Below are 138,232 nucleotides of genomic sequence, written 5' to 3'. Positions count from 1 at the left end.
CGCTTAATCTGATGGACTCATTCTACATTATTATACACGCTGCTGCATTGATTGTATCTCCATAAGAAGTCCTGTTGACTCTAAATCAAGCAGAGTGAGTCTTTATGTTTCTTTCCCATCAGCGATGGAAGAAATGCTCTTTACATTCAGTCAAACAAATATATACAGCCAAATAATAAACACTCATATGTATCATTTACCAACATCTTTACTTAAAATATAAATAAGAATAAATAAAACAACTTTTGTGAGTATTTCTATCATATGTTCTGTGCAAGGATAAATTGCATTAAAATAGGTTTAATTTTCTACAGTTCCCACTGTCCTGCAGATCTATTAGCTACAACGAACCCTAGAAGACGAGGGATTCATCCACTAGCTGTTTATCTAATTTAGGTTTGTGTGCTGCAGGAGCTGAGGTGGCTGATTTGAACAAGTGATTTCATTACTGCAGTCACTGGTTTCACACCAAACTGCTCCCACTGCTCTCACATGTCTCACAGGTCTCCAGAAATAATCACCAGGCCCAAGCTGTTAAGAAGGGAGACATTTTATTTAAAAAAAAGATATGACAGGCCTAATGTCAAATATAAAACCTGACAGTAAATCTTTATTTTTTAAATCTAAAGATAAAAAGTCGTGTTCTTATATTTGACTCCACAGCAGCAGACTCAGCTGTTTCTTTTACCATCTTTATCCTCCCATGTTTTCAGATGTCCTCAGCTCATGTGCCAAGAAGAAAAAAAGATCTTATGAGGTTAGAACAGGAGCGAGAATTGTCTCCATTAACACTTTGTGTCCTGCAGAGTTCTTAACCTCTTCACTGATGTTACAGTGATGTCATGTGAGAGGGACAAACAAAGAGGACGCGCTGCCTGTGGACAAAGTGTCCTCCACACTCTTTTATTTCCCATGTGAGCAGCCTCATGTCAAACTTGGCTGATGTGACTCGGGCGTGAGTACCAGGAGGGCGTGGCCAGCATAATCAAAGTAGCGGAGTTTTCCAGGGAGGGCCGTGCCTGAGCGTGTGCGTGTGCGCGTCCTGGCTGCGGGGTGTCTGGTCGCGGAGCCTCACACACGCGGACTCAGTGAGGGAGAAGCGGAGCAGAGCGCAGCGCTGCGCGTCGGACAGGAGGAGCTGGATAGAGCGCACCGGCGGCACGGCGCATGTATCCGATCAGTCTCTCCCCATTCTCGGTTTCCGCTGCGTCTCGTCTGGTCCGAGTCGGATGCTGGGTGCGATCCATCCCCGCGTCAAGAACACACCTCTGACGGACAAACCATGGACAGCCTAGGCAGCCGCTGTAAGATCGTGGTGGTGGGGGACACGCAGTGTGGGAAGACCGCTCTCCTGCACGTTTTCGCCAAGGACTGTTACCCAGAGGTGAGAAAAGTCCGATTTTTGAATTCCCTAGAGAGAAGGAGAGAGTTTGTGAATGAGCGATGAGCCCCGTCATTAACGTGTATTATTGTGCAGCTCAACTTCTCCACTTGTTCTGCAGGTTACATACACCTGACCACAGACAGCAAACAGGAGAGAGAGAGGGAGAACAGAAGGAGAGGAAATCTGAATAATAGTCCTGTAATGCCTCAATTAACTTTTACTGTGTTTGTGTCTGCACATAAAACTTTAAGGCCTGTGCTACAGACTCTATATTTCTATAATATCCCCCCCAAAAAAGGAATTTGCAGGAGCAGGTTTTCTGTGAAATGTGTCTGTGCCAGAGTTTTATGTGACAGCTGTGTCATATCCCCGCCAGTTCAGAGGCCTGTGGATGTGCAAACACAGGATTATCCTGACCCTCTTAACTGGATAACTGAACTAAATGCCTTGTTTTCAGAACTACGTCCCCACTGTGTTTGAAAACTACACGGCCAGCTTCGAGATCGACAAGCAGCGGATTGAGCTGAATATGTGGGACACGTCAGGTAAGACAATTTCCCATCTCTGTCTGTAGCATCTCTTAGAAAAGGCTCACGTCAAAACCCATCCACTCCCCGGCCCTGAGGGGCCTTGTCCCTATAGGACTGCTGCCTTCCCTTCTCCAACTTGTCCAGCAGTCCTCTCTTTGACTATTTCCTCTGACACACTCAGCTTCAGGTGAATGTCTTTTGTATTTTTTTTCTCTCAGCTTGTGGCATCTGCTTGTTTACGACTGTTGTCTTTGCCAGAAACTTCGGTGCCAGCCTCGTCTCCCTCCTGTTTCCTGCGTTTGCTTTCCACCCTGTGCTGTCCACTGTGTGTGGCTCAATTCTTCTTCCCATGCTCTGGCCGCAGGGTCAGGCAACTGTGAGTGGGGGGGGGGTGGATAAATGGGCGAAGGCGTGGATAATTCAGACAGGATGTGCCTGAGGGGGAACAGTAACTGCCCTAACTGTTTAAGCATTTTGATCCAAGAAAGACAAATGTATTGGGTTTTTGGACATGAGACGTGCTGTCTGCTTATCTGGGGAAGACTCCTCAACTCTGATATTAAGTTTCCTTCGTCTTTTATCAGAGAATTATTCATGTAAAGAGAGTAAAGTCTCTAGAGTTTTCTCAGCTGCCCTCTAATCCAGAAAGAAATTCATTCATCAACTTCATCAAAGTTTTTAGTAACTCGTGGTTTCAGGGGCTTTTCCACCCTGAATAAAATTCTCAAGGCATTAAAAAAAACCGTCAAATTTAATTTAGCTTATATTCTGAAGTGATGCCAGTGTAAAAAACATTTTAATCCATATAGAGAAGAATCCACGTCATGACAGGGGCTTTCCCTGAAAACAAATCATCCTATACTCTGTCTGGTCAGTGACCTTTTGCGTGATTGAGCTTCATTGTATAAAATCACGTCTTGCTGAGGAAGTATACTCTTGGCCAGCAGGCAGCGAGTATCACCAGTGAGACTCCAGTCCCTGCTCTACTTTCTTCCCAGTCCTGTCAGCGTGAATGGATTTACTGGCTCTCAGCTGCTCCGAGACTCTGCATCTCATCGCAGGCGTCTCAGGCCAGAGGCTCGTGCCAGCCATCAGACCGTCAACATGGCGGACCGGTCAGAGGGCTGAATGTGGGAGAATTCCTCCTCTCACACATAAACATTCCCAAACCTAAAACGATCTACAGGAAAAGAGATGGTGGGAGTATTTTTTTGTGTTGGCCGACAAAAGAATGTTGTTTTTACTCTGACCTCATGTTGACTCGGAGAGTAAATCAGCTCGAGCCTGTCAGTCAGGGGGGGTCGGGGTCCTCCGGGGCTCAGGGCCATGGCAACTTGAGGAGTTCCTTATCTCTGGGCTGTAGCAGCCTAATGATGCACTGGGAATGTTTTGCTTCTGTCCATCTTTAAAAAGCCTAAACCACCTTTGGCAGTGTGAGCCTTTAATCTTCAGTCAGGAGCCGCCCACCCCACAAACAAACATGACGTCACCCAACCCACAGGGCAAGTGTGTGTGTGTGTGTGTGTTTGGTAAGCATGTGTGCTACTGTGTGTGTGTGTGTTCAGAGGTCCTTGTAAGGTGAAGCATTTTTCATAGATTCTCAACACAGATGTTCATATTTTCTCTCAACAAGAAAAATAATTGGCTCACATTTAGATGAAAAAAGCTTTCATCTGAAGAAAACAGCATGTCTCCCATCGTTGCTCTTTAGGAACCTGATTTTCTTTTTTATTGCTTACCCCTTTTTCTTCTTTCATTTACTGTAGAAGCAGCCGCTTCACTTTAGTGGCCGTGCACTTAAGGCTCGTTCACACCATCATTGACAAGAGAGACATTTGTGACTGAGGCTACATCCATACTGCTTTGTTTTCAAACCACAATGATCTCTGTCCACATGACTTGGTTGTGTACGAGGTTTAATCCCCGTCCATACCAACACACCTGAAAACACGAATCCTGTGACCACTCCCATGACACTTGGCATGCGCATCCCCCCCTGGACATGTGAATTGCTCGAATAATAGTTTGTCTCCTCAGCAAATACAAATAGGGTCAGCAACACTCATAATTGATTATCTATGTTGCTTTCTACACTGGTAGCCGAGGCTAATGCCGGTTGTTTTCTTCTGGAAGGGGATCATGTGATAAAAGCCTGACGAATCAGCGAAGGCGATGTCGTGACCGAAAAGACCCAATCCGCAAGTGGTTGTGTGTCCACCTCATCGTTTTCTCTGTTTCTGCCCGTCCAGACTAAAATGCAGAGCCGTAGTTTTCTAACCTTAACAGGGTTTAGGTAGCGTTTCAAGACTTCTCCGTGTTAGCGGCTCTAAACCTATTGAGCAGTGTGGACAGCTGGTGTGTCCATAGAAGACTTAATGCCTTTTCAAATGAAAACATTGTAGTATGGATATAGCCTGAAATCAATGCATTTCAGGGGGACTTGCTGCGGTCGGTGGCTTTACTCTGCAGATGTGAAGTGGATGTGTGACATGCTTTGGCACAGAGTCGAGCCTCGGTAAAATTTGACCTGTGGATTCACTCTGTGAGGCCACTTGCAGTACATCTTGACAGCGCTGACCTTTTGAAGGGAACAGGGAAACGGAATAGTCGCTGCGTGCCAAATGAGAAGCGACGCCCAGAGAACTTTACTCCTCGTGCTGCTCAACAAAACTAGCCACCACCAGCTGAAGCCATCGCAGGACCTGCGTACAGAACGTCGCCGAGCTTCCAGCACCTGCTATTTTCAGATAATGTGCAAATGATTTTTCACTGTGTCACTTTCTGGTGGCGTAATTACCATCCACTTTGACTCGACATTTGCATCAGTCAATCCTCCACTTGTTCTTCCAATAAGCCACAACCCATTCCACCCCAGATATACAGCTGTTGTGTCTTTTTTTTGTAACAACAAAGCTTTCAGCCTCCACTCATAAAGAATCGTCTCCTTTTTAATTGCTGGCGAAGTCTGCCTGCTGCGGTCTGGCTCCGTTCACAAAGCATTATTGATCGCTATCCGAGGCGAGGCTATTTAAACAGCTTGTGTCTCGCCTGGTTCACATTCATTTCTCCGTCGTGGTTAGATGTGTACTGCCATTAAAAAAGCTCCCAGCATTCATTGTTGCTGCATGGAAATCTGGCATTGATTAGTTGGGTCTCATTAATTCCGATTCTTCCGCGAGGCTCGTGCCTTGCAGGGTGGGTGAGGTGTTCATTTATTTGAGATCATTGCTGAATTCGAATCTGTGTCCTTGTGCACGTGCGTGTTTGTGTTGCGTTCCCTGGAGGAATGAGTATTTTAAGAAGCATTAAACAGAAACAGGGACAGTCCTTCTGGCTTCTGGGAAACAGAGGGCAACTTTCGGCTGCGCTTTGTATTCTGCCCTGCATTCAGTCCACACCATCTGGAGAATTAAGCCAATTAGAAAGTGACTGAATGGAATTCAAATGAGAGAAACCACTGCATGCATCAGCATGTACTGTATGTTGTACAAATGAGCAGCCTCATAGTGATGGATGGTGAAGTCTGTTTAAACATTGTACAGTATGTCTCTGTTGCTGTTTTTCTAACAGGAAACATCAGTTTGTAGATTGTATATGAAAATGGATGACACGACTCCCCAAAAGTGAAGCCGAATCGTCTTGATCGCCCCCTGGTGACTGGCTATAATATAGGTCATATGGGTCCCTGCCTCCTCCATGTTAGCAGATGGAGCATGGACCAAGCTAATAGTCATGCTAAATATTTTTTTTCTCATTTTGACTATTTTGAGTATGGGAGTGAGTGTCAGTTGCTATAATTGTCATTGTGAACTTATACAATCACAGGAACAAGTGTTAAGTATGGAAGTACACAAATTGAAACATAGCATGCATCTCAGATGACTTTTAAAGAAACCTCTAAACAAACGTTAGCGTCAGCTATCACTAAACGATTGCTCAGTGTCAGTGGTTGGTGATAACTTGTCTAAGGGCCATTAGTTATTACTGTCCATGCTCATGGGGCCCATTGCCAGTCAGCCAGTCTGGGGTTTTACTGAGCCTGAGGCACTGATGCACTCTTGCCCTCTTCCCAATATGGCCAGGGTGCCTGGGAACACTTTCCTCTGCCTTGGCCTCAGACTAATAACCCTCTAAGAGATTTGTGCTGGCAGTTTCTTACAAATCCAAGTCAGGACTAGCTGGGTTTCCCCAAAGTTCACACCGGAGTACTTTCACTTCTCCGTCTGTTTCACTGCTGCCTCACTAATGCCTGACCTGTGTCTCAGATGAAAACTGAAACTCTTTCATTCTGTTTAGTCATGCTACAGAGAGGCAATCTGCAGGAATCTTGTTTTCCTCTTCGTCTTTTACTGACATCTTTGCACTAATCTCTCTCGTGCTGCGGTGCTTTTGCACTCGACTTCCCAGAAATCACTTGTCATTGAAACCACATGCTCATCACTTTCATCCTGAGAAGTTCTGCGGGGGGAGTTTGAGTCTTGCCGTCTGATCAGCTATTGCTTCACATTCTTACTGCCCGTTTTCTCTATTTACTTTTGCTGTTTCTGCTGCTGGGAACATGAAACGCATGGCTTGCCGAGCAGAGGAGGATTTTTCCTGCAGTAGAACCTGCCTGACACCGGCTGTTGAAAACAATAAATATAAAAGCTTCCGTGACCTGGCTACAGCTTGAAGCACTATTTTTGCTGCACAATCACTTATAGGAAGCAGAATATTTTTTTGGAGCAGCATCACAGAGTATTTCTCTTCAATATAATCACTGCTCGAATGAATTTGTCACGGACGTCTTTAGCGTGTGCTTCTGACTCATTTGTCACGACAGTCAAAGGTGTGATTGTTTTGACACGAGTTTCGATAACAAGATGGTGCGAGTGTGTAACGCCAGTGCCAGCACTCACTCTGAATCGCAGCACCCGGCGCTCTCTCCCTCCTCTCACACAGACTCTCCAACATTCCTGGTTACTCTATGTTCTTTAAACTCAACATTCTTAGCGCACTGGACCAGTAGGGCATCCAGAGGCCTGTAAAAACACGCTGAGTTCAGTGGGCTTTCCGTTCCTCGACACGTTCCGCTTGATTAATTTTTAATAGAGGATGAGTGAACTACAACCACTACACGGAGCAGAAATAAAATCAACAGTCCCCCCCTCCTCCGCCCTCAAACCTACAGCTCACTGCTCAGTGCTATCAGACCTGATTGGATCTGAGTAGCGAGCATGTTGACCACAGGAGATAATATTGTCTACTCTGCCTGTTTTGCTTTTTGGCCTCTCTGAATCCCTACTGTAATGTTAGACTGTGTTAAATTATTAAAAAAGCTACATTTTCGTTTTCCTTCTCTCTCCTCTGAACAATTCAAGAAATACATGCTGTTCAGGTGGTTTCAACCTGCTGGAAAGGCAGTTACACATTCAACCAAACACTGTAAATACAACTTTTATTTATTTTTGTCAGCCCCCTGAAAGGAGGATGACGACATCCTTGCACCTGCTGTTCACAAGCCTGAATGTCTGCACAGAGCCAAGCGCCCTGAGCGCTGCTCTCGCTCCTTTGCCTTACCTGCCCAGGGCAATAACTGACTAAACGAAACCGGTTTTGATTATGCGTAGCAGGCTGGAAGGCCCCCTGCATGACAGTATGACAGTTTTGGGTAATGAGTAAACAGAAGAGGAAAGTTTGGGAAAAGCTGGAACTTAAAATAACAATTTCTGTCCCAATGATAAAATAAACATACACTGAAGAAATTTGGAAAATCCCTGCTTTTATGAACCAGTAAATCCTTACACCTAAAAAAGTAATGGTTCTCAATGAGGCTTACTAGAGTTTCATTATTGATTCATTTGAGGATTCCTTTTTTAGTATTTATTAATTTATGAAGAAAATAGTGAAAAACTGCCAATTACAATTTCTCAGTGCGCTTTCACACGTACCTTGTTTGGTCCAGACCCCTCGGACTTTTCAGTCTAGTCTGAACCAAAATAACAGGTGTGCAATGTTCCTCGGATCAATGCACCGAAATTCTGTTCAAATAAAAGAGGTGGTCTCAGTTTGGATCAACAAGAACCATGGTTTGGTTTGTTTGCTGTGTGAAAACACTTTTTTAAAAATAGTTTGGACTTTGGGACCATATGTAGGAAGTTGACACTGAATAAACATTAAGCAACACAAGACAAAGATGCAGAAGTTGCTCTCAGTATTGCTTGCTCTCTTCAGCTCCGATGATATAATGTTTGATCTACGAGGAAGTACATTTTACTGGTAATAATATCTTGAGTAATATCTTCAATACTAAAGCGGCCATTGAAAAAAAGGAATGAATGGATTCATTAATTTTCTCCATTCATAGAGAGACTACTTCTTTTAATGCACTTTATCCTAAAAGGTTAGCGAATACAATCCCTGAATTGACAACGTGTTTGATGCTTGCACATTCACAAACCAATCAATGTCAAGTATAAGTAGACAGTCCATGTAGGTGAAGACGACAGGACGCACGTGTGTCTTACAAAAGTCTTTTTCGTCTGCTCCCTAAATTACAATGTGAAACCAAACCTAACTGGATCAAATGTGAACAATGTAACAAAGACATGAACTATGTTTCAGACTTTGAGGTGTGAAAACGACACCAGAGCCCAAAGTGACGTCTTCAGTTTTCTAATTCTGTCCGACCAACAGACAAAAACCCAGAAGACACCCAGCATGTTGCCATGCCGACAGTGGCATGTAGCTCAAAGCACTGCTGTGCAGCGCCACGGAACCACTTAACTGAAGACTTTAAGTCTTCTAGAAGCATGAAAACACACCTTGACAGTCTGCATGGTGCTAGTGTTTTTATAAAAAAATGAATGGATGTTTCCCTTTTTCAATGTCGATGGCTGAAGTGTGAGCACTGGAACAGTTGAGCACCGAGTTAAGCTTGTTGTAATGCTCTTTGACTTGTGATTGCCATGTTGGATTTTTGCGAGGGTAGGAGATAAACTTGTGCCTTTGTGCCAAGTCTTCAATCTCTGTTCTTTGGCAGCAGGACCACAGAGAATATCATCCGGCCCCCTCCCCGACTCTCAGCCCTCGGCGTCAGATTTGAGTTGAGCCCGTAGCCTCTGCCCTGTAGGCAGGCTGAGTCTGATAATCCCACAGATTACGGTCATTCGTTAGACCCACAAAGATGTTTTAGAGACGAATGCCGTGTGTGTTGAAGGGGATCAGCAGTGTTTGTGTGTCACTGTGTCGTAAATTATACACATTTAGGAGTTTAGAGACTTCTGAACTGATCTCGATCTGGATGAGTGAGGGTAACATTGTAAAACTGAATATTATAATTCCATTTATGCTATTATTTACTCCCTATTTAATGCAAATAAATATATTTCAAGTCTGAATAATACATAAATTAGAATGTACATGGAATGACCATTTGCTTTTCTTTAACAGCCACTGAGGAGCCGAGTCTTAAATGTCCAGGTTTCCCATTAAAACAGTATTTGAAATGTATGTTACAGCTAAACAAAGCATATGGATGCATACCTAATTTAATAAATATTCTATAATTATTTTGACATTTACGAACACATCCCTTATGTGTTAAGTATTTCCGTTGTCTACTTTCCCTCTTTTCGCTCTAAACTCCTTGAATACTGGTGTTCTCGTGCACGGTGCTGCACTTGATTGCACCCTGACTCTCTGAGAGGGGTTGTGAGAGCCGACAGTCCTCGCTGCTGGGCTGGATGTCTTGGTTCTTGAGCGGCCAAGCAGCTGTGCTCCATCCCTGGAGCTCAGCACTCTGTGACTCCTGCTCTCACACTATTACACAAAGGGTCAACGAGCTGAAGAGGAAATGGCTGCACACACGCTGTAGCGGCTATAAGAGAAAAAGAAAGAAACAAAGGAAACAGGAGTGCATCACATAACTTCTCTGGGGGTGGGTCGCCAGTTTTGTCTGTGCTATCTTTTTTATCCTCTGCTCCTTCTTTCCCGTCTCTGATAAGCCATTAGCCAAGGTGGCTGCTGGAGCGCTGCGCTGAGGTCACCAGCATTCAGGGGCAGTGCTTAGCAGGGGGTGGGCAGAAGTGCTGCATGAATGCCAGCCAGCCGCGCTGACAAGAACACACAGGCTGTAATTACCACAGAATATCTGCTCTCCTTAGTGACACGGTGAAACACACACACACACACACACACACTTGTAAAGACACCTATTCCCACACACAGTGCAGCCTGACATTCAGCCCCTGTTCTGCCTCGTTTTACATGGATACTAAATGTCCTGAACAGCCCAAATGTCCACCCGCCCATAAAACAAGCACTTCTGGGAGGCCTCGGAGGATACAGCTCCGCAGAGTTTGTGATCTCTTATCTCTATCAGGAGAGGCTAGGAATGAAACCATGGATACAGCTATGAGCTGGGAGCCACCACACATTCCTTCACCACATCTCAGCCTCCATGTACTGTCAGCTTAACGCGGAGCAGCAGGCGAAAGTGTATAATCTGCTTAAATGGCATGTCCACTGCTGAGCAGCACTGCACACTGCAGATAGGCCGTATATGGCTTTTACTTTAGTTAATGTACCATTGGAATATTAGGGACTGAACGTTCCCTGGACAGAATTAAAAGCAGTCTTTTGGTACTTTGTAAAGAAAAGAGGACTTAAGGCTTTTGATGAGCTCACTATGAGTCAGATTACAAGCCTCGTCTTAAGCCTCGCCATGCCGCGCCGCTAACACAGGAGAATTTAGCTTTTAAATTGACTGACCGAGGAATTCAAAGGATAGAATGTTGATTTGAACCGTTTTGTTTGCAAGCAGAAAAGAAAACAGAAATACTCCTTGGCAGAAATTTATATTAGGGACGCACAATACTGAGATTGTTACCATTACGTGATATTTCAATTTTCATTTGATAGAAATGACACCATCTTTCTATTTTCTTTCAGTATTGACCTTTTTCAACAGATTTTTTTCTTGAAAATATATTTCAAAGTACAAAGACAACACACAGAAGAGGACACGCTGAATGGAATCAAAAACAAAGTAAATCACAGAAGGTCAAAACCATACATCATCAATTCAGGTTTAAATCAAGTTAGCATTTGTCTTCATTACAGTACGTCTACATTCATGCCATATTTTCACTTATATATCAAGGACACAGTGTATAAACTAATTTGTGCTTTGAATTGAAGTTAATTAATGAAAAAAACGTAACCTTAAGCTTTTATTCCACTGGTCAGAAAACTCCCCAACACCCTCTACCATCTGGCTTTTCTCTGCAATGGAACAGGCGTTTACTCCCAGGTCAAATGGCTCTGCAGTAAAGTGAATGTGCTAATTCCGTCTTCTTCTTTTTTTATAGTTTTGAGGGTTGACATTGATGCGTAAATATAGTGGTGAACATTTGTTTACTTATTGTTTTTTTTACATCTTGGGAACAATGTCCATGTGTCATTTTCACCGCTGGCAAGGCAGCAAGGTTTCCGACGCGTTGGTTTCCAGCACGTTTGTGACGAGGCAGACTCTTCTATGGATATCAGGAAAGGAGTCGATTGCCTTTTATAGTGGATTTACCAGCGTTTAAAGAATCTGCATACATACCCTCTAGTTTTGGTTTAAAAGACATGTAGAATTGGCCAACTGTCGAATTCATACTCTAAATAAATTGGAGGCAGCATATTGCCAGAAAGTTGAGGTGTCCACCCCTATTGTAAGGAAAAAGAAATTGCACTCTTACGTCCACACCCCCTCCCCCTGAGCCACTGGGTCCATCCATAAAGTTTTTTAGTGACCGTGTGTATTAGAGTGCACATGACAGTTTTCTGAAAACAAGTGTCAACCATCACCCTCACGTTGACATAACGTCAGCTTGCAGCCTCAGCAAAGTGCATCTGTCAACATGTTGACCAACCCGCGTGGATTAGGGAGCAATGTTCAATAATCTACAATAATCTTACAATCTGATTATGTTACTGGTGGGTTGTTTTCTTTGGTTATCGTTAGACTGCTGATGCCCTTTTATCACCCAGTCTTCCCAGTCACCGAGACAGGGCAGATGTATTGATGGCATGGTTTGAGGCTGAGGAACAGAGCAGCAAAACTGAGCCTGAGGAAAGAGTGGATGAATGTGGTCGAGGGAGAACAACACTCAGTTACTACTCCTTCATCCTCCCATGTTGGACTGAGGGCAGACTGTCACTCACTATCTCCTCTGTCAGGTACAAAGGGGGCCGATAGCTGGTTAGCACAGTGCAACTACATCTTTGACATGTGGTCAAACCTGTTTATACTCTTAGTACATTTATGACTATTTTAAACAAAAATATTTACATATTGCTCCTTTAAAAGGTATAAATATATATATATATATATATATATACATTTATCAAATAACCATTAAGTTGAGGGGAGCTGCAGATTCAGCTTTACAGTTGAACTTGATAGTTTTAACACATTGACTGTATATAAAGATAGAAAATATTTCAGCTCTTCGAAAGTGAAGCCAGAGCGTCTTGATCACCCCCTGCTGGCTGGCTGCAGTATAGGTTATAAACCCCACTTCCTCCATGTTAGTGGATGGGACATGGACCAATCTAATCGCAAAGATGGCGGTTTTCTTATCCGCAAAGTTTGGGCCTAATTTCTAGGTAGCGGGAGGAAGTGGAGGCGTGTCGACCATCTTTATTTACAGTCTATGGTTCAGCACTACGAGTTACGCCTTACACATTAGCACATTGTTTTCACATTGTCATCTGACATACTTTAACCTGGGTTTTGAAAGCCTGAATATTTAACATGCATTGTAAATTGGTAGAGAGCTGAATACAATAGGTACAAAAGAAAAACATGTTGATGTGATAGATCCGTGTGAGAGCGTATACGTGTGTGGGCATGTGTGTGACTGAATGGGTTCGTGTATGGGAATTCCAACAGTTATGACCCTGTAACCCTTCCTATTGTTTACCAGCTGACCAGAGGCATAATTGGGGCTGATGAGGGTTGCTGCTGCGGTGGGAGCCTTAACACAATGAGGCTGGAGAGCACAGCAGCTGCCTCGACCAATAGGCAAAGAGATTGGGGGAGCGAGGGGTTGAAGTGTGTGAGGCATGGGTGAAGGGGGGTGCTGCCCTTAGTACATGTTATAAGAGCTGCAAGTGTTCAGTGGATTGAAAAGTGGGAAAGGGGACAGAGGGAGTGGACAGAAGGAGAAGCCTACATCTGTGCTTTTTCCGACCCCCACCCTCCGAGGCTTTGTGTTGTGAGTAACTCTGTGAGTGTGTTTGTCGGTGGCACCCTTGGGACCTGACCCGCTGCGCTCCTTGGGGAAGCTGACACACAATCCCCCAATGTGTGTCACACTGCACAGCCCTCACATGCAAAACACTCATCTGCATATACACTCGGCGATATAAAACAGTCCTGCGAGGGATTTAACGCAGTGCTTTTGTCCATTGTATTCAGAGACGGAGGGAGCATGCTTTAATTATGCAACCTCTGTCTCCACTGACCTGAAGTAACGTGATCTACGGCACGACGAAAACAATCCTTTGACTGAACAGGAAGTTATTGATCCTAAATGGAGTTACTTCAAGGGCACATGGACTTTACAACACTTGTACCGAGAGAGTTCTTACTTGATTCTGAAGCTTTTCATTTTATAATGAATAAATGATAGATGCTAAAAACCCACAGTTAGATACTGGACTATTTTCTGTCTCTGTGCTTTAAAAGATTTCACCTGGACGCAGCTTTTTACACTGATATTCTGTTCCACTCTTTATTTTAAAGGCAAAAGAGTATTTTTACTTATCAGGGCAAATTATTCTCATCATTTAGTGAAGAGGCTCATGCCCAAATTGCCAGAGGCCACTGAACCAGGGCAAAATAGTTTTTGCTAGATATTAAAAGAGGATCAAAGTTTTTCTTCAGCATTTTAAATTAATAGAGCAGCTCTATTTGAAAACATTGCTATCTTTGCTCACTTTGCAGTTCTATAAGCATAGCTAAGTCATAGCTGTGTCCTTCATTATACCTGATCTATAATAATAATCACAATATTTATCTACAGAGCGATTTCTAAATCCAGATTCATAGTGCATTATAAGCCGGAAATTAACACAAACAAGTCATTTGAATTAATTTGTCATGAAAATTTGAATCTATAATTTAAGAAATTACTTTCTGTCTGTATTTGGAACATATTTTTCGAGAACCATTCATCTTATCGGATCTAATCAGTGATTTGTTAAGGGTGAAGGAGGTGCAAGGTCAAATTTTGAATTATTTGGACACACGATGAATTTCATATTAATAAACTTTAAATAAACAGGCGACCAGCTCTCTGTTGCAGCAGCCTCATCAATGTAAGTAACGTTGTTGGTCTGATTCTCCAGTTCAGGGTTCTGCTTACTGAGGGAAGCTTCATGGAACTTTGCATAAACAGGTGAACAGCTCTTTGTGCAGCAGCGCTGGTGCAGCTTCAGGGTTCTGCAGCAGGTCTTTACTTGCCACAGGTCACTTCTACAGTTTCAGAGAGAAAACTGCAATAACCACAGACCAAGTAAACAGACCATTCCAGACAGACTGGTTTAAAACTGGCACTGCACTAGTTCAAATGAAATCAGCAAATTTAGATGGAAGTAAAATCAGCAAAGGCTCTCTGATAAAACTATGTCCATCTTAAGACATTCCTGAGTCAACTGACCGGATGGACAGATAAACCTGCAGGTTTTAATTCCGTTTAAATAGTTAAAGTATAATATAACAGAAGGAACACAGTTCTAACCACTAACTGTAATGTCATTACTAAAAAAACTAATTATTGCATTAGCGGGAGCAGTCATGTGCTCACAGTAACACGTTAAGTTACATTATAGCACTGTTCATGTGTTTGGAAAAATTGACTTTAACTAGAGAGGAAGCATAAACTAATCCACCCTGAGTCTAAACAGGGTGTTTACTCCTTTGCAGCAGCAGCAGCAGTGAATGCCTCAGTCATCCAGACAGACAGGAAACCCATGCACCCAGGGAACTGTGGCTCTGTGTGCTTTCTCCCGGTCAGCTCCCTCTGCTGAGTGCAACAGAACCCGATGCAGCGCCAGCTTTGATCAGCCCACTTCAAACACTGACTGGTTCTGCTGCTGCTGCTCCCAGAGCTGCAGCGCTCGGTCCCTCCGGCTCCCCACCTCCACGGGAGCGAAACCCGCTCAGCATCCGTCTGCAACCCATCCGAGCGTAAGGGGATACGGGGAGAGAGGCCGACTTTCACCTCCATCCTTCAACCCTCCCCCTCCCCTCCACCTGCACCTCGCTCCCACACACACACACACACACACACACACACACACACACACACACACACACACACTCAACAGATCTCATCATTTATGGATGACTTTATTTATAAACAAGATCCACTTGCGCTCTATTTCTCGCTGCTACCGCTTTTGTGGAAGTGAAATTGCACTTGGGGTGGTGCCTCGTCTCCCCGGCGGCTCCCTGGGGGGTCACAGAGTGGACTGGGGGGATAGATAGCATCATGATAGGGATGTGTTTGGATGGTTATGCGCTGCAGGAAGTGGAGCTGTCGGAGCGGAGGCTGTCCCTTTCCCCTCCAAGTTTTTCTTTCATATGCCTGCGTAGCTACCACATGAATATTCTCACTTCTCATTCACCCCTTTCATATCAGACGGTCGGACAGAGAGGCTGCAGTCAGTCTTATTACAACTTTTAATGAAAATCGTCGAGCTCCAGAACAAGTTTTGAAAAGGAGAGCGAGATTGAAATATGTGCAGGAGCAGAAACGATGTGATCTCTGCTGTTTTACATGTGAAAAGGAATAACATTTGAATACGGCGTGTATGTGAGGGGATGAAAGTCGTCGAGGATTGGGAAGAGCAGAACTCCTTGTAGCGTGGCAATCACCACCACTTGGTCAAAAAATTAGAGTGGGTGTTAAACGTTGGCAGTAAACTGTTTTGGCGAGTTCTCAAAGACTGTTGAAATGAAAAAATCAATTCACCTTAATTTTTGGGGGGGGATTATTGGCATCCCTGCCAAGTGGAGGCGCCGTTTAACAAGCTACTGGCTGAGAGAACCAGAATTTTATCCAAACATTTCCCCAACATCATATTTAAAGTTTGCCTTGATGACACTTTATTGATCGAACGAGGCATCTGCAGCCGCAAGTGGTTCTTAATTCTCTTTGCTGCCAAGACCGAGCAGTTGAGCGGTTTTCATGAACAGAACAAAGCCTTTCCGTCGAGATGTCATCAGTCAGTTAGGCCAATATGAGCTCTTGACAGTCTTATCGTATTTGCGTCCATGTTTGCAGATAAATGTGCCGATTTGAAAACTATTATTTTACAGAACAACGCAGAAAAGGTGTGCACTTACATATTAGGCAAACGTATATTTATCTTTTGAGTTCTATATAACAAGTTGTATTTGTTTTCCCCTTTTATTTTTACAATATCTTTTTTGCTTAAACTGTAAAACATCAAGCCTCAGTTACATTTCTTTGTCGTATAACAACTCAAGATTCATTGCCAATTATTTAAAAATATATATATCGGACGAAATAAAACAATTTAGTTTACTCTCTAATATCAGTATCGACGATCAGTATTGGTCAGACTCTTTTTCAATAATCTACAGCTCAGCATTTCTCTTACTCTTGGTAAACCTGATTCAGACAGTTATGATTATCATATCATTTGGTTGGACACTGGTCACGCCTGCTAACCAAAGTTACACGGTGCAAGAACAGGTATTAGAGTCCAGGTTGAATTCAACATGTTCATAATCTGCCAGGAATGAGCACATGCTTGTATTTAATTGTCCAGTGCAGTGCTATGAGACATGATACTACATTGCACTGTTGGCTGGCGCCGCAATCATTTGCCTGAGCTCTTTGCTTTGGCACCGTGGTCTCATTGAAATGAATGAGGGGGTTTCGGTTTATCATGCTGTCTGAACATGGCTGCAAGCTGTCAGGATAGTTTGGCAGCTAAAGATTGCACATAATTACTTCACGTTTTGTTGTATGGTTATGTAGGTACATAGTATCAATACATAGTTGGGCAGACTGTGCCTGTTCTTTAGTTTGGTTGGAAAAACCTAATCCTGACTGTGTAATTTGATTTGATATTCCCCTTTTATCTGGATGTCTAAAGCAGAGGCCCCTCCGCACACAGGGCAGCACAGATGGGCTCCTGAAGGCCTTTGTCCAATCCGATCAACACACCAGCTTTTCAGGACGGAAACTGGATATTCCACCTACCCTCCTTAGAAAAGAATGCGCTCGTTCCCCCGCGTGAGCTCCTTCTGTTTTTACATGTTCCTGTTGAGCAACCAGACGAAAACAAACAAAGCAGCAAAAGACTTGCAGCCTGTGTTGAGACTATCGGAACCAGCTGGGGTCCGACACTGATTGGCTTGGGAGGTGAAAGAGGTTGTGCAAAGAACAAATAATCCCTAAGTCAGCATCTGGTATTCTTTAACTAGCTCTCGTCTTTTTAAAACTGTGTTATTTGGTGGATCTTGTCCAAACAGTCTGCTGCTGGTGCTGCTGCTGCCGCTTTTGAGCAGACTCCACGGCTCTGGTGTGAGAGACGCAGAGCTTGAAGAAACACAGAGACAGATAAAAAACAGGTTCGGCATGTTCTCCCCTGTGCGCAGATGTTCACATCTACCTGACTTCCTCACACAAACAAACGCTGGGTAGTGTTGGTATTATAACATCTAAACATCTCCAAGCAGTTGACATCTGGTGCCACCACCGAAAAAAAAGACGGCCACGCCAAGTCTGAAGTAATTTATCAAACTGTGTGAAGAAGAAAATCTAAATTGAGACTGCATGATTGGTGTTTTTGTTTTTAAGCGTGAAAGGGAATATATAATTGCGCAGAGGAAGTGCCTGACAAAAAAAAGCATAGTGATCTTTAAAGGTAAAGCACAGCACAAACCGGAGCCATAGACATTCTGTATATAGGGATCAAACAACAGGAGATGAAATACATAGCTATTTCTCTAGTGGAATGGGAGTGCGAGTGTGTGTCTATATGTGCGATTATAATATAGGGACCGCAACTGAGAGTGGACTCGCCGCTCCATCTCCATCTATATCCCCCTGGGCCGTGCAGGAGACAGACGGCAATGCAGCTCTGTCCCCCTTGTATCTGCTTTCAGCGCCACGTCCAGCCCCGCGTTTCAACCTGCGAATGGACGACAGACACGGGCATTAACTCCTCGCTTGGCAGCAGGGCTGAGAGCAGATCTGCGGAAGGTGCTCGACGCCCTTCAAAGGCGGCGCTTCCTCCGGAGGGAAAGAGCAGGGGGGCTTTGATCAATATCCCTTGTGTGAAGGCTGCAGACACGGAAGGTTAATGGCCATTTAACCCAGTGTCACCTCCACTGTCCCCGTCTTTGCGCTAATGCCTTTGAAAACTTGACACAGCCATCTCTGTAACAGATAAACGGCCTTATCACACACAGAATGTTTGCGTGTGTACACTTGTGATGTCTATATGTCACACTGTGCAACCTAAGATACAGCATAAGCCCCCATCTTGACTGCACGCCAGCTATGGCTGCTTCATTACAGGCTTTTTTATGGTTTGTTTCATTGGATCGAGCTGATTTTTCGCTCAGATTCATTCCCTCAAGCTCCCTTTATATAAGGCTGTATATCAAAGCTGTAAATGGTCTGTTTATGTGACTTCTGCTACTGCACACTGCATTAAATCTCGCCAAAATGTGATGGAGTAATTGCAATATCGCCCTCAAGGTTCAATATCTCGGACCTATCATTGGAAGAGCAGTGAATTTTTTGGGAAACATGCATGTGACAGATTTCAGTCAGAAGAATCAACAGATTTATAGAAAATGGTCAATCTCAATAAGAACTTTCACATTCAGAGGAATATTGATGCGCAACCCTAAAAATCCAAATGAATCCTTTGTGTTATCAATTGATCTACACCGCACTGCCTACTGTCCCTTATGTTTTCCACTGGCTTTTTTCGAAAGAATTAAATAGACCCCTCTTGTGTTCCACAAAAAAAGGAAGATGAGAGGTTGTGCTCCAATTATCAGGGATTCACAACACTCTTCACAACACAAGTCTACCCCAGTTTCCTGGAAAGGAGGCACTGACCAATTCTTGAACTTTGGATTCAGGAGGAACCATATCGATTCTGTCCGGTTGGGGTTGTGCGGGGTCAGGGGAGTGTGACCACCCTGTCTATGTGTGTTTTTTTGGACTTTGAGAAGGTGCACGACCATGACCCTGGGGCACAGTACTACAGGAGTACGGGGCACAGGGGCCATTGCTGTCGGCCATACTGTCCTCTGGAAGCAAAGCGACAGCTGCGTCCATATCCTCAGAATAATGTCAGACATGTTCCTGAAAGGTGTTGGACACCATAGTTTTGTCATAGACAGGATTTCTAGGGGTGAGGAGAGTAACAGGTTTGGGAGCCTCAGGATTGCAACGCTGCTCTTTGCAGACCACGTGACTCTGTTAGCTACGTCCGACCGTGACCTATTATGGTTGAAGAATCTATCTACATTCCGATCCTCACCTACAGTCTGGGTAGAGACTGAAAGAATGAAACTGTGGACAAGAGAGTGTAGGACAGTGTTCACTAGACCTAATAGAGGTGTCTGATTTTTACCTCCCCACAAAGGTTGCAGGTAGCTCCTAAAATGTAAAGTAGTGAATAGGTGGACCAAAAATGTACTCTTGAAAAAAGTTCAACATTGAACAGCAAACAGTGGCCGAGATCTCCTGACTTTTAATCCCTGCTGTGTACGAAGTCGGCTCCTACATTGAGTTGTGCAATCCATCACGGTGAAAATAAAGTCTACATGAATGTTTGTCACATTATTGTAATGAGGCATTGCAAATCAATATGCACTTACACTGCATCATCAAGCGGCGACAATGTAATGCTGGGCAAAACAAATGCACCCTGTATCATCACCGTGATGGATTACACAACTCAAACGAGTTTCACGAGTGTACTAATTGATTTTCATATCACACGGAAGTGAATGGAAACCAGTGTTTTTCACCGCTGCCTGAACAGTGAGTTTTTTTTCCTGCTATGGGAACAAGGTCATTGGGTCCATATGTGGTGGACTGTACTGGATTCTGGATGTGGGACAGTTTTGTGCAGCCTTACAGTCCCATAATAATACATGTGCTGTCTTGTACACCAGAGTGATGCACTGGGTCAAAGTAACCCCACCTCCTCTCCAACCGTGTCTTGGCAGCGGCCTTTGTTTATCTCCGTTTGAGTCGAACCCTGACTGAGGAGGAGCGATAAAAGTTCACAACACAGACCGGACCTTCAACAATGGCGAGTCTGCTGAACCCTCTTGGAAGATGGAGTGCCAACCCTCATCTTCCCTCCTTTGAGACGCCTCTAATCGCCATGTGCACCGGAGTCATTAGCGTCCGCGATCCCCCTTTTGCTCTCCTGCTCGCTTCCTCCTTCCTTCCTTTCAGGGGCTCACAATGAAGTCATTTGCATCCCTCCAGGTTGCTACGATACTCGGCCCCCCTAACTTGAAATGTTTTGCCTTTGCTTTGAAGGTTGATTTCAGGAGGAAAACAGGGGAAGAAAAGAGACACACACGTGTGTGTGTGGTGCTGAATTTGTTGTGTTACTAAAGTTGCAGTTACTCAATCGTTATTATTTATTTGGTGATATTTAAAAAGGTGTTTTTTACCCTAAACACTGCCTTTGTTTGTGTGCATGGACGTTTTTGTCTATGTGGCCCTAATGAGGCTGTTAGTTGATATTGCCATATGTGCATGAACACATCAGAGAGCCCCTAGGCAAAGACTATTCTTTTCCCCTCACTCATTATGGTTTGCTTTTTAGCTGCGTCTGCAACGGGCGGCCAACAAACAGAGGGCGAAATTGACAAATTCCTGAAGTGATGGTGCAGATTAATGCGCTGAACACTGGGAGGCTTCGTTAGATGCTGATGCACACTCAATTTCACAGGCTTCCTGAAGATTCTTCCCCATCAGACTGCACCGTTTGTGTTTTATTGTTGAGTTAATTTCACTGTGTGTTCTCAGACAGTGGAAACACAGATGAGGGTTCGAATGAGCAGATAGAGAGCCGTCAATTCATGTTTCAGATGGATCATCCCCACAGGGGAGGGGGGGGGGTCGATGTGGTCAGGGACAGGAGGCATAAATGAAGTCGTACCACAAACCCTCGAGCCTTATTACTGTGCATTAGCGTTTCACCAAGTTTCTGTCTGCCCCAACCTCCTCTGGGATGTGTCTGGCCTTTGAGGATGCTCGACTGACGGCTGGTGAGGGGCCGCTCCCCTCCCACCTCAGTCACCCCTGCCTGGCGGCGCCTCCTGTATGGCGCTGCAGCCGGGCTTAGGGCTAATTAGCCCCGGGGAAATAAAGACAGAAATCCACTTTTCACAATGAGAGATTGCCGGTGCTAAATCAGGCTAATGCTAATACTCTACTTGGAGGTTTTGTGAGGGGTGTTTTATGCCCGTCCTTGGCACGGAGTGGCGGGGCCCAACAGCTTGCCAGGCGTGATGGTTTTTAGTGGTTCCTGCCAGGTTGGGCTCCTCTCCCTCCTGCCCCATCCATCTCGCCCTGCCTCTGTCTGAAATTCAATTGACCTTTTGTTCCACCTCACAGTGGATGGGCGCAGGCCAGCTCGACCAATAGCCAAGCCAGAGCTCTCATACCTCTTTATTTGATCTGTCCTGCCGAGCCCAGTGCTTTCATTACCTACCCAAACACCCCCTGCTCACCCTCTCTCCTCCTCCTCCTCTCCTCCACAGCTACATCAGCTTTTTATCTTTTTCACCCCCTTTCTTGTCCTGCTCTTCCTCCTCCTCATGTTTTTGATTGTTATGGTGATTGGCTTTTGTTTGTTCCTGCTCAGCTTGTTTTTAAACACAGCCCGTTTTCTCCTCTGCTTTCCCGCAGAGGACTTTTTTCTGACTTTGCAAAAGTGCTGAGGTAGCCTCCCTGTCGCTCAGGGCAGAGCAGCTCTGCGTTGCTGTGCTGTGACGAGCCCCGTCGTGCACATGACCTGCCAATCATCTTGATCTTTTGGGGTTGACAAATTAATCCCAGCGGCCTCGTTCCAGCCACTAATTACTTCTTCATTCAAACAAGCACCATTGTCTCAACTTTGCCTTCATCCGGCGTCTTTCGCCCTTCATCTGGATTCGGTGTTCATTCTGTGCTCGCTCCTCTCATCCTCGCATGCTTCTGCACCTTGCCCTCGCTCCAGCGTCAAAGTCATTAAATCCTTTCTGTCCCCTCTCCACCCCCACATGCTCCGTCTCTTTTCTTCTCCTGCTCTAACCTCAGTACGGGCCTGCTGCACTGTGATACATACTAAAGACCAACTTCAGCACTCACAGCATCTCATGTGTGACCGCTACCAATCAGAGCCCGCTGTCGTACAGTGAGGGCTTTGCGGACGGTTGGACTCGGCATCTGTGTGATTGGGCCTTTTTTGGAAGTGTTGGTGTATACGTGTGTGTGTGTGTGTGTGTGGAGGTGTGTGTGTTAGCCCTTCTTCACCCCACTGGAAAAAAGTAGCAATCCTGTATTTATAAGATGAAGAGGGGATTATAAATTCTAGTAAATGTCGCTTATGGTGTAGAATAATGAAAATGAGTCTCATTACGTTACATTAAACATATACTTGTAGTATACTGTATATTTATAAAAGTAGAGATTTTGTAAAACTGCCTTTAGGCTTTTGCAAAGTTTAAAAGAACCATTTTGTTTTTTTTTAATTCTCATGCAATAAGAGCGCAAACATTTGATAAGTGGGTCCCTGTATTGTTTGTATCTGGTGCTCTATGTCCAGATGCACGTGGCTGTACATGCAGCAATTTTGTGGTGGTGGTTACAGTCAAAATTGCAGGTCATGTGACGCACGGGGGGGGGGTGGCTAGTTCATGTTCTCCTGTGACTAATCATTATGGTAGGATCTGCTCTTAAAACAATAAAACAAAATTGCATGATTACAATTCTCATTACCACAGTTTAAGGTCCTATTTCAATTAAGAGAGTGCAGCGTCGGTGCAAACGCTCGATGCCCCAAAATGCAGACGAGTGTGAAACCTTTCAAGGGGCATTTGGTGAACAAGTTTCATTACCACACACAATCCAAGAGGATACACACCTTGAGCAAGGGCACGATAGATTGCATTTTCCAGAGGGTGCGTATTGGCACCGGCATCAGTGCCACAATAAAATGAGAAAAGAAAAAGACTGCAAGCCAACTTACAAACAATGCATGTTTGAAAACATTGCTAAACTGAAAGGACACTCGGAGTGCAAGCCTCTGCCAAGGCCCAGCAGTCTTCTTGTGAAAACACATTTAAATTCACTAGGTCTGGATTTGTATTTGGCTCTGCACCAAAAATTGTATACACTCAAAAATATCAGTCCCCTAAACACGTTGTTAATCCTTTATGGCAAAGAGCATTTTTTGTGGGGAACGAAATATGTTTCACACTCAAAAACCATCAAACTTTAATATTAAGCCAGTGATGCTGCGACATGAAGCCTGTTGCATTGTCCTGATTGGAGAGGGAGCAGGTCACCACGGACAGCCGGCTGAGTAATGGGGGGGCTTCGGGCCACATGCAGCTATTGTGATCGTCTCATTCCGACATTAACAAAGAGAACGTAGTGGTGCTAAAACAGGCTGTAGCACCATTGTGCAGACTCCATTTACCCTGCCATACAAAGGCACACAGAGCTTCAACAGGCCGACTGCCTGGCGTGTGTCAGGTCAGGTACGAAGCACAGCGACAGCTTGAACAAATATCATCTATTATTATCAGAATCTGTTTGTGCGACCGCAAGGGATTGACATCTGCAAATTATGGTTCACGGATCCATTTCTAGCAACTGCGACCGATCTGTCACCAAACCTGTGAGTTTTTAATTTATGCGCTCGGGAGGCTGTTGCTATCGAAAAAGAGTTCAGGTCAGCAACGGTTACCAGGCGAGGCAGGACGCCCACAGCCACATTTCCCGGAGAGCCCAGATATTTTTACAAGCCTCCTAATGAGAGCTGCAAGAGAGCAGGAGTCGTGTAACCGAGCGGCTTGTGAAAGTACAGAGGCGCCACTCTGCCTTCAAATTTGATCAAGGTATAGAAATGAAAAGTGTGTGTGTGTGAACGGAAAGTGCGCGAGTGCCTGTGAATCTCATCTCATCAGGAGGGGAAAAAAAGTATTTAAAGCAAGAGCCATTTGCAAGAGAGACAGGAAGAGGGATGAGTCGAGAGAATTAAGGGGCTCAACCTTTAGTTTGGCCTTTGTGCCGACATTCTCTGTCGTTCTAAGATGATTACGGATCGTGTGCTTAAGTCCTCCGGTCCTCCACCCCACTATCATTCACTTTTGAGTGTGCGTGTAACACCTGGACATCCCTGGAACATCACGAGACAAAGAATCCTCAACACGTGCGCACAACTGTTGACATTAACCCTCATTTGCATGTGCAGAGTGTGAACAGGCACGTTCGAGCCGCTGCATGTCCAAGTGTGCGTCACAGCTCGTGCTTCAATTGGGGTTTATCCATGTATGGATGGCGTTTTGATCCCCTTCCAGTTTGTTTTCCTATCGAAAGAAAAAAAAACGCCATATGGTTGAGCTCCTTGGATTAAAACCGAGCCACGATGACTTATGCCGTATGTTTTTGTGTGTCCGCAGGTTCCTCTTATTACGACAACGTGAGGCCGCTGGCGTATCCTGACTCAGATGCGGTACTCATCTGTTTCGACATCAGCCGCCCAGAGACTTTGGACAGTGTCATAAAAAAGGTCAGTGTTTTGTGTTTTTTTCCCCCGCTCCTCCTCTCAACACTTTGGATCTGCATTTAATATCTCCTGCGACACCGGAGTACCAACCGGGAAAAAAAAACCTGTTTTCCCCCCGATCAGCATCTTGTATCGCTGTGGCAGCAGATTGCATTTTCATGGCTCGACAATTGAGCAAATCAGCACAGAGTTTAGAGCCTCCCCGTTCCTTTATCTCATCAAAATGTCCATGGGTACTTGACCCGCGTCCCTCAAAGGAATGGAAGGTCAGACTGAAGAATGAGACGAGAGGCTTTGCTGCCGGGTGGGTTCGAGAGGAATATCAGATACGCAAATTAGCCACAGCAGTCATATCAAAGAGCCGATGCAAAGCCGGCTCAAGAGTTCTAGAAATCCTTGCTCTTGTAGACATTTAAAATTCAAAATCAGAGTATTATGCAGAGCAGTTGGCCAGATGGTGAAAGTTAACATTGGTAAGGAGGCCTATGGTTCAGATGCTGCGATTTCTGGAGTTGCGATTGAGTGGCGGTTAAGTGTGGGCGGGGGCGAGGTTGGGGTCATGTTTTTACAGCCAGTGGCAGACTCTGTGCCACACACTGTGAAAAACCTAATGCACATTCTGAGTCACCCGGCTTAATTGGTGGTGTCTGCGTGCACGTGTTTCATGTAGAACAGGCCAGTGCCATTTAGTGGTCTGTCATCTTGAATCCATGTGTTTGCGCTCTCCCCTTTGAACTGCGCTCTTTGTGGCCCTCGGACCGTTCCCACGTCTGGCCCGTTGACGTGTTTAGTGGTCTGAGGAGAGCTGCTAAAATGCCCCTGCAGACTTTGTAGATCTAACCCGAGACACCTTTTTTTTTTTTGAACCCACAAATATCTCTCAAGCCTCAGTGCACTTTGTCAACAGGGGGAAGCAGAGCTGCTGTCAAGCTTTTGGTTTTCCCATGAATCCCTTGGCAGGGGGTTGCCGTGACCCCTGACCTGTAGCTGTCGCCCTGGTAATCTCTGGAACCCAGGGGCACATGGAAAACCTGTTGCACAATCACCGTCCCAAATTAGACTCTTGACCTCTGGAAACAAGCAGGTTACCGGAGGGTCTCTGGATGACAGCTGGGGGAGGAGTGAGGGTTAAACCATCAAAGCTTTTGATTGGATGTTATTGGCAGAATAGGGATGGTCCTGAAAGTTCCAACACTGTTTTCTTCGTGAAAGATGAATGGATACCCCCGGCACTCTGCACACGGCTTGTGGAGTATTCCAGGGCTGGCAGCGGCTGCTGTGTATTTGTGTCGCTGGCAGAAGAGACCACTTTGTTGGTTCAGCTGAGTTTCAGGAGAGACATTTAATCTCAGGGCGATTTTAGAAGGAAGACGACTGCTCAACCTTTTCTGTAGAGATCCTGAAATAGATTTGTTTGTCTGGAGGAAAATATAACGCACTTAAGGTCGCGCAGAAACCTAAACCAAGCCTGGATGAATCATCTTTTCACATCACTCATTTAAACAGTGAAACGGTGAATTGTGCATTATCAAAAACAATTTTGTGCCTTTAATAAATTATTTAGAGCCAAAATTATTAGTTAATGGTCATTTGACAGAAAATGGATTGACAACTACTTTGATTTTCAATCTATTCAACATTTCCTTTTTCAGAAGATTTGACCGATGTAAAAACAAAATCAATTATTTTGGTTCTACAGTTCAGACAAAAAAAGGAAAGTGACGACATCACAGTGCACTTTAGGAAATAATGTGCATGTTTGACTACTTTCTGACATATTGACCAAACAATGATTTTGATAGTAAGAATCAATTAAAATAGATTGTATTTATGACTCTACTTTAACTGTACATAGTTACCAATTACCATGTTATTAGTCTCAACATTTTCTTTGAGATTAATGATTTGGTCCAATCAACTGTCAAAAACCAAATGTTACACATATTCTTGTGTCAGTCAGTAGAGTGCACATCTCCGCCAAGGCCCCACAGTCCCTTTAAATTCAGTCAAGCTGCACCAAATTTCACACACTCGTGGATATCAGTTCCCTAAATGTGCCTGACTTATTTCATCAAGATCAGATCCATGAATTCTGGAAAGTTGGTGCATGTGTCAATATATGTCCTAAAGAAAATGATGAACATTTTCATGGGTTGTTTTTTGGCCAATGTCCCCTCGTTCGACCAAGTTCCGTAGAAATTAGTTCTGTAGTTTTTGCGTAATCATAATAACAGCTAACTCACTATGCTGTTGATATAAATATACTTCAAATGTTAAAAGAATATATACATTCATAAAACATTTGACAGATAGCAGAACTAATGTCTTTTATCAAGAGCATTTATCTGCGACCAGTTCCATATTTGGCCAAATCCCTGATGTATTTCTGTGTCTGTCCTGCCAACTCGTTCCTCCACAGTGGCAAGGCGAGACCCAAGAGTTCTGTCCCAATGCCAAGGTGGTGCTGGTGGGCTGCAAACTGGACATGAGGACAGACGTCAACACCCTGAGGGAACTCTCCAAGCAGCGGCTCATCCCCGTCACCCACGAACAGGTGAGCACAGGAAACATGATGGATAAAGGAGGAGGAGAAAAAGGGGGAGAGGCTGGTATAAATGATGAGAGAAGGAGTTTGGGGGTGCCCTATAGGAAGAAAGACCGATTTGAAAACAACAGGACATGCAGAAAAGACATTAGAAAGCAAGCCAGCGATATAATCAGTGGTTTTTTCCCCCGTCTAGGATCAGCAGTGGCATTTCACTTTTGTGAAGTCCCGTAGGAGGGAAGTAAGAGACGAGGCTCATGCTACACAATCAACGGCTGCAGAATCAGAGCTGTGTGAAACCCCCTCAGGGACATGTTGCTGGGGTTGGCATTTTGACTGAAATTTGCTGACAAGGGCTGTAAGGTTGCTCATGGCGAGGGGCCGCGGAGGAGGCGGTTAGTGGAGTTTAGGGACACATTTCCCCCCCCCTGAAATGAAATATTCATGCAGATTTAGGGGTTTCTCAAAATGCAGGGATGAATAGAAAAAACGGACATTGATAAACGAGCGAGCCCTTTTTATCGCACGCCGCCATGACCTCTAAGCCAAGAGGGGACGGGGGAGAGGGAGGGGATGATAAACTGTTCTGTAAATGTGTGAATTTTTAATCAGCTTTCACCGTGTTCATTTCGTGCTCTCCCGTGTCGGACATACAAAAAGTGGAGGAGCTCTTTTTTTTCAGCGCCGCACAAAAGCCCTCAGAACAAAGGGAGCCTTCCCCCGCTGCTGTCTGAGAGCGCGCTGGAGGCTAAAAACATGCAGCCTCGGAAAAATCGGCAACTGAAAAACAGAGAGTTCATGTAAATAAGATACATAAACAAAAGATGGAGCAGGCAAAGCACTTAGCGAATGTGAAATAGCGAGGGCCCATTGGTGTCGAGGCCTGCTTTACACTGTTGTTCCGCTCTTCCTCAGTCACTCTTTTTGTCTGGGGCAGTTAAAGTTTGTGCCTCAAACGTGTCCGGAAAATGTGTGTCGGCACAGCAGACGCCAAAGTTTTACACAATGAACCCTCTGGTGCTCTAATCCAACAGGGCTGTGTTGTTATCCTGTTGTCGATCTTAAATTGAATTCCGACACAGCTGAGGAGTCGGCAGCGAGAAGTGACCACTGGGTGAACTCCAGACGTTTCCGCGCTAATCTGCCCGGAGATCCGATCGAGCTTCTCTGCTTCTCGTGCCAATCTCCACCTTGGCCGTCGTTCCACCTAATGGAGGACGTCAGTGCGTCTCGTACATGTATGTGGCGCGTTGCGTGGCCGCGACGAAAGTCAAAGGCCCGTACACTGCGGATGAAAAGATCCCTCTGTGGCGGAGAGATGTTTTAAGGTCGTGGGAAAAACGCAGTCCTGCCTCATCCGTTAGGAAACTTTCCATCGGTTGATTTTTGCTTGAACGTGCATTTATGAGTGCGATCATGAAACAGGAGATTAAACAAGAGGCCGCGCTGTGCTTTGGTGAAGAGGGAGGCCGGGGGATTTCTAAATTAAATTTGTTTCTGATTTGATTTCAAGCAAACAATTTACAGTCTCAATTAACTGGGCATATTGTAACATTACTCAGGGGAGCGCTTAATGCTGCAGGAGTTCCGTTAAGGGTTTAGCCTCTTCGCTCTAAATAGCTGCACAGCCCATGTCAACACTGGCTCTCTGGGCTCTGTGCTGCTCCGCTCCCACTCTGTTACCACAGACCAAGGAGTTAGAGCATCTGCATTATTCATGCCTCGGATGGAGGGGCTTCATTTGTCTCCAGACATGTTTAGATCATTGACATTCAGTCTACGGTCTCGATCCGCATCTTTGTCTCTGGACCGCTGCCTCTTTCTGGGACATTTCGTCTTTTACAGTGGAGATATATTGCCTGCTTGTGCCAAGGTAGTGTGAGAGACGGGGGGTGCATGCTGGAAGATTTCAGTCTCTTTGTGAAGAGCTCAAACAGCAGTGGTGTCGAAAAACGTCCACTAAAAAGTCAGAGGACACAAAAGAATTTGTTCAGGGCCTGATGAAGTGCATTGTGTCGAATTTGGTGTGATTTGGACACGTGATACCTTCATTATTAATTGACTTTGAAGAAACAGGCGACCAGCGCTCTGTAGCTGCTACTGCTGGGACTCATCAACAAAAGTGACGTTGTTGATCATGACAACAGCACGTTCACGACAATGTGGCGCATTCACGACAACTGATTCTCCAGTTTGGGGTTCAGGGTTACTGAGTGGAGCTTTTCTGAACCTTGAATAAACAGGTGAACAGCTCTTTGTGCAGCAGCGGTGGTGCAGCTTCAGACCTGCAGCAGGTCTTTACTGGCTGCAGCTCATATACTGTTGGTCACTTTTGCAGTTTCAGAGAGAAAAGCTGCAATCAGCATCACCACAGGCCAAACAAACGGCTTATTCCAATCAGACAGGTTTAGAACTTGCACTGCACTAGAAAAAAAGCGGCAACTGAAAACCACTGAAAGGAGAAAACGGGGAAGAAAATGGCTTAAAGATAAAAAAGCTGAAAAAGTTATGCTGATGTTTTGCTCATTAAAGGTTTGATGCGCTCGTGTCTTTCCCTTTTCATCTTCACCACGCTGCAGTTTGTAACTCGCTTGCTTACGAATAATCTCACTCTCTCCGTCTTTGTGTCGTAGGGAAGCACGATAGGTCGACAGATGGGGGCGGTGGCCTACGTGGAGTGCACCTCCAAGGTTTCGGAGAACAGCGTCCGAGACGTGTTCCACATCACCACGCTGGCGTCGGTGCAGCGGACGCAAAAGCCGCAGCTCAAACGCAGCAGTTCCCGCAGGGGCTTGAAGCGAGTGTCACAGCTCCCCCTGCCGCCGCTGCCGGGTCGGACTGAGCAGATTGACCAGGCCCCGACCATCAGGAAGGACCGAGCCAAGAGCTGCGTGCTCATGTAGAGACCCATTCTTCTAAATATATATATGTATATATCTAAACACAGAAATATATAACAGAGGAAGTCTATTTATTGTTTTTTTTTTTGTTGTTTTTTTCCTCATGTTTTCATTTTTTTTGCACTGCAGAGTGGTGGGGATAAAAGAAACACTGCGCTGTGAAAACAAAATGCTTTTGGATTTATTTTGTTTTGCCTGTGTGCATATTTTCTAAGCTGTTTACATATTTGTGTTGTTTTGAGATGATGGCAATTTGGACTAACTCTCCGGACACGTGGAAGCTGCGACAGCGGAAGTGTCGTCTCGTCCTGGGTATTAAAGAAGAACTCATTTCCTGAAACGGCTCAAATGAAAGGATGGTTCTGTGGCGGAGCGGGCGATGAGGAGAGTGACGTGAGAGGAGCCATGGTGAAGACGGACGTCTGTGGATGAAACTGTCAAAGACAATGTCGCTGAGCGCACATGAGGACTAAATGTCCAGCTTCGGCCTGTAGTTGCCTCCTGTCGCCATATCTGAGAGAGAAACTTGTATGTACAGTCTTGCTGAAAAGGGATTAGGTGAAACGATGAGTCAAACCAAACATTAGGAGCTGGAAATGAGATTTTGTGACACTGATGGAAGTTCTGTGAAGGTGTGTGTGTGTGTGTTACAACCACAAGTGCATTTTAAGAATAAAGAAAAATGCCACAGCACAGCCAACCTGATGTTATTTTGCTCATTTTAACACCACTTTTCTCAACGACTCCAACTTGTGTCAGTTTCACTGAAGTTAATGCTGTTGTCACTATTTTAAAGTTGTTTCTTTGTGGAAAATAAAGTGAGAAAATGTTAGGGCTATTTTGTTGTACTTTCACCAAATTCTGAAATAAAGCAGCAGCTTGACCCTACAGGGAGACAACGGGTTAGTTTCCTTCCTTCCTAAGTAGATCCCAACAAAGGATAATTCTTTTCACATTCACAACATTGCGAGATAGCACATTTTCACCGAATTACCAGGAAATCATTTATGGATCTTAATGAAACACAAAAACTGACAATTTGCAATTGGGTGCAGATAAAAATCCAAATCTGGATCTAGCGAATTTAAACATTGTTTCGTAAGGGGACTGTTGGACCTTAGCGGAGGTATGTGCTCCACTGAGTCCCATTCTAAATGTTTCCTAACTGCTACAAGGTTGTTCATTTTTCACCCTTGTCTATTTGTTGGTTGGTTGGTCAAGATTATATAAAAACTACTGAACAGATTTCCACAAAAAGGACACATTACATTTTGGTGCAGATCTAAACAAAGAGGCGGATCCAGAAATATTATTTCTCTTTCTTTAACATTGCGAGATAGGACATTTTTATTGACATTAACAAATTTCTTGATGAATTTGATGAAAAAAGAAATCAGGCATGTTTCGGGGCCTGATTATCATGAATTTTGGTGTGGATCCAAATCCAAATCTGGATCTAGTGAATTTAAATGTGGTTTTATAAGGGGACTCTCTGGCCTTGGTGGAAGCATGCACTCTACTGGGTGTCATTAAACCATGTGATTATCACACTTCAACCAACTGTTTCATTTTAATCAGATGAAGCAAATAAATCATTTACACGATCGTTATTCTCCTTTATCAGCCTGTAAATAATAAGGCTCCACTTCCTGTGTTAATGCCATCTCTGTGCTCTCCTGCAGCCTGAGGAATGAGTCAGTCTGTTGAGGTAATGTGCACATACCTTGCAGACCTCTGTGCCGGCAAAAACAAAATTGAACTGCAATGCAGCAGCACCCGAGCACTGAATTTTTTTTTTTTTTAAAGTGTCCGACTCCAAACTATTTCAGGGACTTCAACTCTATTCAGTGCGACAGATGACGTGACATGCGAGCTCTTATATTGACAGGGAGCAATTTTGGTGTCCAGCTGGTCCATAGACTTTTTTTCTTCTTCTGGACCCCAGGAACACAGTTTCTCTTACGCAGCAGGACTTTCTGTCTGGAGTGGTTTTGCATTTGGCAAGATGCTGCTGCTTCCTGACAGGATTTAGGTGGAGGTGAGCGTGGACAGGCCCGTCCACTGTAAGTCGAAATCACTCTGGCAGCAACTAAAAGCTTTACCTCTACAACTGTCAGTGTTGTCTGACAACTTAACTGGTGTTAAATCCCTGCTAGACAGCCAGGATAGATGTGGAGAGAAACAGGCGAACAGAAGAAACTGAAGGGGAAGCGACAGAGGGTGTGTGAGGGGAAGAACTGAAGGAATAATCAGACAGAAATATGTATTTCAAATATCAAAACCTCCTGCAGCTTGTTTCCTCACGTAGGATGGGAGATGGATTCACAGCTGTTACAACAGTTTCACAATGTCGTCAGGGCAAAGAATGCTTCAAATTGTCCAAAGAACGAATAGGAAAAATAAAATAAAAAATCAATGGAAAGAAATCAGCGGCAAGATAGAAAAGAAAAACCATTTCAGCAACACAAACTTTTTTGGGGCTTTCTCAAGTATTTGTCCATTTCTTCAGAGATACTTGTTTTCATCATCGCGCTTCAAGAAACAATCGGATTCGACGGCCTGGGAAGGAAACATCAATCTGCTGAACTGCTCAGCTCATGCCGTGAGTGGCCAGGGTTCACGGGTAGGTTGGCTACAAAGGGTAACAAGGCAAACAGGTCAGGAATCTGTGATGCAGACGATTTTTGGCGTGGATCGGGACAAAACCCAGAATCTTTGATTTCTTTTCAATTTCTTAGATTTTTTTTGACATTTTCACCAACCAGAGGAATGTTAGGCATTTACAAAGGTTTGCATTCTATTGTTAATCTATTGTAACTGCTGTGAATCGCCAGTGTAATACCAAAGAGGGATTGTCCACCAAAATGTGACAACAACCCATCTGTAAATCGAGTTAAAAACACTGAAGCTTCCAAAAATGATATTACACATGGGCTACCAAACACACATAGGCTACACAATAGTATTCTCTATAATCAAGTAGTGTAAATGTCATGCCTGCACGCTCTAAACTGTAAACACAAAGACATGCCTTAATTATCAGGGACATAAAGTTCAGTGTGTGTGCAAGTGAGGATCCAGATAAGCACCTGCAGATGTATATAAACAAGGCAATACAGCTTTAAGAGGCTGTGCAATCAGCTTCTGGTGGATGATCGCTTTTTGGCACAACACCCACTTATTAAACCCACAAGGAAGTGAGTGTTTGATATTTGAAAGAGAGATTTTTAGTGGTGTGTCCCAAAGAGTAGAAAGAGAAGCTGTAATTTTTCTAGGATGGCCACATTAGTCACAGAGTAGCGGTAGAGAGGTGTTGCCCAGGGCAGGAAATGAGCAGTGGAAATGAGGGCAACCCCCGCGTCGGGGGCACCAGGCTCCTACAGTTCAGACTGATGCTTAACAGGATTAGTGTTGCGGTGCAAATGTTTGTGTGTGATGGCATCATCTCCATTGCACTGCCCCGCATCTCCCCCATCAGCCTGCATAACGTCAAATAAAGCAAGTCATCCAGACGCTGCTGCCAGACGCGTGGACATCTTGCCAAGACGAAGACCAATCAGCTGCTGCTTTGTTTGTGAAATTAAACCCACATCTGAGTTTATCTGGACCATCTAGTCCCACTTAGAGGCAGGTTTATTACGGCAGGATGTCCTCAAATTCAGCAATCTGATCAGCCATTTGCCCTTTACCTCTGAGACGCCAGGAGGATTAGTACCTTCGCAGGTTCACGCTCCGTCTCTGCATTCTTGACTTTCCCTTCTCCGGCTCTGACCGACACAGAGAGCCCAGTCATCTCAGCCCTGAGCAACCAGAGGTGACGTCACGTGCACAGGAAGTCCACCATCACGGAGCGTTCTTTGGCAAATTACTACAATTTGCAGATGGGGTTGTGTCCTCAGAAATGGCAGAGCGACAGAGAGAGTGCAGAGAGAGATGGAGAGAGAGAGAGAAAGTGATTGACACACCCAGACACACGGAGGAGGGGTGATGGAGAGCGAGAGAGACGGTACTTGGCCCGTCTGCTGACAAAAGGCCACAGAGCACAGCCACAAATTAAATACAGTCATGAGAGGATTTGTAATGAGAAGGAGTATGCGACTACGCCAAACACACACACCCACACACCCACACACCCACACACACACACACACGAAACTGGCAGAGATTATGGCATTGACGATCAGTGCCCTGCACAAGAAAATGCCTTCAACGGCATATTAATCTGACGACCTTTCCCCTGTTACCTCTTAAGATTTTCAACTTTATTGTTTCCTCTTTCCCAGCAGATAAACTCGACAAAGTAGAGTCCAACCTGGTCCCCTCCCTGTGGTGGGTTAGCAGTGAAACACAGGCTGTGGAGATTAATTAGGCCACGGTTTAGTGCTTTCTGCTATAGTTAAAATGTGTGAGCGTGTGCTTTAATATAGTTGATCGAGTGTGTGTGTGTGTGTGTGTGTGTGTGTGTGTACTCGTGAACATCTTTATCTGTATTTGTCTCTGTGACTGAGTTTACATCTGGGACCAACATCTCAAAAGTAGAACAGGGGAGGATTTGACTAAAGGGAGAAGTTATTGATATTTTAGAAGGTGTGTTCTCAGATGGATGCACACATATTTCCCTGAGGGATTAGAGATTGTGTGACTGAGCTGTGCGACGGGGAGGTGGTGGTGGTGGTGGTGGTTGGGGCTGATAAGATGTAAAAGATGGAGAGGTTTGGCAGCGATATTCAGAATCCACTGCTCGAGTCTTTAAATTGGAGTCCACAGACTGATTCATATCTTGGAGGGCTTCCATGGAAAATAAACCAGCTTTTATCTGTGATTGAGGTGAACAATTCTGAGGATTTATTGTGTGTTGCAAAGCTGGAGCCGGCCTGAGCTGTTGTGTTCTTTAAGCTGGGCCTAGTTAATTGTTTTAATGCCGTACTACTAACATTATGTCTTTCTCGCTCTGAAAATGGCAGCCACGATCAGAGCTGGAGCAGAGCAATTTTCTTACGTCATCCAGTCACATCTTTCCTCGACTTGAAGACATTTTCCATCGAGGTCAAGGAAATGTAGGAAACTGCAGCCTTAGGGCTCCATTTTAATTATCTCAGCTCATGGTCTAAAGCGCACAGTGCATTCTGGGCTGTTTCCAAATCCACTTTTGCTCGTTTCAGGATGGAACAAAGTTTGTAAAGGGTTGTACTTGCTCACCTAATGAATCCCAATTTGTCAATTAAAGCGCTATAAATCAATCAGAGAGCCAGCTCCTATTCCCTTTAAAAGCCAGGTGAGCTTGGACCTTGGTGCATTGCTATTAAAAGGCGGACTTGCCAGGTAATAGGAAAGAACACTTCTCCGGAGAGGAAACAGTTTCGCAATACACGTGAATAAATCCTCTGTGTGTTTCACGCTAATGTTTGGGCTTCATACGTAGGTGCGTAATACTATCTTGATAATGCACCCTTCATGTAACAGAAAAAGACTGTGCCACTGACTTCAGATCAGATTTTAAAGGTGTGGTTAAAAGTGTGATCACTTTCCACTTCCTCCCACCATCCAGAAATGGAGGTTAAATAACCGGGATACAAACGCTGCCATCTTGTGTATTTGGAGCCAGAGTCTGTACTGCAAGGTCCCACTGGTACACATCTCAGCTGTCTATCATGACGTTTAATCCTCTTTTTGTAGCATCAGATAAGTAATTAAAACCAAACTTACTGGACAAATGAACACTTTACAAACCATTTATTTACTTTGACCTTTTAGTTTGGCTCATATCCTTTTCCACAAATATAGAGGAGGTGGGTTGTGTGACCTGTACTGCAGCCAGCCAACAGGTGGCGATCGAGACTCTTTGGCTTCACTTTTGGGGAAATGTCATGTCATCCATCTTTATATACAGTCTATAGCCTGACCACACCTTGTTTTAGACCAACACAGCATGAGTGGTCAGATGGTCACTTGCTATTTTAACAATATGGGTGCTTGATGGGAAAATGCCTTGGTTGGTCTGAAACTAACAAAGTCAGTGGTGATGTGCTTGGAGTCAGTCTGGGTTGGGTGTTAGACAGGGCCCCTATCGCTGTTAACTTGTAGCAGCTACATGTTCTTGTTGGATTCTGAAGTACATTTGTTTTAAGTCATATGATCAAGCTGGTAAACTGTCAGGAGCCAATCGTATGCTAAATAACTACAACAGCAAGTTGCAATTGAGGCACTTTGTGACTTTGCAAACATCTGTTCTGCAGTTGTAGCTTTATTGGTCTTAAACAATCCCTCTAATTGTTGCAATGCTTTGGGGTGGGTAAATAAATCCCAACATGTCCTTGTTCCCTCAGTCACTTGGGTTCAAATTCTCATATACAGTATGTTGCAGCCGGTTACACAGTCACACATTAGGGAGATGCCCTTTTAGTCGTTCACCATTTTACCAGTGAGCAGCTCGACTGGAGCAGCCGGGGTTCTGGGCCTTAATAAAGGGCACGTCACTGTCAACCGCTTCGGAAGGGAAGAGCATTAATTATTCACCACTGCCAATGAGGTAAGATCATTTCACCTATCGCTGTTACAGTTTGACCTGTCGAGGGGAGCTTCTTTCACTAACCAGTGTTTAAAAAATATATCAGATCTTGAAATATGTCAGAGAAGGAAGGTGAGTGTCATTTGGATTTAAAGTTAATTTCCATTGGAAACCCGACATGTTGTTCTTTTGGTCCATCGTGTCTTTTTCTTAATACGAAAAACTCTGAATCTAATGCATCTAAGAGCTAATTTGTGGTTTGCAGGTTCTTGAGGACGTGGTTTGGATAACTGCTGTGAACCTGAACTTGTATCTTACTTTCATCACATCCCTGTATTTCTTGTTTCCTCCCCTGTATGCAGCTGGTCAATAAAATGTGACCACACTGCAAAGCAGCACTCATGCTGAACAGAGAATATTGTTTGACCTTCCTAAATATTGAAACTTTTGGCATGAGGTTGCTCTCTATTGCAGCAAGACGTAATATATATTATGAGTTCAACTTTATTGTCCTGCAGGAAATATTGGCCTTGTAGCCATGCAGGTGAAAACGCAGAACTCCCACAGACGAGAACCTACAATACATAAAGCAGAATAAAAAGCCAGCAATGTGAGAAGGCAAATGAATACGTACTTCCTCTTACACAGGGGAGGTCAGTTGAGTAGGTGGTCCGTTATTGTGGTTCCGGACACATTTGCCTACACACAGCTAAAAGAATGAGTCTCACATCACCTCCAGGTGTGGTCTGAGCGAATGGATCTCAGTATGTCTTTATGATCACAACACCCAAGAGGCACCTTAATGCTGGATATGAACAGGGCCCCAGTCTCAACCGAACATTTTGGAAGAAGAGAGGTAGCAGTGGGTTTAGTACATTATTCAATTGCTTGGAAATCTAATCAAACTTGTTTCGATGGGAAAGAGAACCTTTCTTAAACATTGACATAGTTTCATGTGCTATAGGGTTGTGCTTTACTGATCAAGCGTACGCATCATAAACACTGTTTTTTAAACTGTTATTTATCAAAATAAATAGCTTGACCTTTACCAACTAGAATTGCACTCAGAGCGCATATCTCCACCAAGGCCCAACAGTCCCCTTAAATTAAAACAAGCCTCACAGCTGTACATTACGCTTCTCAGCTACACATTGGTGGTAGTTACAGGTATCTAAGCCTATTTGTTACCAAAGAGTAGCTGAAAAAATCCTGCACTAAACCACATTTCAATCCACTAGATCCAGATTTTTACTTTGATCTGCACCAAATTGCACACAACCATCAATATACCATAATAATATTTACGGCCTAAATATTATTTTCAGCAAGATAATTGTCTGAGAAATAGATGAAAACGTCCAAAAATGCCCAATCATACAAAAAAAAAAACACACTCTCACACTAAACCGATTCCACAAATATTGTTTATGTGTTCTTTCCTGACCTGTACCCCATCCTTCCACCAAGTTTTGTGGTAATCTGTCCAGCAGTTTTTTGTATTTTTCCCCACTGTACCTTGTTATAATGTAGATTCTGTGATAGAATGGTAACTGACAGAGCGAGACAAGCAAAACAACACACACACAACCACACACACACACACACACACACACACACACACACACACACACACACACACACAGCAGGACCAACCACAGAAAATGTGTCATCATGAAATAAACACATTTCAACCAAAAACAAGATTTCAATCTAAGAAATAACAAGTTATGATGCAATAAACAGCAAAGCACTTTCAGGGAATTTTTGCATTTGTGCATTACTCTATAGTTTTAGGGTTAGTGGTGAAATCCTGACATGTAAAAAAAAACAACAACATGCAAATGATTCTATGCACCTGTTGGGTTTTACAAGGCTTCAATAAACTCTAAGTGACATAATTGAGATCATTAAATAATCAGCCAGTCCTTTAGCTTTGTTTAATGCAGTCACTCAGCTTGGTATTGAACGTGTGTAATGGCTTGCATGTAATACTATGTACCATGTGCATGAGAACAACACTTCAGATAATTATAATCTGGCCCCGTTGGATATGAGAACAAGAAAACCCAGACAGTCCAAATATAATGTCAGCGACGAGGCAGGCTCATCATCCGTCTTCTCTCGGGGGAGAAAGCATCTCAGCCTCTGCACCAGCTCAGCCGAGGTGATTATGGAGCAATAAAAAATATGTCACTTGTGTATCACAGATCCGACTTGTGAGGGCCGACTAATCTGCTGCTGAAAAACCCTACTCCTGCGTACCTGAGGCTTTCTGAGACAATAGGAGTCTGGTTTGGACAATTAAACACACATTAGCGAACCAGTCAGGTGTTGTGCCACGTCTCAGTGCCGTTAGAGTCCTCCGCCCCAATGTGCGCCCCGCAGGCGTTTCACACCGTTCCAGCCGCGCATCAGCAGCAGAACAATAGAGCTGATTGTAAATCACGGCTGTTATCATAACAGAGACCAGACAAGAAACACAGCAAATTATTCAAAGTGGGCTCTCTGACAACCTGACGGGATGAATAGTAATATGATTGTGGCAGAATGTGAATCTGACCCCGACGGGTTTCCACAGAGGGGCTGACGTCATGGCAACCGTGTGCGGCGATGCTTCAGAATGTTGATGAGCGGCGTCCAAGACACGTCGCCTGGTTGACCTGGCGGAGGTGAGTCGCTCGGCTGTACCTCAGAGCAACGAGCAAAACCCAAAAGTGCAACACGTAAAAAAGAGGAAGCGGTGGAAGGAGGCGAACGGAGGAAAACTAGAAAGGGAGAGGAAGTGTGGACATGGGTGGTTTATTGGTACGGAAAAAACCACTGAGCCGTTCCTAATCAAACCTGTGTAGCCCTGAGCACACACTCCGCCATGATGCAGAGGCTGGAGTGTGTTTAGTTGACTGCCCAGCTCCTTTCCCCCTCATCCTGCTTTGTCTGCCTCTGCATTGTAAAAGGTCACTAATGTTATTCAGGACGCTGCTGCCAGGATTGTACGAAAACTCCTCGGACTTCTTCAAGCTGCAGCTCACTTGGCTTCACTGTGTGTGTGTGTGTGTGTGTGTGTGTGTGTGAGAAGGCCTACATTACACACACACACACACACACGCACACACCCACACAAGCTTGTTTCTTTATATTATATTGAACTTTGCTTTTACAGGCACAGCTGTCTATTATTCCGCGAATACGTGTGCTCCATAAGAGGGAGTGTGTGTGTGGTGGTGGTGGTGGTGGTGGGGGGGGTGTACTGGCTGCAGTCCAGGCCCAGCTAAGCCATTGTTGCCAGTTCTTTGGATGGCATATCACCAAGTTGGCAGTGATCGCTTTCAGACTCAGAAGCAAGAGCGAGAAACAGAATGGGAACTTTGTCGTGTGGACTGCTGCTGCGGAGTCGCTGGTTATAGGTTGCCTCGGCAGTTAAATGGCAGCAGTGTAAAGCTGGCCGGCTTCGACTTGCAGTTTGTAAGTCAGACGAGTGAAGCGAGGGAGAGACTCGCACGTCGAGAGCCCGACCACACATTTATGCATGTAATTTTAGACATGTTATCGCACACTTACATGCATGTAGAGGGGATTCATGCTCCACTTTGCTATGAGCAACAAGTGCCTCCATCGGCTTGTGTCTTCCTGATAAGCAGTAGAACCATATTATTGATGTGCACATCCCTCAACGAGCTGCACATGCTGTAGGTTTGCAGCCGAGTGTGTTTGAATATGCGTATTTACCGTGCGATCTGGTTTGTTTGTTATGCAATGAAGTGTATGAGTGAATCTATGGCTTTGGTCGTGTGTTGTGTGCATGTGTGTGTCTTTGTTTATTTATGCTTCATGGCAATGCATACATTTATGCTGGGCAAAGAGGAACAGATGAACAAACAGCGAGTGAAGGAGGGCTGGCCTGAAGGCTTTTTCTCTGTGTGTGTGTGTGTGTGTGTGTGTGTGTGTGTGTGTGTGTGTGTGTGTGTGTGTGTGTGTGTGGAGACAGTGAGAGGTAATAACCAAAGCTTATTTTATGTCCTGCTTTGGTCCACCCTCGGAGTTTGCATTGAGTTTTTTTTCCGTGGACATAACTCCTGTTGATGGCTGAGTTGTGTCAGCAAGATGTGTAGCCTCCCTCCTGCACGACACATAAATCATTGCCTCCCCCGCTGAGTGACTACACACACACAAGCCCATCACCCCCATAACAACTCTGGCCACAGAGAGGAAGCATCCAGCGTTGCATTTCCTCACCCTCAACTTTCACATCCAGGCAACTTCTTTGTTCAGAATAACGGAATGAATGTTCACCAAACTCTGTAGGGGTTTTCCACAGAGTATTGAAGCTCTGAAGACAAATGATTATTACGATCTACCTCAACATTTTGTTAGCTACAATATATTTCCCTGCTCCCCCCCCTCTCCTCTTCAGACTTAGAGTGACAGAGGAGAAAACGAACTGAACCACAGGAGCTATATATATGCTCCTTTCTCCATTTACATCCATGTAACATACAAGCTGCAGCTGGTGGCTTTTCTAATGAAATTTTCAGAACTACACAATCCAACTGAGCTGGTTACATGGGAGACATCCAACACCAGAATGTCATCCTGGCTTATGAATGAGTCCTACACCCCCAGGGCAGGCCTGGAGCCAAGGTCAGGGTCTGGCACACCGGAGGAAAGTTAGCTCGGCGGAGCCAGAGGACCTTGTTGAAAACGCCCAGAGCTGGTCACTGCAGCCACGCAGGCGTGAACGAATCTCGCGCCGTGGAGATTTCCCCGAGGCGAAACACAAGCGCACGTTTAGGTTTGTTGACTAAGCTGAATCTGGCAGCTGCAAGGATCTGTGGTTTTTGTAAGAGGTGCAGGTACCGAGCTGACAGCTGGTTTACCGTTAGAAATACTCATGATTTTTTAACTTGGTGGTTTATTTCCCTCGCTGCACTGCTGTGTTCCATTTTACACAAATCATTTCTTCTTCTACGGCTTTCTGATATGAAGCCGGGGGTTTTTGTTAAATAAGATTTAACGCAGTTCCCTGGAAATCCTCTGTAGGCAGCCCAATGCGTTTCACTTGATATTTTCCAGGGGGGGAAATGAATGTGTAAAGTAATCGCTTTCAGCATAAGCAGCATTTTTCTTCATGAAGACATTTTTAATCAAACTTTTGCCAACTGGCAGCCACACAGGAAGGTTTTTGGTGACAATAAAAAAGGAACAATGATTGTAGAGAAATAAAGCAGACACATACGCTGATGGATGGTGCTTATCTTTCAATACTTGAAGTGGTTTGACATCCGCACAGCTAAGATATATCGTCTAACAAGGTGGAGGAAGAAGAAAAATTACGAAGATAACAGGGAAACAGAATAGATGTGAAATAGGTGATCATAATGACTCTAAATCTGAGTAAACATTCACTTTGAGTGTCCCAGAAACAGGACAGCTCAGACACAAGTTTTCTCCAGATTGTTTTCAGTGTTATGTTTTCAAGTATAGACGTGTCTCGATGATTGACGTAGCTTCACTACAACATTACAGTAATGGCCTCAGCACTTCCAGCTCTCCTCGGTGTCGGAGCCAGGCGGTAAATGGCAGTGAAAAAAAAGAGCTCTCTTACCTCGACGCAGTAAGTGCTTGCCAAGGAAAATGGGAAAGTATTTAAAAATGGATTGCCTATTTAAACTGCATGTAAAATTAAGCAGATTAGAGATGTATACATTTAGCACTTGCATTCACAAAGGCTTTCTCTCTTTTTTCCCTCCGTCAGTCTCCCGTTCCCTCAACCCCCTCTCGCTTTTTTCAGGCTGCTATTCTACTCTAATTTTGTCTTTATCTCTTTCGTGCTGATTACTTCTTTTTCTAAGACAATGACACAGACTCACTCGAAAATGACCAGCTACGAGGAGCGATGTGCTCAGCGCCCCGTCGCCAGGAAAATTAGCCCGTGTTTGTGATTTAATTTCAGATTTTCAGACTTAATTACTTGCGTGTGCGTATGTGCTACTCCGGAGTGTGTGTTTAAAATCGGTCTTTGTGTAATTTTTGTGTCGCCTGGTACAAAAAGAACATTGTGACTGACTGTAGGACAGCACATGTGTGTGGACACCCATAATCTTAGCATTGTGGAAACTCAACTCATTATTTAAGATAAGATGGCTCGAGTCTGTCTCCTGGAAACAAGAAATAGAAACCTTTGTGTTATTTACAGAATTATGTATTTTTGGATTATGAGGCCTGCATGCCGGAAATGACCGTTCAATATTCAACAACCATTCAGAGTTGTCAGTAACAACTCTGAATGGAAAGAATGTTGAGAAATTATATGTGAATAGAGAATGAAAAGCTAAGATTTATTGCAAGGGTGGACTCATTTTTTTTTTAATGTATCTTCAGGTATCCAGCAACAGCAATCACTAGTTACCTGCTTGGTTTGCTGGTTTGTTTATAAGCACAATTACACATTACTTGGTGAAAGAATGCGATATGGGCCAGGGAAGAACACATTCAATTGGGATGCAGACTGGGATCAGAGAACCGATCCAGGATTTGTTTTGTGAGTGATAGGTTGTTTTTCAACATTTTCCCAGATTTCCCAGGGAATAGTTCATGGATCTTGATGAAAAAAAAAATCGGGCATATTTAGTGAACTGATAAGAGTGTGTGCAATTTGGTGCAGCTTGGTTTTAAGACGATTAGACTCTGGGCAGAGGAATGCGCTGTACTGTTTTTTCTAAGCAAGGACCTGGAAAAAATGTAAATGACCAAACAAGTTGAACACATCACAGTGAAAAGAATGCGTCCATATCCCTGCATCCCAATCTTCATTTAAATAGAAATATTTAGGTGAGCAATTGGCAGGTCGCACATTCTGACTTCACTGTTGAATTACAACTTTTGCTGTCTGGGAAGTCACTCTTTATATTTTATAATAGTTAATGTATGGTCAGAATTGTTTATATCCTGAACATAGGGGTCTTAATATTGTATGTGCAGCACAGGGTGGCAGTGGCCATGTGAGTGTGCGGTTCAGTTCCCCAGCCTACAGGCACTCCGCACTGCGAACACACAGCGGCTCAGCTGGACTGCTCTCAAGTTTTGAGGTTGTGGTCCAACACCCGGTTGAAAGCCTTGTAGACTTTGACAAATGGACCTCGACCATCTCCTACCAAATCACTCAGTGTGTGAGAGGACTGCTTGGAAATTCTGAGAGTGTGGGTACGAAACTTACAAGGCTCAGGGAATTACCAACCCCAGAGTGAAAGCGCAAAAGCACCCAGAGAGAAGCTCCTAATGCAGTTGGAAGCGTGGTGGGTTTGTTTTTGACTGCAAAGTGCCAGTGGTGCAGCATCTGGTTCAAATCCTGTAATCCTCTAGTGTTTTGAAAATACTAGCTTGGCAGTGATATCCTAATGCTTTATTTACTTCTTCCAATGCTTCGAAACCCTGAGTGGAATACATGGGCAGCAGAAGCAGTGGCAGCCATGCTGGGTTTCCAGATGGCGTTGATGGCCTACATGTGTACTCAAAGGACACAAGATGAGGGGGTGGATGCTCCTGGTCTGGGGTTTGAGGGTTAGTACTGGTAAGTGGTTTTTTTTGGTATTAGCAAACCTGAACACTGATGGGCCACCCCTAGAGACACAGGCGTTGTTAGGCCTGGGCGTCTGAGGCTACAGGCCCCAAATGTTTTATGGATAGTCACAGATCAAGAGACAGAGAGAAGGAGGGAGCACACAGGATACTTGTCAGATTTGGCATCTGGTGGAAGCTAATTCTTGGGTATGAATGGAAGAGGCTTTTCAAAAAGAAAAGGGAAGAAGACAATGATGCACAAGAGGAGGTGGAGGAAGAGTGTTCTCCTGTTGCCGTGGCAGCTGATGAGTCAGGACGTGAGAGAGGTTGGCGAAGAAGAAGAGGGCTCTGTGGCAGGCTAGTCGGGCTCTGTGATGTTCTTGGCACAGGGCATTGATGAGGTTAGATGACATTTTAGAAGACACATGATATTGGAGCCCAGAATCCACTGATTACACTGCGGTAAATCATAAATGTGCTGATTTATGATTAACTTTTGCTGCATTTCGTTTGCTGCCATCCACTAGTCTTGGAATAGTGCATATGGAATAATGTACACCTATGGGATCTGATCATGCATCAATGGTCAGATTATTCCTGATACAAAGCTACAATGCATGTCTGGACAGAGATCATTTAAAAAATCGCCAACATAGCCTTATGTTAATTTTCTCTGAAATACTGGATGACAAGATTTCTGGGCTGGGCTACACCAATGTTTTAATATTCCCAACACCTCTGTCTGGAGAGATGAGGTGTGAAAATAAAATCAAATTAGCTAAAAAAAACAACGAGGCATCCGCTGAAAGGCAGCCACATCTAAAGCAACTGGCAAACAGACAAAGCGATTCCCACTGGTCCTCCTGAGAGGAAGGGCCAGACCTTCTCTCTCCATGTGGTCACAACACAAACAAGCCAGACCCAAGGACTTCAAAGCAGCCACACAAATGCCACACACAGGGTCTGTCTGAGACATCTCCGGTCATGTGACTCCACACCAGGTGCACTCCGACTAGGTCGCTGGCAAAGCAGCGTGGTCGCTGCCCCTGTCACTTTTGACCGGCAGCCAATCAGGGGCTCTCCGTCCTTTGAGGGGGCCGTTTCGGGGGCTCAGGCCACCTCCCAGATTGGCCGAGCACCTGCTGCTCTCCAATATGCCCACCCGCTACCCACAGCGTCACAACAGGCCTCTCATTCACACTCCCTCAAGCACCCCTCCCTGTCTATTTCCCCCTGCCAGGTGGGACCAAACACATGCCTGCTGTCTAACAAACACCAAGACGTGCCAGCGTTGCTCAGTTAGCTGCGAGGAGTCCAGAGAGACGTCAAACTATCACAAAGACTTGTGCCGGAGCCAAACAGTTCAGGGAGGAGCCACAGAGCTGATGTGCAGAACAAATCCCCAAAAACTTTAAAACACAACAGCACAAAACCTGCTGACAGACAAGCAGCAGACACACACACACACACACACACACACACACACACACACACACACACACACACACACACACACACACACACACACACACACACACACACACACACACACACACACACACACACACACACACACACACACACTATGAGATGTGAAAAGAGCTCATGGGACCAAGGCTCGGTTCTAATGAAGCAGACCCCCGTGCTCCCCCTTCTCCCCCTCTTTCCTGCATGGTCCTCCTCACACACTGGCTGCTTTCACACCAAGAGGACAACCTCTGCGACTCATCTTCTTATTTTTTATTCTTTTTTAACAGTTGTGACAGAAAATGGCTACAGAAAACATTTCATGCAGACTTTTTTTTTTGTTTGGATGTGGTGAACTGGAGCTCCCAGAGTGAATCCACACCCCTTCAGTAGAAGACACGTATATGCGCGTCCTCATTTAAACCAATAGCATTTCTACCGTTTAAAGAATCTCCTCAAAGAGGAGAAGAATCTGGACATTCTGCCGGGTTTTTTGGACATGTGGCTTTCCATAGAGGCGGCGATTCTTTTCTCAACCTCTGGTTCTTTTCGATAAATGGAAAGCAGCAGCGTTTCTGGACAGTCCCACATCTTACACAGGTCCTTGAACACGGCCTTGTGGAGGACATTGATTATATCTGGGGACATGTCTAAGTCAATGTCTTGGACTTCTGGCCATGTTTTTTCAAACAGGTATTGAGTGAGGTGTATTGATTCGTCACACAAGTTCACTTTGGACTTTGCATACACTCGAGTGACGAACTGGTCGATGACGAGATTGACATACATCTTTTTGCGGGGCTCTGCCCGTTCCGTTGCACTGTTGATCTCTGAGACCGGAGATCCTACGATGGGCTCAATCTCCATTAAAGCGGAGGTCACCCTCTTGGTGTAGTCACCGGCCTGTTTTGAGAACCACCAGTTCATCAATGGCAGGAAATTGATCACTCTCTCCTTTATGTCCGCGTACATCTTTTTGTGGGACTTAGGAACAGACACTTTCGTCACTTCAGCTGGACTCGCCACTAAAATGTCAGTTGTGACGTGCCTATAGAGGACATCGGTAAGGGCGGTGGCGTTTGCAGGTGAAACTCTGTCCTTGGTCTCTGTCAGAAGCAGAGACTCCACACTATCCATCAGAGACTTGACTGACTCACTGCTCGGTACTTGGGTCTCCTCACTGAACTTCTTCCTGACTTGTGTCCCCATCTTGAGCATCGATGCTGTGGCCAAAAACTTTGCAAAAAGCTTCTTGATCCTCTTCCCCACTCCTTTCCAAAACTTATTGTTGCTCTTTGAGGATTTGGAGCCTCTACTCGAATCAGATGATCTGACGCTCTCCTCTTCACTAATTATCTGATAGATTTCATCTGCAGCAGCTTTAAACTCCAGAGAAGATTCAGATATCAGCCCACTCAGGTCAGATTCGGACATTTCGTCCACAAAGGGCTCGATGATGTCGCTCACCTCCTTCCCGATGATTTCCTGGACGGCCTCACTTGTCCTACAGTCACTGCTGCGGACTGATGATTCTGAGGATGTTCGTCTGTCAGAGCGAGAACTGCATGATGAAGAGTCAGTGCGTGAAGAGGTTGGTTTCCCCCTAGGGAACTCGTTTATCAGCTCAAATGTCTTTTGACTGCGTAGTTTCGGCTTGAACGAGCCCTCGATGTCGCCGGCAGATTTCTTCAACACTTTGCAAACACAATTGACCATTTTCTCAAGTTTGTTGGCTGTGGTCTGGTGACACTGTGGCAGTCTGGTGGAGCATCCGCTGGTGGAGCATCCGCTGGTGGAGCGCTCAGACTGGGGAATTGACCCTCTCTGTCATCTCCTCTGCAACCAACTCAGTGAGTTGATCCAAACTCACGAACTTTTAAGCTGCCGGTGCTAAACTCTGACGGAGAGCGTCTCCCAGACTGGACTGGACACTCTCCGCAGTAAAGGGAAAGTCGTTGTGTCCATGTGCTGTGATCAGGTCTGAGGACACAGACAAAGTCATGTTCAGAAAAAGTTCTGCCAACAGAAACCTTGTGACGTTGTCTGGTGTTTCTGATTTTAACAGTTCCCACTGGTCCGCAGTCAACTTGGTATAAAGATCCTCAATCTGCATGCGAATAGTTTCCACTGTCATGCTGGGAAGCTCCAATGCATTAGATGTATCCATGGTGAATGTCTGTATTGCAGTCTCCTCCATATCTGGGTTTAGGTCTATTTGATCCGTTTCTTTCCACTTAGCGCTGCTGACCAAGGTAGTACAAAACGCCCTTGATATGGAACATGAAGGGTATCTTCTTCCAACCATAAGTCATATAGACATCAAAGACATGATAAAGAACCAAAGACAATTTTAAAGATCTCAAATAATGTTGAAGATCAAAGCCACAAAAAGATTGTGACTCTAATAGAAAGCCCGGCCTCTTGTTCAAAGACATTGTTATTTTAAGGGCGTTTTCAGTCATGAATTGCGGAGGATGTCTTCTTCTCTGTTTGGTTTATTGGCGGGTAGCAACCAACGTCAAGGTGCATTACCGCCTTCCACTGTGTGTTGAACCCCCCCGCACAAAATATTTTATAGAAGAGTCAGTGGAGCATGTAATGCTTCACTTTAATAAGTGTGTTCGAGAACGAGAAAAGCTCAAGAGGAAAAGTGCAAAGCAGAGAGGAAGAACTAAGCTTGGAAATAGTAGTTACCTTTGGAATAGGGAGTATGTTCCATTAGCTGAGGGAGACAGGATTGGACAAACTGATTTAACATGAGCTAGATAACTCTGATATACACTCCAACACAAGAGGTTGTCACCCGCCACTCAACTGAACGAAGGAGAAGCTATCAAATATCAAGGGTAATAAGAGATACGCTACCGAATGGGGAAGAAGAGGAAGTAGGATATTGACACACACAGTAGAGGGCGGTAATGCACCTTGACGTTGGTTGTCACCTGCCAATAAACCGAATAAAGAAGGAGAAGAAGACTTGGGACTGGACTTTCTCTGACGATAGTCTTTCACACGTGAAGAACGCAGCAGGAGGTCCTGGGCTCAAACTCTTAAATTCAAGGAAGCACAACAACGAGAAACAGAAAGTAAATCTGGAGAGTTGTGTTTCATGCTGTACTTTTCTTAAAATAAAATTAAAAACAGATCAGAGATCAGGAAGTGTGTGTGTTGTTGTGATGGACACATGTTTGAGTAGAGTAGATAAGCTGCTGTTAAAACAAACCCACATTTCTTCATGAGTACTGGCAGAAGGTCTGTGGATGGAAAGCTACTGTTGGTCCAGTGTGTGGAGTTGTTGCAGGGAGTTGGTGTGCGTGTCCGCCTCACTCTTCGTTGTTGTGGTTGTTGTGTATGTGAAAGTTCAGTGTTCAGGCTCCACGTCAAAACACTCTCAGTTTGTATCTGCACTCTGAAATCAAGGTTCAGGAATTTAAAGGAAATAGCTACAGTGTTTCCCCTAGGTTTACAGCTTTTAAAGGAATAATGATGTTCATGTGTTTCTTTTAATGACAGCAGTCAATATAGCATCTGAACAATTTTTGAACTGTACATTGAACTAAACATGAACGGAATTATCCACTAAGTGTGCAGCTTTTGTATAGCTTAAAGCAGCAATCCAAATTGTGAAAAGTATTACCCTGTTCATGGTTGAGAAGTCCCTCTCACAGTTTACACTGCTGACCGGGACCGTCAGGGCAATGGAAGCTAGCAGGCTCATAGTTGGGTATAGGACACCAAGCTCCTCATATTTTGAGGACAGATCAGACAGTATGGCCAGCTGTGTCTTGTTCTGAAAAGGTTCAAAATGATATCAGTAACACAGTATAGTGTTCATGATAATGTCATGTGAAAATGTCACATTTTTAAGTAACCTTGAGTGGACCAGCGACCACTTGCTCCTTGAAAGAGGCCCATTCTTCAAGGACTGTGCCAAAATCGACACGGGAACAAAACTTCTCTGCCAGTATCCTCAGTTTTGTGTGTGCAGTGTCGTCAGGGAGTGTAGCTGCTTGAGGACCGAGTATCCCAAATGCAGCCACGACTCCAACCTCGCAGAAACGTCTCTCGAGATGGGCAATGAGGCCATCCAAATATGGATCCATCACCTGATCAAACACATGAAAAATGTCAGTAAACTATTAGTATAAATAAAACTTTGCAACAACTAAATTGAAGTTACATCTGTAAAGTCAGCCAAAAGCCACATAATCATACCCGTGATTGAAATCTTTGCCAGTACTGCTGTCTGTCTCCTGCATCATCCCCTCTTCTCCCTCTCTCCTGTTCAGCAGAGATGCAGAATGCCCCCAGTCCTGAAGGGTCATCCAAATTTTGGGTCAACTTACTCACGTTTGAGCCAGGTTGATGACCACCAGAATCTTTTATGCCCTTTATTAAAGGCATGAAATTGTACCACTTACCGAACATTGTCCCTTTAAGGCCAGGGTGACAGGGACCTGGGAAAATAAGCATATTGACTCATATGAAAAGATTAATTGTGGTACCCTATGTTTGTGCAAAATAAACATGAAGATAAAACATAGCAGTTGAGCTGAGTTATTTAAGTTACCTGCTCTTTGATTGCCAGGAACATGACATCCTCCTTTTGGAAGAGCTTAGAGAGGCGTGCCAGGTGAGGGAGCACATCAGCTTGCAGGTGAAGGGCGGCACTGAAGCGATAGGTGGCAAGGAATGAATACAGTCCCTTAGCAGTAGGACATTTGCGGGTCTCTACTTCCTCTGCCAAGGCACCCAGTACAGCAGTTATATTTCTGAGGAGGTTTTTCACTGCTTCATGTTGGGAGAGCCATCGTGTGTCCTTTACTTGCTAGTCAATGACAGAAAAAACAGCTGGTTTCAAAAATATATATAAATGCAAGTAAAGTATTCACATATGTCAATTTATTTGAGGCATAACTTATTTACCTTCACTTTCAGCTCACACACACCGAGAACCTCTGCAGCGGCTTTCAGAGAAGCAGAGCGGTTTGCACTGTTTCTGAAGTACAGGTGCAGTTGTTCCAAGTGGTCTCTGAATGTAGCCATGTAAGGCACCTCTTCAGATGCATCCTTACAGGCTAGAGCTAGCCTATGTGCAGCACAGTGGACACTTAGGAGCCATGGCCATTCCACTGATAGCTGTTTTGCAACTCCATTATGTCTTCCTATTGAATACATTTGTTTATTAATTTAACGAGAAACTAAATTTATATTTAAAACAGTTTAATTATGTACAAAAAACAAGGTATGGCACCTGTCATTACAGCAGCACCATCAGTTCCAAGGCCAAATATTAAGTGTGTGGGGATGCCCTTCGTGTGAATAATATTCTTTAGTGCTGCCACAATTGAATCTGCTTTCCCGTCAGTCAGGCAAATCAGATCCAGGAATTGGCAGAAGACCTTCCCCTCGTTGTCCAAGTATCTAATAATGTCCATATGATACAGTTTATACATTTCAATTAACTGCATATTGAAATTTTATTGGTCAATGAAATGTTACACTTTGGGTAGACCAAAGTGCACACAGAGACATCTGTGGTCTCATCAATCTCCAAGCCTATGGCTTGTGACTGAGAAATAGCCCTCAATATTGGCTTCTCGATGACAGAGGCCAGAATTTCCAGCATTTCATCAACTATTCGATGTGACCTATAGTTGGTGCTTTTGCCAATCTATGATCTAAATGTTGGAAAGGTTAACATTCAAAGATGCTTGACAATTAAATGCAGTATATGAATTCTTTAATTTTATGCAAGAAAAATCCAATTCATTGTCAATATAGCCGTTGCATAAGACAAAACAAAACAAAAATATGGTAAACATTTACAAAAGAAGCTTACATTGAGCTTGTCAAAATAGGTGCAGCCCAAAAGATGAGCTAGTTGCAGCAAGGCTGAATAGTTGGTGTGGTGGGCTATTTCATGCTTTATTAGCCAGTACAAGCACTTGAATGCCCCCACCACAGCCTCATGCTCCAGGACAACTGTGGGCTCAAATGATGCAAGGACAGTGTTGCCTGAAATGACATGCATCATCAGCATTGAAGAGCCAAACATGTTATTGATCAAATCATAATAGAATAAACCATTTTTACCTGCTGTCAAACGCGACTGGTGCTGACAGGCTATTCTGTGATGCTCAGACGTCATGTGTTTGTCCAGTTTGTCCTTTCTGTAGGACTGGCAGGGAGACTCTATAAATGGCCGGGTCTGGTTTCCTCTCACAACTGCCTGTTTATGCTGTCTACATATTCGACAGAACATTCCTAAAACCAAAAAGAAAACTGAAATAATCCCCTATTCATTCTCTATGAACTGTATTTTATGTATGTATGTATGTATGTATGTATGTATGTATGTATGTATGTATGTATGTATGTATGTATGTATGTATGTAATGTACACTACCGTTCAAACGTTTGGGGTCACTTAGAAATTTCCTTATTTTTCAAAGAAAAGCACTGTTTTTTACAATGAAGATAACATTAAATGTAATCAGAAATACACTCTATACATTGTTAATGTGGTAAATGACTATTCTAGGTGGAAACGTCTGGTTTTTAATGAAATATCTACATAGGTGTATAGAGGCCCATTTCCAGCAACTATCACTCCAGTGTTCTAATGGTACATTGTGTTTGCTAATCGCCTTAGAAGACTAATGGATGATTAGAAAACCCTTGAGAACCCTTGTGCAATTATGTTAGCACAGCTGAAAACTGTTTTGCTGGTGAGAGAAGCTATAAAACTGGCCTTCCTTTGAGCTAGTTGAGTATCTGGAGCATCACATTTGTGGGTTCGATTATACTCTCAAAATGGCCAGAAAAAGAGAACTTTCATGTGAAACTCGCCAGTCTATTCTTGTTCTTAGAAATGAAGGCTATTCCATGCGAGAAATTGCGAAGAAACTGAAAATTTCCTACAACGGTGTGTACTACTCCCTTCAGAGAACAGCACAAACGGGCTCTAACCAGAGTAGAAAGAGAAGTGGGAGGCCCCGGTGCACAACTCAGCAAGAAGACAAGTATATTAGAGTCTCTAGTTTGAGAAATAGACGCCTCACAGGTCCTCAACTGGCAGCTTCTTTAAATGGTACCCGCAAAACGCCAGTGTCAACGTCTACAGTGAAGAGGCGACTCCGGGATGCTGGCCTTCTAGGCAGAGTGGCAAAGAAAGCCATATCTGAGACTGGCCAATAAAAAGAAAAGATTGATATGGGCAAAAGAACACAGACATTGGACAGAGGAAGATTGGAAAAAAGTGTTATGGACAGACGAATCAAAGTTTGAGGTGTTTGGATCACACAGAAGAACATTGGTGAGACGCAGAACAGGTGAAAAGATGCTGGAAGAGTGCCTGATGCCATCTGTCAAGCATGGTGGAGGTAATGTGATGGTCTGGGGCTGCTTTGGTGCTGGTAAAGTGGGAGATTTGTAGAAGGTAAAAGGGATTTTAAATTTTGCAACGCCATGCCATACCCTGTGGACAGCGCTTGATTGGAGCCAATTTCCTCCTACAACAGGACAATGACCCAAAGCAAACCTCCAAATTATGCAAGAACTATTTAGGGAAGAAGCAGGCAGCTGGTATGCTGTCTGTAATGGAGTGGCCAGCGCAGTCACCAGATCTCAACCCCATTGAGCTGTTGTGGGAGCAGCTTGACCGTATGGTACGCAAGAAGTGCCCATCAAGCCAATCCAACTTGTGGGAGGTGCTTCAGGAAGCGTGGGGTGAAATTTCTACAGATTACCTCAACAAATTAACAGCTAGAATGCCAAAGGTCTGCAATGCTGTAATTGCTGCAAATGGAGCATTCTTTGACGAAAGCAAAGTTTGAAGAACAAAATTAATATTTCAAAGAAAAATCATTATTTCTAACCTTGTCAATGTCTTGACTATATTTTCTATTCATTTTGCAACTCATTTGATAAATAAAAGTGTGAGTTTTCATGGAAAACACGAAATTGTCTGGGTGACCCCAAACTTTTGAACGGTAGTGTATGTATTTACTGACTTCCATACCTAACCTGGATTGCCTGAATCCGGAAACATTTTTGGATCCGGTACTTTTGTTTATCCGTCTACATGAAGCCCTGTCAAGAAAACACGGAAACGCTGGAGCGGAGGGGTTGAAATCGCTGTAAAGATGTCATGGAGCATGCGCATAAAGTGAAAGAAGACAAAAGTCGAGATCCTACTAGCAATCTTCCCATTGCTGAACGACTTCTCTACCACCTGAAATCACTGTTACCACAGCAATCAAACAGGACTAGTTAGAATCGCGCACTTCGCTATAACCCTCGTTTGTGTTAAGTTACCGTTTTGAAACTTCCGTCTATAATAAAAATCTTTTCACGTCAGATTTGCCGGTTTTGAACAATGGTCCGATGAAAATAGATTCAACAGTGATAGATTAAAGTGTTGCTTGGTAATGTCATCCCTTTCCTAACCAGCTTCTTAACAACATCGATTTGGTTTATGTTGTTGCTGTTATGAAGTGACGCAGCGGGGTTAATAAGGGTTCAGGCTGAGGATGCGAGGCGAGGCGTGGTGCGTTCAAACGCGCGACCATGTAGAGAAATTACATGCCGTCGTGTAAATAAGATAAATAACATAAGGCCATTTAGTTTGTTTAATAAAAGAGCAAGCTATAGACCTGTTTTATAGGAAAGGTAACCTTAAATGACTTATGTTGAGATCTGGCGCTATATTAAAAAAATAATTAACTTGACCTTCCAGGGGGCCGTTGGGGGGCGGGGCGCCCCCCTAATATAATGGTAGGGGAAACACTGAGCTACGACCACTGGGCAGAGGGTGTGCTTGCCACACACACACACACACACACACACACACACACACACACACACACACACACACACACACACACACACACACACACACACACACACAATCAGATGATTGGAATAACAACGCAGCAGAAGCAAAGAAAGACAGAAAAATGGCAAACAATCTACAAAGCAAAGGCCTAATAAAAGATTTTCAGCATGAATAAACACAATACAGAAAATCTCCACACCATATTTATAAGAGGGATGAAGGGAGGGAAGGGCAAATGAGAAATTGCCTTTCCCCCTTTGTTCGTTCATTTCCTGCAAAGAGGCAATGATGACCAATATGTCTGCTCATCAAACCATAGCACCCTCCTGCAAATGGCCATGTGATGTCGGCAGGGGCGGCATTAGGAGCTGCTGCGGAGCCCCAGGCCGGCTGATGCAGCCAGAGCAGCTCCCCCAATGATGACAGACACGGGGGAAATCAAGCCAATCATTCACTCCCCCATCACACCTTCACATGCCTCTCTCTCTCTCTCCCTCCTTTTACCTCTCAATAACCACACTCCCCCGCTTTTCTTTTCTCTCTGTCGGTATCACTCTCTCAGCCTCGTCCGCCATCTATCTATTAACCCATCCCTCTCAGCAGAGCTGGGGCAATCTCAGCCATGCAGAACCTGATAGTGTAATGCTCCCCACTTCAGCTAAGCTCCAATTGGAACTCTTGAGCTGGAAATTACATTTTCACAGCACTGAATTAATGACAATTATAATGGGTGTTTGAGCTGAAGATGCTGCTAAAACAGCAACTTTAAGCCGAATGAGCATGTTTGTCTGAGCCAAGTGTCAATATGACTCGAGTTCCATTTTTGTCAGCTGTAAATTGCATTCAGAGCAAAGTCTGAAACTCCGTCTCAACCTTTTCCCTCCCCTCTGTCTTCTCAACAAAGTGAAGTGGTTTCAGAGATAATGCGAAAAATATAGAAAAGGGACATTGTGGCAATAAGGCGACATCATCTGCATAAATGTATAAATGAGTTTAAAGAGTGAGGAGAGGACCGAGGACGAGTGACGAGCAGTGTCACAAAGTGCTTGTGTGTCTGGTGGAGAGATTCGAATAAATGGAGAGAAAATCACGGCACTTGGGAGGGAAGTTAATAGTGATAAAGTGCTGTGCTGGAACAAAGTCCCCTCAAATCCATATAGCTGAGGCTGTGCGACTGCCTTAGACAGAGAGAGAGGGGGGGGGGGACTAAACAGTTATTTTTCCAGAGTTGACAGATTTGCAGTTTTTTTTTTTTTAAATGGTCCATGGTGAGTATTAACTATTTACACACACACACACACACACACACACACACACACACACACACACACACACACACACACACACACACACACACACACACACACACACACACACACACACACACACACACACACACCTTGTGTTTACCTAAGTGTATTTGGAACTATTAAAATTACACTACAGGATTTACAAAACTGCAAATCAAATCTGCACACTGTCAAGCTCCCAATGAATAATTTTATTCTCGTATTTTACGAGGCAACATTTTGATTATGGTACTGAGATAACTAATCATGTATTACTGTTTCTCTAAATTGTATAATTTTTTCCTCTTCAGATGGTATGGTAGTTCCAATAGAGTTGAGCTTTTAAGTGATATTAATGTTCCCTAGCTCATTTACTGTCAGATGGTAAACAGCAGGTAGTGAGTGAACCAAGCACTTTGCGATGCAAATGTCAAAATGAAACCATTCCAGTTCATTAACATAAAAATGTTTCATTTGTACATAATGTAAGACAAAATGAAATTTTTACAGCAGTGAATGTATTATGATTAATCAATACATTTAATATTATAAAAATGAGCAGCAGAAAGCTGACAGTATTTATTCTGCAAAATGAAAGCTTAGATTTGGATTTAATGTCATGCTGTAAGTCACATTATTTTCATTTTAACCACAGTGAGAACATTGTCCTTGTGCTTGATAATGTTGGTTTTAAAAAAGCCACTCGTGTTCAAGGCACTTCTCCTGTGTGATGTGTAGCTGAAATTAGAACTGAAATATCACACATTGTGTCGTCGAGTGTTGCCCAATTCCCCATGATGATCACACCTGTCATTGACACCATCTGGAGCCGCCACGTTCTGCTACTCAGATTCACGCTCGCTCGCTCTCATTCCTCTCCCGGCTCGCGTCTCGCCGCGTCCACAGCCTTTACCTACACTAGCTGTGTGTGTGTGTGTGTGTGTGCTTTTGATATATCATTTATAAACCAAGTCAAGCAGGTCAAGCATCATAGCCTTCTCTGATGATGTAGACGCTGCATATCTCTCCTGAATTGCAATAGAGCAGATATGGGGGTTGCTATGCAGCGCAAAAGTTGCTGTCGATGTTTGTAAAGAAACAGCCTTCAAATACAGATTACCTGTCATGTACTTTAATGTCATTATGTGTGTGTATACATTTGTTTGAAACGCACTGATAGAGAATCAGAGTGCGGGAGAAAACCGGGCCCCGATGTGTGACGGCTCATCTCTGTAGGGCCGTGTCGTGGATGTACACAGCTCATTAAAATGAGTGGCGATAATGGGGACAAGCTTGATTATCTGGCTAATGGCATGTTGTCTCATAAAGAGGGAGCTACAGCAGATGGATTAGTGTACAGCACAGCGGAGAAAAACATATTTCAGACTCACCTCTCCGATCTTAATTGTTTGGCTGTGGACAGATGAGCTGTTCTAATAAACGGTATTTTGTAAACAAGAGCCAGGGTCACAGTGTCACCTCGCCCAAAATGATCTAAGAGTGGATTTTCTCACAAGTGGTATTCAGTCATGCAAACAGTCTTTAGCAAAAAAGAAGAACTGCAGGGTTCTCTCTCATGCAAGCTTTGGGCTAATTGTGAGATTTTGCTGTAGCCTGCACGCGGGCGCACTAACAGGTTTCTGCAGAAGGTTCCTGTTGGAGCGAGCACAACACTCGCCTATTGACTCAGAGGCTTCCGTGGGCCAGTGGCCGTCTGCCCAGGAGCAGAGGGATGTTTTTCTGTGAGTGTGTGTGTTTCCATTTGCTCTTTTCCCCACACAGAACCTCTATTGTGATGTTTCTTGGCACTCTGCAGCAACATTTGACCAGGGGAGGCGGGCGCTGCCAGTTCCCTCGCCTGCCTCTGTCTTGGGATTTAGAGAAGACAGACAGGTGAAGAATCACATACTGAACTACTTCTCCTATGAAGAGTGTGAATCAGAGTGGGGGAGGGTGAAGGATTTGCGGTTGGTATGTTCATCAGATATCAGATTTTTCCTCTATATGTGCAGCTTATAAATGGTGTCTTATCTGAAAGCCTCCAGACATCTTAAATATCAGATTGTTCTGTTTGCTTTTCAATTGAGGAGCTATAAGGTCTCATTATCTTCACATCTCCCGGTGCGATAGAGTTTGTGATTTGGGATGTTTCAGCCATCAGACTCTTTTTTTTGAGACCACCGAGCTGTGGGATCAAGAGTCAGCGCAGGTAACCACCTCTCCTCTCCTCCCAGTGGGTCACCCATCTCCTGGCCCTCCCCGCCTGTCAGTCAACCCCTCTCCCGCTGAGTGACGGCTCTGTCAGCTAGTGGCGAGAAAGGGGAGACTGAGCGGGTCCAGTCACATCTGTTGTTTTACAGGCAGCCTGTTTTAAGCCCCAGGGATCTCATTATAACCGGGGCCTGTCGAGAGAATCGCCCATGAAGCGCTCAGCCAGACAACGATACACAGAGACGCAAACGAGACGGCGATGCATCGAGACTAACATACAGCCATACGTTGCTCATGTTCACTCCATGTAAGACATGCAAGTTGAACCACAAAGCTTAACAATGCAGGGGATAAGTAGGGATACATGAGGAAATGACAATGCAAAAGAGAAACTGCCGCCTCAGTGCAGCACACGCCATGCAAAACAATGAGTGACACCTCTCAGTATTCACTGCTTGTATGCTGCTGTCAATGTGGAATTAAACTTTGCCTGCGACAACAGACACCTAAGGTGAACGTTCAAAGTCAAAAAAGGCAGCGGTCAGGAGGCGGCGCGCTGCTGCTGCTGCTGCTTCCGACTGGCCTCTCGCTCAACGTCACTTCTCCATGAGCCCATGTTGGCTGATTGGCATCACATTGCTGAGACTCACTGGAGTGACGTGCACAGGGGTCCATGCAAATCAGCCGTGTCTGCTGTGTGTGTGTGGGTGAGTGGAGAGGAGGTGTGAAGGATATCATGGATAAAACCAGCGTGCATGCTGGGATATGCATGTTGATGCAAGTCATTGTGTCACTCTGGCTTTCTGTGAACGCAGGCTACACATTTACCCCCCCACTAGTTATTACATTAAGCACACACATACACAAAACATGCAAATCTACTGTCCTATGTGCTTTTCATGTAAACAAAACCCTATGAACATATAAAAAGATGATTCTAGTTTCTTATTTTCAATTTTCTGTCACACTCAAAGTAACTGCTGAGATTTGGGAACATGGCAGAATGATTATAAGTAAGATGGAGCAGTAAATATAAGCTCTCAGATGACAGGACACTTTGTGAGAAAAATTCGAACATTTTAACCTGATTATCTATCACTTTATTTTCAAAGCAAAACCAAAATTAATTTACATAATCTAAAATATGAATCCCTCACAACTACAGGAGTTTATTTGCTCCTCCAAATAAGTTTGACTAACACACAAGATTTTCTGACAAGGTTTCCCTGACAGAGATCTTGGTAAATTATTTAATGACTGTATCTGTGTTATTTCCTCCACCATGGAGGCTGTTTGTTTGTTGGTTTGTATGTTTGTTTGAAAGATTACTCAGAAACTGCTGGATTTTTTGATATTTTCCCAGGGAATAATTCATGGCTCTTGATGGAAAACCTGGTGCATGTAGGGAACTGATATTATAAGTGTGTGCAATTTGGTGCAGTTTCAAGGGACTATTGGGTCTTCCCTTTTGTCCGAGGTATGCGTCCCAATTATCCTTTAAGTGAAAAGCTAATGTGAACCTTGTATAAGCTAAACTCTGTCCCACTTTGTCTAGAGACAAATTCAAATCAGGTGATATTCTTATACAGGAAAATAATCAATATCATATTCAACGCACAGAGTCCATTTTCTTTGAATTCTGATTCCCTCCTTATTCACCACTCTGCCTCTCAATGTCCGTTTAATAATTCAGCACCCTCATCGCTTTTAGTGAACACCACTGACCCGTGCTCCCATGTGCCACGGGGTTTTCGATGAGACATCGTGCGCACGCTGGAAAAGTACGTATATTAGCCTTTGAGATTTTCAATCTTGTTGGTCAGAAGGGTTAAATTAAAATTCACAAAGGAGCGCTTCCAATCCAAAGGCATGTCAGGAGCGGAGAGAGAAGATACGAGTCGATAAACACGGCAGCCTCGGGTCAACACACTCAAGACAACATGCCCCGGGCCAAAGCTGGGCCACTGTCATCTCAGTCAACTCACCTGGGCTCGCCGGCGGCATTTATGTCGGCACAGTCAAGTCAGAAGGCCTGGAATGAAACATCACATCTCCCAGTATTTAAGCCTCCCTGGTTACTCAGGACGGCACTGAGCTGCACACTCCCTCATTAAGACGAATAGGTTCTGATGGTCCTTGTGATGCAGCTGCAGCAGATCAACCTGCTTGTCCGAGTGGAGAGGAAAATAAACTTTGAACAGACTAAAACTCTGCTTTAAAAGAATACTAATCTGCAAACTAAATTGTGTACAGGCAGAAACTGCCCTCCATCTGATGCATGGCTGCAAGGCAAGCTCCTCCACAGTTTCCCATTTATAATTTAATCACTCGCCAAAGGCTACACACCAGCTTAGACAATCCTTTTTAACCAGCTTTTTATCCGGCCACTTGTCCACCCTGCAACACTCATTTAAAGACTCTTTACTCCTCTCAGCAGAAATTAGCTGCTTGTTTTTATTTTTTAGGCGGATAATTGCTCTTTAGGGACAGAATTACTTCCATTTATGAGGATATTCTAGGTCTGGTCCGGACCATAGACAATATTACAGCGTATGGTCGGTACGATTTATTTTCTGCACAATTTAAAATATTGAAAATCTTGTTAGGTATAAGGCAAACTCGGAGCCAAATGATTATGGCCTGTTGAAGGATTGGCCTCTGGGAGCAACGGCCAATATTTGGGGGCTTCTGGTGTACACAGCAGACATCCGGGCCAAGACTCTGTTTGCAATACATTGTTTACAGTCCGACTAGTTTCTTTCATCACAGGAGCGAACATTTCTCCACACAAAACACAAACAGTGAGACTTTTGTAGGGATTTTAGGTCCAGGTGACATTTTGGCAAATCTCTATTGACAGCCAAATGAATGCTCAAATGCGATTGGTCAAACTACTGTTAGAAACGGAAACCAGAATTTCCGCCCCAAAATCTTGTGCCTCGCCAACAGTTCTTTTATAGAGAACAAGTTTCAGGTCCACACACACACACACAAACTAAAATGTTATGTATATATATTTGTCATTATTGTAGATAATATGTACATTGCTTGTTTACTTGGATATGAGTGTTGCTGGCTGTTGACTTTGTAATACAACTCCAGATGGAGGAGACAGATTTACATAAAATGTGAGAGTGTGTGCATCGACGTGTGGCCTCATCATCTCAGTCTCAATCAACCGTGACGGAGAGAAAATGTAGCAACAAAGAGTAAAGCACATATAGTGTCATTTACACACTGATCAGTCAAATATAAAGCTGAGGCACAGATATTACTCAGTCAAGAGCAAGGAGTAGTCAACATAGATCATGCTCTCGTTCTAATAACATCCCTCTACAGATGTAGATACTGTACATAGAAGGTGAATATCTTATGTTGATGTGGTGGTGTGGAGAAAACAGTAAAATGCTTCATCAGTTCGGTTCAAATTCTAGCATTTTCCAAAAAAAAGACGACCAAGATGGCTCATAAAAATGCTCAATAAAACAAGCCACTCAATTAAAAAGTTTTGCTGCATTCAAATCCTAAAATAAAACCTTCACCATTTTCTCTTTCACACTCTTTTATTTACTTTTATTCCTCATGAATCGATCCCTCGCCACAAATTGAGGAGCATCGAAAGGTAAGAATGAGTCGAGAAATGAGCCCGAGAAATTACCTTTTATTAAGTCTACAACGACCATATCGATTTCCTGTTGTGCGTCTGCCATGATAATGAAGACGGCGGATGTCAGAGCGGCCGCGGTGTAATCGTTGTGTACGCTCCTACAGCCTCGAGTGATGAAGAGGAGAGAGGCCGAGCTGTGACGTGGAGCCGCCTGGTGGGCCTGCGAGATCACAACCGATTTGACCACTTAGTGAAACAAATGAGCTTCTAATGTGAAAGCTGTCGTCCGACTTTAATGTGCACATTATGAAAAATACACGGCATCCGGGTTGGGTGCTGCTTAAGATTAAATGTAATGTAGTTACAGAGGCATATTCAGTATATTCTGTTCTATTGATTCCACTCCTTCTGAAAGGTTGTGAAACATATCACAACTTCCATATTAATAATTCCATGTATAGTTTATGAAAAGAGTTAGGACAGAACCTTGTCTATCTGAAAGCAGACACGGAGCCAAGTCCCACATCACGACATCAATTAGCTAATGCTACGCTAACTGAGTTTGCCACTGTTACCCAAGGCCACTTCCTCAGGTCGCCGAGCGTAGAAAAAGAGATTTAATTCACATTATCCAGGCACGGTATCATGAGGCTGCGACTAATGTGGATATTTTCTGTCTGAAACTTTATTGCAATACTATCCGATAAAGGTGAAACGGCCAAATAGAGATTATAGGAAAGTGATGTCGGGGGGTGGGGGGGGAGCAGCCTTCAGATCAACTTCAGCAATCTCCTGTAAGCCTTTTCTCATACATGCACCCACGTAGACACATTCAACGCTTACTATTCACGCCACTGCACAAAAACACACTGAAGGCATACACAGATCCATGCCCACACAATCCCCAAAAATTGGGGATTCTGGACTGGATCCCTCACACATTCACATGCTATGTAAATCTGCAGCTCCTTTGCATCCCTTGGCTCCGTCATTCACCGCTCCTGCAACACTCGCCACGGGACACATTTTTTAAGCGGCCGAGGAGACTTTGATCCTGCTGAATTCCAATGATGACACGGCTCGACAAAGGAGGCCTTTCACACGGACCACGCTGTCATGCCAGGCCGTTGCCTTGAAGGCACGTGGTGGTCACATTAGCTACACTTGAACCTGCTAAACCGCTGAGAGATGCTCGCCCATGCAAAGACACACCGAGCACGGGAAGACATAGCATGCAGGGCCGTTTTAGATTCTTGCCTCCAGGGATGAGAGAATCAGTCGAAATATTGATTAGTTGACTGACATAAACTTAAAAATTCACCTTTGGCAATTGATTAATCATTTGAACCTGAAGCTTCAGGGATGTTGATCAGATGAAACAAGCAATCTGAAAACTCGTTTTCTGCGAAACCTATTTTCCCCACTATTTTATGAAATGACAATTAAACTAACTGATGAATTCAGAGTGGAAATAATCAAAATGATAATTTGCAGCTCTTCCTTTTTAATCCTGTGTTTCTTCTGCAGTGACAGATGAAGGAGAAGTAGTACTTGCAAGAAAGAAAAGAACAGTGACCTGTTCTTACAGAGGAGAACGTTCTCATACATCATGTTTAAGCTTAATGGACAGAGCACTCTTCTTTTGTCTCAAAGTTCCTTGAAGATAAGGGATGAGAAGAAGACAACCTTACGTATAGAGGCCTCGCGCACACGGTGTGTGAAGGTTCAGAGACGGGAGATATATATTCACATTGGCTCCCTGTGACTTATTGCTCCTCTAAAGCCTTTTTATGTAGTGAGAAATCTTCATGTCTTCTACCTTGATGTGCAGAGTGCCGGCTCCGTGGGAGATGATGGACAGTCGGTCTGTGAACTGCAGGCAGTCCTGTCTGCTCTGTCTCGACTTCTCTGCTTCGCTATTCGTCTCCCCGGCTGTCTGGTCTCTGCAAGAGGGAAGCAACATTGCCTTTCATTGTTACCTCCCTGGTTTCATCTTGCTGTAGCTTGTTCCAGCTCAGCAGTCGTGACATTTGGAGGGTTGTTCTTACCGTGTTCTAGGGTTGAGCATCCAGACATTATGTATATACACCACCTACTTTGCATTTTTGTGCTATTTTCATTTTGCTCAGTGTCTAAACAATGGGGTATTGAATTAATGTTTTCAATCATATCAATGCATGCCAGGAATTCGGGGGCAGGTAGCTGGTCTCTTTCATGCATTGGATTTTGAAGAAAAAACTAGATTTGCATGTTGCTAACACATGTGACATTTTCTCCGAAGAGGGTGTATGTGTGAACACAAATGTCCGAGTGAGTCCGCCTCGAGAAAGTCCGCAGAAGCCGATATGAGTGCAAAGCAGGTGACTGCTGCTTCTGTTGCTTTGGATAAATGATATGTAATGTAATGCTTCTCACACTGAAGCGTAAGTGCATTAGATACTAGTGAGACTGTATATAAAGATTGACGACATAATATAATAATAATACACTTTATTTATATAACACTTTATAGCCAACTTACCTTGATTGCCCACTGGTGGCTGGCTGCGGTACAGGTGGTAAACCCTTCCTAAATGTTTATCGATGGGACATGGACCAATCAAATTTTTTTTTAAGTACACATTATATTAATGTTTCTTAAAGATGATTTCTGCCATTTTAGGTAAACATCATGATTGACAGTTAAGTTTGACTCAAAGTAAAATGAGCTTTCTATCTGTATTTACAGTCTATGGGTGAGATGAGAGGTTTGAGTAATAAAGAGTTCAGTGACTCATCCGACACCAAAACATGCAAAAGGGTTTATGATACTTTGACACTGGATTTTACAACAGAATGTCATCACAATGAAAATCGGTTTGTTTACTCACAACAATCGGAAATATAGCATGACACACACAAAGTATCTACTAGCAATGTTCTTGCATATATCTGATTATTAACAATAATTAGTTTAAAACTTTTGTTCACTAATGAAGTAAAAGTTTAACTTTTGCAAGTCTTTGCTTCTGACATATTTCTTTTGTTCCATATAATTTGATGATTCTCACTTCGCACTTTGTGGAAATGGATCGGCATTAGTCAACGTTTTAGGTACAATATTTAGTAAACCATTGTGTTTTGTGATGGCCACATGTTACCGTGATCATGGTGGGAGGTCACTTCCTGGTTCAACAAAAGGCGTGGCTAAAGGCTGAGGACACTTAAATGCTGGGGCCAGGTGAATGGATTAAACCATGTGCTGCCATACCATGGGGGGGATTTGTTTTAGTTAGGTTTGCTTTGTATTTACTTGCGTCCATCGTATTCCCTTTGTGTATTATTGGTCAAACCAGTATATATCGTGTATATAAGTGTTTATCTGTATCATTATTATTTTTACCAAAATGTATTTATGAACTTCCTTCTGTATTTAACAATTTGTTTTCTGTTGAGGAGCACTTTGTAGTTTGTATTGAAAAGTGACCTTTAAATAAAGTTGTTATTAATAATATTATATAATTATGGGAGGTCTGTTAGTATACTGAACACATTATTAATTTAGCCGTTATTATTTTGTTGAACTCTTATATCAGCTTGGTTTTTTTGGTTTGTATTGTTTTTGCATTTTTGGGGCAAATAAAAACTTTCACCCAAAACTCCTGTTTCCTCTTTCCTCACTGCTTTCCCCCCTGACATATTATATAGCTAAATTAATAACAGAAATAATTATTACTGCTGGGTCAGTGTGGGTCATATCTTAATACATCCAGATGGAGCTTCTTCCACCATGCAATGCCCACACTACAAGTGGTTTTGAATGGGTCACCTCATGAAGACAATCTGCTGTCATATCATAACTTGAAAACTTTGTCCCTGTGTGGTCACGTACACATTACAGTCACTTCTCACCGGCCATGCCTGTCTCCTTTAATCACCACAAACAGCAACAACAGTTCCCCTCATCTCTCCGCCACTTCTCCCTCTCGTCTCCACTTCATAGCCCGGCCCACCCCTCGCTCTCAGACAGAGAAACTCATTATAGCTGAGGATTAGATCGATCAGTGTGGTGGGGGGAGGGGGTGATGCCCAGTGGAGAGGCAGCATGCCTGGGCCAAGCAATTTATGCCAACAATGGAGCTCATCTCTGCATATCCTGACTGCTGCATGGAGGAAAACACTCAGCGGCAAACACACACACACACACACACACACACACACACACACACACACACACACACACACACACACACACACACACACACACACACACACACACACACACGCACACACGCACATTTATTTCTGCTCAGTTTATTTCAAGCAAATTGGCGGGGGACATACTTATTAGTGAAAACAGCACCTATAGACATCTGCAGATATAAGACGTGACATGTCAATAATGAGATTACACCAAGAAGCTCATTGGTTGAAAAGCAGTTTCGCTTCTTTTATATGGCTAATTTTAAAACACTCACACGCACGGACACATGCAGTCTGTATCATTCCATTCTGAGAACCCCGCTGCACGCCGGGAAAAAATCGGCCCTGGTAATGTAACACCCCCCAGCACCCATCCACCCACCTATCATTTTCATTCTGAAGGCCGACATTTTCTCCTCTAAGTGGGTTTGCCTCCACAGCAAAGGCAGAGCCTTCTGCCATCGCCCTGGAAACCGGTGAGAGTAAACACAAGTGGGATTGGGTTGTTGCTCTGCGGCGCGTCCTCGCAGTGGCCTCATCTCACTCCTCAGACTATCTTTATTTCCCAGAGGGATAATGTTGGCCTCAGTATCTGGTTCTTCCTGACTCAGGAATCCTTAGCTCCTCAAGGTGTGCGTGCATGAGGAACTGTGCAAGTGAACGCATGTTCGTGTTAGTGTGCCTAATGTTGAGGGGGTTAATAACGGATTAGGCATCAAAGCGGCGAGCCTCCGAGCAGCCAAGCTTTCCATAAATTAACTTTACCTTTTGTCTCTATTTCTTCCCTCGTTGGTGCTTCCTCCCCGTTATTATTATTTTTGGGTGGAAATCCATGCAAATGAGTCTGTGTCTAATCCCGTCCCATGGTTAGCGACAATAATGGTGAGGAATTACCATCAGGCAGGTGGAGGAGTGGGCACCTTCTGAAGTGATCCAGTCACTGCTATTTCACAGTCATTTTGTGACTTCAGTTAACACAAGAGCACTATTGTTGAAGAAAAAGCCCCAAAAATGTTGAACAAATTGTGTCTCTGGGGGCAGAAAATGGCATTGAAAACAGAAATATCCACTAAAATGGCACTAGAATGCAAATGTACATGATTCTACATGTGTAACTCTAGCTCTTATCTGTTTATTTACTAATATCAGAAATCTATCTGTCTGTCTGTGGCTCCCATACCTCGAGAAGCGTTCATCTTATTGGCCTCATGTTTGGCATGTGTATTTGTTAGGGGCCCTAAGGAAATACAGTGTTGAATTTGTCGATCTTCACTGAACTTTGAATAAACAGGTGAACAGCTCTTTGTGCAGCAGCGGGGGTGCAGCTTCAGGGTTCTGTGGATTGAGTCCTGCACTTTCTGAGGTCTTTACTTTCTGCGGCTCAATGTAATGGAGTCTTTTGTCACCTATTCCCCATCTCTCCATTAGGTTTGGTGCAAATTGGTTATGTACTTTTCGTGTAATCACACTTAACAAACAATGTCTGACGCAAAATAAGACATGAAGTGAGATACTTTCCCTCAGCTCCTGTATCCGTTCATCATTTGTACATAATAGCATTTGCTTTCGAAATTAACGCCAACCATGGAGGCCCTAATTAGGCCCATTAAGGATGCTAATTACACAACCATGCCAAAAAAAACCAGACCAACAAACAAGACGACCAAGTGCAGATCCCAGCCTCCCCAAAGACAGAGGCTTGGAACAGGTTGCCCATAATCCCTTTCACCACACGGACGCTGTCCTTGGCCTGAGACGGAGCAGCATCCCGCGGGCAGGGACATGTTCTCATCTGGGCAGAGGAGATAACCACGACACACCCAGGCTCAGCTCCTCCGCCACCACCAACCTGCCTCTGCACACCATCCGTTCCCCTTGGCCCCTCCATCCTTTTCTCCCTCTTACAACTGTCCATCACGGCACACGCTCACACAAACTCCACGCCGCTGCAAACTCACTGGAAAGACAAGGAGAGAGAAGAAAGACAGGACCTAAAATGAGTTCAGACAGCGACTCAAGTGTTTTTTTTTAGTTTTCCCTCTCTTCCTCCTGCTCTGGCGTTGGCGCCCTGTGTGTATCTCTGCCAATCCAGTCACTTTGAAGTGTACAGCGTTTGACTTGGACAAAGATTAGGGAATTTGAACCTCATTCTAAGGGAGCCGGCACGCAGGGGTTGTTTTCGTGGCCATAAAAAAAAAAAGAATTCGGACTAAAAATCAATGTCAGATTTCAGACGGGGCTTTGTCTGCTCAGAGTGAAGTGCATCATCACTGGGTATGTCGGTGCTCCCCGCAAAGTGATTATCAGGCGACCCGCTGGCCGAGGAGATTATTATATTGACTCCACACTCACAGTTCAGAGGAGTTTGGTGATGTGGTGACAACAGCTGTCATACTGAACGATGACACACCAGAAGCAATCTCAGCCAAGAGCTCTTACCACCGAAGATAACAGAGGTGGTGACACCATCATCTCTGCAGTGCCCTTATATAAAACCATGCAGGTGAAGTGCAAAAGCAGCGTGACCACTTAAAAGCAGAATATCGGGACCGCGCCCCTTGTAGAAGAATCACATTGATTCGAGAGCAGCTTCACCCAAATCACACATACAAATGTTTTATTTACTCTTATCCACATAGTTTGAGTTTCATTTGATGCTTTAGAGTTTTTCTGAAAGTCACAGCAGGAAACATTTCAATCCACCATCATATTATTGGGACGGGCTGAGTGTTACGAAGATGTTTACTGAGAGATGATAGAAATATTTCACCCTTCAAAGATTTTGCTTTACCCTCCATACAGAGGATGTGATCTTTTTAAAATGTCACATTCTGTTAGTGTTTTGTTGGCGATGTTGCAAATCAATGTGCAGGACGGACTTACAGGAATATTGAGTTTAGTTTGAGTGATTTGGTTCAAGTCAAGGTTTATTTATATAGCACGTTTAAAGAGAAAACACAAAAGCAACCAAACCTTAACCATAACCATCCTATGGAGCCAGTTTGAGCTGAGAACTTTACTGTTTCTTCTTTTGAACCAAGAAAAGATAACTATCACTATTTACTGTTATAAAGAAGCTGTCTGACTCGTGCACAGATATCAACCCAAACAGCCAATCACACACACTGAGTGACAAATGTCTCAAAACCAACACATGGTGGTAAAGGTTACATAAACATTCACCTGCATTATTGTTGTTACAATACATGTTGTCCACTTTAATCAGCGCACATTGTTTTGTAAATGAATTCAGTGAAGTTGCTGTGTGGTTATGAGAATGAGCTGTTTGCTGATCATCTGCATAAAGTCGGTCTCAGCTCTCTCTTAGGTGCCCTTTTGGAAAAGAAGTATTAAAAACACTTCATTATATAAGCAGATAAGAGAAAGTTTGTTATTATTGCTATTTTTCACTATTATTATTATTATTATAGGCAGCTTCTTTTTAATAGAACTTATTCTGCTGCTGGTGTTAAGAGGTGTTCTCTCTCTCTCTCTCTCTCTCTCTCTCTGTGTTGTCTCTCCTCTGTTGCCAGCCCAACAGCTGCTTCTCCCTTGGCCAGCCTCCAAATGGATGACTGAGGAGAGTGAATGGGTTTTTAATTTCACTTGTTAACGCTGTTTTCTCTCCGTCGCTCCCCTCCCTCAAACCTGCAGTGCCAACACAGTCAGATAGGAAGCGGGGGGGAAATAAACAACAGTTTGGGACCGACACGAGAGCAGGGTCTCAATACCATCCTTCAAATTAAGAGGACATTGATTAGGCACGGGCTGAGATATTTGAAGAGTTTCATTCTTCTTTCTCTCTTCTTCAGTGGGTTAATTAATCCTGAAGGGTTTACTTTAAAACTCAAGTGTCTCAGAGGCGAAGCTGTGATATTGTTCTGCTAATCCCACAGCTGAGACCTCCATCGCCGCTGTCTGTCTTTCAACTCCAAAACCCCAGACAGGTGCGTTTTAAAAAGCCTCAGGCAAGATGGCTGCTTCCTTAGCAATGGAAGCTGTACATGTGCGAAGAGGAGGCCCCCAAGTCACATTAGTTCCTCCTCATGATTCAACCTCTTTCTCCTCAAGCTGCCACTTTTATGCTGACCGCTCAGTGATGCATCACTGCATCATCAAAAGAGGGAATAAAGGGAGGAAACCTAAAAGATGTGTAACTGAGGCGAGAAGAGAAACGTACAAATAATAAATCAAACTGAAGTTGTTAAATTGAAAAGTAGATGGCTGCCAAAAACAAATCTCAGATTGATAGATCAGATACTCTCGCCACGAAAAACAATTCACATGCACACACACATATACACACGCATGCACAAGAACACATGCATCCATACACACAGACATACATAGACATGCATGCACAGACCCACACACACACACACACACACGCGCACACATGCACAGATGCACAAACATACACACACCCATGCACTCTCTCTCTCTCTCTCTCTCTCTCTCTCCTCTCTCTCTCTCTCTCTCTTCTCTCTCTCACACACACACACACACAAACAAAAACTGTATAATATTTACTTCAACTGTTGCCAGAGAATTTTTAATTATTAAGTATTATTTAAGAATATATATAACCATCGCAGGATTTCTGATACAGACTGAAGAAAACACATATCTGTGAAAACTCTCAGTCATCATGATGTTTTTATCCAAGCAGAGTTAAATTGAGGGCGACTGGATTTGGCTTCATTTGTGCGAGGAAGCCTCTGGATAAGAGGTGAAACATCTCAGAGCTACAGCCAAGTCCAGGTGCCCTCAAATCAATTCAACTCTCCTTGGGCTGAGGACAACAAAGTAAAACACCAAGGTAAGCTGGATTCAACACAACAGGACTAACAGGTTGCAGCTGCAGCTGCAGCATGCAAATAGGTGCTGATAGAGGTTGAGCTGCAGGTGTAAATCAGCCCAGAGAGAAATTGTTAGAGAAATTCTTTGAGGATAAGTTTCCTCACACTGGAGACGCATTAAAGACGACAGGAAACTGGGCCGGGAAACTTACAAACAACTGCTGCAACACATAACCTCAGGATTCTTTAAACAGAGTGCCCCCGGCACGCAGTAGGATGGGTTCTGACATCCATCCTAAGTGAGACAGATTACACTGAGCCAGTTTAATTTGAATTACAAGCTATTTACTGGCTCAGATGTGATGCTGCAGGGGCGCGGTTTCACTTCGAGGAGGAGGGTTTAAAACTCTCGTCCCCTTTGTTGGCCTTTACCTGTCCCAGCATGTCGAGCCAGGGGCTGGAGGGGATGGAGCAGGAAGCTGCTGTGTCTGGACCGACTCTCAGGCTTTGGGTTCCCAGCACAGGTCAGATACATGATTAATGTGGGGATAGACACAATTAGCGTGAGCTAACAAATACAATTAAATTACAAACGTAGATCTACTGCTTGGCCACTGGAGTGGTGAATTTAAAAGCAGTTTCAGAAAGTGACTGTTGGGACATAAAAATTCTGTTGGTTAATGTTTGTTTTCACGTCTCTTAAAAAATAAATTTTGATATTAATGATAAAAAGTAAATGGTAAATGGATAATCAGTTTTTATATATCTTGATGACCACTCGCTTTTAAATCCAGTTTTACATTCACACACACATTCATACAGTGCATCTATGTGCATCCCTTTTCTCTAGCAGAAGGGGTAATTTGGGGATTCAGTATCTATCTATCTAGTAATATAAAAGGACACTTTGATCAAACTGCTGACCTTCTGGTTAGAGGACGACCGCTCTAACCCCCGTGCCACAGCCAATGATGTCTGAAGAAAGACGTTTGGCCTGGTGATGATCTAACAACCATTGTTTGTCCATAGATCTGCCTATCATACCTTTATAGTGATCATGTGCAATATGCGTATATGGATATGGAATGCATTTATTTATGCGTGCGCATGTGTTTATGTTGTGTTAGTACACTGGATTGAGTGCATTGTCTTTTATTCTGTTTTCTATGCATCACTGGAGCAGCAATTTTATATTCCGTTGTACTCTGCTGATACAATGACATTTTCTGTATCTTTAAATAAATGTGTCCCTTGTAATTGTCTTATCAGGCTCAAATCTCTCATAATCTCCATTTAACAGCTGAGGTTCCGATACAGTTACAATGACAAAGCAGATTTTCAGTCAACATGTAGCAGGCAGTCAATCTGCAGCGTAAGATCATTATACAAAAGTAGTCACTGTATGTTTGGGTTGTTTGCCTCTGTAGAGACAATGGAAAACACACAGTGAGAGTCAAGGGAAACAAATGTTCACATGAGCATGAGGCGTCTCACAAACCGGGCGAGGTGTGCCCCCTTGTGGAAAGACATCAACATCACAGTCCACGTTTAATACGTTACTTCCTCCATATTTAATTGTCCAGCACACTGCTTTGAAAACTCAACATTAAGGAAACTGAATTACAGACAAATGGAAAGTAAACTTGGGAAATGAATAACAAGCCATTAAAAACGATAAGAGCATAGGTTTTTTCAGAACATAGACTTTATTCATTTCATATAAAAATGACACAAACACTCTTAAAAAGTTGAGCAGGTGCTTCAGGTAATCTTCACAGGGACGTGAGCCAGCCTGCATCACAGACTCGATCACACACACACACGAGGGCCATTGCACCTTCACATCACCACCTTTCAGTTCACCTCTCCTGCACGTGGAGGCCCGACCTGTACAGTGAACCACCAGCAGAGGCCGGGGTAAGCCTCTGACACACCACTGAACCCTTTGCACTCCTCCTTCCCTGCTTCCCTCTCTTCCCTCTCTTCCCCAACTCCTCCTTTTTCCCCTTTTCTCCTTCATCTGGTTTTCCTTTTTTTTTTTCCTCAATCGTCGTTGTGACCCTTCATATCCCTGAGCCCAGCTTCTCTGATTGGTTCCAGACGTGCCACTGAGCTCTTCTTGCCGACTCAACATTCCACAGCTGGAGACTGCACACACACTCACACACACACACACTCACACACATACTCTCTCTCTCTCACACACACACACACTATTTGCTCCCTCTCCTCCTACCTTCCCCCTCTATCTTAGTCCAACTCAGAGAGCAAAAGAAGCGTTTTTTTTGGTTTTTTTTTCATGGCAGTTAGTGAGCCTCAGACTGAAAAGGCTCCAAAGCATTCCTCCGAGCAGGAAGACAGAAATGCACTCAGAGGCAAGAGCCGCAGGAAAAAGAAGAAAGTTTGAGGAGGCAAATGAAATGCTCATTATGGTCATTATAATGCACAAACGTGAAATCTTAAAAATGACGATGGAGGTTTTTCTCTCACGAAAAGAGTACGTTTTCGCTAAACAATCTCTGGCTCTCATACATACAACGTCGTCATTTGCATGAGGGATGTTTTCCTCTGTGGGGGCAAGTGTTGGCGTTTATCCCATAACAGAAGTGAAGTTTCCAAATGTCTTCACCAGTTGTACTTAAGCGAAATCGCATAATGAAACCTGCATCATCGAAAAGACAAAACGAGAGAGAAGTATACTAGCGATAAAACATTACAGAGTGAATTGTGAATTGTGGTGTATAAAAGTGATGAATCAGACAAATATCAAATTGCAAAACCTTTTTTCATGGCAAGCACAAAGAAAATGACTGTCCATAAAAATGCTGAATCAGCTCCAGATGGTGGCACGAGGAGCCAAAACAAACAACAGAGCAGCGACTGTGTCTTAAGGATAATGACAAAAGGTCGAAAAGTGGTGGAGACTAAGACCAATTTAGATCAGGATAAGAGTAGAAAGTGCCAAACTGTACACAAAGCCATAGATGCTGAAAGTCTAATCATTTGATGACAACCCTAAGTCCTGCTGTGCCACAAAGACAATGTAATCTATTTTAAAGACCAGCTTTCAATACTAAGTTCTAATTATGTGCACAATTTTAGTGTGCTGCCCTCAGACGGTTTGAGGTCACTGGTCCCTGTCACCTTCCACACATTCACATTTGGACTTCTCCCTCCTCGGCTCGGCGTCGGACAGCTGGTGCTGACGTGTCCGATCCGAGCGGAGGAGAGAGGCAGGCTCACACAAACCACACATGCATCATCAGTAACAGTTTTCTGCAGCTGCAGAGATAACGACAAATCAACAAGGAAGGACGCACAAATGCAACAAAACAACAACAAAGACAAAAAAGACACCTCAAGTTCCGGTAAATACTGTCATGGCAAAGACCCTTACAAAACTGAAAAAAAGGAATTTGGTCCTGAAGAAGACTGGCTGTGTATTTGGAGAACGGAGACAAATGGTTTTAGTTGATCTGTGGCTGTGTGATTGTCTTTCAATCAAAATGGGAAGAAGAAAGGAAATATACTGTACACTAACCAAATATTTACGTTGGCACCAGGGAAAACGGTTTTGAACTTTTCCAACTGTGATAAAATTAAGTTCCCAGTAGATCCACAAATGGTCTTCCTGGATGCTTTGGGGGAAAAACTGTACGTAAAAGGAATGATCTGATTTGACTGGAGGGTAAATTGCTTGAATTGTCTTGACAACAGAAAAGACGAGGGATTCAATTATAAATCTAAATATCTGCTGCGCTCTACACAGCCCTTCAGCACTTAAAAAATCTTTTTTGGTTTCAAAAGAGACGACATAAACGCCACAATGGGTTTTTCCTTTTTTTTGAGTCAACGCCTCTCCGGCGTTGGGTCGGCTCCAGCCTCGCGGCTGGTTGGATGGTCGGTCCAGGCAAAGCTCTGCTACTCTGGCTGCTCGTTCAGCTCCATGTCCGACACCAGGATGTTCTTCTCGGCCTGCTCGGAAAGGCTGGAGCTCGTGCGGCTGTAGCGGGCCCCGTCGTACGACCCCCGCGACCCAACAGTTCTCCGACGGTACAAGTAGATCACACCGACGATCAGCACCACCAGCACCAGGCCCGCGACTATGACGACAATCAGAGTGGGCAGATGGTCGTCATCCACTGGGCAGAGACAGAGGATGGAAATGTCGATTAGCAAACACACAAATACACACAAATGGGCCACACACAAACATTGCAGCTAATGATCACACTTACTTGTTACAGCTGAGGTCTCAGCACCTGTAAATGGAAGATGGGAAATTTAATTGATTAATTGAATCAATTAAATTAAATTTTTCAGCAATAATCTTATAATAATTTCAATTGTACTTGCACTTCTGAGTGATTTTTACATTTTTCTGTTTTTCTTTATTTGGAACCCATGCAATGGTGGACATAGCCAATATTCAGTTTATATCATTATTATATATATTATCTAACACAATCAACGTTTCCCTCTTTTATCAAACACTGAACTCTTGTTTCGTGGACTCGTCTGCGACTCAGACTCGACAGACTCAGCTCAGATGACGCGGCCTCGTGTGTGTGAGCTTACTGCGTGGTCGTTTGCAGATGACCCCGTGCGTGCGATTTCGGCACGAGCCCGGCTTCCACAGGCCGCTGTTGCTCTGGATCCAGAAGCAGGAGTTGGGAGACAGAACGGAGAAGGCGAGATCGTGCGTCTCCCAGTTGGTGTAGGACATCTCTGTTTCCTCGCTCCACACTAGACCCCTACCTGCAGCGGGGACACAAGCGCACGCACCCGGAGACGTAAACACTCTTTCACTTTATCTTAAGGAGAGCACATTGTATAGCATGCTGAGTCATAAGGGTTTCCAAGATTGGCTTTAGTTCTTTCCATTAGCTTATCAAGCATGTTTCAAATTATATAATTGAGTCGTAGTAATTATGATGTTTAAATTAATTAACTTGTTGAAGATAAGGCACCTCGCTATCACATTGAGAGAAACAGTCTTTATCATGTTTCCGCTACTTAATTAATTCTTTCATGATTATTCTGTAAACGATATCATAATTAATCCGGTAAAATTGACTAAATTAGATTCAAACAGAGCAGGATAATTCAACTAAAAGTGGCACAAAACTGTAATGTTTGGATTTAAACTTTCTGAAGGTTGATAAGTCTGCTGCTGTGGATGTTGTTTGAGGTTGGACCTTTCACGCTGATGCCCAGCCAAGCTCCATGTGCCTGCTCCGCATAGCTCTGGATGTGTTCCCACACAAATCCGTTCTCCGTCTCGTCCAAGACCGAGAGAAGCTCTGCTCCCTCTACAAGAGAGAAAAAAGAAAGGAAAGGACAGAAATGGAACAAACCGGAATTGATTGTGCAGCGAGATTTACCAGTGGTGCAGCAGGCTCAATGAAACACTTCTAAATTTAGACATATTGATGGATTTGGTCAATTGTTTGCAGCGGAGAAGGTCAGAAGTGTCGCACTTAATTGGCTTTCAGGTCAGTGTCGCGAGGCCGTGCGGGCCAACGCAGCAGGAGTCTGAGCCGAACAGGACGAGTGTAAGCGACGGGCGAGCTCCTGCAGCTCTCCCCTTACCTTTTTTACAGGACATGCGAGCGTCCTGCTGTAGTCTGAGTGATTGCAGGTTGAAGGCATAACAGTGGTTTCTGAAAGACACCCAGGACCAATCCCCGACAGAGTTGGGACACTTGCCAGGGTAGATCCATTGGTGACCCACAGGCTCGTCTGGCAGGGAGAGAAACATCAGGGATTAACTAAGTTTAGTTGAACTCAAATGAAAGTCAAGTTTAGGTTTTTATAATGTATAGACTGTTGTATATTGGTGTTATTTTACAAATAAATACCACTAATTTGACAGATTGCAGCATCAAGCTTAGCATCACAGGGAGTCATGGTCCACCGCCCAGTAGTGGTCATGTGACCGCATCCAGCCATGTGATTGGGCTCCCCATCATTCCAGTTGGAATACGACACTTCCTCTTCACCCAGCCAGGTGAAGCTCCGTCCCTGAATCAAAGAAAGTACAAGTTGAGAATCACTGCCTCCTGTAGCGTGGAAAACACTGTTGTGCCTCGTGTGACTCTAGTGATTCAATTAAAGTTAAGTTCTTAGGCTCACTCCATAGTTGTAGAGAGCCACCCAGGCCGGCCGGTGCAGACGGTTGATCAGCAGCGTGAGGTACGCCTGCTGGTAGGGATCCTTCACCGTGGCCAGAGTCCCATTCAAAGATTCACACAGATGCAAAGCGCCGGTCCAGTCCAGGCGCTTCTCCACCACCCGGTACGTCACGCCACCCAACTCCACAGGCTTCGACAGGGAGGCAGGAATCAGGGCAGGTGCCGGAGGGAGACCTTGGTCTGAAGAAACAAGGTTCACTGTGCGTCAACACACTTTCTGCTTCAGGTGCAAGTCTCCAGTTTTAAAAACACACACGCTTGAGGTAATAATGAGCTCCACACCTTGATGCCTTTGACAAACGTAGCCATTACTCTCCATCTCACAGGCTCGGGAGGCCCACATGCCGGCGTTCTTCTGCGGGTTCCCGTGAATCATCACCACGCAGTTTCCCTGAGAGGCGACAGTGACATGATCAGAACTGGGACAGAGCGAGGACAACACCAAAGCATCAGAGCTGCGATTGGTGGGTGTTGTTGTGAGTAGCTATACCCGCGTCTTGTTTTGGTGCGGTCCACTGTTGTCGAGTGGCTCTCCGGGGCCCCAGTTGGTGTAGCTGAGCAGGCCAGCCTTGGCCCATTGGAAGTGACCTTTAGAGTCCGAGGTCAAACCCACCCAGAGGTCAACACTGGCGTTGTTCAGCAGGGTGGTGACGAAGGCTGTGGGGCGCAGAATCGATTGTGTCACAGTGGGCATGAGCGTGGAGAGACTTGGGTAACAAACTTCAGAAAAGGTTTAAAGATAAGGACACGCAAGTGCATACCAATGGATAGATAGACAGATCGATTGGATCTAACCAGCTCTCCTCTGTTTGTGAGTGTTCTGCTCTAATTACCTTGCTCCAGATGATTGGTCACCACTGCCAGCACACCTCCCTGAGTCTCACATCTCAGCTTGGACGCAGACCACGTGACCCGGTACGACTGATCGAACACCCTGAAACACTTCACAAAATTCAGCCCAGGTCAGTTTGCGTCCGGACAGTTAAAGGTGCATTAGATAAACTATTACTCTTTAGTTGCTATGCCTCTCTGCCTGTTTGCTGTACAACCAACACGATAAATACACAATGAAATCTACCTTATGCTGATAGGACGCCCATCCATCCGGGCAGCCCGCGGGGGGGTGGGGGGATGACGGGGTCGGAGGAATGGTGCCTGTGACGTTCACTCTCTTACAGATGTAGGGCAGGTCAGAGGGGCATTTCTGATCGGCCCAGTCCGCTGTTCGGAAGTGACAAACACAAGCGCGCGTTAAGTGCACTGCCTTTTCATTTAGCCTCTTGAGGTGTCACATCCCGGCTGCTTGTACCTTTGTTGGCCGACATGTGAACACATCTGCGATCACGGCTGAGCGGATGCGGCCTCCCGAGGGCCCAGGACACGTAATTGAGCACAGAGTGGTCAGACCAGCGGAAACGACCGTCGTTTTCGTAGGTGTGAAGCCCCAGCCACCAGTTATCACCCTCTGCTCTCACCATCTAAAACGTGAGAGAGAAACTGTGAACAAGGCTGCAGTGACCTTGAATATTCAAAGTTTGTTCAGAAAAAAAGAAATACTGCAGGTTTATACCACAGTGTTACTGTAAATGCACAGTTATTTCACCCTGAACCGTAGTTACACAGTGTGGTGGTGATGCAGTATGCAGACACCATAATTAGTGGTGATTTAGGGTCAGTATATCACGGCGTTGCCCAGATTAAACTGGACCGCTTGCAGACACCATGGTGATCAATTGCCTCTTCGGGTTAAATCAACTCCTATAAAGGATGATGAACATTTTGATAAAGTGTCCAGTGCCTTGCGTAAAGTGCTGCCCAGGAAAGCGTCTTCCTCAGCTGAGTGGACGGACGCCAGCGAGGAGTCAAACCAGGAGCAAATCCTCTGGGCCTGGTCCCAAGTGTTGCGGTGGTCAAAAAATTTATATTCAGCCTCCTGGAAGGGAATCCACTCGGGTGAAGAGGTGCCTGATAGAACACGTGGCGAGAAACATGGCCAGACATCACAGGAAGGTTTTCAAATAAACACTGATGAGATTATTTCATTACATTTAGTGGTGTAGTTGAAAGCAAAGAAAATTAAACTGACCTTCAGAGATTTCTGGTTCCTTCTCAACACTACCTAAGAAGACAGGAGCAAGGGAAAGGTGCGTTAATGACATGCAACATGAGCCGGAGGGAGAAATGACTTAAGACGTACCACAAATCAGAAAACAATATTTCAGATGTAGAATTTAAATATGCCCAGGACTAAAATACCAATTTCATCCACAGGACCTTTTAAATATTCACAAAGAAAAGGTCCGGTGTAGTTGTACCTCTGGGGATCTTGCAGATCCAGTCTAGCTCTGAGTCACAGTGCATGGCCAGCCACGTCATTGTGCCCAAGTCTGCCGCAGCACACTGCCGAATGTTATAGTTGTAGCGGCCGAAGTTCTGGTACGTGAACTGAAACACAAACGACAAACAGATTCTGTTTCAAGCATCATTCTAAAAAAAACAATCTGGACAATGAGTTTTTCTTTTTAAATGGTTAAGTTGCCTTTTTTTTTTTGGCGCAGATATCTTTTCAATACTCACAGCCAATCCATCGCTCCACTTCCAACTACCATTGTCCATGGGGTTCCTGCGGTTGAGGCCAATCCAAAACCAATGCTGCTCATGGTCCTCAGATTCCCTATGGACCAAAGCTTCATCATCATCGTCATCATCATCACAATCATCATCATCCCCTATCAGCTGGTCAGAGGTGCCCACCTACCCGAAGGCCTCGTGGAGGACCTGTAAGACGAAGTGCTCCTCGTCCGAGCCGCTGATGCTCAGCAGGTCGGCGCCGTGTCTCCGGCAGAACAGGTGAGCCTGCAGCCAGCTCAGCTTCTGCTCCAGCTGCGAGTAATGAAACACCTGCAACACAGGTAGTGAAGAGGTTATGACATTTTAAGCACACATGGTAAAGTTTGACTTAACTGCAAAGACACGGTGTGAAACATTTCTGGGACGAACCTTGTAGCAGTAGCGCAGGTTACTGTTGCTCTTCCAGCCGCTGGGACAGGAGCCGCTGAGACTCGGGGTGGGCTGGGGGACGGGCGGCTCGGGGCTCACAGACTTGTCCTGGTCCTGTCTGCAGATGAATTTCGCCTTCGATGACGCACAGTCTTTCACCTCCCACAGACCTGTTGCGAAGCCCGTCGCCATGGAAACGCAGCCGCCATGGACGTTGACTGAAATAGACACAGGGTGAAACGTAGGTGAGTAAAGAGAAGAAAACATACCGCACTGATGAAACATGTGGAAATACAGGAATGATGAGGACGACTGTGGACATTATCTTATAAGCCAGTGAACTCTATTTTTCTCTAAACTCTCTTACCGATCATCATTACGGATCATATTTTCTAAAATGCTGTGTGGTCTGTTAGTATATGGCAAACACATATTTACTTAAATAAATTAAGAAATACTGTTCCTACGGCTTTTCTCACAAAACTTCATGATACAATCACAGGCTTCAAAGTAAAGGTCTTGAGGTGGAAGTGAGGTTTAATAATAATAATAATAATAATAATAATAATAATAATAATAATAATAATAATAATAATAAATCATGTAAAAATCCAACCAAAGGTTTCTTCTACAAGTCAATCATTGGTGTTGGATTTGGGGTGTTATGATTAAAGCCTTATTATGAGTATATACAGTCTATGGTACTCACCAGTGTCAATACAAAAAATATCATCCTATGACAAAAACCTTCAGATAAAGTTTAACATCGTCGGCCTCCATCCAGCCATTCAATCCAACTGAAGTAACAGACTCTGGCTATAATCTATGCAGAGGTGAAAGTCCAAATATTTGGATCTATCAGGCCAGAAGACTCGGCCATGACCAGGTTTTGAATGTCTAAAAGGTCTGGTTTCATGATTATCTGTATAAAAAGAACACCATGATCACATTTCCTGCCTCATTCCTGTGCTGCCGCCTTCGCAATGTGTCGTAAGACTGTTTCACAATTTCCTCAACAAATGGTTCAAATTTTGATGCATTAACCTCAGAAAACCTCAGGTTTTGTCTGCTGCGCTCGGATAATCAGCTTATCAATGCTTCTGTATAGAGCAATCAGCATATCAGCATTTAAAAGAAAACAAATCCAGTTCAATCCAGCTTCTTCTTTGAATTGGATTAAGTCCCAAACTGGCTGTTGTTCAGAACGGACCTCATGTTTTGGGCAATTGAAAATCCACAGCGATGGATTAGAGGAAACTATAATAATCCCCTCAGGGAAGTGAACTCATCACAGCGACAGTGGTAACAACTAATAAATGAAGCACAATGAAATTACAACAGCAGTAATAAAAGACTAGAGCTGAATCAGGTAGACCAATGAAAAACCTTGTAAAAACATGTTGAAATCTATAAGGTTTTAATCGATTTTTCATCAATATACAATTAAATCTGATTCCTCTTGATCATTACATTTACATCCTTTACGACACCCTGATTTTGACCAAAAAGGTTGTTCTTTTCCTGTTGTCTGTTTTGACAACTTAACTCAGAGTTAATTCTGTAAATCATGTTTTTGGGCTACCTGGCTCGTCACGATTCCAGTTGGTGTAGGTCACGTCGTCGCCACTGAGCCAGCGGAAAGACCCGCTTTGATCGTGGAGGCCGATCCAGAGGGAATCTCCCGAGCGACCGAACAACAGGCTGTTGGCGAAGGCCTGCTCGAACCTGCGGAGGTTTAAATAGGGGCTTTAAGGAAAGCAAGCACCGACGAGGCAGACTGTGGCGACTTTCAAGGTAAAGTGTATGTGTGTCCAGGTGTGTGCACGCTGCTGTACACACCTATTTGTAATGGTAACAAGGGAGGCTCCGTAGTCCTCACAGGATTTCCTGGCTTCATCAAAGGTGAGTAGGTCTTCTCCCACCCAGTAACAAGCTGGACTGTGCCACTTCCAGCCCTGAGAGGAGAGGAAGAGGAAGAGCAAGAGGAAGAGGAAGAGGAAGAGGAAGAGGAAGAGGAAGAGAAGAGGCAATTAAGCAGATATGGAAATTAACCACCTTAAGAGAGGAAACTCAGAGTATTGGTGGATCCAGATCAGGGGACAGATACAGGAACTTCTATTTTTTGCACTTTTTTAACATTACAAGATTTTTCAACATTTTCACTGTTTTCCAGGAATAATTAATGGCTCTTGATGAAAACAATCATACACATTAAGGGAACAGATATCTGTGAGCGTGTGTGAACTTTGGTGCAGCTTGATTGTATTTAAAAGGACTGTGAGGCCTCGACGAAGGTATCTGCTCTGTGCCATTCTGGTTCAATAATTTGAAATCACTGTATGGGCATCAAACTACAGGTGAACAGCAATTGTGCTAATATTAATGGAAGTGCAGTGCTAAATTTGAAACAGCTCAGTAGCAGCACAAAGTTAGGGACTATGGCAACAACTAACTGGAGCAGTTTAAGGAAAACACCATCAAATAGCATTCAACTATTTTGGGGTGGAGGACGTAATCGCTCCACTTGAAACACTAACCACATCATTCCTTTGCCCTTAATCTTCCACTGAATTTCATTCACATCTGTTAAATACTTTAAAACACATTTTGCTCACTAGCAGACAGACAGACAAACAGGGGAAGTGAAAAACACAAACGATCTCCGAAAAAGCAACAGAAGTGAGTCCACTCATACGACCTGATTTTATCCTGAATGCAGAATACAAAAACGAACAAGTCTATGCACGCAGAAATAGCTTTTCCCTGGCCTCGATCCCTCCTGTCGGCTCTTGCACTGTAGTCGTGGAAGTGCGCAGATGCAGCCAACACGCCGAGGGTCACGAGGGGTGAGATATTGAGTGAGATCGGAAGGGAGAGAAAGTGCAGCTTCTTGTGAAAAAGCTCCACCTCGGGCTTTTTGCACAGCCACGTTTGGCATCTAGACAGAAACCTCAAATATTATACCTGCTGGAGAGGCCTGACCTCACATCTCCTTCAAATATTCTCCCTCTTTTCTGTCTTTATTTTCTGCAGAACATCAAACATCTTGAGTATTTTTCCATGATTTCCCCAATATGACCAAATATGCAAATATAATTTTCAACCCCATACCCTCAATTTGATTTTACAAGAATCATTTGAAAATATACAGAATTTTGATGGAATGCCTTGGTCACCCAGTGCAGTTTCAGGGTACATGATTGTTTCCCCAGACACCTGGTTCACCATGACCTTTGACCACTGAAATTTAATGAGTTAATATTTGAGTCCAAGTGACACCTTATCAAAAGTTGAAGATATTTCCTAAAGGCAGACAAGGAGCAAAAAAACATGTTTGTTGTGTCTTGAGGCCACCGTGACCTTGTGGTTTGACCTTTCACCACCCGTATCTAACCAGTTGATCCGTCAAAGTGAACATTTTTGACAAATTTGAAAGGATTTTTTTCCTGGTGGTCTTAAGATAACACGTTCACAAGGCAAAAACTAAGAGGTTTGAGAGGTCGCAGTGACCTTGACCTTTAACCTTCAAAATAGAATCAGCTTATCTTTGAGTCCAGGTGAATGGTTGTACTAAATTTAAAGAAATTGCTTCAAAGTCTTTAAGAGCTGTTGCTTTTATAAACCAAACACGTGTTTTTTAAGGTCACAGCGATCTTCACTGGCACAGAGGCATAAAACCGACAGACAGTCGCACCATAAGCTTTTTTTGAGTTACAAAATTATCTTTGTAATTTCAAATCCCAAAATCTCAAAGAAATCTGGTGTACTATTCGGCAACTGTATCCTTAAACATTAACAAAAATGAACACAGGAACCCAGGGAGTTTGCACTTTCATTATTTTCGGGCCCCCCTTGTGTCTGAGGGGCCTAAGCAGCTGCTGACACCACAGGGTGCCTCCGACTTTAGCAATCAGTCTTTTCAGATCTCACTGTTTATTCGCACATGAAGCAGCTGCGCTACCCTCATAATAAAATCACTATCTTTGCTAGGTAGACGGAAGAAAACAATAGTGTGAGGAGCCGCTGCTCAAGATGACGGCGTCGCAATAATGAGCAATCTGTTGTGTTTTTTGGAAGAATGAGCTCAGGATGGGGTAAATGGTTTTGGGGATTGTGTGGTTGAATGTTGCAGAGACGGTCAGCGGGCTCTCGCTCATTGTTGTTTCACATGTTGCGTGTAGTGAGATCATCTGCTCAAAAACAAGCCGCCGCGCCGCCGCAGGGCCCTGCAGCGCGCGCCATGCCAAATGACCCCTGTCACATTACCACCCATGACGCCTCGCTCCCCGGGGAGCGGGGGTAAAGATTCATTACGCCAAACAAATGGTCCATCCATACAGAGATCTTTGTTGAGAGCCGAGCAGCTGAGATCCAGCACGACCCCCAGCTTCAGATCATTTGCATCATGAGTCAACACATGAACACACAAAGATGTAACTCCTTCATCTACACAGACACACTGTGATAGTCCCCTATAATTCAAACATCACTGATAAAGAACCCACTAACTTTAACGATAAAGATTTTCAGTAAGCAGGTAGAAGTCAGGTATGATCTGCTGTATGATCTCATATGGAGAGAATTAAGATGTGTGGACTCAGAGACAGATGTAGATGGATCCTCCAGATGTGGTTCACTTCATCATGTGGCTGAAGTAGTGGGCGCCACAGTGCATGTTAATGTATGAAGTGAATGCACTTACTGAATGAAGATACAAACGTCTCAATTTGATTTGTTTTTACTTTCACTTTGGCTTTTTAAAATTATGCATGAAGCCAAATTGCTCTGTGTGTGTGTGTGTGTGTGTGTGTGTGTGTGTGTGTGTGTGTTACCTCTCTAGGACCTTCCCCACTAAAAACACTGTCCTGGTCAGGACCAATTAGATAGGGGAAGTTTTAAAAGGTTTGGGTTAAGTTGTTCACAATGAATGAAGTCAAGGCAGTGTCCTTACAAGGATAGCTGTTTAAAAAAAACACTTATTTTAACTCTAACTTTATCCCTCTCTTGTCTTTCCAGTGAGTTTGCAGAAGCATTTAGTGTGTGTGTGTGTGTGTGTGTGTGTGTGTGTGTGTGTGTGTGTGTGTGTGTGTGTGTGTGTGTGTGTCTGGTATGCCTGGTAAACTTCCAAGTCTTAAGGGAGTGATTTATGTTACAGTTAGAGGCTCAGGGCAGACGAGTGGGCGGGCGGACGGGTGAGAGCTGGGCAGCAGCTCTGGGAAAAGGGGTCAAAGGTGAAGAAATGGCTGGAATATCATAATAATAAGAGTAATAGTTATGTTCCCGTTAACACTGCAGACTGTCAGCAGCTGGAATAAGATCACTGACACGTTCTCAGCAGAATCGTCAAGAGAGGAAAAGAGCCCTACTTGTTTGCAGTCTTGGTGTTGAGGTTTCCCTTCACTCTTTGTTCCTGGTTTCTTACAGATGGAGGGCAGGGTCATATTACAAGGGCTGTCGTCCCAGCGGCCGTCCTGCACATGCAAGCAAGACACAAACAAAACGAGAGAGCACAGCTGTTAAATATATACAGATGGAGGAGAATTGCTGACAGTCTTTTGGCTTTGGAGAGGGGTCAGCGTGAGGGTGAGGGTGAGGGTGGTCACTCACGAGCCCCCAGAGGGAGACGCAGTCCTCTTGGGTGTTGCGGAAGTTATTGGGTTCAAACGGGTGCCAGTAGGTGAAGATGACGGGCGTGTGGTCGGTCCACTGGAAGTCCATTTGCATTATGGTGTCATGGAGCCCTATCCACAGTTGTTCGATGTCTGACAGAAGACACACACAACACAAGAATGCAGTTATGCAACTATGGCCTTCATATGAAATTCTCACTTTTTCCAAGGGGTTCAATAATGAAGTTGGAGAACATCCATGACCTAAATATTTGATTTCTCACATCATGTGCTGTTAATCAGCTCAGGAAGGAAGCTGGAACTGTCTCGTTTCCACTACATTTGAGCTTGGTGTGAAGACATGGGCTAAAAACACAACATAATCGATATTTTTACCTCCGCCAAGAACACAATAATGGACTGGATTACCACGAAACATAATGGAAGGATGTGGTATGTGTCAGGGTAGAACCCATTCAATTTCGGTGTGGATACGGATCAGCAGGAGGATCCGGGAATTTCTTTTCACTTTCTTTAACATTGCCAGAAAGGATGCTTTTCAACATTTTCGTTGATTTTACAGAGAATAATTCATGGATCATGATGAACTAAAGCGGGCATGTTTAGGTGACTGATATTAATGAGTGTGTGCAATTTGGTGCAAGGTGCTATTGTAGTTGAACTATATTTTTTACAGAAAAGATATCAAAATCCTCCAGGAAGCTTCTACTCCATAATTGCCAGAGGCATTATGTTTTCAGGTCGTCCGTCCAACCATCCCGACGACATCTGAAGAACGTCTAGAGGGAATTTCTTCAAATTTGGTACAAAGATTCACTTGGACTTAAGAAAACACTGAGAATTTTAATTGTTGTTATAGATCTGAGTGTGTGGACCCTGACCCACTGTACTTCAGAACATTTACATTTTTTGTCTTTGCTAAGCCTGATGTTTTTTTCTTCTTCTACATTTATACAGAAAATATTAATAAAAATATTGTACATTTCATTCCGTCAATCTAAAGACAAGATGAAATCCCTGTGGAGCAGCCATAGAGCTCTCAGAGACAGAACAGAAGTCCAGTTTAAGCTTGAAAAACAAATCTGACATGTCGCAGTGAATAAACACAAACGAAGTGAAAAGAGAATATGATTTGTAGGATTTCATCTCGTGCAATTCAGAGGGGAAAGGTACAGTGCTATAAAAAACAGAAATCACCTTTTTTCAAGTTGCGAATGATGAACTCCAGCTCAGGTAGGGTGTGGACACTGACCAGGTTGGACTCCATCTTCTGGCAGGTTTTCTGAGCCGTATCCCAGTCGCTCTTCTCTGAAGTCAGCTTGTAGCAACCGGCCTGGAAGGCCTGCCAGCCCACATCACACTCATACTTCTTATCATCTGTCCAAGAATCTATGGGAGCAGAAAGATAAAAAACAATCGAGCTGTGGACGTTGGCACCATGGCTGGACTGTTACTGCTGTGTTTTACTTGAATGGACGAATGCACAGACCTGTAGTGAAGGGGTCCATGGTGGCATTGGGCCTCTTCTTACAGACATATGGCAGAGCAACAGAACAATCGCGGTTTTGCCAGCGACCTGATGACTCAGTCCTGATCACAGCACAGTTCTCCTCTTCTTCGTGATTCGGCTGGTCTGAGGATGAGACATAGAACTCATCAGAACATCTCTCAGGTCCTCGATCGAAGCACAACATTCTCAACAGTAAAAGACTGTGGCTGTGTTTGTTTGAATTAAAAATGAGAAGGCCGACACATTCAGCCTTCTGTGGGAAGCAAATGTTTAAAAAAAAACATCAGGCTTCAAAGCTTGATTTGGTTTTCCAGGCTAACCTTGTTCCCAGTTGAGATACTTGAGCGGTGAGGTGTCGGCCCACTGCCAGCCCCCGTTGATGTCCAGGTCGTTGAGGCCAATCCACAAAGCAGCGCTGTAGCCGGACAGAAAACCTAGAACAGCAGGACAATACCTTTCTCAGATGGTATCAAATATGACACAACGGTTTTCTCTGTGCACTTTTGAGAGGGAGGACAGAAAACAAGGATGACTTTTCAACACTGCTTTCACTTATAGGCTGAAGAGCCTCTCAAGTCAGTTAGGGTTTTAACTGTCAACACAGGATTGAATAAAAAACTGAGTTTTTTGTGAGAATAGTGAGAAGAAAGTGAGAAAAAAATCCACTATTCCTGTTGGAGGATCAAATAAGCAAACCAGATAGACAGTGTTTGCCTGTAAGACGTTATGCTGTAAGCACATTTCCCTGCTACTGACTTTTGAATTGGTCAAAGGCAACCTGTGAAACTAAAGGTGGTAACACAGCCTCCCTGAACGAGGTCTCACTGGACCCCAGAAATAATTCAAGTTTCAAGAAATCAAGGTGCAAATCATCACTGATTCTGAGAGGAGAGGGTGAAACATGAAAATAAAATTCCAAATGACTACATTTTTTTCCCATTTTGTATAGTGTGTTAATAATTAGTTGTAAGTCGATTTGCAGTTATGTTTTGTGATTTGTTGCTGTCGTCGTGATTTGCACTTCAGGGCCACCGTAGATTTTCTCCATGTTGATTAATTGGTTGACATTTCTGATTTATTTCTGATGTGTTGTGTTTTTTGTTTTGCTGTTGTGTTTTCTTATTTGCCATTATTTTTCTTTTGTTGTGTTTTTATAATTTGTTAATCTGATTTGCACTTCTGGGCCACCGTAGATTTCCTCATTGATTTTTGCCTCATACTTCTGTGTGTTTAGATTAACAGCTGTGTTCAGTGTAGAAGCAACATGTGTACAGACAGTGACCATTTTTTATGTCGAGGATTAGTTAACAGATAAAACCAACCAGATGATTTCATGGAATAGATTCAGACTTTATCAGTACTGTGTCACAGAAGTTGTAGGCAAAGGAAAAAAAACCATTTATTTCAGAAGCTTCAACAGATGTGAACACCTCCTTCACACTGACGTTACCATTAATGTAGGTCTGCTCATGCAGCTTGGTGATGCTCAGCAGGTCTGCCCCCTGCTGCTGGCAACTGATCCGTGCCTCGCTCCATGACAACGTAGCGTGGAAGTTAAACTGGTAACAGCTGTCCGTCAGCGGGTCAGTATCCCAGAATGTCTCACAGCCGCTGCCTGAGAGCGAGGGAGAGACGCGAGGAGTCAGTCAGAGCAGAGGAGAAAGTAGGAGGACACCGGAGTTGACATGGCTGAAAAGAAGCTCAGTGAGATAATAGGGTTCCAGTGAGCTGAGAGATGTAACAGTACAGTCCTGAACTGACAAAGTGATCACTCACTTTTAACAGGACAAAACCCCCAACTCTCGTCCTTGCCATAGTCAAAGGTGGTGGCGCACCAGAGGTGACCGTCCTCCCGGCCGATACCGGTGCAGGTGTGGAACCACTGGCCATCGTACAGGAAGGGCAGGTGGCAGGGGCGGCCGTTAGAGTTGCCCTGGATGGTGTAGATCTCTGTCAGGAAAAGAGAGGGGGGGGGGACTGTAAATCCCTGACTCGCTTGAGTTGCCTAAAGTTATGGCTGCGAGCTGTGCTGAACTGAAACACCGTATCTGTTTTCTCAGCGACTCGTATAATCAAACAGAGGGTGATATTCCAGTCAAAACAATAAAGTCAACCAGTGGTCAGCAGAGGGAGGGGCAAACAAATAAATAAAGGCAGGTTATGAGGAAAACTCAATATTTTCATTCTGAAGTTTATGTGAAAATTGAATCAACAGCTGTGGATTTAGAAAAAAAGGCTGGATTTGAATATTTATATTCTAAAGCAGTTTCTTTTAGCAGTGATCCCACACTGCTTCACAACGTCCTCATATAGGTCTTTTGTTATTGTTTTCATCGATATACATTACATTTCATTTAGCTGACGCTTTTATCCAAAAGGACTTACGATAAGTGCATTCAACCATGAGGGTACAAACCCAGAACAGCAAGAATCAAGTAAGTACAATTTGCTTCAAAAAAGCCAAACCACAAGTGCTACATGTAAGTGCCATATAAGTACAACTACACTTATTGTTTATTTATTTATTTTTAATATAAACACCAGAGTTGACAGTGTTTTATTAGACATCATCTTCTTAAACAATGTGTAGTCGGAAGAGATGTGTCTTAGTCTGCGGCGGAAGATTTTGGAAGACTTTCTGCTGTCCTGATGTCATTGGGGAGCTCGTTCCACCATTTAGGAGCCAGGACAGCAATCAGTCATGATTTTGTTGAGTGGCTAGCTCGCAGTGAGGGAGCAGCGAGCCGATTGGCCGATGCAGAGCGGAGTGGACAGACAGGGGTGTAAGGTTTAACCATGTCCTCGATGTAGACAGGACCCGATCAGTTCACAGCACGGTACGCAAGTACTAGTGTCTTGAAACGGAAGCGGGCAGCCGAAGTTACATATGAAACGTTTAAGTTTTCGTGATTTTATTTTTGATCTTACTCAAACTTTGGTGTAATGAAAGTTATCAGATGACCATTGTATCTTTCTGAATATTTGTATTTCAAAGCTGGATCTTTGAGCAGTTTTTTAGACCTCCATCAAAGAGATTATGTTTTCGTTTGTTTGTTTATCTGTTATTAAGCAGGAATACACAAAAACAAGAGAATGGATTACCGTGAAATTGGAAGGAAGGAAGGAAGTGGTATGGGTCAAGAAAGAACCAATAAAAATTTTGTCCACATCTGGATCAGGGGGCAGATAAAGTGAATTTAACTGAGGGAACTGTTGGGCCGTTGCGAGGATATCGCGCTCTACTGAGTGCCATTCTATTCTATATCTGATTTCTGCAGTTTGACAAAATCGTCTGAGGTCCCCAAAATGCAGGAGTCCATTTGTTCTTTCCACCAGTGTAGTTTGGTGTGAAGAGAAGGCCAACAGTGAGGGAGAGAGAGGGAGAGAGAGGGAGAGAGCTGGAGAGAGAGGGGGAGCCTGGATCTGTAGTGTTACCAAAACACCAATGGCCAATGGAAAGTAGGGCAGACATGTTAAATGAGGGAGGAAAGATTTCTGAAGCTCCCTCCCTGACTTCCCCTCTGTGCTCCACCACTGTCTGGCTGCAGTGGAGCTGCTCCCCCGGTTGACTAATGTCAGAGGTATTCCTCTCCAGCTTCGAGTTGACTCCACAAAGAAAACTTGTGAAGATCGTCACATGAAAGTTAAATATGTCAATGGATCAAGTTGCCACAAAACAATAAAATAAAAGAGGAGAGGAATAATAAAGAATAAAGTATAAGTTGAGTTTCTGGTCTTATATTTTTGGCAGATCTGGTTTTAATCACTGTCAAGCAGAAAGTCCTACAGCTACGGCGAGGTTTATCAACGAACAACCATGACATTCGATACGGGTAAGAATTGCACTGACAGCGGAAATGAGGCTTAGCTGCAAACCACCGTGGTCAGATTTAATCTGGAGTGAAAACTATAAATAAATACAAATATACTTGAGGGTAGGGACAACTCTGTGTGTTTACTGGAGTTTACAAACACCGGCAGTGTTTTGCTTGGCTTTCTGACTGGCAGCCAGCCGCGTGTCCCGGAAGATTCCATCACAGCAACGTCCATTTGATCGGATGCAGCTGTGGCGCCCACAACAGTAAGACTATCTGCCGCAGAGAGGCAGCACAACACACAGGGAAGGAGCAGCTCATCCTTCAGGCCAAATCACTGATGATGAATGAGGTGCAGACTCTTTGATTGGGTGCAAGCCCTAACCCTAACCCTAACCCTAACCCCATCTGGTATGTCATTCCTCACTTTTGTTTTGCTGTATCATTTTGTCTATATTTTTTTATTTATAATTACTTTTGAAGATAAAATATGTAACAATTCTTCATTAAAATGTCTAAAAACAACTAGACCCCCCAGTTATATATAGTGAGAGTTATATATTTTGTTGACTTGTGTATACCAAAAATGTTTCCAACAACATTCAAACCCAGTGAAATCCCCAGTTTTATTCAAGGTTATGGGACTTTTCATTTTGGTCGCCTTTTCATTTTGTCATGTCCACTTTACTCATGGCTTTGCACTTCTCTGCTATAACTTCCAGGGAAAGTGGCAAATGACATAGGAAAAGCACAGTGAGCCAGTCTGCTTTTTTCCCCCCTTCCATTGTGGAATGGATCCCGAATATTTATTGCAATTTGCTGAGTAACGTCTATAAAATTTAAATACATTGCCTCATCCGTGAACATGATTCAACGCTGCTTCACTACGTCATCAAAGTTTATCTTTGTTATTGTTTTGATTGCTAGGCCCGAAATGATCTATTATGTTAAAATTGTAAGCTTTCTTTGGGTTAATGAAAACAATCACATTCATATTCCTATTGTATCTCTTACTATTCCATTCTCTATTTAATATTCAGCATTGCACAGGATTTATGGTTTGAAAATGTTAATGGGAATCTGGAAGTGTAATTATTTTGAAAACCTTTTTGGATAAGAGAGGTAAAGAGAATCAGAGCTACCGTAATCCTGGTTCTTAGCACGATACATTTTGCCACACAGGTCCTGCATGCCACCATGCAGAGTCCATTTCAGCTTGGAGGGAGAGGAGGCGGCGGAGGAGTTCAAAATCGACGGCGAGGGAAGGTAGTTGTTGAGGTTCTCCAGCACCTGGCCACAGGTCCAGGTCCAGCGTACTCTGGGGGGCTCCCGGTCACATGTGTACACGCCCAGAGGAGACTTGTCCGCCTTGGAGGTGAGGTTACCGGTGGTCACTCCCAGGCAAAGCGAGGAGCCCAGGTTGAACAGGCGTCCTCGGGTCACCCACTTCCAGCGCTGGTTGTCTTCCTCACAGGATTTTGACAGGACGAGGGAGTGATCCCGCACCCCCAGGCACCCGTTGGCTCCCTCATGGAAGAAAGCAAACTCATCAGAGTCCAGTGGCGCTGTGGAGAGAGAGAGAGAGAGAGAGAGAGAGAGAGAGAGAGAGAGAGAGAGAGAGAGAGAGAGAGAGAGAAACAGTGGTGTGAGTCAATAATGCTAATGAAAACAGGATCCCATGTTAGCAGCTAGTGTGGCAGGAGAAGAGGTCAGGGAGCAGATCCATATCTCCATTACTGGATGTACTGCTGGGTCACAACTAGGGTTGCAAAGGGGCGGAACATTTTCGGTAAATTTCCGGAAACCTTCGGGAAACTTTCCATGGGAAGTTAAGCTCGGGAATTTTGGAAATCTTGACACTTTTTTTGCAAATGTTAGCTTATAACAGGGAACTTAAATGTAGTTGAAAACCAGACTAGGCAAGCCAAGCTCAGCTGGAACCTGGATGCAGCTAGTTGGGAACATTGTCTGCCAGAAACGTAAACCTATGACTTTCTGTGGTTTTTGAACGTCTTTGTCATTACCTAGCATATTGATTACTTGTTACACTGAAGCCATGTTCATTTTAATACCAAGTTTATTTGTGTACAGTAGGCTAACTTTTTACAGCAGTGAGAGTTGGATGTATGTATGTCCACACAAAAGTACACCATCACCTCGATTACTCGCGGCTGTTAGGGTCCATCAAAAAAGCGCGAGTTGGGCTACTTATCAAAAATAAAAGTAATTACCGCAAATTAAAGGCTGAGCAATAAAAACGTCATTCAAAACTCTATTTTAAAGATGTATGGAATGCAGCACACGCTGTGTTTCTTTGAAAAGGATGTAGCTAGCTATTGTAAACCAAATTGACAGAATTAATGGATTGTTTTATTTTTCTCTCAACCCGACATGATCAAATGCGTCAAATGAAAGTCCGAAGTCCTCTTGCCCGAGAAAGCACGCTGTATCCATTATTGATTGACAACGCAAACAGGTGACTGTATTTATAGTCCACAGGAACAAAATTGTCTTGCTGGCAAGTGGCTAACGTTAGCAATTCTAGATCTTGCAGCATGATCTTGGTTAAAACAACCAAGATCATGGTTGATCATGGTTGATGACATCATCAACATCGCTTTCTCCTCCGCTGAGCCACAGGAGACATTTAACACCTGTGAACTACTGATGTTTATGTGTAAATCTCCTTCCCCTTTGCACTTTACATCCATTTCCTCTAAAGTAAAAATATATTCAGAAACCACCAATACTCATCTCCAACATACTGTCATATAGAGGAAACTGCTGAGGTCAGATTTTCATATTTAAGTCCATCGTTCCTGCAGGTTTTGATAAGTTTTCACTGACCGGGTTCTATCCTGAGATCCACATAGAGACTGTAGAGTTCTACTCACAAATGGATTAAGTCAAAAATGTCATTTTTAAAATTTGTATTAGAAATGTTTGCATGCATGTCTGCTTATGACAAAACAAAATGTTTATATTTATGTCTGTATATGACAAGGTAAATACAGTTAGTATAAATTACCCCAAAGTTTCCAGTTTATTCCCATTAATTCCCGTATATTCCCGTTAATTCCCATGGAAAGTTTCCAACTTTGAATATTCCTGGAATTTTGCAACCCTAGTTACAACTAGTTTGAGCAGTGGACTCTGATGTACCTGCACTTCAGAGGTATTAATCCTCTAGTAATCCTGTAATAACCCTAAAATTCTGCATGCACATTATACGACAGGGGTCTCAGCAGGAAGTTATTGAAATGACACGCTATAAACTGTGAAAGGGGGCTGCACATGTTTTTAATGTTAGGTCAGGAATCAGGGTTGAAGTATTTCACAGTGCATCTCAAGAAATAACCCCATTCCCCGGTTTGACCTGGAAAAGCCTCTCTCTTTGTTCACTACAGCTTGTGGTGTCTATTTCTTCTGGGTTAAACTGCGGAGAGAGAGCGGTGCATGAATATGTGATGACACCATCATGGGAATCTGTACAGTGACTCACACATGCATTTGACTCATGTAAGTGAATGTTAACAGGTCTGAATTTGATTAATTTGATGAAACTGTAATGGCCCTCAGGGGTGAACTGGGTAACTGTTTTCACGCTGCCGACTTCTCACCACCGCACACTGATGTCTTTTACTTGGGTCTGATTCTCCGAGGAGCTATATCTGCTCGTGAGGTGTTACCCACAGAGCCTTGCAGTATTCTCCTGCATGTTCCCGACATCCAAAATAAATAAAGATGTTAACAAAAAATAGGGAGTTACTGAAAAAAAATGTGTTGAACTTGACACATCCGCAGCAGTGGCCGGACGCCAGGCGCAGTGACTGGAATTTCGGGAACAAAACCCGACACCCTTTCTCCATAAAAATATGTGGTTTTCCTTCAGTTCTGTTTTTCTTTTCTTCTCTTTTTTTCTTGCAGGATTTAGAGATTGGCAACCAAAAGAGCCAGGACTGCGAATGTGCTGGTGTGTGGTAATGATTGTGTGTGAAGTTGGAAGGCAGGAAGACAAAGAAATATATTTCAGGCTTGTAGGAGTGACTGTAAATTAAAACAACTTTGGAAAAGAAAACATATCCCCAACATAAACATGAAGCTCCTCTCCCTGACGCGAGATTCAGAGGAGAGACAGTAAGACCCTCAGCGTTCCTACTTGGCCTGCTCCTGTGAGAGGCCAGGAAGTGGGGTAGGTGGGAAAGATCACTGGGCATTTGCTTGAAAAACACGACTCTCATGTGTGGCTACTTCAGTCCGCTCAATCCCTCGTTTCCTACCCCTCAGCCGAAACACTCAAACCTCCTGCGCTGCTTTTACGGACACAGAGACAATGGAGTCTCATCAAAGGCCCCCATAAAAAAAAATCCCTGTAATCTGGAGGAGACGGCCGACACGCCCCCTCTCCTCGCACTCGGGCTCTGTGGTCGAGTTTCTCAGAAGCAGCGTTAGCTCGTTTGGTCGACAGCAAACACAGCAACACAGCCTCGGTGGCAGAGCGGCTCAGAATGAGTTTGAAAAAGTGCTCTGTGTATAATCAGATATAATAACCACCCTGTTCTTTTTATAAAGCCATCCATCATCCACTAATACCCAGCTGTTGGGCCTGTTTGCAGCCTGTTTGTTGTTTTAAACTAGAAAGACTCAAATCAGAGCAAGTGTGTTGTCTGACAGGGACACCAAAAACCTTTAAATCCCCCAAAAATAAAGTTTGTCCAACTAACACAAACTATCTTTCCATGAGGCTGATCTGTTCATATCAATCCAGGACTGAAGAAAATGTCCAAAATCGAGAAAGGCAATCGAGAAACAGTCTCCTTATGAGACCACATCGAAATTGACTAGATCCAGATTTGTATATGAATATCTCTCCCCGAAGCAGATTTCTTTTAGCAACGATCTATGAATTCAAGAAATCAATCAAATCAACTCCCTTTCGCCCCATTGTTAAAAAAAAGTGTAAAAATAAATCCAGGATCCACGCCCTCATCCGGATTCACACCAAAGTTGAATGGCATCTTCCTTGGGTCCCACCCCTTCACAGAATTTCATGGAAATCAGTTGAGTAGTTTTTGCATCCTCCTTGTTGGAGGTAAACATCAAATGTCAGGCGTCCCCAGTGAACTCCTAAACCTCACTGACCTCTACCAGATCAATATATTAAAGTTGATTTATCGTATCAATATTTTCCTTAATTATCTAAGTAATTGTCAGAAAAGAGTGAAAATCACTTTCACTATTTTCCAAATCCCCCAAGATTTAAAATGACTAATTTTGTCAGTGATTCATCAGTGAATCATTTCAGCTCTTAAAATCATACAGAATATTTTGCATCAGGTCCTCATGGTCCACATAAAACCCTCTACGACAGACTCCCTGTTCTGATTGGCTCTGCTCTGCAGCTACAGTGTGATTTCTGCCACGACAACCAATAAAATGTTGTTACGCTGTGATCTCAGCTCAGGATTTGGCTACAAGTAAAACCCATGTGGATATTTGTTTAGCCGGAGACATACATGCCAATAAATCAGTCACTTGGTAATTTTCACGACGCAAAAAAAAAGCATTTTAAGAAAACAGACCACAAATCCGCCTTGCGCACCCGAACCCCGCTTGTAAAGATCAGCAGAACATTGTGTTGAATCCACTTCAGTGTGTGAACGTAAGGCTCAGTATTAACGACAATATGAAACGTTCCTGGTGAAAAGCTACAGAACCACTCGACAACCTGGGGCTTAAGTCCCAGACAGCAAGAAGCAAATTCAAAAAGAGGTTTTAATGCCAGTCTGCGCGGGGGGACACGATGGGATGTTTGATGTGAGAAAACTCCCGGGCAATCAGAGAGAGTGCAGAATTCCAGATTAACTTTAAGCCATTGAGCTCTGTGAAGGCTCAGCCACAACAGCTCTCCAGCTGTGATCTCATCCTCTTCTCTGCCCTGTCACCCCCTCTTTTTCTTTTTTTTTTTCTTCCTCAACACTGAAGACAGTTTTCGGCTGAAGAGAGAGGCTGAAACCCACGGCCAAGAACAACCAGCAGTACTTGCCAAGAGAGGCAGATATTCCCAGAACCTCCACCTCCTCAACACAGTCGTCTGTTGCATCAGGTTTGAGAACAATACTTAGGACTGTGGGTGACTAATCAAGAGCATGTTTTTTTGTTAGAAATAGTGTCATAAACTTTTCTAAATCACACTACCGATTGGTGGATGAGTGTGACTCAATGTTGCAGCCAGATAATTACATTTCGGTACATTGTTTTGTCCCAACATTCCTTCTGTATATCTGATCTAAAGATCTAAACCGAAGCACATGCAAAAAGAACTGCTCTTCAACTGGTCAGTGTGACACAGTGACAAACAACAAACAGGCAGGAATTTCCAGCCTGCTGTGTTTGTGTCTTTGGTGTTTTATGGTGGTCCTGGCCTCTGAGGCAATCCAGACCGTGGATGGGTTTTACCTCATCCAAGGAGCACAGGGGGAGAAGAGCGGGGTGGGGGAGGGGGGGGGGAGGAGGCGATTGAAGAAAAGGTTATATTTGCATTTTGCAGCCGCACTCAGAAAACAGAGCTAAACCGGAACCTTTGGGAAGGCGCAAATCAAATTTAGAAACCAGAGTCAGACTGAGTGCACATTGTCGAAAACTTTCCATCACCCCCACACTTATGCACAGTATAATGGGGATAAGACCTTATCACGCTGCAGGTTTAAGCATGCTTGCCGCTCAGGAGGAGCAGAGAGCACAGCAAAATAAAGGACTTCTTACTTTACTGTCTGGGAACAGGAGCTGGGCGATATAACCAAAAATGTCATCACGATAAAAAAAATCCTCATTTCAGTTGATATCGATAAATGCCAAAGGATGATTTATTAGTTTAAAGACTGATTTTTGCTCCTGGGTAAGAGTGGAAGAAAAACATGGTTTTCATTTCTATTGGGTAGGAAATGATTTCATCTGTTATACCTCTCACCATACTTGTGCAATCCACAAGCATCATGGTGATTTATATTGATCTATATTGAACTTATATTCAGACAGTTGTTGTGTTGTCACTCATGCTGCCCAACTGGAGACTCAATGTCATCCCACAGCAGTTCAAATGTCTCTCATGCCCCAAACAAACTCTTCTGCTATAGTCATACACCAGAATCGAATTTCATATAAATAATCCTGAGCATCATCACTGTCGCAGTTCAGCTTTCATCCTTTGTTTGCCACAGACGAATCAAAGTGAAATCTTTTCTTTTGATCATAAAACAGTAGAAGAAAGTTCATAGCAACAAGCTGAGCTGCTGCAGATCCCAGATTATATATATATTCACTGTTAAACTCTGGTGGGCGGGAAAAGAAAAGAAACAAATCCAAAGAGACAACATTTCGTAAAAACAAAGGAACAAACCCTCGTCTCCCTGTGCAGCTCCACCATTTGGTTTTAGAGCGAGTGAAAAGAGATTCTCAGATTCAGCAAAGGGGGAGTTTTTTGGCAGATGGGTGTCGGTCGTTTTAAAACGAGGCCTTGATGTAAACAGCTTCAGATAACTTTGGATCTGTATATCTTTACGAGAAGAGAGTGTGAAGAGCAAGTGTGTAAACCCACATTAACTCAGTGTTTAAAAAAACATAGTAAATTAGCAAGACAACTTAACATTTAAACAACGTTAGACCCTCTTTAGGGATCAATGTGACTAAATGATAACAGATTAGAAAACATGTGGTTAACAAATTTGTTCTACGAAAGCTGCCTGTGTTATGATGACCAGAGATGACCCAGATTTTACTATATTAAATAGTTGGGTAGTGACTGTATATTATCTTTATCTGTATATGCACATGTATGTATACACATATGCAAATGTACAATAACAATCTGTATTTCATGGACATATTTCACATGTAGGGTAGAATCTGGATTTAAGGGACTTATCGCACAGACATATTGCTGCACATGTATAGAATAAGTCCATAATTCATTGTATATTGTTGTCTATAGCATTTATATGTTTGCATCTTATCTATTTGGATTCTGTCTCTTTTTTTTCGTACTATCTTCCTCCCTGTGCAACTACTTCTTGTGCTGCTGTGTCAAATTGGATTTGCACTACAGGGGATCGATGAATGTCTAATCTAAGCCGACTGTTTTAGTTATTTCTATATAAATACACATGCATGAATTCATAAATGCACATTTACAATAACAATCTGTATTTCATGGACAAAGTTCACATGTAGAATCTGGATTTAAGGGACTTGTTGCACAAGCACTTCAAACAGTATTTTACTGCCATATTACACATGTATGGAATTGGTCTATTTTGTATCTTATTTACATGGATTCTGTTCCTATTCTTATTGTATGTCTTACTATATTTCTCCCTATATATATATATATATATATATATATATATATATGCAGTTTCAAATTGAATTTACCCTATTGGGATCAATAAAGGTTCAACCCATCCTATCTTATCTTATCTAATAAAATGTGATGCCCTCAAACAATTCCTGCAGTCCACTTCATAACACTATTCCCTCACACTGCAGTGGGAAAGTCAATTAAAGTTGGTTCAAAAGCTGTATTGATTATAAAAGTGCTGTCAATTTCCAATCTGATCTTTGCCAGTAAACATTGTTTGGGTGGCCTGCCCCTGCACACACCATCCCATAACATCGTAATGACTGTAGTTGCTGTTCACTGGACTGAATGTGTTAATTGCAGCGTCTAACAGGATGTAAAGGTCACATCTGCCCTCAGGTTGTCCAACGAGGCGTCGCTCCACGTCACTTTTTGTTTTTTAACAATGTCGACATAAAAAAAAAAAAAAAGAATCCGGAACAGAACCAGAATACAAAAAAGCGAAAAAGGCGCATTCACCTCGCAGCTTTAAATAAACTTTTAGGCATAGAATATAAATCAAAACAGAGAAAGTATAGACCTGCAGCCCCAGCTCCCTCCCCCCTCCTCCTCCTCCTCCTCCCCCAGCTTCTCCACATCTGTTTCCACTCACTGCTCGGACTTTTGGTTCGTGGCATACCAAAGCACCAAATACGCACACACACACAGAGAGAGGGCGAGAGATAGAGAGAGAGAGAGAGCTGCTTTCGGAATCTTTGTTTTTTTCCTACAGTTTTATGACAATAAATCGTTGCAAGAACTAAAGCATGCACGATAGCTTCACCGTGTGCCCTCCCCCACACACACAGTTTAATCAAGAATGAGATTTAAAGCGAGAGTTGAGATCTTTACGCACCGGAGTCGCTCCTCTGCAGCTCCACACTGAGGATGAATAAATATAAAGTGCATCTGTACAGGAGAAGTTGCCGGCTCGTCCATGTTCCCCTCGGTTCCTTGGTTCGGTCGCTGCCTTGCATGCTCACAACTGGGCTACAACACACACGCAGACCCGCACACACATATACATGCACACATGCACACACACGCACACGCTGCAGGAGGGAAAAAAAGGAAAGAAACCAGAGGGAGGAAAGAAAGTGAACAAGTGTCCGAGTGTTTGACTCAGAAGACGGAGGTTGCAGAAGAGTTTCACCGCTAGAGCTCCGTCCTCCTCAGTCAGATGAGACTGGAATGAATGGAGCAGCGTCACCAGCTTGTGTGTGTGTGTGTGTGTGTGTGTGTGTGTGTGTGTGTGTGCGTGAGTGTCAGTGTTTGTATGGTTCCCAACCTGAGGTCCGGGGACCTCCAGAGGCCATCATGAGGGCTGGTCAGAGGGTTTCAGCTACAGGGAGAACTTCCTCTTTCTACATGTTCTCAGTGTTGTTTTGTAAATTACTACATTATTTCCTCAAATAAAAGTAGGCATATATACGTACTCAACCAAATGCCAGGCTCTACTGTATGAAGCCGCGCACCTTCCAGTACTGCAAAAATTACAAAAATGGCTTTTTAAAACTAATGAATGGTTTCAGTCAGAAATGGTATAGTAAAGCTTTTACTTTGAAATAGGTACAGTAAGTGTTGTGATAATATAATATTTATGTGTGTGACATATTCAAAAGTTCAACGCCCATTGAACTTGTGGGCGTTGGAGACAACGTGCAACAGCAAGTTTTTTGTTCATGTTGTGCAAGATGCAACACAGGCAAGACAGCGCAGGTTTCCAACCACGTATGTGACGTCAAACATGACTCATTGAGGAAGAAAACAAACAGAAAGGGAAGCCCTTGTTTTCGCAATGATAAAGGAGTCAATCGCCTTTTTGCCATAAAAAACATCCATGTATGGGACTATACCTGCAAATTCTTGGTGTAAAAGGAGGTACGTTTGCCTCTCAGCTTTCCCATTTCTAAGCCTCCTTCAAACACAGACGACAAATGTGTTCTTCCATGTCCGAGCAACAAAAGCTCCGACGTGTGGATCTTTTTAGGGCCAACCTATCCGAGGGCTCATTGTGCACCAGTGATGAAGCTAATGAGTTGGCTATGCCGAGCTGCAGCGTGTTCAGCAGGTAAGAGCAGGACAAGCTGCTGATGAAGATAGGGAATCCTCCTTAGACCAGCCCTTCCCATTTTGATTCGATCTTTTAACGATGCGACACCTGAACTTACACAGCCTAGAATGAATGTGGGAGTTAGAGTCACTTTAATGGCGCAAAAACATTTGTCTGCCAATTATATTAATGCTTTCAATATAAGGGGTAGATTCCAGTTATCCTTCAAATAGATTGGATGTGCACATTTTCAATCGTAGCGAAATAGCTTTATCTAAGCATTTGTGACATCACACACCAGAAGCCAATTAACAGCATTTGTCATTTTGGAAAATGTATCTAAAATGTCAGTCTGCTGCCAAGAAGCAAGAGTAAACAATTATTTGAATTTGTTTAGCTCCATTTAATCCTGTTCATCTATGAGCTTCTGTTTCTCCTTTTTGTCTGAGGAACTAACTATTATGAATGTGACGCACATGGAATTTCTGGGATCCTGTTTTTTGTTGCCACTCTGACAGAAATGTGGAATTTATAACCAGATATTTAACAATGTGTGGATTATTTTTTCTTATGAGACATGACTTTTTTTCTGAGCTGCACTGTCACACACCCTAATTATAGAATCTTTGCACAGTTAAAACAGCTGTAAATGTCACCAGTCTACATTCTCTGTAATTAACTATCCCTCCATTGGTTTGAAAATCATATTACATTACATTTCATTTAGCTGACGCTTTTATCCAAAGCGACTACAAAAAGTGCATTCAACCATGAGGGTACAAACCCAGAACAACAAGAATCATTTAAGTACATTAGCTTTAAAAAAAGCCAAACTACAAAGTGCTACATGTAAGTGCAATATATAAGTGCAGCTAACTTTAATTATTATTATAATTGCAAAATGTTTCTACTTAACTATAAAAACTTCTATTGATCTTTGTGTAAAACTAGATTTTTTTTGTCCCAGTCAGGACCCTGTAGAAACAATGACTTGCATGTTTCCAGTGATGTGAGGGTTTCAGGAGATTGGCTGTTGACAGGCTTTGCTCCGATAGCGTGAAGTAGCCGTGCAGCTATGGTGATTTAACCCAATTTAAAGTGAGCAAGCCTTTGCTGAATTAATCCCAATGGAAAGCTGGATCATTGATCCAAAAGCATATTTCCTCCCAGACAAAAGAATCCAGAATATTATTTTAGGCAAGCTTAGCCATTCTTTGCTAAGATTTTAGCTTTAGACTTTTCTTCGGTCATTTCGATTACTGGTCCATTTGTTTTAGCCAAAGACTAAACAAAATAAGATACTTTCAAAAGACCCAATATGTTGCCCGTGCTAAGTTCCCTTCTCTAGTAACTATCTATAATGGTGTGAGGATGTGTTATTGATATGAACAACAGTTAAAGTCGAGCTTGTGTGGTCGACCCATGAGTCCTGACATGGAAGAGTAAAATTCAATCACACAATTGTAATATTTCAGTTAAGTGCTCACAGCTTATACAGTACATTTATCATTATTTGCCTTTGTCTTCGTGGACTTGAATCTTGGTAGTGATATGATTTAGTACCACTTTAAGTAATTGAGTCTTCTAAAGCTTTCTAATGACAAATATAGTTTGACAAAAACAGTCATTCATCTTACTGCCTAAAGCTGACATATCCTGTCCAATAAACATGTCTGCTGAGAGCTGCTTGCTAGAAAAAATGAAATAACATTAGAGGTCAGCTACTGAAGTGTGTGAGACAGTTGTATCCAATTTGTGGCCTCTTATTGAGTTTCTCACGCATCCCGGATTGTGTGCTCAAATGTGTGTGTCAAATATTATTCAACATGCCACTTGAGAGACACAGAACAAATAAGAAGCCGTTGAATATTTAGCTTTGGCGTTTGTATTCTCCCGACGGAAGCAGGGCCTCTCCTGAACTCCCAAACCAGATTTTAGACGCTTTACTAATTTTACTTGTGCACTACACAAATATTATAATCATCCATAAAAATCTGATCATTTATGGAGCAGGCTACAGTCAATGTGACATTACCATCGAAATATACCATCTGTTTACTGACCCATTTACTCCCTTATCAGAAAACTAGAAGTTATTTGGTATATTAACACTACAAACTATCAACAAGGTTTTAGCACTGACTTGGAAAGGCTTGAATGCACCTGGATAAATATTTGATTTCTAATCTGTGAAACCAATTTTACAGAGAACAATAATGAACAGAAACTAAGTACAGACATCATACTCATGAATACATTGTCAGCTGTGTTGTAAACAGAAGTTGGTCCTGTGATATTAAACCCAGAACAACAAACACATTTTAACCAATAGTATTTAATGGTTTATGCAACTGTCTGCTAAGGCCCAATCTCCCCCACAGTACTATAAGGTAAACCAGTCCCTTGCATTTCATTGGCCAAAAATAAATTCAAAACATACCTAAATAAATATGTGTTTATGGTAGGGGGGGGGATATCAATCAAAACGAGAACAGCTCTAGTGAAAGGCAACTTGAAAAAACAACAGTTTTGTCCATAAAACTGGTTGCATTGAAAAGTGTTCTTTAAAAAAAAAAAATAGTAAAAAGGGGTCATTCCTCAACAGCTTCCACTCCATATCACGTAACACGACTCTAAAACCATTCATTATAAAAACTGAGGTGGAACACTGCCACCAGCTGGAAGTTAAAAGCTTTGGTCACAGGAGTTTGACGAGGAGATGGAGGGCGAGCGTGGAGATGGGATAGTAGCTTCTGTCCCTCCTCGTCAAAAACTATCTGGGTCTGGAAATTAAGTGGGGCAGAGGATCCCAGAAACAGCGAGTTGGATAAAGTGGAGCCATAGATATTTAGGGTTCAATACAATAACGGGGCAGACTGGTTCTCTCAGTCGGGTTCAGGGAAATGAGAACAAACTAAATGTTTGAGCTTGGGGAGTTCAGACTACCTTGGAGCAGAATGGCTCATGCATGGTGTATGTGTGTGAGTGCGTACAGGTATGATGCCTCCCGCAGTCCTTTTCATCTGGCCAAGCTGAAGCAGTTCTGTACTTCTTTGTATTTTCTTTTTTCGAGCTGAAAAGAAAAATCCAAAACACTGAACCCCCTTTTAACCAACATAGTGCCAAACCTCGCCCCTTGCTGTGTGAGTCGTCCAGGGCTTTGACCCCCAGAACAATGCCACCCTTTTTTGAGAAAGGAGGACAGGTAAGTTGGGGTGGGTGGACATGAGAGGGCTGAAGGGGTGATGTCGGTCTCCCCTGCCAACCCAACCATGACTCCTCACGCACCCTTTGCTGTCGTCCGACCTCTTATCTTGGACTCTTCATGGCAAGGTGGGATGCTAATGGGAAGGTGGACACATTATGGTGCCGCCCCCACCCACTCGACTCTTTCATATGGTTCAGTCAGTCAGTTCAGTTTGAGGCGCTGCTGTTGGAGGAGCTGGATGTGGAGGCCACGGCCGTGCCCGAAGTGCCCGACGAGGCCACCGACTTGCGGATGTGGGGCATGAGGAAGGGGTCACTGGCCAGCTGGTGCACATCGATGCGATCCTCCTTACGGTACACTAAACAGCGCCTTACAAAGGCCTGGAGGGAGAAAGAATAAAAGATTGCTATAACTGATAAGCTACAAATACCAACTATTACAATGTTTGAACGAAAATATAATAACTCATCGTTAACTATAGTAGAAAGGGAGAATTAATGGAGCTTATTGTGCCAGTTCCAGATGCATAGATGTGAGGGAGTCCATTACCTTAGCTTCAGGTGTGACTACTGGTTTAGGAGGAAACTGCACATCTGTTGCCTTCAGTATGGTGTTCTCCTGCAGGATGTCCTGCTGGGACTGGTTGTGACCGAATGGCTAGAAGGCAAAGAGAGGGAAAAGAAGTGTCATTGAAAACATGTTCAAAAAGTGGATGAAGCATGAATTAAATAAAGGATAGGAATAGGAACAATTCAATTCATGATACATACGATTACAATTTAAAGTTGAATAATGTAACATAACATAGGGACATAATCCCGACTGTATTTTTTTCTGTATCGCAATATAAATATAAGCTTATAGCTCAATAATAGCTCAAATGTTTATATTATTTCCAGTTTGTGTCTCCTACCTTTCGGCCATACAAACACTGGTAGAAAATGACTCCCACAGACCACACATCCACCTTGTTGGAGATTTTGGGTGGTTCCTTCCCAACCACAAAGCACTCAGGGGGCAGGTACCTAAAGAAGAAAGGAAGAGCCACATTCAGATTAGTCAAATTTTACATGACTTAAATGTATTGTCTATACAGTGTATTTAATTGTTTGTGTGTGTGGCAGTATGTTATATTTAGGGGACCTCAGGGTGTGCACCTCTACTTTTCATTTTCAAATAAATGGATGTTGAAGCCATGTAGGTACATATGTCAAGACAAACATCGGTAATATTATATTTGCTCTGAGAAAACCCAGCGCATTACTAGGGCTGCACGATTTATCGGAAATCTATCGTCATTGCGATATCAACGTGCACGACAGATGTTGTAACACGACAGATGTTGTAACAGCGCGCGCGCACACACACTCCTCTCTCTCTCTCTCTCTCTCTCTCTCTCTCTCTCTCTCTCTCTCTCTCTCTCTCTCTCTCTCTCTCTCTCTCTCTCTCTCTCTCTCTCTCTCTCTCTCTCTCTCTCTCTCTCTCTCTCTCTCTCTCTCTCTCTCTCTCTCTCTCTCTCTCTCTCTCTCTCTCTCTCTCTCTCTCTCTCTCTCTCTCTCTCTCTCTCTCCTCTCTGCCTTCCTACCAAAAAAAAATTGGTTTCGGTGGCGCTGTGGCCGGGCTGTGCACTTTCTCCCGGCTGTCAAGTTATCAGTGGTCTCTGTGTCTGTAGCCAGAGACTGTTTTTCCTAAGTCATATCGTTGTAGAGGAATTCATTGTTAGTGTTGATTTAGTCCCTCAAATTGGAGATTAGCATCAACAATGTGTCAAAGAACTTAATTTGCAGACCATGTTACATTGTGTGTGTACATATAGTGGAACTAACACAATCTTTTGCTAAGAAAGGCTGAGGTATGCAGTGTACTGGTTTTCATTTGTTATTAATAACCCATTACTACTATCTGCAGATATAATCGCAGTACACTATACACTCTGGAATTTATTATCTCTTTCGTGGCTGTTGCAATAAAATGCCCCACGTTCGAGCAATGAAACCGCTGAGCCTCGAGTGCTCCTTCAGGCAAAACTAGAGTCAAACCGATGCTCAGTCGCACATAGTGACCATACTGGACACTACGCTGTCAAAACTCATGACATGTTTCGAAGGGGATCCACTAACCTGCCATTACAGATATAGGGCAGGCATTTTGGATATACTGTAAAATGTTAGAACGAGAATGTGTCGCAAGGCTGATGTTGCTCAGTTAGGAAGCTGTTGGAATGGGTTGATCATTCAGCACCATATGTAGGATTTCTATTTCTTCATATTATTTGATGTGGTCTCTGGATGGATGTAAGCACACTTCATAATGTACTATGATGTTTGAAGTACTCAGGCACAGAGAAATATGTCAGGCCTGACTATCTGAAATAAATTTGACCCTGAGGCTCAAAAGAACAAATAAAAAGCACAGTTTATCATATCACAGACAATGGCACCCCTGCAGCAGAGTGTCGACTCCCACTGTACATCTTACCAGTAGGTCCCTGCTCCCTGTGACGTCAGCTCCATCCCGTCTACCGAGTTGTAGCTGTCGTCATCCATTATCTTTGACAGGCCAAAATCTGTGATCTTGATCTCACCACATGCAGTGCCATTCACCAGGAGGATGTTGCCTGAGCGGGGGCGAGAAAATGAGTTAATAAAGCAAATGTCCTCACAGTTCAGATTGATATTAACATTTCCAGTCAAAAAAGACGATTATCCCACGGATGATTCAGCTCTGTTCAAAGCATAATGATTGTCTGTTTTTTTTATGTTCAAAACAATCTTGATGGAATAATGGGCAGCAACTAGGTTAGAGGTCAAACTGTCTAATTCTTTCACAAATTATACCCTAAACTGTCAACAGAGACAGATTTAATACTCTGTCCCACTTGGTCCAAATACTTTTGATAAATAAATCATAGCTATTATTGGAAAAAGACTGAACCAGAATAAAAACTCTGTCTTAACACTAACGTCACTGCAGCAGAGTCTCAAGCATTTCCTTTAACTGACAGTTTCACTTCTACATTAATATGCAGTAACCCCCAAAACAACATCATGTAAACTCTCGGAGTGTAGCAGTTACTGTGATGTGTAGACGCACCAGGTTTAAGGTCATAGTGGATAATGGGCGGTCTGATCTCATTGAGGTACTTGAGGGCATTGACAATCTGCATAATGATGGAGCGGCCCTCTTTCTCGGACATGAGCTTGTGCTGCTTCAGGTAGAAGTCCAAGTCGTTGCCCTCGCAGTACTCCAAGACGGTGCAGAACCTGCACCACAACAAGGGAGAAGTCTATTATTAGTATCAGTGCAAACAAAGTTAAGGTTTTACATATTGAAAAATTCCTCTGCATACACTCTGCATGAACATATGTTTTGGAGGACATATTTTTGAGAGGAAATGACTTACGAGTCAGTGTCGAGCGAAAAGTAGTCGTAGAGTTTAACTATTCGTGGATGGTCCAGCTCTTTATGGATTCTATATTCTCTGCATGCATGTCTGAAACAAAGATAATGTTCAACTTTTACACGATTTATTTTAAATGCGAGTATCACACACACACAGTGTGACAGGACATAAAATGATGTATTGCTTCAAAAACACAGCACTCACTTGTGATAATTTTCCTTCTTCTCATCCCTCCAGTTCTTGTTTAACTGGTGAATTTTGACCGCAACATACCTTTGCTCCGTTAGGTCAAAGGCCTGGAAAATAAATGTCTCTATTTAGTTGTGAGCGGCATTTGGCACAAACTTGTTATGGCTGCTATACAGACTAACATAAAATGGCCTTGTTCTTTCAGCACTTTTACAGAGGTGACAACAGATTCTTGGAATCACACTCACATTCTGACAATCATTTACTTTGAAATGTTGATGATGTCAACTGAGTGTAATGTAATGAAAAATGCATCTGAAAATATTTCCCAAAGTATCTTACACTACAATGCCAAAAGACAACTTAATTTGAATCAACACCTGTCACCATACAAGCAGCTGAAAACTTGCTTTTATCGTAAATCTATTTGATAAGGTTCATCGAGTACTAACACTAGGGAATGTTCTGGCAAAGATCTACACTCACTACATTAGTTTAAAAAAGTGAAAATGCTGAATGGTTGACCTTTTTCTTCACCACTCTGGGGACAAAGAGCTTATTCCTTCACAAGAAAGGATGCAGTTTCTCTCACCTTGTAAACTTCACTGAAACCTCCTCGTCCAAGTAAATGGAGAAGCAGGTAACGGTCATTTAGCGTGGGGTGATCTTTGAATCTGCACAGAGTGAAAACGCAAGTTCAGGAATGAGAGAGCCCAGAGATGCATCAGATCAACTAGGAAAGGACCATAGAAGAAGAAGCCCTACTGGGAATTATCCTCATTGTGGATCCTTTTCAGTTCACGAATGTGCAGATTCCGCACTCGCTCCAACCTCTCTAGCTCCGCCTGGATCTCCGCCTCCTCCTGCAAAGGAAAACAATCAAAGCAATGTTATTAACAAAAACGACTAAACAAGGAAAGACCAGAGGAAGTGTGTCGAAAGCAAAAACCTGTCACTCATAAATGGGCATTACCTTCTTAAGATGCCCTAGTCTTAGCTTGAAGATTTCCTCTTGTTCGTGGTACTCTGCCTGCGATAACCTGCGAGAACACAGAACCAACCGAAGTGCAAGTTCAAAAATATGAACACATGGTTAACCAGTGGGTAATAAAAGAGAAGATAAATAACCAAAATACACGTACGCTTCACTTTCTGTTCCGTTGGTCTTGCTTTTGCGTTTGTTTTGCTCCAAGCTCGGGGGTGGAGTCTGGGCCATGGAGGGAGGCTTGCGTTTGGCCAGTAGCTTCCTCTGCCTTTCAATGTCCTCTCGCTGGGTGTTAATCCTTTCTTGTTGTCTGAAAAAAGACGGTACATTGGTGCCGCATACAGATCTAAGTAACTTCTCTGTTAGTCTGTGTATGATCTGCTGTAATTTATCTGGCTCCCTGACTGAGAGGCTGGGTTTACCTCTTGTGTAAGATAATGTAAACACGTTAGGCTGTCTGTCTAGATAATTAAGATAAATAAAATCGTACTTATAATACATAGAGAAGTCTGTTGTATTTTCTGTACCTCTCGAACTAACATTCATTTCTGCAGGGGCAAAGCATGAAAGATCCTCACTTGATAAGGTTCTGGAAGGCGTATCCATCCGTCCACTGCTCTGTGAAAGATGCTCCATGTCTCACTGTGGTGAAGTGACCCAGTCGAAGTCTGTCCTGCATGCTTTTGTCCCTGCATGCCATCTTCTCCTGTTTCGACTAAAGGAAGAGCAGGCCTAAATTAGAGCTTATATAACTAGCCCACAGTGATCCAATCACTTTGGTAACTAATAGCTCATAATAAATCAGATTGCTATTCAACAGACGTACTTTTTCAATCAGCAGCTTCTTGGACATGGTCACACACTTGTTTAAGCGTTCCTTGTATCTCTCCAGCATCCTCTGCTGTTCATCAATCTGCCGCCTCAGATCACAGTTTGCCTGGAGCAGAACATACAAAACAAAAAGGAAAAGGTCAGGTAATAAGAATTTAAATATTAGCTTGTTTAGACATGTACAGACAGAAGGAATGTCTCAACTCCAACATGCATTGAGTAAAAAAAATATTTCCAAAGCCACTTGAAGTGACAAGCAGAGTAACAAATGAAATGTAATGAGATTAGTACCCGGAGCAAATCGTCTATTCGGCCCTCCTTCTTCTCCAGGTCAGAGTTCTTGTTGTTCTCCATTGCGGTTAGTTTCTCTATGGTAAGGTCAGACTACAGGGTAAAGTGAGCACAAAACAGTGTTTATGTTAATGGTGCATCATTCTGTATCAGTGACAAATAGTAGAGCAACAAGTCATCCCATCAAACAATATTTTGGATTGATTTTTTTTTTTGTTGATATGCCAAGTATTGAACAACTTTTGAATTACAGTCGAGTTAAATCAGATAAATGGCCATCTGATGACGTGTCAGGTACCTGGGTGGCTTTGTGGAGCATGTGAAGAGGAGCGGGCTTCAGCGAACACGTCGAGTGCTCTGTGTTGGCCGAGCCGATGGAAGAGGGGCTTCCTTGCTGCACCTGGGAGGCAGACACATTCAAACAGTAAAAACCTTACACATACAGAGGGTATCTTAATGTGTGAATTTCATTCGATTACATGAATTAATTAAGAGCTGATACCGGTCATGATAAAACACGACATTAATCTAGCAGAAGTAAGAGGCCAACTGTAAACACTCAAATTAACTATTAGAAGCACATGAGACTGTACAAATTAAAAAAAACAAGTATAAACTCTCAGATTTAAGTATTAAAAAAGACTCAAACACCCAAACATTTGTACAACAGGTTCATCTAAACTATTTTTTATTTCATCTGAATGTCCATGTGTATTTGCATTTCAACTATGTTACTTTCATTGATTGATTTCTTTGGTTTTCGGGAAAAAACTTTGGCTAATAATGACTGATGATGATGATGAGTTACAAAAACTTAAAAACTAAACGTTACAACACAGATTCTTCCCATCCATGAAAAAGTGCAGGAAAAAAAGAATGGCAGGAAAGAGTGTTGAGAGATTAACGAAAAATAAAATAAAAAACACACAAGTCAGACCACAGAGCAAAGATGCTCACCGTGACAGGGGGGTTGGATAGGGAGTGTTGTGGGGAAGAGCGGACCACTGGTGGAATTCCCCTGGCAGGGCTGGTACCAGGACCGCTACCTCCCGCAAACTGACAGACATGTGAAGAAAGAGGGATAGGAAAGTAGTTCAATGGAAAGCCAGAGATGGCTAAAACGAGTGGTTAAAAAATAAGTATGAAAAGTTATGCACCCAATACTGAGGCATTTGAAAGTACATGAGCGCTGCTGGATATACAAATTAGAAAAATGTTCTGCCACTCACCTCAAAATAATCACTAATTTTATGCCCCCTTGCTCCGGCTTTGCCTGGATGAGAAAGAGCAGCGATGAGTTCAGAGAGACGCTGACATTTGGGATAGACGATGAAAGCGTCGCAGCGGTCGACCAAACTTACCCTGGCTGCCGTCGAAGTGGTCTGCTTTCCGTTTTCGCACTCTCTGGTCATTCGCCTTTTTCTCAGGCGTCTGTCAGGAAAGCAGCGAGAATCAAGCAAATGTGCAATAAAAAAGGTGCGACACAGAGGTGGTTGGGAGAAAAAGAAAAACAGTTAGTACGGGATTCAGACTTACCTCTAGCTCTTTATCACTAAGCGAGCCCACACTGCATAAACTCTGATTGGAGGACTCGTTTTGATTCTGACCTGAGCCCTGTTAAAATGAGGCAAAAAAAATTAAGCACAATTAGTTAGGAAATACAAAAGGATCTTGAAAAAGACGCAAGAGGTTTTGTCCACACAAAACTGTATCCTCAAAGTACATGCTTGTGTACTTGTTGTGTGTGCACTTGTTAGAGAGCACAAGAGTGAGGTTTGGCTAAATAACGTCACCATTTATTCCCCACTGAATCAAGACCTGCATCAGTCCTAACGCTGGTTCCCTAGGTGATGCCTGTCAGTCAAATGAATCACATCAGAATTCAGGAGGCACTGTCCAATCAGGAAGAGATACTTAGTCATTCAGAGCACACTAGAGCTCTCTCACTGAACCCTCCTAAAATGGCTGAACATTAGGCATGCTGCTGGCGATGTATCCCTCCGTCTGTCTGTCACCTTTGGATAATGTCATCCATTTTTCTCCTGTTCACCAGTCTTAACCATTCTTCTCCCTTCACTCTGGAAACAGCCAGCGAAAGATCCTCTGCCTGATCTAAGAATGGCTGCTCATCCCACACAAAACCTTGGTTATCTGATACCAAGCTTGTTCAAAAGGAAATGCACTTTCTAGTCGTTTTAGTGGGCCTTCGCTGCTCCATTACCAAAAAGGTGTGCTACCTGTTTGTTATCAAAGGACGACAATTTTCCTTTCGGCGATGTCAGAGAGAACAGCAGTGACACGCAGCTGCTCAAGGTCAAGAAAAAAAAGTCGAAGCTGCTCAGCGACACGGCAGGGTTTTTAGACCACCAACCTACATTTCTTCATAGCCATTAGTTGACACACTTCTCTCTCACTTCCCCCCACACACATTGCATCCCTTGTCATACAGGGTTGCTATGGCATGATGCCTTAGCGAGGGCTGCCATTTTCTCTGCGGCAGCAGCCATGCCATGCTCTGGGCTCAGCTCTGCCTATGGCTGGCACGGGGCCCACTCCTGGCGCCGATTCTCGCTCCCTAACTGTTCCAAGATCACCTTCCACATAGAAAGCTCCATCCACGTCGGAAACAAGAGGGCGGAAGGGTAAATGCTGCCTCCACTCACACCTGGTCAAGAACTATTTCTGCATTCCTCCTCTGCCTTCATTCCTCCTCCCCTACCACCCCTGTCCCGTCTGTGGCCTTTTTGGCAGGCATCGCCACTTGCATATACAGCCGCTACATCATGAGCCAGGGAGAGATGCCATATCACACCAGCCAAAAAACACAGACACAGCTCAACCTTCTCCAGAGACGGACAAAGAAAAGGAGTGGGGCCAAGCTGGTCCAGGCCAAACAGCGGAATGATACTGAGGCAAAGTGAGACAAAGAGGGGAAGAGATTCGCAAAAAACTGTGCAATCAGGGCAATCTGTAATTTCGAGCACTTTGACGGGACGCCGTTCCCGTGCTCCATATCTGTGACATCTGCTGCAACACGAACCTTAGCCACACCAACACCAGTGAAGCGAGCCTCCAGCAGCTCCTGCCGTCGGGGGTCCAGGCTATGCAGTTCTTCCATCATGGCTGCAGAGACAAGAGCAAAGATTAAGGACGGGCGTTGTGGGGTCTGGTGTATTCAAATGGGAGCGACGGATCACTGTTTCAAAGGGCACTGGTTGTGATGAGTCATGGCTGTTTTTAGCTATATGGATGTGGAAAATTCCTGTTCTGAGTCATCAATAAACCTGACAATAAGGTTTGACACTATCATGTGGTGCCCGCCGAGCAGTTTGAGAGCTAAAATAATATCTGGGCCAAAACCTGCTCAATGACAGGTATTATAGATGTATGCATCAATGACGTGGGCCAGATGTGTAAGAGTCTCTGCCTTGGGAATTAAATCATCACGTGATAACGCCCTGGCAACATAAGACTAAGTTACATGGGGCTGGAGTTTTGAAAGGTCACTAATGGGGGCACTGCCAAGTGTACTTACAGCAATGGAAAAGGCCACAATAAAGACAATGAGTGTCCAGCTTGCTAGCTTGTGTAAAGGTTGACGTTTAAGTTACACGCCCTGCTGTGACTGTGGCTCGCATACATTCAATGAATAATGTTACCTGCACCACTCGTGTCCACTTAGGGACACGTTCAAGTCCTCGCTCTCGTTTCGAGTTGGTCTGCAGTGGGTTTTACAAAATAACGATCTAACAAAATGGTTAGAAACACCACCAGTGAGTGATGGAGCTAGCTAACACTGAATACACGAGCTAACGAGCCTGTCGATGCTGGCCATCACTTAGCATTTGCACTCCAGGAGCTAACGGTAACGCTAGCTAGCATCGTTAGATATGATTTAGAAGCGAAGCCCAAAGAGGGAAATGTTAAGATCTGTGTTGGTCAAATCAGGGTTGTTGTGATAGCTCACGAGTCAAAAATTGCAACACAACTACAGTCCGCTGCAGTCAAATGTGTAACAAACATATAGAAGATGGCTAACGTTAGGTAGCCAACATGCTAGCGTCAACTCGTCTGTCAAAAAGAAGCATCTCCTCGGTTCTGTGTTGTCAGGTGCTCGGGCCACGACGCCCGGGTTGACTCCATCAGGAGATACGTGCCGGAATATTGTTTTTAAACACCCTGACGAGATACTTACTGTAATTCTATATTTTCTCGGTCCTCCGGAGGGCCGGTGGTTAACCCTAAAACCGTCCCCGTTGTCTCCCCGGTGCTCGGCAGACCCTCCCAGGCTAGGCCGCATCCACAGCCGCGTCCCTCGAGTTGCTGCCTGTTCGCGTCCGAGACACTGGAGCGCGCGGTGTAGCTCGAGGTAGACCACGGAGGATTCCCTGGGAGGCCTCGACAGCTCCGGGTATCCCAAACCCGCCTTTCGGTTCTCCTTAGGCGGGGATCCCCATCACATCCCTCTCCCCGAGGACCATACCGCGGCTACGTTGGGTACCTTCCTCCCACACAATGGCGACCCTCGAAATCCTGCGTTTTCCCACCAGGTATATATGATGTCTTTGAGCCAGTGTTGTAGTTACCCCCCCTGTCTTTTCCTCTCTCCCCCGGCGGTGAGATGAATTTCGGGTCCGATCAAAACAAAGTTCGGCTCCAGTCGTCTTCCTCGCTGCGGGGGACAAACCAATCTGTTTCGGGGAAGTTGTGCCGCCGCGACTCCGTTTCAGCCGAATCCGGATCGATTCGGTTCGGTTCTCGTGTTTTTGCAATGTAAACAATAATCAGTAAAATCTCATATTTTCTCGTGAGATTGTTAAAGTATTTTCACCTTCGTTCAGTCGACGCCTGCCCCCAAATCTCTTCTCTGGACCAATGGTAAATCCCTGAGCGCACAACACAATTTAACAGCGCCCACCCACACAACAAAATGATCACTTATCAGAAAGTTGCCATGATGTTCACACCCACACACTCCACTTCCATGGTATAGGTAATTTGGAAAACTATTATTGTTTAGCCACTGCAGGGTAACATAGGGATTCAGCATTCATTGCAATCAATAGAATTTAAACGTTTCTATTGTTCAATACCAAGTCAAAATGATCAACATATTTACAGTTCAGATCTTTATTTAATTTTTCCATGTACAAAAATGAGTCGAGTGTTTTTTTGTTTTTTTTTTCTTAAACATGCGATTAGTATCAAAACTTCAGCTCGTTGAAAAATCGCCTCTGGCAGAGCAGAAATGTTTATTTTCCGGGGTAACCAGCCCTTTCTCATCAGCAGGCAATGAGAAGTCATTACTCTGCAGCACCATCAGACGCACTCGCCAAAAAAACAGTCCGTCGATATTACAGCTGCTGGGAGAGTGTACAGTCTTTAGAGTATATAAACTATCCAGTTGCATGGCCTTTCTCCCAATAGACCTTTTCAATTCCATACATCCTCTGAGAAAAACAAAGCAACGCCTTGATTTCAGCTGCGAGTTTCAGTTGTGGTTGAAGGTCACAGGCAGGCGGCGGCTCTCCTCCGGCCTCAGTCCTGGTTCTCAGCCGGCTGAACTCGAGCCCTGCGGTACTTGCACTGGATCCACACCCTGTACATGGTGAGCTGCTTCCCTCGGTTCACCTGGAGCCTTCGGTCTACAAGGTTCTGCACTTTCTCAAGTCCTGCCTCAGCGAACAGCTCATGAAGCTCATCTGAAGTCAAACAAGAAGCACAGCAGTATTTCACTAAAGCACAATTCTGCAAATCATTTCTTTTTCAATAGACTTGTTTTTTGATTTCATTATTTTTACCTTGAGTAAAGAAATATACTCTTGTTCCATCACCTCGGACATAGAAGTTTTCTGACAGACACCTTCCTATAAAAGAAATAAAGGGTCGAAATGTACATTATTTCCGCAAGTGTCTTCTCCAATAATCATTTACATATTTAAAAGCAGATTACTTTGCCTGTCATTTAAAATGCCTGAACACTAATGTAGTGGTTAGTACTGAAATACTGCGATCAGAAAAACAGACCTCAGTGAAACACATTTTCAAAGATCAGCACAAGTGATCACCCATGAATAATGGATCTCTGAATCTTAACAGCTATTAGGACTGGACTCTGGCTGGATTTTGGTCTGATTAACCTTTCTTGAAGCGGAGCTGTGCCATGTCGTAGCGTCCATAGTCCCTGAGCAGCATCACTCCCCCAGGCCTAAGGAGCCGCGCCAATCTACTGATGGATGCCTGCATCCTGAGACAGGGGGGAAAACCAATGCAGTGTTTTTTTTGACAGCCATTGAGTAGAAACACAAAAAAAAGAAGAGAGGGAGGGCAGAGAAAGAGTTCATACTTGTCAGGATGCAATGCTGATAGTACAAAGATTAGCACTATAACATCAAGGGTTCCATCGGGGACGGGGTAATTGGCTTCCACGTCACTCAAGTCATGAACAAAGGCGAAGCAGCGCTCAGGGTCGTACTCTGGATTAGTCTGATGACAAGAGGGCAATTTTAATTCATCGGTTAGCCCACAATCCCAGGGATGAGTCCTAATGAGCACATCATTGTTACAATAACCTAATCATCTCACCTTCACCAACTCCACAGCAGTGCTGGAGAAATCACAGCAGTAAACAAAGAGGCCCGGGTCACTGCAAAAAGCAAAGCTGCAGTTATGTACAGTAAATGATTCCACTTGCTTCACTGTATAGTTCAAACATGGTCTGAAATCTTAATGTGTCAATGTCTTGGCCGCGCTTACTTGTTGGTTTTCAGTATCGGAAAACACGTGTTTCCTACACCGCAGCCAACCTGTTAAAACAAGTAGTAACATTTACAGCAGCCAGAGAGAATAAATCCTGCAGACAAATACAGGTTGATACCGTTACTAGAAAGTGTATAAATCTGCAATGGCTGAACAAATCACAAAATTTTATTCAGCAAACTACAATGTCACTCAGTAGAGCGCACACCTCTGCCAAGGCCCAAAAATACCCTTAATGTCAAGCTGCACCCAATTGCACACACTCGTAGATATCAGTCCTCTGAATGTGCCAGATTTAAAAAAGAATCAAGAGCCATGTATTTATCTCCCTGGGAAATCAGTGGAGATCAAAAAACTCTCAAAATGTTTAAGAAAGTGAAAAAAGAGTTCCAAGTTTAGTGGTAAACTGTTTTTGCGTAATAGTGCTTAAAAACAAACATACAAACCAACCAACAAACAAACAGACAGGGGTGAAAACATAACCTCCTTGGCAGAGATTCAAATATAGCCAGTTGTTTTGAGTTGTTGCCATCAACCATCCAGTGAGATCAGTCAGTGAGAAAAATCTAGTTTTATTTTCTTTAATATTTACTGAGTGCAACCTGCCAATTTTTGCATGAGCTGGATTGTTTTATTCCTTTAGGTTAGTGCAGTAGTACATTAGAAGTAGAATAAAAATAGGCTTTTCACAAATATGGTTACTTTACACCAAATTTATTTAAATCTGTTAATAAGTTTTGGAGATTTAGTTTTTTTTCATTTAGTGTGTGTGGTGAAAATTTAGGTAACGCGTGCTCAAATGAATCTCTCACCTCCAGAATGCGATGTGTGGCAGAGGAGCCAGGAAAGTCACCGTCTTCGACCTCTCTGCTTCGCTCTTGATCCAGACGGTCCTGCTGGACGCCATCTGTGCCGGAGTCTTCAGGATGGGATTCGGGGTTCAGGAGGCCACACTTCGGGGCCAACTCTGGGAACTCCGTGAAGAGCCAGTGTCGGTCTTTGAAGAACCGATTCTCGTGGATTGTGTAGAAATCGTTCCAGTACTCATTGGCCCGGCCTTCGTATTCCTCTGCAAGAGAAGGTCAGGCCAGTGTGATCCTGACAATCTACCACTTTCTGCCATGTTCACGAATCATCAACATGAAGATCAGCACGGCTTGCACATGTAAAAGTAATGTGTCGTTTCAATTTTAGCTTGCTTGAAGCCAAATATTTAAACAAAACCCCAAAAAGGATTACAGCCAGAACTTTATGAGTATATTTGTGCACAGATATACAATAATGAGAAGTTATAGTTCTGTTAACGGATCTCGGCAACAACAATGCAACCTTGTTTCTGCTGAGGTAGAGGCTGACTGTTTTCCAAGACTTTATTCTTAGCAGCTTCTTCTTGTTCCTCGCTCCACTCCACGTTGTCCCTGTGCACAACAGAAAACCTTCATCATGTGACATTCATACAAGGATGGGAAACCTTCCAGCATTACCATAGACAGGGAAAGATGCGATAATATACAATAAGATAAGATAAGATACGATAGGATAAGATAAGAGAAGGCAATCCTTTATTAGTCCCATAACGGGGAAATTTGCTGTGTTGTAGCAGCAAAGAGGACAGTCAAAAACATAGACAGCAGTTAAAGTAATAAATAAGTAAACGTGCAGTATAAACCTAATACAAAAAAATAGAAAGAATATATAGATTGACAAGTATATTTACAGTGAAACAGGATGGCAGATTGCACACTGGCATATCTATATACTGGACTGTAAGAAAATATTTGTAGTGTTGGTCGAATAAAAAAAGAAAAGACTTCACTTTAGTTTTTGAGATCATGTTAAATTAAACTATCCATTCATTCCTTATTTGATCAATTGAGAAAAGTATTAGCACAATAATAAGATACACATTGTGTGAAGCCCCTTACTATATACGTTTGTATTACAGTATTACAAAGTGACTCAGTTGAAATGATGCTATGACCTGAGGTTATCTGACAGGATCTATCGTTCAGTTACTCTTCTATCATAACAACAGACAGACAGACAGGGAGCAGGATCCGTGACAGGGATGCATTCATGTCACGTCTCGGATCCACTGACCACGCGTTGTGCTGGAACACCTGCCGCGGGTCCGTGAGCAGCCGAGTCCCGAACTGAGGCCTCCTCACGTCCCCGGTGGATGAGTCCTTCAGAACCAGCCCCGGTTCACCGCTGCCTGCCTCCACCGCGACCACGGCATGGGGCGCCGCCATGTTGGATCTGACGCGACGGAAGAAGGGCCGGGCCAATGAAGTGTGCTGCGTTCACAGACACCCAGGAAATAAAAACACTTGGGAAATAAAAGACAGACAGACAGATACATAGATGTATAGATGTATAGATGTAAAGATAGATGTATAGATAGATGTATAGATGTATAGATGTATAGATGTATAGATAGATAGATAGATAGAAAGGTGAGTGTGTTTGGGGAGGTGAATGGATGGATGGATGGATGGTTATATAGATAGATGAGCCTGTAGATGCTGTGCAAATACACAAATGGTAAAGTATCGTGTCAGAAAATGAAGGATGGAAGTTGGAATGGAAATTATACAACACAAAAAGTTGCAAAGGGTGGTGGGGGCGCAATCTATTTAGATTGTGTTGGGAACATGTAATTTACTTTGACTATGCCTATTAAAACTGGTCAAATACCCTCGTCGGGACTAGGTCTGCTAACATAACACACAGCATCTGCTTTATTATTACTCACGTTCAATGCACTACTTGTTTATCAGGAGCTGACTGCAGCATAAATCCCAGTCTGGGCATAACTGCTCGAGATTTACAAATGTACGATGCTGTGCGAGACACGTGAAGGTGACAGGAGTCTTTGTCCAGATCAGAGTCTGTGGTCCAGATGTACAACTCCCCTGATCCCCTGATCCACATAACCCCACTATAAGCACACGTGCTGCTTGACAATAGGAACACACAGCACTTCTACAGACAGGCACATCTTCTCCTGGCAACATCTGATCAGTGCATTGTTTTTTACACCAGAGGGAGACAAATACCAGGATTCCCTTTGCTGAGGCCCACTGCTGCTGCTCACGGCCACACGAATGAGGAGAATGCTGGGAATGAAATTACACACAATGACGCACATGTGCACCAAAGTCTTTCAGCTGCCCAAATAAACCAACAAACAACAACACTCTGTTACTATTAACATGAGTCGGAGTTAGTGAAATGATTATCAGAATTGACATTCAAGCTGGTCAACATGCATTTTTGGACTGTTTTTTGTCACCACGTGTGGGCTCCCCCCAAGGGTTTAAGCAATGTCTTTGCATAGCCTACAAAAAAACTTTTTAACAAGTATATATCTAATTATATTAATTGCTTAGAGGTAGAGATTTACTGGTAATGGTAAATGGACTGTTTCTATGTAGTACTTATGTCTCATCGACAACTTAAAGTCACATGCCACGGCTGACTGTGGCTCAGGAGATATAGCGGGTTGTCCGCTAACAAGAAGGATGTCAGTTTGATCCCTGTCTACCCCCTGTCTTGTGTGCCGGTGTCCTTGGGCAAGATACTGAACCGCAAATCTCCCCTGACAGGCTTGCTGGCAGTGTATGAGTAATGTGTGACAGAGAAAGAGCAGCACATAGATGCGCCGTGTGAATGGGTGAAGGAAGTGTGAAAAAGCTCTATAAAAATACAGACCATTCACATTTAATCAGCCCTATTTTCAGTATATGTTGCCCAAGGGACTTCGGAATGTGTGGAGGTATCTGAGATCGTACCACCGGCATAATGGTTCGTGGACAACCCTCTCTACCCCCTGAATGACAAGAGACCAGTCATATGCTAGTGCCAAGTTTCACTTTAAAATGGGTTGAAGTCTGTGTGTTATGATTGTCTTTTCTACAGTTTTAAGCAGATCTGAAGTAATAGCTTCTGCATGCAAGGGCATCTGTAAAATCTTTATCTACATGACAGAACAATCTCGACCTGGTGGTTGGAATGACTTTCAAGTCAGGAGGGTAGTTACCATCTGGACTGAGCAATTCGATTTGCAAAGACCTACTCCCGGCACTGCGTATAGAGACGCTAACCATTAAGAACGAGGACTTACAGTGAGATTCAGCTGAAAACAGGAAAAATCCCACTTACCAAGGCTCAAGCCCTTTAAATTACAATATAAGTAAAATGTAAAGTAGGTGTCTAAGGGATTAAACATGCACAGTAATCTCCCTAAAATTATCCAATCAAACAATGCACCTGTTTAGAAAATGCTAGAATATGCGTCGGCATATTTGATGTACACGTAACCAGTAAGATAAACAGCAGACTCTACATATTTGTCAGAGTCGTACATGTAAAGACTGACTGTTGCCTTATAGGGAAGTTTACATATCAGACTGATGTGAGCAGGATGTGGTCACAGAGATATGCGGTGTTTGTTTGGCAATGTGCAGAGTTATGTGACTTCAGTTGGAACCATATTGAACATCGGGGAAGTGAACAACATGCAAGAGGGTGATAAGGCCCTAATTTTTGATGACATGTCATGCAACAGGAAATATTCTATGCCGTGATAAAAGTGTTATCAGACAGACATTCCGGACTCTACACTCTGATGTTCATTTTAGTAGTTTTCCAACACTCACATCATATTGAACTTGTTTGAATTGAACGCAGGAACTTAGCTATCCAAATCCAAGACACATAAATTGAAAATGAGGATCCACAAACATCCTCAAGTGTTAACACGTTGAAAGTGATCTTCTCACAGAGTAAGTATAGGAGTTACAATCTCTGTTCAGATTTCTAAACACACGTGGATCTGAAATATTTAAGTCTTTCACTCTTCTGTAATTCTGTTCTTGATAAGGAATTAAAAACAGCTTTGACATTTGTTGAAAATAACCCACATTTCAACCAAACTGAGGAAGTCATGTTTTGTAGATCTTTATGTTTCCCACGGTTTAAAGAACAAGCGATAAACCACAAGCTTCTTTTTTTTTTTTTAGTGTGCAAAAACAAACAAACACACAAAACAGACAGTGTATTTTTGTACCATGTCCTGAGAGGATCAGAGCTGTTTAACCAAAATACACCTCACACTGTACTATTATTACCTCCCGTAAACACAAAGAGGTTAAGGAGCAAGCGCAAGTTTGTCATTCACAATTCCAAGACTGATAGCATGTCATGTGCAATACAATTTCAGTGTAACACAATTTACAGTTCAGCAATGGCAGGACAAATCCCTATGTACAAATACAACAAATAGAAAAACAGCCCAACAAGCACAACAAGAGGTGGCGACGCAGTGATAAAGAAACATGTCATGGTACCAATAAAGTTACCATCGCTGGTGTGCATTTCAAAAACAATATAGACCACAGGCATTGTAAAGCAAGTCATTCTAAACACACGCTAGGTTCAACCATTACTATAAACTATTTTGTATTATAAAAAAAAGAGATGGCAATGTATATGAAAGGCATTGGAGATTCTATAGTGCACATTTGAGTTATTCTAATAAACTTTGTTCTGATTGGTCTGAAACTGCCTTTTTTTATTTTGTGAAAAAAGAAAAGTTTAAAATAGGCTGCAGCTGCACTCTGAAACAGAAAATAACCACATTTAAAAAAGAGAAAAGAAACAAGGCTGAGAAGTCATTAATACATCAATCTTGGTTGATGAAACTGAAAAAACACCACAGAATGTATCTTCTATGACAACGTATTACTATTAGGTATTGGTGATTCCCATTTCTGTCTGAAAATATGGCAATAAGAGTAACATTTAGTAATCCTAAATATATTGCAGACAACAAATATTGCAGTGGTAGAAGGGCTTCCCAAAAAGACAAGTCACAGCAGTGGCAGCACTTCTGAAATCTGAACTGTAGTTGTTAAAACTTTAAGTGCTGACTTTAAGTGCTGAGAGACCCAATCATCTATCAATTATCTATAAAGCTTATCCTGTGAGGGTCGCAAGAGGCCTGAGCCAATCCCAGCTGACATTGGACGGGAGGCGGGGGTACATCCTGGACAGGTCGCCAGCGTATCACAGAGCCAACATACAAACAAACACACAGATACAGACAAACAACCATTCAAGCTCACATTCACACCTACGGGCAATTTAGAGCCTCCAATTAACCTATCTCCAATGTGCATGTCTTTGGACTGTGGGAGGACCTGGACAGAACCCACTCACTGTAGACATGACAGTGTAAAACAAAAACCGAAGAGCATGTAACCCCTTCATGTGACTCATATTAACAGTTCTCATTATTTTTTATAAATTTCATCAGGCTGTTGACAGCAATACTTCCTTTTCAGTTACAGTAGCTGGTCACATGACAGTGTAAGCTTCTTCCCGTCCATTTCTGTTCTGCTACATTCCATCTTTGTCACTGACCCCTGAGTGTTTCTCTCTCCATTTCGTCATCAGGTGCCTCGGTACGCTACGTTGGTGAAGGTGGAGGTGGCTCCCTTATACAGAGGATTGTTACCCTGGGAAATTAAAACAGAAGTGAGCATGTTTAATTCAATCTCACACTGAAGTACCAACTTTTTGGAGGGTTACGTCGATGCCCATCAGCGGGCAGCCACCTTCTGTTACAGTACTCCATTCATCCTTAAAGCAGGAGCAGCTAGTGTATGTTATTATTATGTCCCAATTATAAATATTTCTCACCGTATCCCATTTGGCTTTGGCTCTCTCCTCCTCAAACCTGGCAAACTCTTTGCGATCGTGGATGGTGACCAGCAGCTTCCAGATGAGGAGGCCAACCATGCCCAGTAGCAGAATGGCTCCGACCACCAACGGGAGCACAATCAGGATGTTCGGGCCCTCGGGGCACTCTGAGAGAAGAGAGCCACAAAAATAGTTAATATCTAATGCTGGTTTCCATGATATTTTCTTTTAAAGGACACATAAAGTTAAGCAAACACTGCAGTACTCCAGTGTCAGACACTCTGCTGCACAACCGATGCACCATGGATGTATTGTATGAATGTGTGTGTGAATGGGTGAATGGCAATAAACTGTACTGTAAAGCTCTTTGAGTGGTCATCAAGACTAGGAAAGCGCTATATAAATACAGACCATTTACAACAAGTCACTACACTGATGTATTTGGGTTTCTGTGGTGTGGCAGAGCGTAGCTGTAGTTATCTGGCCGACGATGTGTTCTTTACAGAGGAGCATGTTATTAGATGCACATACTGTTCCCCTGAAGCTGAGGCGTGCCAGATACAGACTGAAATGACATTCAAGAACACACCATTCTGTCCTAATAATGTAACCATTAAGTGTGCGCACAGAAACTCTCACCGTACCTGGCTCTTTCACCACAAACAGAATGGATTTGCCACTTTCATCTTCGTAATACTGGAAGTGCTCCACGCAGTCATTTTCGTCTTTGTATGAGCAATTCACTGCATTTGTGTCATGGAGAACTGCGGGATAAAGATGAGAAGAAGAAACAGGGTAATGAAAATGATTTCAAGGTACGGTGAATTATCTTCAATATTTATTAGTCCATTATATTCTGTTGCCACGATGTGCATAGAAAGGCTCCCGCCACTTTGAAACTTCTACTAATATGATCAGAAAAACAGAATCATTTGCACAACACCTCAGAGTTACACTATGAAATTAAGGAAATTCGAGATTGTAGATTTCTCACCCAGTTTATCCACTACTTTGATTTCATCTTTGCAGATCTTGCTGCAGCTGTTGTCTTCGGTGTACTGTCCTCTCTTGAAGTGCTGACACTCAACACACTCTCTGTGGGCGAAAGAACAGAAACACTTAAGACGTTGTCTATATCACATGAACCCTTGTTAATATCTGCCGATTGTCAAGGCCGAGGAGAAAGGTTGATGTTTTCCAGCTGTACGCGAAACTACAACTGAATTTGTTGCGGATGTGTGAGGGAGTAGTTTGTTATCATCCTGGACTATCAGCACATCATGATACAATAATATAAATGTTTGTGCCACGGCCTGAAGACGGCATAGTCAGTTGTTTAGGAACAGGGTAATAACAAAATCTTATCTGGTGTCACCATCAGATCAAGGTAATCTCCCACATTTCCGTGCATATCGTGTTACAGCTTATTGAAAACTAGAGGATGAGTTTCCATTATATTTCTTTCTCTGGATATTCCTATGTCATGTGTTTTTTGAATCTATTGAGATTAAACATTCATGATCCCCAAAGGATCAACCCTTTCCATTTTGAGCTCTCCGTTTGCACCACCTTCAGATCAAAATGTCAACTTTGGATCTCATAAACTGATTTCATGGTAGACTGCATGGAATTTCTCAAGCACACTCATGCTCCCAGGGCAATAAACCCTTTGGCATTTCCTCTAGTCGAGTGCCAACCTCATGTTTATTCTCTCCAAATCATAGCGTCTAGAAGAAGGGACTCTTTGCGATGGAGAACTCACTTCTTTATAGTGCAGGAATCCGGACAGGTGGGGCACTTCTCACAGGTTGCTCCGTAGGCACCGGGCTGAGTGCACTGACAGACCCCACACTCACAGTGCCCCCGGCCCGTGCACAGCAGACCAATGTTGGACATGCAGGTGTCTATGATTGTGCTGCAGTTACAGTTTTCTCCTTTCCAGCCGGCGTCACACTGGCAGTAGCCACAGCTACACTTCCCATGATCTGAAAGAATTAAGAAGGGGATGAGGATGTTGATAATAGTCAAAAGATTTAAACATTACATCTTTATGTTCATTCAGATATGTTTTTTTCTGTGTCCATAATCACACAGGAAGACTGTTGCTTCACAGCAATATGGTTCTTGCTTTGGTCTCTCTGTGTGGTGCTCTGTGTTTGCATGTTGTCCCCCTGTATTTGTGGGTTTTCCTCCGGTCACTCAGACACATGCAGATTTAACTGAAGACTCTAAATTGACCGCTGATGTGAGTGTTAGAGCGACACATTGTTTTGTCGGCCTTGCGATAGAGTGGCAATCTGTAAAGGGTGCAGGCGCCTCTCACCCAGTGTCTGCTGGGATTGGCTCCCGCCTCCATGCAACCCTTAAAGGATAAGCGATATAGATAATGGATGACTGATAATCACACAGGTGGGGCCACGCAAACAAAGCTATTGACTACAAATTACTCAATCTGAAAATGAATCAGAGTGTGTGTGATTTATTGTTTTGGGTGTAAACTGTCTCTGAGCCGTGTGTCTTAGGAAAGCCTACCTGTTGCCACATTTGTTCATTAAGCAATCATTTAATTGCTAGTTAGGTGTGACTTAATGTTTATGAACTTAACTTTTATTTGTTACGTTTAAAAATATGAGGACCTTCGTTGTTAGCGATATAACTTTATGGACTCGGTCCTGGTTCATTTAAAAAAACAAAACAACTAAGCACCCGCCTGGATTTTAAATAACAATGATCAACATCAGACGACAGTGGCTATAAATTTATGCTGTTTCAATTGGGTAATGAAAAAGTACTTTTAATAGCTGTATTTACATAAGCATTTTGTGCAGCTTTGTTTTTACGTAACATATCCTCTTAAAAACAATAAAATGTACTAAATTACTTTGTGACTGTCTGTCATTTAAATGAGGTCTAATCTCAGACAGGAACATTAGAGGGAAATATCTCACAATCCTCCCTATTGTTCGACACTCTAATATTTCCCCCCTTCTCATGACAGACACAGACACACACACACACACACACACACACACACACACACACACACACACACACACACACACACAGGCGTGTCTCCATGACATCAGAGATCATTCCATTGACTTATAATAATTTCCTGCTTTCACCATAGTTACCGCTTACCTAACATAGACCTTATCCTAACCCTAACTTTAACTTAACCTTATAATATGTCGTCACCTTAAATTCGAATGATTTTCTTTATAAGAATTAGCTTTTTGTTCCCATTAGATAGAGAAGTAAGAAATAATGTGACTGTGTGAACATATTAAGGTCCCCACAACACGAGAAGTACCTGGACCCACACACGCACACACACACACACACACATCCTGAGGTAAGTGTAGAAAGCACAGAAGTAGTCAGTGTAGGAAGAGTTTTACAGCAGTGGAGCCATTTGTTGACAGAGTCTGGAGGCACGCTTCTCTCCCCCGGGTTACAGAGAGCCGTGCCACATCAGCACATTAGAAACAAAGGCAGGACCCCAGAGACTACAGTGTTCTTAGCAAGAAACCAAACAGGCACTGGATGACTAAGAGCCAAGCAATGAGTCACATCCCAGCTGGATCAGACTGGGGGAGTGACTGGTCATGAAATATCGCAGAGGGTCCTATATGGTCCCTAATTCCAGGGCTCAAAACAAATCGTCCATTGTTGTAACCTCAAGGAAACAATTCCCCTGAGTAAACACGGAACAACTTCTCGTTTGAACTGCGTTCAGAGCGGTGACAGGATCAGACGTGTTTACTGGTGGTGGTGTCACTGGTTAATGGTTAACATACATGTAATGTTTTTCATAGCGTTGAGTAATATCTCTTACTCAGTCTTAAAGATAGCAGCTGAGACGTGTAGAAAAACCTTACAAGACCTTGTCATTGTAGCAATGGATATTTTTTTATAATCTTAATTAATGAGAGTAAGTTTTTATCTTTGCTGTCATTATTTTAAAAGTTGATTCGCACACTTAGAAAAGAGAGTTTTTATCTTAGGTTCACATCGCCCTGCTCTGTGAGACTGCACAGTAATCCTGCCCATTAGTCACATGCCTTGGCTTTTAGAGAGGGCAAACGTCGGGGGGCCATGATAAACGAAGAGAAACAGGAAGAGAGACAGAAAAGTACAACATGACACAGCTGGATTGAGAGACGGGAGATGGTGGAGATAGAGACGTACTGGAGAGGGAAGAGTTTGGGCAAGTTGCCAGCACGGGAATGCAAACTTTCCTGTTCTCTCCGTGTCCTCATATTTATGGGCCCTGGGGCTGCGCTCGGCTGACTGCTGCTCCCTGGACCTGCACCAGTCGCAGGGCCCCTCGGCAGAGGAAGAAATACACAGCCGCGGGGAATATCACAGACCTGGAGCTTTTTGTTGCTCCAGTCGAGCTCACTCTGAGGGACGCTCGCGCTTTAGAGACAACAACGGCATGACTGCACTGAGACACAGTGACTTAGCGGTCGCAAATTGAGCTCTGTGGACTGTCATCCAACAGCTACGGTGTGTGTGTTGTTGTGTGGGGGATCAGGTCGGAGCACAAGCCCTGGGTTTCACCGCTGCGTGACTACCTGTCTCTCAGAAAAACAACCTCCAAACTCCTCCTTGTTAGAGAAATGTAGCTTTCCATATCACATGTTATCGTCCATCTTCTCTGTAAGGTCATGGTGCACCCACAGGGAGAGCTCTGTGAGGCTGTGATGATTAAATAGTAGGCACTGCTTCTGTCTGTCATGTCAAATTAAAGAATCGTTGTGGAACAGAATTCAACTTTTATCTTGAGATTATCTCGTGGAAATTAAGAGCTCAACAGGTTGGGTCTGGAAGTAAAAATCGATAGAAATGTTGACTTTTCACAACCTACGAGGCTGTGAAATAATTTCTGTTGCTCTGAATCAAATGTTTCATGGTCACGATTCATCTCGTAGATGGTCGGCATGGCTCCGGTTTAAAAATCTTTATGTAAGGATTTTCTGAAACGTCAATGGAGAAAAATTGAAGGAAAGACTGTACTGTCACTGTTACTCTCTATTTACTATTGTGCTGTCATAAAGTTCAAAATAAGTGCAGGTCCTCTTCCCATGATTCAACTTGGTGGCATCTTTCAGACCCTCTAGTAATCACCCACATCTTTCAAACTTGAAGCACCCCACACTTTAGAGTCCAAAATGAGATAGTGCTGGTGACATGCCTCATTATTCATCACTTATTACTCGTTATTTTAATAGTTTGACAGTTTTCCTCATTTGATATTCCTACACCGCCCTCCTTGCAATCACAGGCCCAAACTGCTGTTGCATTAAATGAACCAGTGACGCAGCAGATTAAAGTTGTATCGCTGTGATTGAGTAACTCTGCACTGAGCTGTACAGACTTGTAACGGAGCGAGATAGAGCACCGTGCTGCTGTGAGTGGTAAGAGCTCGTCCCTCAAACTCAGGCAGCAGTAACTGGGTGTGTTCTTCTCCGACTATCCTTTAATGGAGGACACAAGTTTACAGGCCTGACAGAGAACAGGTCATTTATCAGCTTTACTGTTTATGCTCTGCAGTTGAATTATGCAATTATTTACACGTCTTTTACAAGCAAGCAAAGACGGCCATAATAAGTATGTTGACTTTTGATTTGTCAAGCTGAGTAACAGGAAACTATGTAAACTGGCGAAGGTGTGTTTACAGACTGAGAGGGATGGGAAACAGCCACAGTGTGTTTCACTGAGACTGGATGATGTGTCAGAGGAGCAAAGAGGAAGGGAAGGGCGACTTTCCTGCTGACAGTCGCAATCAAATGTTTGACCCCGGTGGAAGACCAGTGTGATGCCAGTTCATGTTGGTCCTTTTTCGTTTTCATTATTTAGCCACTATACTCAGAGCCAGCCCTTCCTACAAGCCAACTCAGCGGCTGCTTAGGGCCCCGCAGCAGCCGCAGCAGCCGCTCAGTGAAAATAATCTATTGTTTAAAACTAATTGACCCGATGTATGATATTTGATGTATGATGATGAAGAGAATGATTTAGACTAATAGACCTCAAGTGAATAAGTTAGAAGTGTAAACAAAAGCTGGTCTATCCAATGCAAGGCAGGTCCCCCAAACTTATCCTGCTTTAGTGGTCCCCTGATGCAGAGGGCCGGCCCTGACTATAATAAAGGAAGCTGAAGCAGAATTCTACTGGGGTAGACATTGATTGCCGACCATTGCAACATGTTTTATGTTCAGATCCATGAGACAACCTCCCTATTTAGAATGAATGTTTGCAAAACTGCAGAGAAAACTACCAGTGATCTTGACAGAAAGAAGTGCATCTACTCACCGGAGCAAAGTGCCCCTTTAGAGCGCAAGCAGTTGAAGTCGTCACACTCGCAGTACTTCCCCCACACCTGGCCAAACTCATTTGCGTGGCAGGAGCACTGTCCGCACAAGCAGTCGCCTCTCCCATTGCAGACTGGGCTGCCCGGCTTTGGGATGCAGTTAGCATCGTCAGACGGACTGTAGTCCTCCACCGAGCACTCACAGAAAGGGCCCAGACGACCCGGGTGACACTGGCACACACCACACTCGTAGGTGCCGTTACCGTTGCTGCAAAGTTGGCTGTTGGCTTCTGCATCTGCCTCACATTTGCAACCGCAAGCGATATCCACCGTGACCTCCAGGGCATCCTTGAAGCCGAGGGGTTTGATGGTAAAAGTGCTGCTCTTCTCCTTTGGGCAGCCCTGCACCTTAGCCTCCACGCTGAATGTCACCTGAAGAGGAGGACATGTCTCTGTTCATAGCTTTGTGCAGATAAAAGACATGGGACATTACTCAGCAAATACGTACTGTGTCTCCAATGTTGAGGCCAGAACAGGACTTGAGTCCGACGGTGACCTCTCCATTGAGGCAAGTGGCATTGAAGGTGAGTTGCAACTCCTCTGGGGCTCCCACCACGTCCAGCTGCACTCTAGAGCGAATTTTCTGCACAACATAAAGTCATCAATCACACTTTATGTAGTTAGTTGTATGATACAAATGAAATAACAGACATCAATTCTCTCACTCTCCTTACCGCATAAGCCTCCTGAATGAGATTAATAACATTCCCAGAGTCGTCGGATAGAGTTCCCACTGTTGTGCCTGGGATGAGCTTACTGTACTCCTGTAATGACAACATGAGTTTTTATTTTTTTCATGAGAAAAGCTTAAATAAACTTATGCTGTGGCACAAGAAGAACCGTTTATTCACCTTGTAGAGTGGCTGCACCACGTTGGTTACAGCAAATATTAAATTGATGTTGTTTTCAGCCATTTTCTCATTCATGAGCGCCAAGGAGGGATAGTCCTGCAAGACACGGGACACAAATAATCTTGAGTGAAATAGGTATTGAAAACCTCTGTGAATTACTGAAATAACTTAAATTTCGGCCTTTACCAGCACAGTAGATAGGTTATAATTGTTGTCATTATCAAGATGACACTGTCCATCGTTGGGCTGGACTATGCCAGCTATACGCCCGTCCAGTGCAGTGTGAGTTACGGCATCTGTGGTGAAAACCAGTAGGTGTGAGGCATCCGGACGCCAGCCGATTTTATCCTAATGACGATGGACAAAGAAAAGAGTAAAGTAAACACTCAGTGCGGCACAACATTATGAATGTGGTTGTTTCTCTTATCTCTTGAACAGTTTATATTTTTCATACCTTGCACACCATGGCCTGAATGATGGCATCAAATCCACCCTCTGGAGCATCTCTATTTCTAGACACCTGCTGCTTCTCCACCTCCTCAGTGAAGCGTGCCACCGTCTCGGTCAGTGCCAGCACATGCTTGAACCCGAACTGAGCCTGGCATGTTTGACTAATTCTGCATATATTGAATAGATGAAAAAGAAAAATAACGCATTTGAAATTGTTGTTATTGAACAAGTTTTCTCAGAAAATCTGAAAATCTCCACCTCAGTTCCCTTTCCTCATTGAAATCTCCCCACCTACCCATAGCAAGGGTTTACAACCGCCTCCGGAGGATAAGTGTACATGTAAGGGGAAATGGTTTTGTCCACAAAGGCTCCGAAACCCATGCGTAGTTTGCTTGTGGCCTTTCCCATCGTCTCGGCGAGCTCATTGCCCAACGTGCGAAGGCGGGCCAAGTCATCCTTCATTGAAAACGAAAGATCCATAAGATAGTAGAGGTCCACTGGGTAATCCTCCACCTGTTTCACTGACACAGTGAAACGCTTGGAATCGCCTCAGAGGGAAGAAATTACAGGCAGGAGATAAGTGACAGAGGATCAAACACTGCAGATGGTGATAGTAATGGCACCATTGCATGTATCTTGTTGTCTACGGTTGTTAGTGCCGGGCTCTATTGTTATTTCTGCTATTGATTATGTGTGTAAACGTACCTGGTCTTAGTACAATGTGAAGTTTCTGCGGTTGTATCTGAGTGACATCAGCTGTACCAGAGGCCTTGCTGCTGAGCGGAAGATCCTTCTGAATATGGAGTTTGCTGGAGGGAAACTCCAGATGTGATCTAACGCAACCTCCATCCACCAGATTGTCCACTGTGTCGCAGCGGGACACAGTGGATCCTCCCACTCCAAAAGACTTCAAAAAATAAATAACAAACACATCCAATCTATTCAGCACTCGAGACATTGACGAGTTAGCGAAGCACCATTGCATTAAAGAAAATAAAAAGCTAAGAGATTTTTAAGTTGACTGTTTTTCTATCCTACAGCCGGTTTAGGTACCTCCTGAGTACAGGGGGCCCCATGGTGAGTCATTACGAAGCAGTATTGTATAAACATGTTGAAGGATCAGCATGAACTGCTGGGAAATGAGGTTTATGTCACAACTTGCATGCGATGATGGATGGATGGGAGAAGCTACTGGATGCTGTTTGTGTGTGCTTGTGTGTGTGTGTGGTGCTCGTACCTCCTGGTAGCACCATGCACAGCTGGGGTGAACAGCCAAGCACTGCTGACAAGTGGTGACTCCTCGTGATGTGCAGACGTTGGAGCCTGGGGAAGATCACGTCCGTCAACACAAATGCAGCAAGATCACGTCCGTCAACACAAACATTCGTTTTTTTTAAATTGTGGCTGAGGCCACTCTGCCCAACTCCCTTCAACACTGACACCACTGCGACAACACATGTTCACACATCTACTGCTTGATGAAGTCACAGTGCAGCTCACTCTTGACAGTAATACTCCGTATGCTTTCCAAAACCTATGTAACCGTTTTTGTTTCCCCTATCATTTTGCAACTTTTAAATTCATATTGCCTTTAACTCCAAAACCTAAGGTCATCCATTCCATTGTATTTTATTTCATTTTATCATTTTACGTTTCCATCTATTTTATCTGTATTATTTAACTCCATCTTAGTTTTATTCAGATTTATCCTCTTTAACTCTGCTCTTTTTGATCTCATTCATTTTAATTGAGATTGTTTTTAACTGTGCTTTCTTACAGTTCAATTGATTTCTTTAAATTGTGTCTCCGTGTTCTTTGAAGTCTCATGTCTTCTAATAGCACCTCCTCTCTCTCCTAACGCCTAATACCCAAACCTTTAGGACTTTGTGGTGCAGGTCTGCTACCTTTACCTGATCCGCCACAGGTTGTGTTTTTAAACAGATTCAGCACGTATACTCTCCTACTGCACATCAAAATCTTCATTTGATGGAAGTCAACACACACATCTAATCCAAACCCTTTTCTATGTGTTATCTTGTGTGGCCTACGGGTGTGGCACACTAGAGTGAAACACACGGTCACTACTGCTAATATACTTTTATAAAATAATAAATTAAATTAAATATGGAGCAAAAACAGCAATCTGACAGAATACATGTATTAAAATAAACATAATAACACTTGGATTGCTAACAGAAATCATGTAAGTGCCATTCAGCTACGCCTTCAAGGGCTCCTGAGGTAAACAGGCCCATAAGACTGAGCTGACAGCACCACAGTGTGTGTATACGATTTCTGTTTCACATGTGTATATAGGACTTATGATATATAACGTATGGACATTTTCCTCCTGACCATATAAGGAAAAGGTTGCGAAAGCTCCATGAAGCGCAAAAACAACCAAACAGTTCAGCGAACAGGGACTGATTCAGTCTGAGAACATACTAAAAACCAGGATCATCAGTTAATACACTGTCTCCTTCAAAGAAACCACACAACAACAAGTCGGGAAGGAAAACACCCTCGGTCTGCCGGAGCAGGTGAAAGTTTCTCTGCAAAGAAAAATCCTCCTCAGAATAAACACAATACTAACACAAAAACATCTTACTGAAAACCCCCGCCGCGGATGAGAGCAGGAGAAGCAGCAGCAGTGGACGGAGAGTCAAAGTTCCCATGGCTGAGGAGTAACGGAGCAGAGCCGACATGAGGTGCCTGTGAGTTCCCTGTGGGCTCGTCCTGCGCTTTTCCTCATTCTTTCCTTGACTTGACTAAACTCGTGTTGGGTCATAGCTGCGGCTCTGCCTCACACACCAGCCCCTCTGAGCCGTCAGTCTGCCGGGGAGCCGAGTCAGGAGCATGCTGAGACTCGTCTCTCCGTGGTATGATGATGACCTTCTACTAATTTCTGATGAATACATTAAAAAAAAAACGTTGTTGCACAAAAACAACGAATAACCGCTTCTTCCTCAATACTGTGCAAGGATTTCACATGATGCATCGTGTGCATTATATATTTAGTCATCATATTCATCATGTCACCTTCTGTGCAATAACCCTCATATTCGTCACACCACTTAAATACACATTTATTATTTACGGTAATTATCTACATCACATCACTGCTATAACCCACCCTCCCAACCTCAACCAGTGTTTACTTATATTTTGTACTTTTTCCTATATTACCTTCGGGATCAATAAAGTATCTATCTATCTATCTATCTATCTATCTATCTATCTATCTATCTATCTATCTATCTATCTATCTATCTATCTATCTATCTATCTATCTATCTACAATGAAGTTCATGAATCTTGAATCTTAACAAGTGACAGTAGATTCACTTAACCAGACTAACAATCAATTTGTGACAATCCATTTATCAGATCCAATATGTGCTTCGACATGAGTCCAGAAATGAATGTATTTTAGTTGAACTCTTTTTCCTAAATGAAATGATGTAAATGCTACACTCAAATATTTATCCATAGCATATAAATAAGTGATTTATGACTGATGATTTGTGTTTTTCTTTAAAGAGATACTGCACCCTTACATCTGTTTTTTGAGCTGTAAACTAAAATACAGGACTGTTCTTTGGTGAAACAACACATAAATTCTGGTTTTAATAATCACATGTGTTGAACAGGGCTCATAACGCCACCATGTGTTTCAAACCGTCTTGCCTCCATGCCAGTTGTACCCTCTTTCCTGCCACTATCCAGAAATAAGGCCAAAATATCCTGGATACCAGTGCTACTATCCTGCCGCTGATTATGTCACGTTTTAGAGAGTTGTCATGTCATCCATCGATATATAAAGTTTGGTTTCCACAGTGATTTGTGTTGTAGAAAAAACTAATTAATACATGCTGTTTTGTCATGAATGTGAACTTATGAGAATCAGTGTGGACATAGGTCTGTAGTGTTGGGGCGAATGTTTAACTTCATGTGGCAGATGAGCAGTTCTTTGGGCACATGCACACTGTGCTGAGTCTGTTTGGTGAGATATCTCTGTGCTTTTGTTTTACAATCAAGTTACAGATAAACCAGTGCCTCTCCCACCATTCAGGAAAAGTAGTCCAAAGTCCACTAACATCCTGTTGAATACAAAATAAACCTCCTTTGCATGTCACCCTGTCCTCGACTGGGCTGAAAACAGAACAACATAACAGTTAATAAAGGTTTCAAATCATGTAACAGCAAGATCTGCCATGTAACTCCATTTAAAACTCTGGGCTCAATAAATGAGTGCCCACAGAAACTTAAAGAATGCAACACTAAGTTGTGGAGTTGTGATAGAAGGACCCCTAGTGGGGGAAAAATATAATTACGAGAGGATAAATACAATGATCGTGCTCATCATGAGAATTCAGAGTGATTGTGACCAGGGCCCCTCGCCTTTGGAGCGACCCTCCTGAGGAGATAAGACTCAGAGTCAGATACTTCTTTTAAATCACTTCTTAAAACCCATTCTTATAGATTTGCTTTCATGTGATGTTGTCTTTTTTTATCGTCTTTTTATCATTTTCTTATCACCTTTATTTTATGTATTTAATTATTTTTATTGTCCCTCTACTGCCTTTATGTCATCAAGTTTGTGTGTGACATTTTTTACGACCACCTCAATGATGATGCCTGGGCCTTCCTGTCACATTGCATCCTGCCGATTGTCATTTGTCTGGTATTTGCCTTTTGCTTTGCTGTCGAAGCACTTTGTAAACTCTGTTTTTAAAGGTACCATATAAATAAGGTTTATTATTATTATCATCAGTCGTTTGTCGATTCTACAGGGTCTAAAAAGACAATCTCTGTTGCAAGCTGTTGCTGTGTTACATCTCCTCTTCACTAAATGTATGAGTCTGATAAGTTCCCGCAACAGAAAACCTCTCCCTGTTTCGATGAAAGATGGAGCAGCATCTAACACAGGAGGAGGGTGGAGGGATAAAAAGAAAATGAGGCAGAAAATAAGATAAAAGCTCAGATTGCTCCACAGAAATGAACTTTTGGGAAATGTGTGTGGTGCTGGTTTGTGTGTGTGTGTGTGTGTTTGTGGTGAGTCTCAGAAAGCAGCACATGATGCTTCTTATCGCTCACTTGGCCATTTATTGAATCTTTATCCATTTGCCCTGATCTTATTCTCCAGATGGTTGCTAAGTTACTGCCACCCCGTGTCCAAGAATTGCGGCTAGGAGAAATGACAGAAATAAGTAGAAAAGCTATAATAGTCAACTGTTCTGCTGGCATTAAGCTCTCTGTGTGGGCGGATGGTGCAGGTAATACACTGTGGGCAATAAAAAAACCCTCTCCAGTATTGACTGATTGGGATCTATTGGTTCCAAAGACTCCTGCGTAGACCACCCCCACAGATGAATGGCATTTTGGGAAGAGCATAGCGCCAGTTGTCCTGTATAAAAAGCCAGAGACTGGGTCAGAAGGCGGCCAATTAAGACCAAAGGCGTAGCGCAAAGAGGAGGGGTGGAGGATGTAAGGGGGATGGAGGAGTCCTGACCTGTGCGGAGAGCCAATATCATAATACACTCAGACAAAATCTGTGTTTGGTTAACTACGGCTGGTTTCCCCCTTTCCTGCTTTGCCGAGGTCGTCGTGGTAGATATGAGTTTTTCTCGGGTGAAGGGTTCGCTGGCTTATGAAATGTGCCCTGGAGTCACTGACATTAATGGACAAAGTGTATTTGTCCATTCTGCCTTCTGGCGCGGCCTCCTCCTCCTCCTCCTGCTCCCTCTCCGGATCTGCAGTTTAAATTCTCTCAGGGGAACAGCGGCTTATATGCGGAGAGAGTAAAAAATATATAAATAAACTGAGAACACACGAGGGAAAGAAAGAGGGCAAGCGGGGCATTTCTGTGCTTGTATTTTTTTTAATTACAGTTTATCCAGACTTCAGAACTATGAGAAGTCTAATGAAGCCTGTTGTTAAATATAGGAGAGAAGAAAAATAACGGAGAAGGCACAAAGAAAACAAACTGGTCAAAGCAGACAATGGAGGATATAAAGTACAAATGATTGTGTCCTGCGTTATACTGTGGAGATGTATGTGTCTCAATGGAATTGAAGTTAATGGATAGTGGCTGAGTGCAGGAGATGTCCGTACTCCGAGCGGAGCTTTCTTTAGTTAGTCTGTAATCGGTATCTCAAACTAATTTGCCCCAGCCAGTCAAACAGACGAGCTGCAGGTACACACTTTAAGGAAGTCTAATAATAAATATCTATATCCCCCTGCAAACCAAAGCAATGAAGCCATTACCTCCTTAAAATGACTTTAATGACTGATGTTTGCTTATAGTTGTGGGCTGACGTGGAGCATCTCTCTGCTGTGGCATCGCATCCCTGCAAACTGCATCCGTGTGTAATTAACGACTGTGTTTACATCGACGTGATTAAGAGTCCTAAATGTAATAAAACCCTCGAGGACACAACACGGCCTTTAACCAAACACACACACACACACACACACACGCACACACAACACACACACACACACACACACACACACACACACACACACACACACACACACACACACACACACACAGCGGATTCCTCGCTACCCTGTGTCTACTTTGATTAGATAATCTGTTAATTGAAGAGAGGGAACTTGTGAGGAAAGTCTGTACACTAAGGGTTGAGGATGATGATGATGATGGTGATGATGATGATGGGCAGAGGGGAGGTGGGTGGGGTCAAACGCCTCCTCCTTGTTGCTAGGGATGTCTTCACTTAGTTTGGGTTGCTAGGCTGCCAATTCCCTCATGTTAAGTGGAAACGTCCCCCTCTCTCTCTCCTCTCCTCCGTCCAGGCACCTCATCCCTCCCTCCCTCCTTCTCCTCTAAACCAAAATAACTTCACCAACCATCTGTCACTGGGCTCACAGGTCTACTGTTGCTTAGGAACAAGTCAGACACTCGCATGTCTA

The 138,232-nt window shown here is 43.5% G+C and overlaps 5 protein-coding genes and 2 long non-coding RNA genes across 7 annotated transcripts; 1 reads left to right on the top strand and 6 right to left on the bottom strand.

The window, feature by feature from the left end:
* The first annotated feature begins 1,147 nt into the window (after positions 1-1,147).
* On the top strand, positions 1,148-31,086 carry rnd2 (Rho family GTPase 2). Its single transcript, XM_035179936.2, has 6 exons — positions 1,148-1,384; positions 1,842-1,929; positions 24,641-24,750; positions 27,167-27,301; positions 29,926-30,191; positions 30,435-31,086. The coding sequence occupies exons 1-6, from the start codon at positions 1,283-1,285 to the stop codon at positions 30,436-30,438; spliced, it is 705 nt and encodes a 234-aa protein (XP_035035827.2). The 5' UTR covers positions 1,148-1,282; the 3' UTR covers positions 30,439-31,086.
* Positions 31,087-49,471: 18,385 nt separating this feature from the next.
* On the bottom strand, positions 49,472-50,080 carry LOC118122961. The gene is made up of 3 exons (XR_004698539.2): positions 49,940-50,080; positions 49,597-49,830; positions 49,472-49,514 (listed from the first exon to the last, which is right to left on the bottom strand). It is a non-coding gene; the product is annotated as an uncharacterized LOC118122961 (long non-coding RNA).
* A 13,313-nt stretch (positions 50,081-63,393) lies between these two features.
* On the bottom strand, positions 63,394-64,849 carry LOC118122960. The gene is made up of 3 exons (XR_004698538.2): positions 64,811-64,849; positions 64,192-64,239; positions 63,394-63,613 (listed from the first exon to the last, which is right to left on the bottom strand). It is a non-coding gene; the product is annotated as an uncharacterized LOC118122960 (long non-coding RNA).
* A 7,489-nt stretch (positions 64,850-72,338) lies between these two features.
* Positions 72,339-100,410, bottom strand: mrc2 (mannose receptor, C type 2). The gene is made up of 29 exons (XM_035179901.2): positions 100,052-100,410; positions 91,943-92,365; positions 88,762-88,935; positions 88,436-88,600; positions 87,306-87,419; positions 86,965-87,108; positions 86,673-86,864; positions 85,453-85,607; positions 85,212-85,316; positions 81,685-81,800; positions 81,428-81,570; positions 79,846-80,063; positions 79,604-79,746; positions 79,423-79,519; positions 79,161-79,290; positions 78,932-78,964; positions 78,644-78,810; positions 78,155-78,323; positions 77,924-78,066; positions 77,679-77,787; positions 77,336-77,502; positions 77,128-77,236; positions 76,787-77,025; positions 76,513-76,675; positions 76,244-76,393; positions 75,850-75,963; positions 75,230-75,409; positions 74,890-74,913; positions 72,339-74,793 (listed from the first exon to the last, which is right to left on the bottom strand). The coding sequence occupies exons 1-29, from the start codon at positions 100,170-100,172 to the stop codon at positions 74,573-74,575; spliced, it is 4,428 nt and encodes a 1,475-aa protein (XP_035035792.1). The 5' UTR covers positions 100,173-100,410; the 3' UTR covers positions 72,339-74,572.
* A 3,153-nt stretch (positions 100,411-103,563) lies between these two features.
* On the bottom strand, positions 103,564-115,089 carry tlk2 (tousled-like kinase 2). The gene is made up of 21 exons (XM_035180654.2): positions 114,351-115,089; positions 113,196-113,278; positions 111,692-111,769; positions 111,517-111,586; positions 111,385-111,428; positions 111,113-111,211; positions 110,454-110,555; positions 110,156-110,248; positions 109,860-109,970; positions 109,612-109,748; positions 109,191-109,343; positions 109,022-109,088; positions 108,814-108,911; positions 108,641-108,722; positions 108,064-108,155; positions 107,860-107,949; positions 107,550-107,719; positions 106,935-107,073; positions 105,370-105,481; positions 105,006-105,113; positions 103,564-104,836 (listed from the first exon to the last, which is right to left on the bottom strand). Exons 2-21 carry the CDS (start codon positions 113,274-113,276, stop codon positions 104,663-104,665), a joined length of 2,100 nt encoding a protein of 699 aa, XP_035036545.1. The 5' UTR covers positions 113,277-113,278; positions 114,351-115,089; the 3' UTR covers positions 103,564-104,662.
* A 180-nt stretch (positions 115,090-115,269) lies between these two features.
* On the bottom strand, positions 115,270-119,192 carry mettl2a (methyltransferase 2A, methylcytidine). Its single transcript, XM_035180657.2, has 9 exons — positions 119,015-119,192; positions 118,244-118,332; positions 117,727-117,983; positions 116,912-116,961; positions 116,741-116,801; positions 116,502-116,641; positions 116,296-116,402; positions 115,957-116,022; positions 115,270-115,857 (listed from the first exon to the last, which is right to left on the bottom strand). Exons 1-9 carry the CDS (start codon positions 119,164-119,166, stop codon positions 115,694-115,696), a joined length of 1,086 nt encoding a protein of 361 aa, XP_035036548.2. The 5' UTR covers positions 119,167-119,192; the 3' UTR covers positions 115,270-115,693.
* A 2,668-nt stretch (positions 119,193-121,860) lies between these two features.
* Positions 121,861-134,193, bottom strand: itgb3a (integrin beta 3a). Its single transcript, XM_035181388.2, has 15 exons — positions 133,905-134,193; positions 132,534-132,619; positions 132,002-132,203; positions 131,592-131,844; positions 131,301-131,463; positions 131,033-131,194; positions 130,847-130,942; positions 130,670-130,759; positions 130,444-130,578; positions 129,938-130,367; positions 125,382-125,604; positions 124,614-124,714; positions 124,264-124,383; positions 123,620-123,786; positions 121,861-123,435 (listed from the first exon to the last, which is right to left on the bottom strand). The coding sequence occupies exons 1-15, from the start codon at positions 133,999-134,001 to the stop codon at positions 123,370-123,372; spliced, it is 2,391 nt and encodes a 796-aa protein (XP_035037279.2). The 5' UTR covers positions 134,002-134,193; the 3' UTR covers positions 121,861-123,369.
* Between the last annotated feature and the right edge of the window lie 4,039 nt (positions 134,194-138,232).

The sequence above is a fragment of the Hippoglossus stenolepis genome, chromosome 16, assembly GCF_022539355.2.
Source record: "Hippoglossus stenolepis isolate QCI-W04-F060 chromosome 16, HSTE1.2, whole genome shotgun sequence".
Lineage (NCBI taxonomy): Eukaryota > Metazoa > Chordata > Actinopteri > Pleuronectiformes > Pleuronectidae > Hippoglossus > Hippoglossus stenolepis.
Note: the sequence above shows the minus strand (reverse complement) of the source record. Positions and strands in the feature narration are given on the sequence as shown.

What these genes read in the sequence shown, in the direction of transcription:
- rnd2 (XM_035179936.2), top strand. Translation starts at nt 1,283, where the DNA reads ATGGACAGCCTAGGCAGCCGCTGTAAGATCGTGGTGGTGGGGGACACG. An exon ending in GAATATGTGGGACACGTCAG is followed by an intron (nt 1,930 to 24,640) that starts GTAAGACAATTT and finishes GTGTGTCCGCAG; the next exon opens with GTTCCTCTTATTACGACAAC. An exon ending in TCCCCGTCACCCACGAACAG is followed by an intron (nt 27,302 to 29,925) that starts GTGAGCACAGGA and finishes TTTGTGTCGTAG; the next exon opens with GGAAGCACGATAGGTCGACA.
- mrc2 (XM_035179901.2), bottom strand. Translation starts at nt 100,172, where the DNA reads ATGCAAGGCAGCGACCGAACCAAGGAACCGAGGGGAACATGGACGAGC. An exon ending in GACCAATCATCTGGAGCAAG is followed by an intron (nt 77,503 to 77,678) that starts GTAATTAGAGCA and finishes TGCGCCCCACAG; the next exon opens with CCTTCGTCACCACCCTGCTG. An exon ending in TGCAATCTGTCAAATTAGTG is followed by an intron (nt 76,394 to 76,512) that starts GTATTTATTTGT and finishes TCTCCCTGCCAG; the next exon opens with ACGAGCCTGTGGGTCACCAA.
- tlk2 (XM_035180654.2), bottom strand. Translation starts at nt 113,276, where the DNA reads ATGATGGAAGAACTGCATAGCCTGGACCCCCGACGGCAGGAGCTGCTG. An exon ending in GAATAGACGATTTGCTCCGG is followed by an intron (nt 109,971 to 110,155) that starts GTACTAATCTCA and finishes GTTCTGCTCCAG; the next exon opens with GCAAACTGTGATCTGAGGCG. An exon ending in CACAATGAGGATAATTCCCA is followed by an intron (nt 108,723 to 108,813) that starts GTAGGGCTTCTT and finishes CACTCTGTGCAG; the next exon opens with ATTCAAAGATCACCCCACGC.
- mettl2a (XM_035180657.2), bottom strand. Translation starts at nt 119,166, where the DNA reads ATGGCGGCGCCCCATGCCGTGGTCGCGGTGGAGGCAGGCAGCGGTGAA. An exon ending in CTGCTGTGGAGTTGGTGAAG is followed by an intron (nt 116,642 to 116,740) that starts GTGAGATGATTA and finishes TCTTGTCATCAG; the next exon opens with ACTAATCCAGAGTACGACCC. An exon ending in TCAGCATTGCATCCTGACAA is followed by an intron (nt 116,403 to 116,501) that starts GTATGAACTCTT and finishes CCCCTGTCTCAG; the next exon opens with GATGCAGGCATCCATCAGTA.
- itgb3a (XM_035181388.2), bottom strand. Translation starts at nt 134,001, where the DNA reads ATGTCGGCTCTGCTCCGTTACTCCTCAGCCATGGGAACTTTGACTCTC. An exon ending in TGGTGCAGCCACTCTACAAG is followed by an intron (nt 130,760 to 130,846) that starts GTGAATAAACGG and finishes TTGTCATTACAG; the next exon opens with GAGTACAGTAAGCTCATCCC. An exon ending in GTTTGTGGTGAAAGAGCCAG is followed by an intron (nt 123,787 to 124,263) that starts GTACGGTGAGAG and finishes CTCTTCTCTCAG; the next exon opens with AGTGCCCCGAGGGCCCGAAC.